Source organism: Pleurodeles waltl, chromosome 3_1 (genome assembly GCF_031143425.1).
Source record: "Pleurodeles waltl isolate 20211129_DDA chromosome 3_1, aPleWal1.hap1.20221129, whole genome shotgun sequence".
In the NCBI taxonomy this organism is placed as follows: Eukaryota; Metazoa; Chordata; class Amphibia; order Caudata; family Salamandridae; genus Pleurodeles; species Pleurodeles waltl.
In genome coordinates, this window is record NC_090440.1 from 712,543,181 (window position 1) to 712,687,359 (window position 144,179).

Sequence of the window (144,179 nt, forward strand, 5' to 3'; positions counted from 1 at the left end):
CTCCCAACGAGAAAGGGGTGCCTATTGAAACCTGACCCCCCCCCCTCTTGATGGCCCGCATACTGGCAGTAGCCTATCCTGAGCTGGAAGGGTGCTTGAGGCCATCACAGCAGCCACAAGGGGATGAGTACAGTGTCCATCATTACAACTAATGAATGGTAGGTTGGTATCTGGGTGGGGGATGTGTGTCAGTGGGTGCCCCTAGGCCAGGCCTGACATTGCAGCGTAGGTGCCCTGGTGGCTAGGGTTCAGAAGGGCAAATCTTGCTACCTAGCTCATAGGCAACCACTACTGGTCAGGGCTGCGTAGGTCCCAGGTGTGCTGCATTTGGCGGTGTGCTAACTATTTCTCTGGTAGTGCTATGGCATATTGCGTAGGCCTGTTCCCTGTGTTTGAGGGTGCTGTGTACGCCAACGGTGGTGTTGGTGCAGCCGTTGACCAAGTGTATCCTTTGTCTCTTCCCCCCTGTTTTTGTATTCTCATCCTGTCCTTATGTGCATTAGCATCATCTGCTGGAGGAGCAGAAGCACCGGCGACGGAGGGAGCTGCACCCCACAAGACCCAGGAGGCAGAGTCCACCTACGCTGAAGGCACCAGTGGGATGGAGGGCGAGGGGAGCACCACGGCAGAGACAGTTCTGACAACAGATACCTCCTCCAATGGAAGCTCCATGGTGGTGGTGGCACTTCTGTGGCCACCCCAGCTACAGGTACCACCGCCGCCGCCCCGTAGCAGCACCGCCCTCCCAGCAGCCCCTCATTGTGCTGCCCTTGCCCGCTCACCCAGGAGGGTGGGCATCTCCTTCGCCCCAGGCACCTCAGGCCCTGCCCCAGTGAGCCCTGCTGCCCTGAGTGAGGAGGCTATTGACCTCCTGAGATCCATCTCTGTAGGGCAGTCATCCATTGTGAATGCAATTCAGGGGCTGGCAACCCAGATGCAACAGACTAATGCATTCCTGGAGCGCATTCACACTGGATTGGCGGCCCAACAGAGATCGATCCAGGCTCTGGCCTCCTCTCTGATGGCAGCCATTGTCCCTGTTTCTAACCTCCCCCCTCAAACTTCCTCTTCTCACTCCCATTCCCCTCAACCCCAACCCATCCCAAGCACACAGGCAGATGAGAATGGACACAAGACAACACACAAGAGTGGTACAGGCAAACACAAGCACCACACTTCATCCTACAGGCACTCACACAAACAACATCCAGATGCAGACACACCAACATCCACTATTTCCACTGTCTCCCCACCCTCCTCCTCCTCCTCCACTTCACACCCAGTTCCGTCCACACTCACACCTGCATGCACTACATCATCATCCACTACCAGCATCATCACCAGACCAAGCCGAACACACACCTCACTGGCAGACACCTCCACAACAGCCATGCACGAGTCCCCTGTGTCCTCTCCCACTGTGTCTGGTATCCCCTCCTAAGGTACACAAACACAAGCACTCAGACACCCAACAGCCATCCACCTCACAACAGCATACAACCCATGCATCTGCACCCAAAAGCAGCAGACAGACACCTCCAACAATCACTCCCTCTTCCTCCACTCCTATTCCTTCTCTTCTTCCCACCCCAATGTCCCTACAAAACTGTTCCTATCTACCACTGACCTCTTCCCTACACCTCTCCCCATCCTGCACATATGGGCAGGTTTGGAAGAACCCAGCCAAGCACCTCAGCCACCCAGTCCACGGGCCCAGTCGTCACCACACCCACTTGTGGTGGAAAAGGATCCAGGCCACATGTCCGGAAGGACAAGGAGCCTGCACCAGGCAGCCACAGGGGAAAGGAGCCTGCCCCAGCTGCCAGAAGGAGCAAGGAGCCTGCCCCAGCAGGTAAGAAGGCAAAGGAGCCTGCCCCAGCTGCCAGGAAGACAAAAGAGCCTGCACCAGCAGGCAAGAAGGGAAAGGACCCTGCCCCAGCTGCCAAGAAGACAAAGGAGCCTGCACCAGCAGACAAGAAGGGAAAGGAGCCTGCCCCAGCTACCAGGAAGACAAGGGAGTCTGCACCAGCAGGCAAGAAGGGAAAGGATCCTGCCCCAGCTGCAAGGAAGACAAAGGAGCCTGCACCAACAGGCAGGAAGCCCAAGGGGCCTGGGGCAGGAACTGTGACGGAGCCCCCACTACCAACCATAGTTGTTTAGCCACCGAGGTTGCATGGGATGGGCAGGAGCCTCTGTCTATCTCCCCCCCCACCCCCACTGAGCAGCACCACCTCCACTGAGCAGCCGACTGAGGTTGCAGGAGATGGGCAGGAGCCTCCCCCCCTAGCAGCACAACCACCTCCACTGAGCAGCCATCCGAGGTTGCAGGGGATGGGCAGAAGCCTCCCCCCCCAGCAGCACTACCACCTCCACTGAGCAGCCGCCTGAGGTTGCAGGGGATGGGCAGGAGCCTCTCCCCCACCACCAGCAGCACCACCTCCACTGAGTATGACACCCACATGCCCAACACTCCCCACGATCAAGAGCACAGGGCACGAGGCCCCCTCCAGAACCAGTGGGTAAGACACCCACATGCCCAACACTCCCCACAATCAAGAGCACAGGGCATGATGCCCCCTCCAGAACCAGTGGGTATGACACCCACATGCCCAACACTCCCCAGGATCAAGAGCACAGGGCACAAGGCCCCCTCCAAAACCAGCGGGTATGACACCCACATGCCCAAGGCTCCCCAGGATCAAGAGCACAGGGCACAAGGTCCCCTCCCAAACCAGTGGGCAAGTCACCCACTCAAGAGACTGTGGTCTTGCACTCCCCAGGACCAAGCACAGGGCATGTTGCCCCCTCCAGAACCAGTGGGCAAGTCACCCACTTGAGAGACTGTGGCCTTGCTCTCCCAGGACCAAGCACAGGGCATGTTGCCCCCTCCAGAACCAGTGGGCAAGTCACCCACTTGAGAGACTGTGGCCTTGCACTCCCCAGGATCAGGCACAGGGCATGTTGCCCCCTCCAGGAATGGTCTTGTTCCATCTCACGGCTGAGGTGTCCCCCGTCCCCCGTCTCCCTGAGGTGCCTGCCTATTTACCAACTGATGCCCCTCCAGTGTTCTTTCCGTGTTGATGCAGGTGATATGTGGACTGGGCTGTGTCCCTTTTTATGTACATATGTATATATCTATTATCTTGACTAACTTATGTTTCATGCGGTGTTGATCTCATTACATTCACTTTTTCGAAATCGTTTTGTCCTTGCATAATTCATCCGAATTACGGGGTCAAATTGTTTTTGTAATGCAGCTGATTGTGTGTCGGTGTTGGGGGGGTGGGTGTGTTGGTGCGTGTGTGTGTCACTGTCGTTTCCCCCCCCCCCACTCTTGTGTGCTAGGTGGCTGTACTCGCTGACGTTGTCTTTGCTGGTGTTGGTGTTCGTGGTGGAGCAGAACGTAGAAGATCATGGAGCAGACATGCAGTTCCAGCTCCATGGCGGCGTGGTTTTTCCCTGTGTCTCCAATGGTGAGTGATTTCACTTCTGTGCAGTGTTTCCACCAGGCTTTTGATGTCGTTGGTACTGCCCTAGAAAAGGTGGCGGTTTGAGGGGTCATAATATGGTGGGCGGAACACTGACCTGGCTGTAGGCGGCTACTGCTGTGGTGGCTGTTGTTTCCACCCCGGCGGTCGTTGTGGTACATTGGCTGTCTTTCGGAGATCTTTCCGCCATGGTCATAATTTGGCGGTAGTTACTGCCAGCCTTTTTGCAGTATTACTGCCACATTATCAACGACCACCAGGGTTGTAATGAGGGCCTATATCTCATTTTGATATATTATATACAGAGCCAGCTTTCTACAATATTAATTAGATAAAAATTGCAATAGGAATTGCAAAATATCTGGTTCTTTCTGAGTTTAAGCACAGTCACAATCAGCGCTTTTTGTAGTGAGGATGGCAGTATGCCCTTTTCCATAGACATTTCAAGATGGTGCGGCACAAATAGGTCCACATATTACTTAAAGAACTCCACTGTTAGCCCATCCAGGCCAGGTGCTTTGTCCCCTGGCAGCCCCGTATTACCTGGATAATATCTTCCTTCGTAAAGGGGGAATCTAAGAATTGCCTGTGGCCATTTTCTAGCCAAAGTATACTGTATTGTTATATGTATTTGTTTGTATGGTTAATAAAACGAATAATAAGAAAAGCTCAGATGACAGTTGCATTGTCAAGCAACCCTAAACATCCATGTAGAATAATGATTGCCCTCCCCTCCTTTGTGCTGCTGCCAGAGAAAAACACCATTAAATGCCCAGTTATCCAAGACACTTCGATAGCATTACACTGTCATGTGTGTGCTGAAAGTTCAAGTTCAGGCAGCTGGATGAATACAATATTCAGAGCTGCATGAGATGCAAGCACTTTTTGGGGGAAGCACACAGCTTCTGTCCATCAAAATATGTACTTCTTGTTCCCAACATGTGGTTTGAGCCAAAGCCAGTGTACTGATGCTCACATAATACTATGTCAGGACCGGAGGCTTTGATTAGGCTTCTCTTCCTTTATTTTTTATAGCAGCCAACAAGAACAACACTTCCCATGAACACACCATAGTCACCTGTACCAATAATAGAGCCCTCACCCCTATATGAGCAAACTGCCATCTTATGTCCTCTTTGTTTGTTGCTGTGCAGCCAGTTAAGTGTCTCACTCCTATTGTTTTTATTGTGATCATTATTGGTGTTATTGGCTTAATATTATGTTGTAATTGAGTGAGATTTATGCCGCGTGCTAACGGCTGTTTGTTCAATCAGGCGCATCCGTCTTTGTGACTTGCATGACATGCTCTTATATATTTGAGAAGTTTTTCTATTTTTAGGTGCACTTGGGAGCATCCTGGTGGGAGCAGGGAGAAGGACACGCTTGCCTCTTTGGCTGTGCAATCCTATTTCTATCACTAAGGGCCTATGCATGCATGCACGCATACATATATGACGGCTTTTCCTAGTGGCTTTGATTGAACGCATCAGCAGCACTTTCTTCTTTGCCTGAGCCTCTGGCCCCTTAGTCTCCTCAGCGATGCCCTAATTGTACTTTCCTTCAGGGTTGAAATAATTTTATCGGGCTTTCGCCTAGAGTGCAAGATAGCGGCTCTCTACACCATCTACTTTGATTGTGCCTGCCTGGGGTTTTGTTGGTGCACTCCCTCTTTGAAATTACTTCACTGAAGTTGGTCATCTACATATTTTGAAGTGCCATCAGTGCTTAGTGCTTACTTATCGCAGTTATGGCCATGTATGATCCATTTGAAGTTGAAATGGACCAATATCACAATAGCCCTGAGGGCTTTCTTGAGCAAGATTTGTTGGATGCACTGGACTTTAGTGTCCAGCAGTCGGTGAACAAAGCCATGGTTAGAGCTCTGGCTCCTTTTACTAGACATCTACATGGTTACACCTGCCTGCAGGGATGGATTCCGTCCCACTCCTCTCTAACTGAAGATGATGGCTATCTTACTCCTCACCTAGGCAAAGCCAGGACAAATCGGTAAGAGGCCCCCTCACAGAAGGCTTCGAAAAGCTGTCTGGCTCCCTTTTGGGTGACCATGACTATAGCGCACCTCTTACCATTGCCTCTTTCCCTCCTCCAAACTTTGGGAATTCAGACTCCTCGACTTTCAGTGGCTCCGACCACAAGAATAAGCCGGGTCCAAGCAAAAGGAAGCACAAAACTCACCATAGTGAGTCGCAGAAGCACCCCAAGGTGTTTGATCTTGAGCAAGGCGTCATCATCCACCCTAGTTCCAACAGCTGGCTCCTACTGCAGCAGTGGCTGATTTTGTACAGTCCCAAATACGCCAAGGTTTTCATAAAGAGGTCAGGACCAGACTACGCTCCGAACACCCTTGGACGGATCTTCCTGGCAAGGTTACCAAAACCCCTGATGTGGATCTAACTATGGTCATGTTCCTTCAAATATAGTCTAAGGATCCCAAGAAGGGACTGGGTAGGGCCTGTCGCAATTGTCAGGATAAATTATTGGACATAACTGCCCCTCCCAAAAGTCCTAGAACGGCTTTCCAAGCCAAAGATTCAGCGCCCCCCCATCGACTCTGATGTGTGAGTGGGGTGGCCCCAAAGAGCCATGTGTCAGCTAGGAAACCTGAACTGTGCTATCTATATGGAGCGCAGGAGATCTATCCTCATGAGAATTAATCCAAAATTGAACAAACTGCCATCTTCTGAAGCAGGCTCTTTAACCCAAGGTCTCCTATTTGGGGCCCTTTTTGTTAAGGAGCTTGCCACGTTCTTAGCGACGTATAGTTCGCTCAACAAAGCCCAGGTGTCCCTCAAGAAAGTTTTCAGCCAATCTCTTTTTGGTTGGGCCGGATGTTTCAGAGGGCTTGCGTCCAGCCACGGCTACTACCAAGGCCCACAATGTGAGTACTATCCACAAGGTAGGGTGGTTGGCAAGGCACCACCTACACCTACACTATTTACCTTTCCCATGCCCGTGGCAGAAGGAACCACTTCAAAAGAGGGCAGTACATAGGGTCAAAGGCATCCTCCCAGGATGCTGGATGTACAGACGAGGCTTATCCCTCTCTCTCAGGTTTCCTTGGGGAGCAGAACAAGGTTTTTTTCTACACAATTGGCAGAGGTTGACCCAAGACTCCTGGGTCCTTGAATCGATACAGAGGAGTTCTACTACTGCTGTTACTAGAATTCTCTGCCCTTGTAGATGTATTTCTCCCAAATAGAGTGAGATTTCATCACATCAGAAATACACACTCAGATCTAGAGAAGGGGGCCATAGGTTTAATGTCTCCTCATCTTCACCCTCCCAGTTTTTTTAGCGCCATTTTCCTTATGGAGAAGAAAGGGAGTGGGTCTTGACTAGTTCTAAGCTTGAAAGATTTCAACACCTGGATTATCTACCGGCATTTCAAGATGGACGGCATCCATCTTCTGCAGGACATACTGCAGGAATGGGACTGGATGGTGCGTTTGGATTTGAAGGACGCATACATGACTGTTCCAATTTATTCCCCTCATTTTTCTGCAGTTTCTATGACTAGGGCAGTGTTAGGGTTCAAAGCACTTTCCTTTGACCTGTTCTCTGCACCTTGGTGCTTCACAGAGATCATAAGACCTGTGGCAGAGACACTTCGGGTGCAGGTTATGAGCTTGATCATCTAGCTGTACCACATTATTCTTATGGCACAGAGTTCTTAGACCGTCTTAACTCATCTAGAATGAATAATCAGTCTCCTTCAAGACCTAGGTTTTATTATCAATTCCCAGAGGTCAGTACTTAATCCAGCTCAAGGCATAGAGTTCCTGAGGTTTCGGATAGACTCAGTTTTGGCTCAGCTAGTCCTTCCTCCTCAGACGGTCCGGAATATCAAGAAGGAACTGAGGTCTGCCATGTGCAGCCTGACAATATCCTTAAGATCTGTAGCCCAATTAGTAGGGCTTTCTCATTGATCCAGGCCATCTTCCCAGGGCCTCCCCGCTACAGAGCCCTTCAATGGCTCAAACTCCAGCTCCTCTGAAAAGGGCCTCAAATATTCTGACCAGGTCAGCATGTTAAAGGAGGCCATGATAGAAGTATCTTAGTGGTTAGATCATAAGGGAGGCCTGGAACTGCAGGGCAATTTGGGCTGTTCTCCAGAGATGATTATTGAATCTGGCGCCAGCCGGTGGGACAGAAGTGCAACATGTGGTATCTCCAAAAGGGGCTGTTGGTCAGAGTCGGAACTCAACCAACACATCAATTGTCTGGAACTCCTTGTGAGTTATTTTGCAGTAAGGAGTCTCGCCCATGAGAAGACAGACTGTTGCATCCTTCTGCGGATGGACAATGTTTCTGCAGTTCAGTATGTCAATAAACTGGGCAGGACCAAATTGCACCTTCTTGCAGAGATAGCCAAGGACTTTTGCCACTTTTGTCTCCACATCAGATTTCAGTGGTGGCAGAGGATCTTCTGGGACAACGCAATACCACCCCGGATGGGCATTCCTGTCACATCTGAGATTAAAGTGATTGAAATTCACCCAGAGACCTTCAACACAGTTCATCACCTGTGGGGTCACTGCACAGTGGATCTTTTCATCTCTCGCCTCAACTGTCAGATCCCAACATTTTTAAGTTGTCATCCAGATCCAGAGGCCCAGGCGACGGATGCGTTCCTTTAGGTTTGGTCCCCCTTCCAGAGCTATTCCTTTCCTCCATTTATGATGATTCCCAGGTTTCTTTCCCAGGTGAGGCGTTGAAAGGTGGAGATAGTTCTGGTGACTCTATCATGGAAAGTGCAAGCATGTTTTTCAGTACTCTTCGAGCTGGCACATGCTTGTCCATTGCTGATTCCATTTCGGTGAAACCTGTTGCTGAACTCAGAGGGGCAGCCTCATCCTCTGATAATTCAGTGACACCTCTTGTTAGCATAGAGGATTTCCTGGAGACATAGAGTTTGCCAGGCATTTTGCAGGACATTACGACCTTCATCAGACAAGCCAGGTCTACTAGTACATACAAACGCTACACCTCAGCCTGGAGGCGCTGGTGTGTTTGGTACCATGAGGGCAGATCCCGTTGGAGTTGATTGCTCTCTAGTTGTAAACTTCTTATCCTTTTTGGCATCTACAGATATGGCTTACAGGTCAGGTAATAATTTTAGCTCAGCAATGTCGGCGGGACATCTTCCAGTGGAAGGTAAACCCATCGGTGAACACATGGTGGTATGTAAGCTCATGAGAGGTATTCAGATTTCCAAACCTCCTCAACCAAAGTATTCAGTTTTGGGGGACATTAATATAATCCTTAATGTCTTAGAACATTGGCCAGATAATAAATATGGTGCACAAACAATTGTCAGCCACATTGACTATGCTTTCAAGTTTGATATCTTGCAAACGAGTCTCTGATGTACATGCCTAAAGCCTTGGATTTCTCAGGTAGAGTGTAATCTCCGGAAGGGCTTTCATTTACTATTTCAAGGAGAGAAAAGTCCAATTCCAGGTTGGTTTCCTATCCAGTGCTCCCTAGTAATCAAAAACTGTGTGTGGTTCAATGTTTAAAGGCTTACGAGGTAATCACTAGTGAATTCCGTTCTGACATGGGGTGCCAATTTTTAACTGCATTACAGAAACCTTTTAAGCCTGTAGTGGCTGCCACTTTAGCAAGGTGGGTGATTTGGTTGTTATCAGAAACAGGGATTCATACTTCTGTTATTGGTGCCCATTCTGCCAGGGGGCCATGGCCTCAAAGTCATTTATGTTAGGTTTATCCCTGGATGATATAAAAAAAAGCAGCTGGCTTGTCATCTGAATCCACTTTTAAGTCTTTTAACAATAAACCTATTGTAGATAGTGCTTCAGTAGTGGTGGCACAGTTTTGAACAAGCATAATCAGAGCCTCCGATCCTGACATAGAATATAACGTTCTCTAGCACACTCAATAAGAATTTTCAATTCTATTAAGGACATGGAGGCGAGAATGATCTAACGGTTTATATATTATTTAAGCTGTTTGCATTTAATGATTGTTGGTGTAATAGGTTCCCCTCCGTTCTATGCTATGGATCTATTTTCTTTATGGTGGCCAGTTATTACAGCTTCAGTTTTTATTTTCCTCATAGGCAATGATCAGAAATAAGCACACAACTGGATGAGGTCGAGTTATGGATGCACAATTTTCGTTAGTCGAAGTATCACTTCTGCGGATGTTTTCGCCTTCAGATGAGGTCTTTGAGGCCCTGAAGCAAGGGTCTCTGTGTTGGACTCCAGTTGAGTTCTGTGTTTTTTTTTCTAGTTGACTGGATGTACCTATGCTATTGGATTCCGAAGTTATGAACAGGTACTTCCCTGTTTTGGGGAAAGAAAGAATATATATGGTGGTGGTTTGCTATTAAATAGGGCTTAAGGTTCTATGATTGGTACACGTGACTATGGTGTGTTCATGGGAAGTATAGTTTTTCACTTTAATGTTTTCTTCTTGGCTGCTGTAAAAATAAAGTAAAGAAAGAGAAGCATAATCCTCTCCTCCATGTCCTTAATGGAATTGAAAATTCTATATCAGGACCAGAGGCTTCGGATTATGCTTAACTCTATCTTTACTGCAACACACAGCAGCCAATAGAAACAATGAAAAAACAAAAACTAAATTTCCCAGAACACGAGCCTTGTAATGACCCTCCAATCAGGATCCATTATCTCTTATATAGCACAAAGCATGCAAAGTCCGTCCTCTCTCTTTGCTGCTTCGCACAAGAGATAAGTGCCTCATTTGATATATTTAAAGTGTTTCTAAATTTATATTGTGTTTATATTGTGTTTATCCAGTGCTTGTTCAGGCGCGGCAGATTGCCTTCAAGCGCCGGTGTGTTTTCTCTTGTTGGCAGCTTTGCGAATTGAAACTTCTTGTCGCAACAGCTAGAAATTTTTTGATTCTTATCGTGTATGCTAAAAAAATGTTTATTGTCTGTCAGCAGCTGCACTGTCAAGCCAGACTACAAACAAGCATTGGCAATGCTAATAGGTCTAGCTTTAAAAAAATGAATGCTAACGTGAAGCATTACAAGTAGATAGCATGGGAATGGATATGACTTTTGTATGGAAGCAAAGAACTGTATAGGTATATAGCATAGTTGCCGTGTTTCCCAGGTCCATCCATTATGTGCTGCTCTAATACAGTTTTTTCTTTGAATTATGGGAGATGTAGTTCTTTTAATAATGGAATAAGCAAAACAACAAATCCCAGAATTTAAAGATAAACCTGGACTAGAACAGCACATCATGCATGAACCCGGGAAACTTGGGAGGGATGATATTGGTGTAGTTTAAAAGACCAAGTGAGAGTTGCACTGTCAACACAGACCTTAAACTCCATGTAGGTTAATGACTGACCTCCTCCAATCTGAGCTGCTGCCAGAGAAGAACATCATAAACTATCTAATTATCTAAGAAGCTTTAATAGCGTTACAATATTGTATGTGGCCCTGAAAGTTCCTCAGGCAGCTGCATACAAGGGAGTAGCCAGAAAATTAAAATACCTCCTACTTTGAACCAAAGCTTCTATGGCACCAAGCAAGTGAAACAAGCCATCGCTAGCCTTCCCAGAAGAGCTTGGTTGTCTCTTTCATCCAACCATGTATCCATTCATCTTTTCATCATTCCATTCACCTGCTGATATCCACCATTTCACATTTACATTCTGTCATCAATTCAGTATTTCATTCAACATTCAGTCTGTCACCATTCCGTCCATCGATCCTCCCATCCATATTCAAACATATTCATCCATTTAATCAATCATACATCCTTTCACTTATCCCTCACCCCTTTTGTCCATTCATCCATACATCCTTTTGCTCAATCCACCCTTTCACTCATTCACCCACTCTTTGACCGATCTATCCACTTACCCAGCTATCCATTTACGCTTTCCCTCGTCCATCCATCATTTCAAACTCATCCATCCACGCTTTCACTCACCCATCCATCTACCCTATCACTCAACCGTCCTTTCACTCAGTCACCCATTAACTCATTCATCCACCTTTCACTCAGTCCATTCATTCATCCTTTCACTCAAGCCATCCTTCTGCTTAATCATCTATCCTTTCTCTCATCCATCCATCCTTTCAATCATCTATCCACCCACTATTTGTCCATCCATCCATCCTACCTTTCATTCATCCATCCTCAGATCCATCCTTTCACTCATTCAGCCACACACTTATCCAACCACCTTTTCACTCACTTATCCATCCACCATTTGACTCACACATCCATCCAGCTATTTACCCTTTTACTAATCCATTTTCCTCCCTTTCATGCAGTCTTTCATCATCGTCCTTACATCCATCCTTTCACTCATCCATCTACCTTCCAACCCGTTGATTCATCCAGCCTTTTACTCCATCCATCCATTTACCCTTTCACTCATCACCCATTCTTTCAGTTATCCATCCATTCTTTCTCTCATCATCCCTCCATCCACCCTTTCACACTTCCATCTATCCTTCCTCCCTTTCAATCATCCATCCATCCATTCACTCCCTGATCCATGCATCCATCCATCCACCATCCCTTCTTTCACTCTCCTCCCCACTCTTTTGCGTTAACTATGAGCCTTTGACTGCCCAGTTGCAGACAGAAGAGGCCCATCAAAAAGCCCACCTACGATGTAGCTGTTAAAGCAGGGGTTGATGACCTTCTGGCTGGATAAATAAACTAAATGATAACAACCCCCTGAAGGGCAAGCAATTTTTTTGTGGGAGCACACAAATTCGGCTGAATCAAAGCATGTAAAACGAACATCCAATGTGGGGGCGGAGTTGAAGTCCCTCTCCTGGTAGTTTTCACATAATTGTATGGCGCTAGCAAACCATAATTAAATAGTGAACCTAAATCTACTTGCTGTACCGTAAATAGATACCAAGTATATCAGGGCTGATTGCAGATTTACAATTGGATCTTCGCTTAACACGAAAAATACGATAACTAAGCAACTAACTATTTTAACGGTTATACTGCGAGACATGAAAGAAATTCGGAGGTAGACATAGAAGACGGACCAGAAGCATATCCTGTAGAACTTCAGCAGTTGACATAGAAGAAGGACGGCGGAGAATAGCCAGTCCCCCTTCTATGCCAATTGTTCTTGTTCGTCTTTAGGCTCTTTTTAGTAGACGTTGAGGTCCGAGACCCATACTCATGACGCTATCGTATGAACCGGCCCACCTTCAGCGTGACCCAGACGTAAGCGGAAGTTCCGCTGTGTTAGGCTGACAGAGGGCTGTGGAGAGAGGAGGTGAGAGAAAGGAGGAGAGAGGAGAGAAGGAATAGAAAGCGAGAGGAGGTGAGAAAAAGCGATTATCAGAAAGGGTGGGCAAGTGGTCTGAACGCGAGGAGAAGAGGGGTAGAGTGTGAGAGAATAGCAGAAATAAAAGGAGAGGAGAAATCATGGGGACTAAAAAAAGAGATGCGGGGACAGACAAATAGAACAAATGGGATCTGGAAGAAGGTAGAGATTGGGTGATCGAAAGTCCTATAGAATAAGGGGTCGGGTTGGGGCAGGTTACACAGTAAAATAGATGAAGACGGAGTGGAATAATAGAGGTGGGAGAGAAATGGATAGCATGAGATCCTATGTGGGGTGGGGTGACATAGATGCATTACAAATACGAGAAAGAAGAGTCAAGAGGAGACTAACATTGACACGGTGGTCCAAATGAGAGAGGGAGTGTGGGTGGGCAGACATTTTGATTAAAGAGTAAGGAAGGGGGGGACCTAAGGCTGGAAATTAAAGCTCGGAGAGAGAAGGAAACCAGGAAACGTTAGAGGGGAGATAAAGGAGCTGGTGGTGAAGGGTGCAAAGTTAGATTTTGGTAGTACAATGAATGAAAACATTTAAGGCTTCTCCTTTATTATGGTATGTTGGTTGCTTTTAAAGTGCTTAATACTGCCACCACAAGGCACATAGAGTAGGCGAGCAAACGAGGGCCCAGAGGAGAGCAAGTGAGAGGAGATACTTGCGAATAGAAGAAGCAGCCCCACAAGGGCTTACACAAGGGTAGTTCACAGAGTATTGGTTTATGTTTGAAGCCAACCTTTGGAGTGTAGTTGACTAATAGGAAGGAAAAGGCAATAAGACAAGCCAGGGATAGACGGTTAGAAAGAGAGCGTGGCTGAAGTGCAGTTGCATACCTCGCTGGCTGAATTTGAGTACGTCAGCAAATTACAAATTATAGATAGTCTATTTGATTGAAGATGATCGTAAAAGATCATCCAAAGGGATGTAGATTGCTTTCCTTGACAATGTCTGTACTGTGACACGTTGATGCAGCCCAGAGTGAGTACCAATGTCTGAGATTAATTCAAGCATCCCATTACCAATTTTAATGCTTTCTTAGTAAGTCCATAAGCTGTACGTGTATGCATCTCAACGGGCCACCGAGCTTGCAGGGCCATAGAACTGAAGCCTCACTGAGGCCTAGCAAAACAAAAAGTGGCCTATGTTGCTTGTCTTCCTGTTCACATAGGATTCGGTCTAAACAGCTCAGACTGTGCCTATAATTGGTCCAAGTCTGTAATCAGTATATTGTAGACATCCCTTACTGCACACAACCAATCATAATCCATTCATCATATTTCAGACAGCACTCTGTACCCCCACAAAAACACTGTACAACATTGTTCTTATCTCGCCTCCCAATAGCCATGCAGCCCTGTGGTGTATGACTCGCACTGCACCTTGCTTGTGAGGTTCAAAAACTATGATAGTGTGATTTGCTGTTCAGAGGGGCATGGCCTAGCAAAGTCGGAGTGGACTGTTGACTTTGGAGAGGGGCCAAGATTGATTTGCATATGGTTGGTTCTTCATTGTAATGGCACCAACGTGCTAAAAATAGTGGGCTGTGATGTAGTCCAGGGTGACTATCAGTTTATGAGGTTAATTCAAGTGCTTCATCGATCACTTTTTTTATTCTTAAATGAATTACCCTAGGTATGAGGGTTTATGGTCATAAATGAGACCCAAATTAATTGATCTGTGTAACTCAAGCTGTACCTCGTTCAGGAGGCCTGACAAGCCAAAATGAGTCAGCAGTTGCTTTTGTCCCCAGTTTGAATGGACACACATTTGTAATTTGAACCAGGCTGTCCCTTCTGGGGTGGGGCAAAGCCTGAATTTCATATGGTTGATCCATGTTTGTATTGGCACGGATGAGCTAAATAATTGATGGCCTGGGAAGCAGTCCAGAGCGATTACACATGTCCGAGATTAATTCAAGCACACCATCCTCACATTTTGCGCATGAGACCATAGCCAGTTGCCTCGTCCTTTACCTGTGATGATCCACAGGGTGGGAGGGTAGATGCCAGGAGTTATTACAGTGGGGCTGATAGGAGCACTTCTCTTCATTTTCATTAAGGTCTCGGAATTCTGGGCGGGCAGAGATGTCAAGGTTCAAAAAAGAGTGTCAGGATGCTGAAGTTCAAGCTTTGGCACATATATCTGAAGGTGGCCTAGATTGGGCCATCAAAGTACGGGGATCCGCTTACTTTACCTGAATAGTTTCTGTGGTGAAGTCCCAGTCTCTTGGTCTTACAAAAGCATGCCCTGGCACGTGGAAGGGAACAGGTTACAAACCTGTCTATTTTGCCATAGGATTGCAGGGGTGTGGAATTTATTAAAATATCTACTTGTCCACTGGACAGGTTGCTTCTCCAATCTACTTGTCCTGTAAAAAGATCTACTTGTCCCTTTGGTGCCATGTAGTGTGGCGCCAAATTATGGCGGCAATCTCATTATGCAGGAGCTCTGATAATAGCCTCTCTGATTATGCCAGGGCTACTACCATAGTAGGGCTTGAATACTTGCAGTTTCAATCCCTACTGTAGCAATTTCCTTATTTTTCCACCTTTCTGCAGATCTGCATACTGGGGCTGGAGGAAGCAGTAAGCAATAGTTCCAGGGCTGGAATGCCTTTGAGTCTGCAAACCTACTAACCTGCATGTTTTAAAGATCTTCACCAGCTTCTCTCTAATATTTTCCCATAATAAGAAAGGTTGGACATTTACTCCTGACAATGGCAGAATTAGAACTTCTTCCAGGGTTGGGAAGAAAGTGGCTGGAGGGAAAATTAACTTGCAAATGCTCAATAGATTTTCACATGAGCAAATCTACACATGCGTATTTACCCATGCTAAAATACAGTTCACAAATATTTTATAGGGGTACGACATATACCATGGGTGCACTTTTGTGACTTTCTTTAAGAATTTGGGGCCACATGTAGGTAGGTTCAGATTTGCGACCTGCAAATTGCGAGTCGCAAATCCGAATGTAGGATGGTGTCCCTGACACAATCTGTGATTCGCAAGGGCTTCGCAAATGCACACCTCATGAATAATCATGAGGTGGGTCGCAATTTGCGACCCCCTTGCGAATGGCGGCCTCACAGGGATGGTGGCCTGCTGGAGACAGCAGACCACCATATCTGTGACTGCTTTTCAATAAAGTAGTTTTTTTTTTTTTTTTTGTAATGTAGCCCGTTTTCCTTAAAGGAAAACGAGATGCATTACAAAAATGAAACGTTTTCGTTTCATTTTTTCAGAGCAGGCAGTGGTCCTGCGGACCACTGCCTGCTCTGAAAAAATGTTTACAGTGACATTCACAATGGGGAAGGGGTCCCAGGGGGAACCCTTCCCTTTTGTGAAAGTGGTAGCACCCATTTGAAATGGGTGCAAACTGCGATTGGTTTGCGCCCGCGTTCGCAAAACAATCCTACATTGCACTGCGAGTCGCAATTAGGAAGGGAACACCCCTTCCTAATTGCGAGTCGCAAACCCGTTTTGCGATTTGGTAACCAGGTTACCGAATCGCAAAACTGGGTTTGTGCATCTCAATGTGCTTTTTGCACGTCGCAAACAGCGAAAGTCGCTGTTTGCGACATGCAAAAAGCTACCTACATGTGGGTCTTGGTCCCTAATTAGGTCTGGTGTTAGACATTTTGTTTTTATTAAACGTCTATTTCTCTCTCTTTCGGCTGGCTTTACTGTGAGTGATCGCATTCTTCTCTTCCACAAGGAGCATATTGGCACACAAAGTAGTTTTGTTCAGTGTCAGGAACTACAGTGGCAATCAGTGACGTAACGAAACTGGAGGGTGCCCCTTTGCAAAGAACATGGAGGAGCCCCCTCTCCAGACTCACTCAGGGCAGGTGCTGTGCTGAAGGGGTCCCCTGGAGGGCGGCTGCGGGGCCTTTGTTATGCCACTGGTGGCAACGTGTGCTTTTAGAGTTCAAAAACGTTTTTTTTTTTTTTTTGCCAGTGTTTGTTACAATGTTGAAGGCCTGGTAGCTCCCACAACAATAAAGTGTTACAAAAGCCATGTCAAAACAAGACACGCATTGATGAAACTAAAAGACTTATAAAGATATGTCAGATCAGTTGGCTTTGTCAGTGTTTGTTTATTTTCATGCTTCCCATAATCGTGTTGAAAATGGTTACACTGATTTTCCATTAGAAATATTTTTGGGAAATACTAGCATGTATCAAAACATTTTACTAAATGACACCTCATTTGCATCTAATCAGAGAGCATTCTGGGAGCATTATACTTAGCCTCATAGCCTAAACTTTTCAAACATGTGTATACACGTTTTTTTTATTTGTACTGGAACCAACGTCAGTAGTGAAGTGTGACCTTAAAACATTTATTTACAGCACTCACCCTAATAATGAAGGTTTTCAAATAATGAACCATAAATACAAGTTCGAACAGCATTATCTTTTGGAAATACATTACCTCAACTGTATAGAGTTCCACTCTCTGTAAACAGGCAGCCAAAGGGTTTGTGCTGCAGAGGGTTGGGCCTACTTGTCCCAAGGACAAAGTAAACATAAAAACTTGTTGCCCTTGACCCCAAACAAGATGTCCCGGGCGTCGGGCGATAGGAATTCCACATCCCTGGGATTGTTTAGGACACCATCGGACTGGTGCCAAAGAGGAGCAAAAAAAGGGTGTGTAAGTAAAGGCAATAGTCCTTGCATTCAGCAGAGGAATTAACTTTACTAATAAGTGTTGCCATTGCCTTGTAGCAATAGCCAAAAAAAAGGGAAAGAAAACCATTGAATGTCATATGTGCGTTCCATAACGCTGTGTTTTCCTAGAATGATGCTGTATAGTTGCTCATGTGGGCGTACTTACAGCACGACATGACCACTATTTATTTTCCAAACTTACTATTCCAAGCTGGTGAGCACCAATCTTTAACCGGAAAATAAAAAAAGTTGTCTGAAACAAATTACAGCTGCTGCTGGGCCTACCATGAATTAAAAACTTAACTTTTTTTTCTTGTTGTGTGTGTGATGGGGGACGAGAGCAACAGAGGAGCGAATGAAAATGAAATGTCAGGGGGCAACAAAGAGGAGATAGGGCGGGCAAGCAGTGGAGGATTTTGAGGCGGGTGAATAAAAAATAAAAGCCAGGAGGGAACGCAACAGATGGGGAGTATAAGAGGGAGTACCATGGAGCGCACATGGGTGGGTACTGTATTTAGAAGGGAAGCAGCAAAGAAGTAATGCTCCAGGAAAGGGACAAATGCAAGAAAAAGAAGAGAAGCCGCTGAATAAGTAGCAAGCAAACGAAATTGTCAAAAAGGCCAACCAGTGCTAAGCAATGGGCTGTCCAAAATAGTTTTTTTTCAACAACACAGAACTTGAACGAAGTCACAATCTAACAAATAAAGGTGAAAACAGCCTCCTTATGAACTTAGGATCTGGAACCATGTATATTGATCAGGACTGGCCCACCCCTCCTCCAGTTCAGGAAAGGGCTAAAGAGACACTCCTTTAAAACAAAAAAATACTACATCACATAGAAGTACGCTTATTTCCAGTTCTCATAGTCTAGTTACACCTCCAATTACTCATTGAATGTATCTTTCTTTGCCATTGACCATGTACAGCACTCTGCTGCATTTTGATTTGATTAGCGCTATTCAAATATGTTGTAATGTTCTTGTCACTAGCTTGAGGTAGGCCTGGAACCTCGCTGTCTCCTGAGTTCCAGGATTGACATTCTGGAGCCTGTGAGACGCTAAGGTTCCAGGAGGTGGACGGTTGAGAGGCTGAGATCAGTTGAGGAGAGACGGAGCACAGATCTTTTTATGGGTTGGATTTTACTTCAATAAATCTTCATTCATTTCGCCTCCTTCGCATCAGCACTTCATTTTAACACTGGTGACGAGTCACCAACCCTGAACCCACGAACGTACCGTCTGCAGTGACGTTTCTACTAATTCTGGGTCCGCGCTACCGCCAGTTGTTTTCTTTTCTTGGGGACCTGAAGACTGAGGATTTCCCGTTCAAGATCCGCCCGGTTCTGTTCGTGTGAGTGCCTCAGTTTTTTTTGCTGCTTTTGGAACATTTTTGTTGGCATCTGACTGCCGTTGCTTTTCGACGAGGCTCGCACCTTTCCTCGCGCACCCTCGCGCTTTCCTCTGCGCGCACTGTTGTTGTGTACATAAGAACACGCGTGATGCGAGTTTCGTATGGCCGCAGTCTAGAATCTAGACCGCTACTTTCTGCTATCAACGCTACGATTTCAGCAGGAAGTGGAGAGGATAACGAGGGAAAAACAACTAGACTGCAGCTCCTACGCCACAGCTCCAACCAGGAAGTTTGCAAGGCTCCCTCCAGGGAAAAACTAGACTGTAACTATTTTTCTCTGCTTACAGTGTTGAACTATTATACGCCTCTGCTTTAAAGATGAACTTGTGTACTTATTATTTTTTTTTCTAGTGATTTTAAACAGCTACTGTGCTGTATTTAACTTTTGTCATTTTTCTCAAGACCTGACAAAACTTTCCATTGTATTACTATGGCTACACCTACTATGTCACAACCACCTCCTTTCTTATCGGACAAAGGTGACCCCATTCTTCCATGGAAACGATGGAAAAATCTTTTTGACTCGTATTTAATAGCCATTGGTGGAGAAAAGTTCTCTCCAGCCAGGAAACAAGCGGTTCTTCTACACAACCTGGGAATTGAAGGCAGAAATATATATGACAGCCTGGAACCTTTGACTATTGGTGGGGCAGATGGTGAACCCAGAGATGTTTGAGATGTCAGTGGCAATCCTAGCTGCACACTTTGAGTCCAAACTCAATGTTGTGTTAGAAAGACATACATTTTTCGCCAGATCTCAGGGTAATACTGAGAGTGTAGGGAATTTTGTAGCTGCCCTACGCACATTAGCACGCACTTGTGATTTTGGTGAAATCACAGACTCTCTTATTCGTGATCAACTTGTGTGTTGCACCAATAACAAAAAGATTCAAGAGAAACTTTTGACAAAGAACCCTGACTTGAGGGAAGCAATTACCATTGTCGAAGGAATGGAGAGTACTAGCAACTGGATCAAAGAAATGAATCATACGGAAGGGGACAGTCTCTCTACTGTGCAAGGATCCAGGAAGAAGTCCTTAGGGTTAACAGTGGTAGTAAGGCACAAGCATCTATCCAAGAAAAGAAGAGAGACATTAAACTTTTGCGTTGTTACCGCTGTGGCAACGCGGGTCATGCAGCAAACAGTTCTAATTGCTTTGCACGAAATTCATTGTGTAGGAAGTGCGGAAAGAAGGGACATTATGCTAGGGTTTGCAACAATTATAATAGCAATATAGATTTTGTCACTGATAATGTCAACAAGATGGTATTATATGTGGGACAGGAGATTGACTGTATCGGGCACAATACTGGCATAGTAGATGAGGGTCCTGTGATCATGCCTGAGTGTACTATTAAACTGGATAATAGAACAGTTACGGTTTTAGCAGACTCGGGTTCTCCCTACACCATGGTTGACAATAAGAACTGGCAGGATATCTTCGGAGAATCTCTAAGCTCCCTTATCAAACCTGACATCAATCCAGTCAGTTATGGGGGTACTAGAATAGAGGTGATTGGGTATAGAGTCATGAAAATCCAGTTCCTAGATAAAGTTACCATTGGAAAGGTCTATGTAGCTAAACGTGGTAACAATTTGTTAGGATGGCGACACCAACGGGACATGGGTATTAAATTAGATCCCAACTCTGATGATAACGTTATGGTGGTAAGCAATGGGGATGACTTGATGGAGATTTGTAAGGAATTTCCTAGTGTGTTCAGTGAAAATTTAGGTTGCCTGACAAATTTTGAACACAAGATTATTTTTTAAAAAAAATGCAGTGCTGATTGTACATAAAGTCAGAAGAGTACCTATGATGATGTTAGAACCTCTCAAAGCGGAACTAGACAGGTTACTTAATGCCAGAGTTATTGAGGAGATAGAATCTTTGGAGTGGTTGGCCCCTGTTGTATTGGCACCCAAAGATAATGGGAAGCGCATCCGAATGTGTGTGGACCTCAGAGATCTTAATAAGTACATATGGATAGATCGTCAACCTCTACCCAATATAACAGAAGAGTTGTCGTGTTTAGGTGGATCAAGGGTGTTTAGTGTTTTGGACCTATCATCAGATTGTTTTGCACCCTGAGTCCAGACATCTCACCTCTTTTGTTACACCTTTGGGGGCTTACCAATTTTTGAGGATGCCTTTTGGCGTGGCCTCTGCGGCCGCGTGTTTCCAATGTGTCATGAAAAAAATCTTGGAAGGAATATCTGGCACGTTGTGTTTCCAGGATGACATATTAGTTCATGGTAAAACAGTAGTTGAACACGACAAGGTATTAAGAAAGGTTTTGAGCAGATTAGCAGAGGCCGGTCTTACTGTTAAGAAGGAAAAATGTAAGTTTGGAGTCACTTCTGTGACATACCTGGGACATACTATTTCTGGTGAAGGGATCAGACCGAAGTTGGAACTTGTTGATTCTATAATTCATGCACCTGAACCCAGAGACAAAGATGATGTAAGATCATTCCTAGGGTTGGCAGAGTATTACTCTAAATTTATCCCCAACTTTTCTAGCGTGACACAACCCTTGAGAGCACTTTTGAAGAAGGGTTGTGAGTTCATTTGGGAGAATGATTGCATGTCTGCTTTCTCTTTTGTAAAGAACTGCATTGGGATGATGACCACCTTAGGGCATTTTGATGTGTGTGCGAAAACGTATTTGTACACTGATGCAAGCATCAAAGGTTTGGGGGCTCTTCTTATCCAAAGGGTAGGTCAAGAGGAGAAAGTAATAGCTTTTGCGTCACGTTCTCTCAAAGAAGCTGAACAACACTATTCGGTCATAGAGAGAGAGGCACTTGCCTGTATGTGGGCTGTAAAGCACTTTAAATTTGACTTGTGGGGTTTACCTTTTGTGGTGAGGACAGATCACAAACCTCTTGTCCAGATTTTCTCTCCTAAGAAAAATGAAGGGTTGACCCCGAGAATACGAAGGAGGACAGAGGGGTTGTTAGAATATAACTTTGTCGTGGAATATGTGCCTGGGCCGAAAAATATTGTGGCAGATTTTTTGTCCCGTTCTACGGTTGATAGTAGTGAGGAGGTCGATGATAAAGTTACGATTAGTTGGGTAAGAGAGATGGCCATCAACGAAGAGGAGTGGAAATTGGCAGTGGAGAGAGATTCGGACAGACATAAGATTGGAGAATTAATTGTTAAAGGATGGCCAGAGTTTAGGGACATTCCTGACTCTTTGAAGGGCTATTGGAATGTGAGAGATGAATTTTCCTTAAATGGTAATGAGTTATTTAGGGGAAGCAAATCCATACCTCCTAAGGGGGTGAGGAACAAAATCGTGAATCTGGTTCATGAAGGGCATTTGGGCAGGAGTTTAACCAAATCCAGACTTAGGGCCATTTATTGGTGGCCAGGGTTGGACAGTGAGGCTGAGGCGGTTGTGAAATACTGTATGAGTTGTGCACATAATGACAAAAGCAAGGTTGTGGCGAGAGCGCCACTTTCCCCTGTTGAGATTCCGGAAAACCCCTGGGTGAATGTAGGTCTAGATTTTATGGGTCCTTTTCATCTTTTACCACTGAACGAACGTTATGTCATACTTATGGTGGATTATGCGTCCAAATGGGTGGTGACCAAATGCATGAACTCAATTGATACCCGTACGGTAATTGAGTTTCTAGAAGAAGAGTTCTCTAAAGAGGGTATACCCAGTCATTTAGTCATGGACAATGGAGTACAATTGACATCACAAGACATGAAGCATTTCCTAGATTCGACAGCCTTGTATCTGCTACAAGCCAATGGTTTAGCTGAGCGTATGAATAGGATGGTGAAAGCTTGTGTGCAAGAAGCTATTGAAACCAGAACTCCCTTAGCTAATCTTCTGAGAGATTTGTGGTGGGCACATCGCAACACTCCAAACAGCATTACCAATATAGCTCCTTTTGAGTACATGAGGGGAAGGTTGGGTTGTACTAAATTGTTCCCAGCATGGTTCGGTAACACTTTAGCTCGGGTTGATCTGGATCTGGAGAAATTTGATAAAGTGCCCGGTCTCCGAGAGGAGTACCAACGTAATTACAAGTTGCGTTTTGATGCTAAGCATTGTGTTGCTAGAGCGAAGTGGAAGGTAGGTGACCTGGTGCTGGTGAAGGACCCGAGTTTTAAAACCAAAAGTAAATCATCTTTCAAAGGCCCTTTCCGCATCAGATTAGTAAAGAAAAACATTGTGATTCTTGATAATGGGGATGCGTGGAGCATGTCCAGAATTACGAGATGGACAGGTGCGGAAGACTCCTCTACTTTGAAAGATCTAAGAAGAAATCATTTCATGGAAACTTCTAAAGAGTTACTACGTACTAATGTTTCGTCCAGATTACTTTCCAAACCAGTCTGGATGAAAGACTATGTATCTTGACTCGTTGTTTGCAAGTTTGTTTTAACACTGTATATTTCCTCCTATTGCACTTTTGTATTGGCATGGAGGTATTAATGTAAGGGAAGGGGATGTGTTGTAATGTTCTTGTCACTAGCTTGAGCTAGGCCTGGAACCTCGCTGTCTCCTGAGTTCCAGGATTGACATTCTGGAGCCTGTGAGACGCTAAGGTTCCAGGAGGTGGACGGTTGAGTGGCTGAGATCGGTTGAGGAGAGACGGAGCACGGATCTTTTTATGGGTTGGATTTTACTTCAATAAATCTTCATTCATTTTGTCTCCTTCGCATCAGCGCTTCATTTTAACAAAATACCATTTACATATCTTATGTTATTAGTAAGATCCCCAATTTTTCAACTGTGAAAAGGCTGTTTCAGAGGAGCCTGCAAACATTATACTATTTGTATCATAGTTTGCTTAATGCTGTTGAGTGTGCAATTACATTAATAATGTGTATAATATACCCATCCTTGATTTTACCTAAAATTCAGAAGCATTCACATTAGTAATTGTCTGTTTTAATGTGACCCAATAAGGGTTAAGTGCTGTGCAGATTGACTGTCTGGCTTAGAGATTCAGAGGGTTCAAATGAGAACCCTTTGATAAGCAGCCAAGTCTACCTGTTTTGACTCATCAAAGTTGCTTTCGCTTTATAATTTTGGTGGAAAAGGCAAACACTTTTCACCCTATGTTTAAGAATGAAGTAGACTAGTGGGCTAAATTTAGACGTTTGCCCTAGCAGCCCTCTCCAAATACATAACCTACATGCATTTTTAACCATTGAGAGACAGCTAGCATATAATCAATAGTAGAGGTCCTACTCTATATACAAACTTGTATATTCTTGAAAATAATTAGTCTAATTTATATAAATATCAGGTTTAAGGTTAGAGTAGGTAAATTAGAAAAATGCACACAGTGTATCCAAATGTTTAAACATATTTGGATTGGTGTTCATTCCTGCCCCAAGCGTTTTTCTACAGGGACACCTATGGCAAATAACACTTCCCTTGCTGGATATAAGGCAAAAATAAGCTTGCATTAAACGGTTCGTTCTCAAATAAAGTTTCTGGATTTCCCAAATCATAAAGGAAATTCCTTTAGCCACCTAAAGAATAATTGTCAAAGCATGACTCAGTTTAGACTTACCAGGACACCATCTTAGACTCAAGTCTCACTTAGGCTAATTCTGTGTCTTAGTTAGTTTATAAAAATCCCGCTACTTAAAGACCTAAAGGAGAATGGAATAATTGACCAGGGAGAATGCAGAATAATGGAAGTGAGGAGCAATGGATTGATTAAGTGGAGAGAAATAATGCAGTGTGATGAAGGGAAGTGGTGATGTTTGCTTGTGTCAGTGGGTCTTATGGTTTATAGTTCTGTTATAAAGGCCCATGCCTGTTTCTGCAATAGGTTTCTGCATTGAGATTTTGTCCTGCTACGCTGATTGAATCCAAATTGCCAGTTCTTGGCAAACAAATTCACAGATTAGGGGAACGTCCACAATAAGTGGCATAAGTGTACAATGCATAGCTGTGTTCATACAGATTTTGGTTGAAATTAGATACTTTGTTGGTATAGCCTGGTGGAATTATGGGTGGTGTGGACTGTGGTAAGTTGTATGCTGGTGGTTGAGTAAGTGGTGGATGTATGCACTCTGCTGGTATATGGGCAGTAGTTGTTTTTGTTGGGCTATTAGGAGGTGTGCTTCGTTACAGATATGGTAGGATTTGGGGGGAGTTTTGGTAAAGAGTGATGATCTTATTCTGCTTAGTGATGGTTGTGTGCCTATTTTGGGTGTGGGCAGGGGTGGGTTTGTACGGTTGTCATGTGTGCAGTTGTGGGGGGTGCAATGTGGTGATCTTGTGAGCATTGTTTGAGGTGCAGGGTGTTCATGTTCAGAGCAGTTAATGGGTGTATGCGGAAAACGTAGTGTCTTTAGTATTTGGGTAATTGGATGGAGTTGGTAATCATTTGTAACATCTCCATTGAGGGTGGGTGGATGGGGTAGGATGGCACTGTTGAGGTCAGTGGTGGAAGTCTAGGGTGGTGGGTTGCTCATAAATCCCAGCTCAAAGTTCTAATGAATGTATATACAATTTTTTTTTGGCAGGTACTACGTTCAACCCCCTCAGTGTATGTGCGGTAACAACATGTCTGTGCCTCTCCTCGCCGATGCTGTCACTGTCTCTGGCACAGAGCGGGAAACAGCCGCAGTAAGTTTGCTCTTGGCTTCTGTTGGTGTTCATGACTGTCAGAACTTCAGCAAACGTTCTGCAGACTGTGGGGGTTATTGAGACGTACATTGAATGTTTTTGATACATGCTGATCTTGCAGATGGACTGTAGTTTAAACCAGATAGACTTGCCACTTTATTTTCGACACTCGCCCAGCCCATAGAGGACTTACAATTTAACTGTTTAAGTGCTTGAAAAAATTATGGGAACTGCATTGTCACTGTACCGCCCTGCAAGTCCAGTCGGAAATTTCATTTTGGACATAGTACCAAATTTTTGTATGTCTTATCACCCAGTGTGATACAGTAAAAAGCAATTCTAAAAGGGGAACACTTTGCAGCAAGTATGAATAAACAAGTGTAATTGCAGACCACTGAGTGAAATATTGAAAATACTGTGAGGTGAAGTACAGTGGGCATCCAGTCTTATTGATAATGTATATCATTCTGTGTGTACTAAGTGACATGGGAGCTTGCATGCTGTATGATTCCGCTCAAGTGCGATCCTGGCTCGTTTCCATCTAAGTAGACTTCACAAAGGTGGACATTTTTCTCCATCTGTACGGCTACCGGATTTATTTAATAATATGTTATTTAGTGCTGAACCCTCCATGGTGAGAGGCCTGTCTAGTGTTGTAGGAAACCTACTACTGGTCCAAACCTGAAAGTAAGAAGACTTACTTTCAGTGGGGCCGCACCAGGAATACTTCTTGTACCTAGTGATGAGGAAGGTTGGCTGCCATTCACGCTAGGTCTGACATAAAACTTTGTGTGTGCTGCATGTTTACTTTATGACAGCAATGCATCTTAACCAAAATAAAAGATTATGTATGCCTGTGTCATCCCCTACTCTCCCTTTAAATCCTTCACTTTTCTCAGTTTATTTGTTTATTTTTTTTGATTCTTTAATCACCAGGTAATATTCTTACATGGATTGGGCGACACCGGGTAAGTGCTGGCTATGTATATTTTTATGTTCTCTAAACACTGAGATAGTCTTAGAAAACCAATCTTCTGTACTTGGAAGAGGGGGTGATTGCACAAGACGCCTTGTGCAATTGGATAGAGTAATCCTCTGTAGGTTTTTAAAAATCATACTATTCAAATAATACGGTCTACTGTGTGCCTTTGCTACCCCATGCTTCTTCCTGATTCGCCATGTGGCTTCCATAGTTCCGACTACTGTGTTAAACACATGTGGTTGTGACTTCCACAATGAAACAAAGATTATTTACTTGGCATTTATTGCATCAGCAGCTGCAATTGAATTCCTTTTTGAGTGTTGTTTATTGTGAAATAAAGTTGTTTTCCTATTTAGTTCTTTAAAGTTCAGTATGAGTGTCTTCGTTGCTAGAACCTTGTTTGTAGTGAGAGCATCTTGAAGTCTTTTGAATATTGAGGCAAGGACAGTCCATGGGCAAATGAAACGGGTTATGACAGGGACAGAGGGGGGGGTGCACTGTGCGCATGTGTGTTTGGCCAGCCTTCTTGTACCGGTCAAACACACGAGCTCCCGTCCTCACTGTGTTGCCGGTTTGGAGGCACCAGGCAGAGGTTCCCACTCTGCCTCGGAGCGCCCTGGCTGGGTGTTCTGTTCAATCCTAACACTGCTTTAATGCTGTCAGAAGCATTAGGATTAGACGCAGGGCAGGCTGGGAGCCTGTACCTGCGGTGGAGGGCAGAGGAGCGGATTGGCGAGGTGAGAAATGTAATTAAAAAAAAAAAAAATTATCATTATTACATATGTCTTTCTCTCTCTCTCTCTTTATAAGTATATATATGTATGTATGTATAATATATATATATATATGTATATATGTATATTAGTCATCCAACCCCAATCCCGGGCTGTGTCGCCCCACTCGTTTTCCCTCCCGCGAACCGCCACTAGCAGGAATGCAACATGTAATCAAGTGAAGCGGAGGGCTTTGTTATGTTTTAAAACACATCCCCCTTTCTGCTCATCTGGTGGCGAGCAGACACCAAATAGAGGGAATTGTTCATTCTAAGTGTTGTAATTTATTTTAGTAGAAGGCCGACTGTGCTAGTCAGTAACAGTTTGAACCTGAATTGGGTACGTAGAAAGCTGCCTTCTCAGCAGTTCTCCAGACATGGATGCTTAGAGAAGAACATTTGATACTTGAAGGAGCTAACCATCAGGACCTCAATATCTTTAACATCTTCAGATATAAAGATTGTGTTTTGTTACTGTGTGACTAGGGCCATGATTTGTAGAAGCATGTAATACCCTTTTTGTGATTGTGTTATCAGTGGATACTTTGTCCAGACAGGGCAGTTTCAGAAGGATTGTGTTTTACATTAGGTTTGAAGACCAGGAATGTCTACCAAGAAGACTAATGATACATTTTGTAAGGGAGAAATTATTACTTCAGCACCCATCGGTAACACAGCTCTTGAGGCTAAAATGGACGTAGCAATTCTTAACTCCCTCTGTATGATTCACAGGTATGTTGGCTGAACTAAGGGTAAAGTCCAAGAGGGATTGACTATACTAAATAATATTTCCATGGAAGCTTGTTTCCCTTCTTTCCCAGTCTAATAACTATTCTGTATTATGTTCTAAAAAGTATCAATCTAGAATATAAGCACACTAGAGAATTAGTAACTCACCTGAACCTGTCGTTTTCCATCATTCATATTTTCTATAACATGATTCAACACTCCTGAAATGTGTTGCAGTGCCACTGGGAAAGTAGTGTTCATTTGTGATCCATGGGGTTTCAATCGTCCTTCATTGGCTGTAAAAATGTGGGTTGAGTGTCTTGAAGATAAACAGAGGTAAATCTTCTAAAGTAAAAAAAAAAATCAGGTAGGTGCCGGGGAATACCTAATATTTACAAAGTTAAAAGCATCAGGTTTATACAAAAAATCAGTTTGCGCACCTTGACTAGCCTGTGCATCCCTTGAATTAAAGCAAAACCATGTCCTTACCAGGAAACCTTCACAATTTACAAATGTCCAAGGGACACCATTGTGCCAGCAGTATGCAAATAATGTGCACTGTAATGATAGTGGTATCCTCAATCACATATTAGATGGCTCCAGTATCCCATGGCAGTAGGGACACTGATTGCAATGGATACCCGGATAGGCTAATGATGAGGTTGTTTCCAGATAGGAACACTGTCAGGCAGAGGGAACACAACACTGGGCACACTCATGTTCTCTCTAGCATATAAGAAAAACAGAGACACACCACACACAACCTCTTTTACTGTAGTTTCCATTGAAGCATACCTGATCTCCTTCGAGCTCTGCCCTACCCTTATCTTTGATCTTGTGGAAGGCAGTGGTGTAGTGGCACCTGCAGAAAGCCCTGATCAATATCCACTTGCTAAAGGTGTTTGCTGGATAAGGGCTTCCTTTTTAGGTCGAGCGTAAGCGTGCGACCTCTTGTATACTTTTTCTGTGGGCTTCCAGCTACTTCATTTGTTAGTTTCAGTGTAATTTAAAAGTCCGTGCTTGCTAATGGTCAGTCATGCCTCTTTGTCCCTCATTCTGTGTTAGAGCAGGGACCAACTACTATATAATTATGCTTTTTCCTGTTTATCTGGTCTGTAGGGGACTTTTCTTTTCACTTTGTTTCCTGCTCCTGTCCAGGAAAGCTTCCCTTTTCATTTGCAGAGCATTCTTGCTCTGAGCCTAACTGTAAACAAAGCTATAAATCTTGGTCACATTTAGTTTTTGTGGGCTCTCTGCACCATCTCACAGCTGCGTGGCTCCTGCCCTTCCTTGGCTTTGATTTTCTGGACGAATTGTGCCTGCCTGTGCTACCCAGGGCAGAGGATTGCTTATAATTGCTTATAGCCTAAGCACCCAGCTCTACCAGGGCTCTGCAATCCTTGGAGACAGCGCCCACTGTGCTCCATACTGGGATCCCACTTGCAGCTCCATCAGAGCACCTCAGTTGACACACTCCAAGCCCCTCATCCATGCCAGAGCACCCCAGTTCTTACAGTCAGTACACACTGCTGTTCTAGTACTGGGACCTCGGGCGCAGCTCGATCAGTGCACCTCAGTTCACACACTCCAAGCCCTTAAGCTGTGCCAGAACCCCACACGCTGTCTGCCAGAGCACCTTAGTTCTTACAGTCAGTACACACTGCTGTTCTGGTAGTGGTACCTCGGGCGCAGCTTGATCAATGCACCTCAGTTCACACACTCCAAGCCTCTCAGCCTTGCCAGAACCCCACACACGCTGTCTGCCAGAGCACCTCAGTTCTTACAGTCAGTACACACTGCTGTTCCGGTACTGGTACCTCTGGCTTAGCTCAGCTCGATCAGTGCATCTCAGTTCACACACTCCAAGCCTCTCAGCCGTGCCAGAACCCCACACATGCTGTCTGGCAGAGCACCTCAGTTCTTACAGTCAGTACACTCTGCTGTTCCAGTACTGGGACCTCAGGCGCAGCTCCATCAGTGCACGTCAGTTCCACACCGGCGAGGTCACCTCCTTTCCTATACTGGGACCCCTCTAACATACAGTTCCATTACAGCAGCTCAATTCTAATATTCAGTCCCACTGCCAGGCCCATACTGAATCCAAAAGAGAAAAACACAGCTCAGCAGTGCACCTCAAGTCTAACGTCCAACGCCTCTGTTGATGGGAACCACCACAGTTCTGCCAGAATCCATCAATTCTAACATTCAGTGCAAGTTTCTTCTCAGTACTAAGGCTCACACACACACACACACACACACACACACCCCGCACCGCTTCTGTGGTTCAGAGGCAAAGCCACTCCCATGTTGGGCCCCACTCGCAGATTCACCAGGGCATCTCCAGGCTAAAACTCGGCAACACTGACACGCCAATACTAGGTTCCCCACATAGCTCCATTAACATACCTCACTTCTGACCTTGTGTGCCTGTTACTATTCCAGTACTGCAGCCCACATACAACTCTGTCAGTGCACCTCAACCCTAACCTGCAGCGCCCCATTTGTTCCAATACCAGGAATTACACTGCACTCCGTTTATCATTCTTCACCCACTGCTGTTCTGTTATTCCAGAACTAGGCTGGGACACAGCTCTGTCTATCCCCCCAGTCCTGATCTGAAGCGCCCCAATATTGCTGTATTTGGGTTCACTTGTAGCTCTGCTAATGCACCTCCTGCTGTTCTGCAGAGCTCCCTGCTGTTCCACACTCTGACTTCTGTTTGAGGACACGGGGGAGCCAATGAAATCTATTCTTAGCTGCCATCTTTATTTGGGAGGGTCTGTTTCACCTATCTCACTCCGTTCTTTCCTATCCTTTGTTTACTCTGTGTTTTCTTTCTCCCTCACCTTTCTCTTTCCAGTTCTTAAAATCCACTTCTTAACAGTTTCACTCTTTCTTTTAACTGTTTATCTCCACTCCTCTCCTTTTTTCCCCCCCTTAAATTTCCCTCTTCCTGTCCTACCTCCTCACTCAAACTCGCAAAAACTTGGTTGTTTGTCTTTTATTGTTTCAATGCTCTCTTTTTTTTTTTTCATCAAGCATTCATTCTTTCACAATTTTTTTCTCTTCCCTTTATTCTTTCTTTGTCTTTATTTGCTCTGTCCTTTGACTCAGTATGCCTACTTTCAATATTTTTATCTTTCATCTTTCCTTTCTCTGGTGTTTTTCTTATCTTTATCTCTCGATTCACGTTTTACTATAAATCCATCTTTTTCCCGTCTGTGTGTGGAAGCCACAAGTTACTTGTCGGGACACAAAGTGTCAACGTGGTTTTCCCATTCTGTGTCTGTGGGAGATGTCAGTGTATACATGCCCTGTCTTTTTCGCTGGTTGTGTCTTTCACCATCCTTTTTTTTTTTTTTTTTCCTTTCACCCTCCAATCCGTCTAAAATGATATTTTTGTTATGGTGTTTTGAGCATTGCACTCTAATGCCAAAAGTTTATTTCCAATAAAGGTTTATATGATAATTGTATATATTTTAGATAGAGGAAGAAGGTAAATGGAAGTGCTTTATTTAAATGCTGGGCCACTGGAACTAAATGGCAGGAAAAGATGAAATTATGAAGCAGGGTTGACCAATTTATGTGACAAGAAAAGTCAGGTTATAAATTTACAATGACAATAGCTCTAACTCCAGAAAATGCGAGACCTGTTGCATTGCAAATGCTTATTGTGTCTTGGAATCTATGGCTGTGCTGGCTTGGCCCCTGCAAAGGACCTGTGGTGTAGGCCGTGCAGTGAGGACAAACTACAGGAGTCACGCATTGATCTTATGACAGTGCTGGGTGCATGCAGATCCTTTAAAGGGTCTGCAGCACCACAGTATGAGGGTCGACAAAGGTGCCAGACAGAAACTGCTTCTTTCTGGGGACATGTTGTGGTAAGCTGTTTAAACACAAGTCCGTTATAAACCAAGAGCATTAGCCTAATAATCCCTCTATCCCCTCACAGTCAGTCTTACAGTTCCTGCAAGTGGCAGCAAGAGGTATCAATGCACTTGCTGTGGCAGTAGAAGAACATTTTATATAGCATTGTTACTCCAATTTATATATCAATGGCCGGATATGCACTCGCCTTCCCTGAGTCCCTCTTTCATTTGTACTGAATTATGTTGCACCATTAACTGCAAACTTAAAACCTTGTACTTCAGTGAGGTTACGGATGCTGGAGAACCAGTAAAGTTGCCTTCCCTTTTGCCTTCATCTTGCTTTTGGACCTTGTAGAGTCCTTTTTAAAGGAGAGGAGCATCACATGGTATGATGTCAGTGGGCAGGAATGAGTACATTGTACAGCTCTTACAAGGCTACTGCTTGTTATTTTTAAGTTCTTATGCTTCTCTCTCTCTTCTGCCAAGTGCCTGGTCTTGTGTCCTACACTGTTTTTAGGAATTACAGTGTGAATGTTACCAGACAGTGTTGTGAAGTGATCTTTGTTTCCTCAGGCACGGCTGGGCCGAAGCGATGTCTGCAATTCGACTTCCCTATGTGAAGTATATATGTCCTCATGCGTAAGTATGTCTCTGACACCAAATAAGCTCAAGAACTTCCCACCGTTTTAGTTTACTGAGATACTGCCTTTCTTAGCAACAGTTGTTTTTTTGTGTTTTTTTTTTTTTTTTTTTTTGTGTGTGCATATTGCAGCCACGGGTTCTCAGTCTGCTGTCTATTCATAGATACTGAATCTTTGATCAATTACATGTTATACCCGCTATAGCACATAGATCTGCAGTTGCTGCCCCTAACAGTGATTACTTTGCACCCTGTTGGTATTTGTCTATCAGCTGCCTCATTGGAGAAGCACCATTCTCAGGAACTGTTAGGGTCATGCACTTTGTACCCGAAAATGTCCTTTGGCCTCCCTTCAAAGATTATTTCACTTTTAGTGACTGTTTCAATATGTGCAGTGCGGGGAGGGGGAATGGTGTCTCCTGGCAGTTTGTGGTCGGGTTACATGACTGTAATATAGCTAACAATTGCAGTGCATCAAGTAGCATTGAGCACAAGGGAGGCCACACAGCCATTAATTATTTGCAAAAACTTGGGTGCACCTCAGTAGGTACAACAAATTGTACTCTTGAGCTTTCTCTCATGTTCATACAAATTAATCTGATACTAGTGGCAGCATTTCTTAGTACAATTGTGGGTTTGATAGTAATTCCACATTTATTATTTACTACTACTATTGGCCGTTAGCATTTTCTGTATCTGGTGTAAATTTGAACCTTGAATTTTATGTTCTTTGCTGTTTTAAATCTGCTTTTCGCATTTTCTGTGGCTTGACTGGAGTGCTGTTTTCAGAAATGTTTGAGGTTGCTGTGGCAGGAGACCAACTTTCCTCTTTTCAAGAAAAATCTAAACACATGGCTCATTAAATAGGCCCCTTTTTAGCTCTCGGCTAGACAGTGCTTGCGCCGTCTTGAAGAGGCGTGTTGTGTTCAACCTGTGTGCTTCAGCCAGTCCATAACCTTACCATTTGCCCATTCCATTGCCAGTCTTATATCTTTTGTTCCCATTTGTCCATGCCTCCTCTTGTGTTTAGCCCTTCCCAAGAGCATGGATCATGTACTTGTGTCCATCACTGCTCCCGTTTTAGGAGCTTCTTTTATCTTTGCGTTTAAGCAGTCTACACGAGTGCTCGTGATATTACAAGGTCTGTCTTCTCCCACCCAGGCTTCATTTCGAACTGCTCCTGTTTTTTTCTTCTTTGTGTTCTTTCTTAAACAACGGCCAGATTTCACTATAGCTAACAAAAGTGAAAGGATCGCCCCTATTGTAGCAATATTGGTCTGTGTTTTGACAAAAAACAAAACAAATGCAATATGTGCATGAAGTGGCATTATGGATTTCAATTCGAACTTTGTTTTATAGTGTGGTTTGTCCCTCTAGTGTCTGATAACAGACGATCCCATACCATTGCATTTTATTTGCGTTATACAGCGAGTGCTGGGTCATAGCTCTTTTTTACATGACTTTCAGCTGTGCTGCTATTCAACATAGCTAAAAGACATTGACAATGCCAATAGCTCTCAGATTGCAGAGACCTATTGGCTTTGCCAATGCTTGTCATTTTCTTTTCATGGGATGTACTAATAAATTGGACCTTTGCCTGGGCGCCCAGTCTCTGGACAGCCGTGCACTTTACAGCTATTTTAAAATAACATAACATTTAGAGAGGTGCATTATGAGTATGAGTTAACAAGGACATATGATAACCTTCCAAGTCTGGCGTTTCCTCTTTGTGTTTCACATGTATTACTCAACTTTATGTGGTCTCTTGGTTCTACTGAAGGACCCAATGGACTGTAATGTTTGTTGATCCCTTGGGTAGGGCCTTGATGCTTCTATGCAGTATCCAGACCTATATCCTGTTAACCTATACCCTGCATATCAAGGGGGTTGGCAGTCTGTTGCTGTGTTGGACCACCATATCATAGTACTGAGCTGACTTAACAACTTATCTTTGGATTTGGCTCCGTTTGCTTCTGGGGGCTCTATTAGGCACAGCTTTGGTAGCTTCTGATGAACTTTGGTGGACTCCATCTAGTACCCCCACCCCCTTTATGGCTTAATGCTGCCTTCATGCACTGGACTTTGTTTACAGCTACACATATTACTCCCTTGGTGGCACTATAGGCCCTCCATATGGGTTTGGTTTTCGATACTCCTGTGTGGACTCCATATTGAATTTTCTTTTGGCTTAACGTTACCCCATTTAGATTGGCATCCCTCCGACCCCTGTGTAGACCCCATGTCAATCTCCCTTGGTGATTTTACAACATGTCCAGGATGCTGGACTTCTCATACTTCTCAGTGGGCTCCTTATAACACATACCCTTGTGGACCCAACTGGCACATCAGTGGCATTTCTGACTACGATACTGTACATTCCTAAAGACCGTAAGTATCTGCATGCATGATAGCTATCTCCATGTAGGGATAGTCACAGTACCATGCCACAGGGATGGGGTAATGGTTATGAAGCACAAAATAAACATTGCAAAGCAACTAACTACCTACATGATCATTCTGGAAGTGCTTTGGGCCTAACAGTTAACAAGAAAGCACTATGCAGTGTGTATCTTTACACTTTAGTTACATTTCACAAGGTTCATTTCCCCATTAGTGTCCATTACTTATACACACATACTGCGATGAAGCCATCCCTTCAGTTGTTTTGAATCCACAGACCATGCCCTATTTTGACATATTTACTCTTTTACAGACCGAGAATTCCAGTGACACTCAATATGAAGATGGTGATGCCGTCCTGGTCAGTGTTAAGCCATGGTTTTATTTTCAGTTAATATTTAAAGTAATTAATGGCATGCATATGGATGGTGTTTCTGCTCAGTCTGCCTTTGTTGTGATAATTGATGTGCCTGTGTCCGCACATAATTGGCCTCTGTTTTTTTTATAGTCTGCTTTGAGCCATAACAAGATTTGTGACTAATATTTCTACTACAACTCTGTCTCACCTAGTGCTCGGTAGAACCCTTGCAATGGTTGTGGCTCTCTAACTCACCAGCTTGCTTCCCAGCCCTTTTATTCTCATTGCTGGTATTTTTGATTCTGTCATCTCTAATCTGAGTATCTGCCCACGTGTGCCATTGACCGTGGTGGCAGGATGCAGTCTCTCTTCACCCACCTCATCATTAACACTTGTCTCGGTGGTGCAAGGCATGCATCTAAGTCTTCCATACTAAATGTGAAAGACTGAAGACTTGACCCTAAGTCTTCCATCTAAGCTAAGATGTGAGGTAAATAGAATGTGAATACCAACCAGCAGGTACTTTTGTTAAGCAGAAACCTCCAAAATATATTTGGAATGTTATAAAAAAAATTACAGGTGCTGTTGTTCTTGTAAGATGAGTTTGTGACCACACTGATCCCTAAATACTCAAATGTCACAAAGTGACATCTTAAGTGAATCTTCATTACCCTTTACACCTAATCCGCTCACTATTTGCCCTCCCTCAACCCCATAAATACTATGTGCTGTTCATGCGGGTGTTGAAAGACTTAAGGCATGACCGAAGGAGTACGTCTTGCACCACGCTCAGAAGCCTAGCCTCCCTCTGTGATGTATTTGGTCTCTAATGTCCAGTGATAGCATACATCTGCAGAATTGCGGTCATACAGAGGTTTGTTCATCCCCTTCAGTGTGGCTCTATGACTTGAATTTGCATGAAAATTGTGCAAGAATTTTTCTGAATTGGAATTTTTATATTTCTGCCAGGTTTGACTTGATGGGCTTGAGTCCCGATGCCCCTGAAGATGAGGCTGGAATAAAAAAAGCATCTGAAAGCAGTAAGAAACAAGCTTTGGCAAAGCCTGCAAGTCTGGCGTACATTGTCTGAATGAGCTTGAAAGAAATTCTTGCATTTAACACACATAGTTGGAAAAAGGTGGCGTCATTATTCAGTGCATGTGAAATTGTGAAGTATAAAATGATGGTAGGAACTACATTATCCTTTGTTCACCGACACAGTGTAAAGATCCTCAATCTGCCGTATCCCAGTGTTGATCTTAGTGTCAAGAACCCATCAAAATGCCTCTGGCTGTGTAGACATTAATGGCGACTCTGATATTCCATGTACTATTTATGACCACTATTTCACTGGTACTGTTAACTCGCTAAAAGATGATTAGCCAGAATGTTGCGGGGATTAATAGTAAGATTTATACAGCAGATTGTAGGTCATTTATAAATTGCTTTGGCAGAGCAAAGGGGGCCTTTTAACATGGTTCATGTTGTCTCTTTCTTTTCACACTACCGGCATTGTTATTAACCACGGGGGAATTCCGTGTATTATATTTTATTTAGTTAATTTATACAGCCATGATTTCTTTTATAAGGGCACCCATAATTTATTGATAACTGATTTATTTAGTACAATGGGCTGTATTTGGACCTCCACCGAGCTCTCTGTTAAAGAGTTTAAATTCTTTCTGTGTGGGGATTTTAACTCCAACTTGACAATAAATAACGTTTCTTTTGATAACTTTAATATGCACAGAGATAAGGATATTGCTGGGTTAAACTGTTGTGAAATTATATTGTGTAGAAGGGACCTTGTTAATGCCCTGGATTCAACCCTGGGGGTGTAATTTCTCATTTTTTGATTGAGGCTGCAGATCTGTTATTTCTTACATATTATCCAAAAGTTTGGTGGGTCAACTTAATGCGAGAGAGGTAGCGGGTAAAAACCTGGGAGATCATAACATACTTACCATTAATTTAGTGATCCAGGGTGCTCGTTTACTCCTTCATGCAAAGAATAATCTATGTTTAAAGGACAAAGACAGTAGGCTAAGATTAGTTTGAGATGCTCCAATCCCTTGTTTTTTCTTGTGTGCGTTGTTTTGAGCACTTAGCTAAAATATATTATGGGCTATTTCAAAACATGTCTATCCTTTGATAATATTGTCATGTGTTTTACAGATTTTAATCAGTCGATTAAAAGGTCCCTCTCTAAACTCACCCATGTTTCAGATGTAAGTACCCCTAGATGGTTTGACTCTGTCTGTTCTATAGCAAAAGTATGTCTCGATACAGCTTTTTCCAGTAAGTCCAGGGATAAGGTGGAAGTGGCATTATATAGAACCACTTTAAAACAAAGGAAAGCTGAGATTATAAGAGACTTATGGGAATTACTAATGGCTGTATGTTACCGTAAAGTTTCTAAATCATTTTGGCACATTGTATCCTCTTTTAAGTTGAATAGCAGGCCTGTCTTGAGTTTGGGAGCCCATGTTTCTGCTGATTCGAGGCTGACACACTTCAAAAGCATTTACTGCTTAGGAGAGATTGGCAGAAGGGTTACTAATAGCATTAGGGTTAACGCTAAAGTTAAAGCTATTGATATATCGTCGATCACAGGGATGTTTTCTTGCATTGATGCTAACCCCTCTGGCAAGCCTCCAGGACTAGATGGTGTACCAATGGACATGTATTTAGGCCAGATCGGTCTTGATATTCCCTTTATCGATTTCCTATGCATTTTACACTCCAATCTCAGCTCACAGTTTCTTTTAAGTTGGAACAGGGGTGCAACAAGGTTGTGTCCTCGTTCCTTTTCTGTTTATTTTACACACTTCCTTTTTATATATATGTGGCAGAGATGTACCAGTGATCAATTGAAGAGCTATCCAGCTTTTTTATCTAACCGGGATGCTGTTTTAACAGCCTGAATACCTGGTAGCCTTAAGGTTTTGGCAGAAGCCTTTGTCTCCTTTCTGGAAGAATTAGATCTTGAAACAGATTTGACTAATTCATATGTGGGCCCAATATCAGTGGTATTGCACTGTCTAACAGAGTGATAAAGTAAATCCCTCAGGCAGCATACTTGGGTGTGGTATTTAATTCCAGAAGTACCTAGTAATCTGATATTTAAATAATTTCGCACTTGATAGAAGCCATATTTAATCTTATATCCGGTTGTGTCAATAGACCTATAGCCCCTCTCCACCAAATTTATAAGACATGATGCATGCGCACTACTGCACAGAGCTATGGTGTGGGGTACACAGAATCCAAGAATCCTTAAATCCAGAATTGTTTTTGCAGCTGCTTGCTCTCTTTACCAGTGAGCTCTCCACATTACTATTACCATGAGGGACTGGGTTTAAAATACCCTGAAGATATGCAAAACCTGCCCCCCTTTTGCTATGGTTTTCAATTTGGAGTACTTCAAAGGCAATTCTGACTCAAAATGTTATTTTAGATTGCCTCAGCTGTGACGAGTATGCAGATTCCAAGGTTATTTTGATATTTAGAACGTGGGTAGTTTGTCATTATTCACAGATCCTCATTAATTCAGAAATCTGACAAATCTTGGTTAAAGAAGTCCTTTATTGAGTGCGGTTGAGTCGGTAAAGAGTTCCGAATTAGTTGAACCAGCCATCTAACAATATGTTATCACGCTAACGTGTGATGGAATAGAACCATATTTATTGCATTCTTGTTTAGCTGGTATCACCGCTAGGCTTCATATAAGTACCTGGGAAAGATCTCTATGGGGACGATTTCATATTGGTAGTGTATGTCATCTTTTATGTTTGCATCGTGAATCTATTCTGGATTTACTTGATATGCCTTATTCTGCCATCTGGTGGTTGGGTCCAGAACTCTCTTCTTATACTAGTCTCTTTCCGCTTCTTTTTGTTTTTGTTATGGGGGCTTTGGCTGTCCTCACCATTTAGTGTGTAGTCCAGCCTCTCCTGACGCCGGACTCCTTCTACTGATGCCTCTGCGTGTAGTCGCCAACTTCAGATTGTTTTTCCACCTCTTGGTCTGAAAGCATTCTTGCAAGCTCTCCACTTGTTGAAAGGAAGAAGAAAGATAACAACTTACCATTGAGGAAAATCAAAGGCCTAAAGAGAAAATATCACAGCAGAAGTAAGGGAGTCTCATTCAAAGATTTCACAGATTTCCACTGAAAAACATCAAAGTAAGTGGAACACCTGAGCGGCAGACATGTGAGGGATGGCGAATGTGTGGACAGGGGGCCTCATGTTCTGCGTGAGATGGCGAACACACCATTCTGCTCAGTGCGCCACTTCAAGTTTGCTCAACATTACCAGCTGTGTAATCTCTGCCCACCAAGAGACCAAACTACGGAGGCCTGCAAGGTTTGTACTGAGTTTCAAACCAAAAATGCTGAAGGCACGAGAGAAACAAAGACAGGCGTACCATGCCATGCATGTAGCAGAAGGAAACTGCATCATTTAGAGTCCTCGCACTGTTGTGCGTCGAGGAGGACAACACTGCCAAAGAAGCCGGGGGAGAGCGTTCCGATGCCGAAAAAGAGGTAATCAACATTGAGCTAGAACACAAGAAGCAGAAAGAAAAGCATGCAATGTGACGCATAAAAAACTGGGGCAGGTGAGCTGAGAACTTCTGACTATAGATCCCAGACTGCCTCAGTGCCGACCGAAGGAAAGTTGATATCGAAAAAGCCCCTCAGGTCCCATACCAAGGACACCACAGGAGGACAAGCTTTGGCGAAGGCATTAGCATTGAAACAAGATCGAGGTCGAGAAAAGGCCAAGAAAACAGCAGTGCAGACACCAACAGCCAAAATTTTGACGCTGAATAAAAGACTGGCAACCACACTCAACACCGAAGAATGTGCCCTTGAAATTGAGTGCATGAAAAGACATCTGAAGGCCGAAAATGACGCGATCCGTCAGAAGAAGGATTTTGACACCTACCTCCCAGGATTCCATAGTCTGTCAAAAACCTTTTGCCGAAAGCGTTCTCTGGGGAGGATAGGAACGCCACGTGACACCAGAACCACAGGGAGAGGAGGAATAGGAAGTCTTATATGAAGAAGAGGACCCAGAGTCTGTTCCAGGATGTAGAGGGATCAGAAGGCATCAAAGGAAAATGGCAATAACTCTATACAGATTCCCCCGAAGAGGGTGTGAACACGTATCCTTGGAGGTCTTAGTGACTGGATAACATTGCCATGTACAATCAGATTGTGAAAAGGGCTGTAGAACTTTGAGTTCTGTTTGGCGGAATGGGGGGGGGGGAGGGGGAGGGTGTAGCGGTCTCCCCCCGAGAACATTTTGTTGAAAGAGTTGGCAGATGGTGTATTTTTAGGTAAATTTGAAAAAGCTAGAATGTTAATAAGGCGATTGTGAAAGTGTAAGTAGGACATCAATGAAGAGAGATTTCATATCATAATGATGCAGTGGCTGGTTATTCAGTTTAACCACAGTGTCCAGCATAACCACAGAACTTCATAACAGACTTTGAGATAACAATCTTGAATACCTCACAGGTTTTCTTAGCGCTACCTACTCATGTGTAACAATGTTTTTCCTGGCATAATCACTGTAAAAAGGTGTAATTCCTTTGTAGGTGATTTTCATGATGACCCAAGTAGCATGCACCATGTTTTTCTGCACAGAACTTCCAAGAGAGATGCTCAATTAATGGAGTGCGAGGGCTGGGCGGATGTAACCAAAATGTGATGTAGCCTGTCGCATGAAATAGCAGGACCTAGCAGTGACAACTCCTCACGATATTTGGCGCTTGCAGGCATGGATTATATTTCAGCAGAAACGTCAATACATATTTATGCTGCTTATTTACACAGCAATCACTTATTTGTTCATTCTATGGTTTTTATTATTAAAATACTATCCGTTTTAGACGACTGCTTCTGGCGCAATTTGCAGTTTCTGTTTATCTCGCCTCAACACAGCTGTCTGAAGCGGAAGGGCAGTTCATCAGGAGACCCGATTGCTGTGCAGGTGGAGAAGCAAAGGGTGAAATATTCCTGGTGGTCTCCTAGAAAAACTTTAATGATACGGTCGTGCTAGTGCTGCGGCATTGCAATCCAGTAGGCCCTGGTTGTGTGCTTCATTTTCTAATGCATTACATTGGGCACATAACTTTACCTGCACACAAGGTGTTATTGGGGAATTCTGACAATAAATGTGGACTTCAGACACATAGTCCATGGAAAGTTTTAGAAACGGACAGGAAAAGTTAAAGAACAAAAAATACTTACCTCATAGAAAGGTGGTGTCTTTTATGTATGTGACGCTTGACGAAATCATCAGTTGAAAACCAGCATTGTGGGTTCGGTTCGGTGATTGTTATAACAATCAATGTCCGAAACTGAACCCAACCTCGTAATTATTATTTTCTGCATCCCTCTGCTTCTTCCTCCCCCCACCATTAAACTCACTCGCCTCCGCTGCCACTTCCTTTCCCACATAGTTCTATATTGAGCAGTGCCACCTACTTTTGCCTTGCAGCAGGGTTAATGTGATTGGCTAGTAGTGTTGTGATGACCAAATAGTAGATGTGCATATGTCCACTAGACTCCACTCCTTAAGGGGATCTTTGTGACCGCAACAGTCTCACAAGGCCTGTAGTCGAGACAAATGCAACTTAACTTAAGCCTGACAACAGCAGCACGAGGTCAAGTAAGGTGTGGTCTGGCTCCGTCTCCCTTGCCAAGAGGGGAGTGGGACAGACAGGCTGGCTGAGAAGCCCAGCAAAGGCAAAAATGTCCAATCTCTGTATGGCTTCACAATAAGCCATGACAGTGATGGGTAATTGCTTCGTGGGCAGAGCCTCCCACACCGCAGTGCCTCTCGTGCACAAGCTCCACCAGAGGCCTAGACTGGCAGCCGCGTCTCTCAGCCAATCCAGACGCTGCTCCGTTGCTATTGCACAGCATTAGAGCAGCACCAGGGTTGGCTTGAGCAGGCAAACTCACTGCTCATTAGGAGACTTGGGGTTGCAGCTTTGATTAACCCTTGCTCTCCTAATGTGCAGATGCAGCGACGTCTCTAGTGCACATGTCAGGCTGGCTGGATAAAGGCAGCTGTTCAACCTGACGTGCACTTTGTGCCGTGCTTTCGCTGCCACCCGTATGTTTGTCTGTGTGTCAATGCCCCAAAACCCGAAGGCAGGAACCACCCCTGGCCAAAGTAGAACTAGAAGAGAGCAAACACCCTCACAGAAGAGGGAAAGAACAGAGCAAACATGCTTAAAATCAGCACTTGACGCTGCTGCCACAGCGAGTAGGCAGCTGAAGACTGGAACAGAGCTAAGGAGACATGTCTGTCTTCGAGTCTCAGGGTTTGAGAATGAGGTCCAGGCCATCGTCATCCACACCCTTTCCATGGGGACCACCTGTTTGGGAGTGCAGTCAATGACACATTGCAACAGATGAGGAAGGACAAGAACACAGCAGTGTTGATGGGGGCTCTGCAGTCTAGAGAACAGAAGAGAAAAGGAGTCTGCCTATTTGAAAGCTGACGGGCAGGAAGAGGAGTCTTCTAAGTCACTGCAATGCTCCAGGCCTTCCAGCACCCAAACCTGATCACCGACGCAACAGTGACAATAACAGGCGCCACAAAGACAGCCTTGTCAAGGTGAGCAAGAAGCAGAGAACAACTGTCCAGATGTCAGGAAAGTGACTCACAAAACAAGCAGCACGCCCACACAACACGTGTGGGAGAAAAAATAAAAGCCTTCCTTCAGGAGTGGAGGGGTGTAAAGAAATGGCTCCCTGTTGCAGTTACCCCCCACTTTTTGCCTGATACTGATACTGATGCTGACTTGACTGAGAAGTGTGCTGGGACCCTGCTAATCAGGCCCCAGCACCAGTGTTCTTTCACCTAAAATGTACCATTGATTCCACAATTGGCACACCCTGGCATCCAGATAAGTCCCTTGTAACTGGTACCTCTGGTACCAAGGGCCCTGATGCCAGGGAAGGTCTCTAAGGGCTGCAGCATGTATTATGCCACCCTAGAGACCCCTCACTCAGCCCAGACACACTGCTTACCAGCTTGTGTGTGCTAGTGAGAACAAAATGAGTAAGTCGACATGGCACTCCCCTCAGGGTGCCATGCCAGCCTCTCACTGCCTATGCAGTATAGGTAAGACACCCCTCTAGCAGGCCTTACAGTCCTAAGGCAGGGTGCACTATACCATAGGTGAGGGTACCAGTGCATGAGCACTGTGCCCCTACAGTGTCTAAGCAAAACCTTAGACATTGTAAGTGCAGGGTAGCCATAAGAGTATATGGTCTGGGAGTCTGTTTTACACGAACTCCACAGCACCATAATGGCTACACTGAAAACTGAGAAGTTTGGTATCAAACTTCTCAGCACAATAAATGCACACTGATGCCAGTGTACATTTTATTGTAAAATACACCACAGAGGGCACCTTAGAGGTGCCCCCTGAAACTTAACCGACTATCTGTGTAGGCTGACTGGTTCCAGCAGCCTGCCACACTAGAGACATGTTGCTGGCCCCATGGGGAGAGTGCCTTTGTCACTCTGAGGCCAGTAACAAAGCCTGCACTGGGTGGAGATGCTAACACCTCCCCTAGGCAGGAGCTGTAACACCTGGCGGTGAGCCTCAAAGGCTCACCCCTTTGTCACAGCACAGCAGGGCACTCCAGCTTAGTGGAGTTGCCCGCCCCCTCTGGCCACGGCCCCCACTTTTGGCGGCAAGGCTGGAGGGAACAAAGAAAGCAACAAGGAGGAGTCACTGGCCAGTCAGGACAGCCCCTAAGGTGTCCTGAGCTGAGGTGACTCTAACTTTTAGAAATCCTCCATCTTGCAGATGGAGGATTCCCCCAATAGGGTTAGGATTGTGACCCCCCCCCCCTTGGGAGGAGGCACAAAGAGGGTGTACCCACCCTCAGGGCTAGTAGCCATTGGCTACTAACCCCCCAGACCTAAACACGCCCTTAAATGTAGTATTTAAGGGCTACCCTGAACCCTAGAAAATTAGATTCCTGCAACAACAACAAGAAGAAGGACTGCCTAGCTGAAAACCCCTGCAGAGGAAGACCAGAAGACAACAACTGCCTTGGCTCCAGAAACTCACCGGCCTGTCTCCTGCCTTCCAAAGAACTCTGCTCCAGCGACGCCTTCCAAAGGGACCAGCGACCTCTGCATACTCTGAGGACTGCCCTGCTTCGACGACGACAAGAAACTCCTGAGGACAGCGGACCTGCTCCAAAAAGACTGCAACTTTGTTTCAAGAAGCAGCTTTAAAGAACCCTGCAACTCCCCGCAAGAAGCGTGAGACTTGCAACACTGCACCCGGCGACCCCGACTCGGCTGGTGGAGAACCAACACCTCAAGGAGGACCCCCGGACTACTCTACGACTGTGAGTACCAAAACCTGTCCCCCCTGAACCCCCCACAGCGCCGCCTGCAGAGGGAATCCCGAGGCTTCCCCTGACCGCGACTCTCTGAAACCTAAGTCCCGACGCCTGGAAAAGACCCTGCACCCGCAGCCCCCAGGACCTGAAGAACCGGACTTTCACTGCAGAAGTGACCCCCAGGAGTCCCTCTCCCTTGCCCAAGTGGAGGTTTCCCCGAGGAAGCCCACCCTTGCCTGCCTGAGGCGCTGAAGAGATCCCTTGATCTCTCATTGACTTACATTGCGAACCCGACGCTTGTTCTAACACTGCACCCGGCCGCCCCCGCGCCGCTGAGGGTGAAATTTCTGTGTGGGCTTGTGTCCCCCCCCGGTGCCCTACAAAACCCCCCTGGTCTGCCCTCCGAAGACGCGGGTACTTACCTGCAAGCAGACCGGAACCGGGGCACCCCCTTCTCTCCATTGAAGCCTATGCGTTTTGGGCACCACTTTGAACTCTGCACCTGACCGGCCCTGAGCTGCTGGTGTGGTGACTTTGGGGTTGCTCTGAACCCCCAACGGTGGGCTACCTTGGACCAAGAACTGAACCCTGTAAGTGTCTTACTTACCTGGTAAAACTAACAAATACTTACCTCCCCCAGGAACTGTGAAAATTGCACTGTGTCCACTTTTAAAGTAGCTATTTGTGAATAACTTGAAAAGTATACATGCAATTGAAATGATTCAAAGTTCCTAATGTACTTACCTGCAATACCTTTCAAACAAGATATTACATGTTAAATTTGAACCTGTGGTTCTTAAAATAAACTAAGAAAAGATATTTTTCTATAACAAAACCTATTGGCTGGATTTGTCTCTGAGTGTGTGTACCTCATTTATTGTCTATGTGTATGTACAACAAATGCTTAACACTACTCCTTGGATAAGCCTACTGCTCGACCACACTACCACAAAAATAGAGCATTAGTATTATCTATTTTTTCCACTATTTTACCTCTAAGGGGAACCCTTGGACTCTGTGCATGCTATTCCTTACTTTGAAATAGCACATACAGAGCCAACTTCCTACAAGGGGTGTTACATCAAACAAGTGGATAGTCAACATCATCCATCACAGCTACTGCATAGAACTTCTGAAAACAACCCTTACAAAGGAATTCAAAACTATCTTCACCAGGAAGTGGAACAATTGCTTCAAAAACAGGCTGCAGAGAAGTGCCCCTGAAGGATATTGTAGGAAAGTGCCCCTTTATGAAATGGTCACCCCCACTTTTTGCCTTATATTTGATGCAGTTTCAACGGAAGGTGTACTGAGTTCCTGCTAACCAGGTCCCCAGTGCCAGATCTCGTTCCCTAAAACTGTGCAATTGATTCCCAATTGGCCAAGTCATTGGCACCCCTGTACAGCATGGGTACAAAAGAGGGTCTCCGAAGGCTGCAGCATGTATTGTGCCACCCTCCGGGACCCCTCACCTAGCAAATGCAGCCTGCCATTGAAGGCTACGTGTCTTGGTGCAGCTAAAAGTGAAAACACGACATGGCACACAGCCTCTGTGCCATGTCCTCTACCACTTCATGCAGTATATGTAAGTCACTCCTATAGTAGGCCTTACAGCCCTAAAGCAGTGTGCATTATATTACATGTGAGGACATATCTGCACGAGCAGTTATGCCCCTGCTATGTCTTTGTTGATTCTTGGACATAGTGAGTGAACAGGAACGCCATTTTAAATACATGTGCTGGACACTGGTCATCTGTACGAGTTCCCCAGCTACATGATGGCTTTACTGAAAATAGGGATGTTTGGTATCAAACATCTTATTATTAAGCTCTTACTGATGCCAGTGATGGATTTATTAATACATGCACCCAGAGGGCACCTTAGGAGTGCCCCCCTGACATCCTACCAGCTACCCGTGCTGGCTGGCCAATTCTAACTGGCCTGTCACCACATGTTCCTGACCCCCAAGGGTGAGAGCCTTTGCTCTCAGGCGGACAGAAACAAAACCTGTTCTGACAGAGGTCTTAGCACATCCCTCCCCAACAGGATGACCTGTGAATCTACATCCCAGGAAGCCTATTGCTTAAGATATGTAGAGCTGGCTTCCCTCAAAGGAGAGGATGCCAACCTCCCTGGACCAGTTTTGCACTGGGACAGGTGGGAAAATTAGAAGGCAGGGAGGTGTCTTCACCCTTCAGATCAGTCCCACCCATAAGGTGAACTGCCTGATGTGGATACAACATTTAGAAATCTTTCATCTTGGTGTTAGCGGAATTAGGAACTCTGGGACAGGGTTATTCCCACTTCCCACAGAAAGTGGTCAAATAGGGGGTAGTGACCCCAGGGTTAAGTAGCCCATTGGCTACTACCCTCTACTCTCCGAAACACCCCTAAATGCAGTATTTTGGGAAGCCTCTGGCACCAGGAAATCGGATCCTGCTGACCTGAAGAAGAAGGACACTCAAGAGAGGCAAAAGCAATAACTGAGGACCAGTGACGGACTTAGCGCTAACCCTGCCAGCCTGCTTGCCAACTTCGACAATATTGCCTAGGTCGCCAGGTCCTCTAGCTGCTGAATATTCCAAAAGCCTGGGAATACTGACAACCTTCACCCCAGCACCAGGGAATTCCTGGGTAGTAGTGTAGCTGCTTCCCTGCATCATTACAGGCACTCGAGAATCGCTGAAAAGGACTCTGGACCACCAAAACCACCCATTGTGGGTTTCCCCACTGAGACCTTCACTTCACCACCCCTCCCCCACCGCCAACTGCCTCCGTGATGGCATCCCTGACTGTCCTCTGCACCTAGTTGCCTGCATTGAGGAGGAGAGGACCACTGGTGTCCCTGCATCCTCCAGGCTAGTGAAACTTGAGCCCACATGTTGGTTCATCCGGACATGTCCCCAAGTCTACGCCAGCAGCCTTTTTCTGTGGGCCCCCTTCACTGCGACCGTCACCAGTGATGGATACCCGACAGTCCCGGCTGCCCCGAACTGAGAAGAGGACCACTGGTGTCCCTTTGTCCCAAACATCACAAGACCTGAGCCCACTTGGTGGCTCACTCAAACTGGACACCTAGTCCTAACCTGCAGCCTCTTTCCATCTGTACCAATCCCCATTGACTAACATTGGGCACCTGACAACGCACTACATCTCTGCACTTTGCTGCCCCACTGCCGCCCGCTGTGACCTGGTGGTGTGGTCCTGAACCTTGCCCAGTACTGGCCTTAAGTCCAGAAGACTGGTCCCAGAAGTTGATGTACTCTACCTGTTTGTTGTTCCTCCATAAGTTAACAATGCAGCTTTCAAGAATTGCACATTGTCGACTTTTCTGAACTGTAAAGATTTCTCAAGTACAACGTACTTACCTGATCATATTGATTCTGGTGCCAAAATATATATATAAAGATGCTTGATAATTTTGTACATTGGTGTGGATCTCCTTATTGAGTCGTGTGCCTCATTGACTGTGTGTGGATTTGCAGATGTCTTACACTTATCTCTGGTAACCCTAAGGCTGCTCAACCACACTGCCCCCTTGAAGAGCACATTGGGATTGCTAGAGCAAGCCCTGTCCACTAGTAAGGGAACCCCTGGACTCTTTGCACGATACATCTAATTTTGATGTACCATATAAAGAGCCAGCTTCCTACATTGGTAGCGCGGCGGTGGGATAGAAGACGTGACATTTGCTGTACTGCTTGGTTAATAAACGATACCACTAAGGAATCCAAAATTGTCTTTAGTTGGGAAATATTTTTCAAATTTTCCATTTTCCTTCCCCCCCCAAATTGTTTTAAAAATAGATGTAGGACCTTGTGTTAAGTCCAGAGTCCAAACTATTTAGAATCTGAAATACTTTAGTTAGCTAGGCCGTTTAGAAATGGACTTGGAATTTTTGTAATTTTCTTTAAAAGGCCCTATCTACTTTACAACCATGACAGGCAACAGGCACATCCCAGGAGCTCTACCTGGGCCCCTACCAAAACCTTACGTTGGCCCAACTTAAGGCTGTCTTCCAATCATGGTAACTTTCCTTGGGGTCTAAACCCACAGAAGCACATCTGCAGCTTGCAGAAAATCACAGAGCCATAGCAAGTAAAGGAACCCCTCAGGAGAATCAGGAGGGAAAGGAGGTGGACGACGACGATTTAATCCCTCCACAACTCCACTGTCAGTAACACCACTAACTCTCTATACTCTGGGAGTTTGTATTGCTTCCACTTAAACTACGAGGACACAATGCCAGAAGAATTCAACACACTAAATCTGAATATATAATTTATTAAGGCACTTCCCAACTATAAAATAAAGACCGTACAATTACATGAGAATAATCATATAACTCAAGTGCAATAGAACATGTGTGTATTCAAAGATAGAAGTATATATCAAGTTGTCAAGACTTAAAAAGAAATGTGCAATGCATCAAAAGTGCATGTATACATGAGCTAAATAATCAACATTTAAAATCTTCACTGATTGAGTTAGTCATCATCCTCTCCAGCGCGACTGGAGGAGCCCTCAGATCAGTCAGGCAGGAGACCCGATCGGGATCACAAGTAGATCTTAAGCAATGCTTACGTTCCACAAGTGAACTCCTGTCTGAGCACAAAGTCTCCCCGTCTTTAATACCCTAAAACACCTCAAGAAGAGAGTTCTAGAACCCCGTCCCCTCTGTTATGAAACTTAACGCTGGATGTCCTTCGTCTCCATCGGAAATACCCATAGAAGCTGGCTAGACTCCCATGTTTGCTCAAAGGCAAACTTGTACATTCCTCTGATAAAAACAGTCTCAGCCTTGTGAACTCTTATCGATTCCGCATCCCGCACACAATGTTCCAGCGCTGTCTGATTTTTGTACTTGTGAAGAGAAAAACAACTTCTGTGAGGAAAAACATCTGCACTGCCCTGCAACTGCCACAGGGCTCAAAATGAAGTCACTCAAACCGGATGGAGTCAATGGTCAAATGATGGTCAAATCTACATAGCATCACAGAGCTGTTCTCATGAAAATGTTGGTATAGACTCCTGACACTGACTGGAGCAGATGCTGAGTCATATGACTGCATCAAGGATACCTTGATTGAGGACTTTGGTCTCTTCTTTGAGAAATACAGGATCAGATTCAGGGAGACTAGAAAAACCTCGAGTCAATCCTAGGAAGATTTTGTCGGCTTCTTAGACAAAACACTGGGTGGCTGGTGTAAGGGAACCAAATGCAAGACTGTGATGGGCTTTATAATCTTATTATGAAAAAGCATCTGTTAAGTAACTGTTTATGAAAAATTGCTTCAAACCTGGTAGATCTAGGTCCAGTTTCTCCCCACGAACAGGGAAAGAAGGCAGACTACTGGGTCAAGACTAGGATATTCAAGATAACTCATTGTGGCGGTGACCAACAGAAAGGGGTTGCTAAGCCGTCCCATGGAAAAGAAGGTGTCCAATCTAAAGATAAAAAACAAAGAGTCTTCTGATGGCCCCCACAAATCTGTTCAGGAAGGTGGGCCAGAGACAAGGCACAGTCCAAGGGTGGGTACCAGGGTAAGAACAGTGACCCTCAGAAGGCTTAGTGCCTCCATTACAAACCCTATAGGCACCAAACTGGAGACCCCACCGGTCCCAGAATGAATCCCCTTAGTGCACCTGCAGCTCCTGCAACAGTTGTAAGTCTCCAGATGGGATCCCAGGTGGCCCTGACCATGTCAGAGAGCTCACAGAAGCAACTTTAATCTCTGAGAGTGGGGTGGATGTTGCTGCCCTGGCTGTCTGGTGCAGTACTCTAGAGAAGTACAAACAGCAGCCTCATATTAATGGGATCAGAGTTGAAGCACTGTAGGTTACAGGTGCAGATGTAATCATGGTGACTGAAAAACTGATCTCCCTAGAGCAGCATCTGACTGTGGAAACTTTCACAGTCATCAATGCTGACAACCAAGCTAAGGTCCTTCCCAGGGAAATAGTGTCCTTAGACAGGGGAGGGTTACTGGCCAGAAGGTGGTGGTATCCTCTGCAATTCCTGTAGCTTGTCTGCTTGAAAGTGATATGGAGTCCTCCACATGGGCTGAGGTCGAAAGAAAGATCCATGCAGCTATGCTGGGTATACCTAAATGGGTGTGTGGGTGAAAACCAGAGCACAATGGAAAGCCTAGGGTGAAAAAGAGTTGCGGGAGCCTGAAATAATGGCCCAGCTGTCCAAGAGAAAAGAAGAAAGTCTGATAAGCCAGCTTCTGAGCAACCCCAAGTTCAGGTCCCCTCTCCTCAGGGAGTGACCTGTCAGCCCTTGAGGGAACTGAGCCTCTGGAACTTCGGCCTTACACTGCTGTGCTCCTGGGTCCAGGGGGACCCTCCAAGGACAGAGGACCTGTCCCACTCTTGAGTGTCTTGAGACAGCAAGCTTTAGACCAGGAAAAGGGAGAGGTCAGTGGCTCCCACAGAACCTATTGGGAGGAGGAACTCCTGCATACTGAGGCCATAGACCGCACATCTAGTGCCACTAAGAGAGAGGTAGTGCCCCAGAAGAATAGAGTTCCTACTCACTTTGGCTCATGACATCCCCGTAGCTTGGCATCTTGGCCAGGCCAAATCTTGGCGTAGGTTGGTACCTCACTTCTACTGGCCAGGTATGTCCCAGAATAAAGAGGAATTTTGTAAATCCTGTGTCAGCTGTCAAGCCAGTGACAAGACAGGTGGCCTTCTTAATCCCACTGTCAGTGGTTAGGGTACGCTTTGAAAGGGTAGGGGTTCACATTCTTGGCCCTCTAGACCCCCTTCATCCCCCACAGCCTCAAGGAACAGATTCATAGTGGTGGTAGTGGATCATGTCACCAGGTACTCTGAAGCTATATCCCTGAGGACTACCATTGCTCCTGCAGTTGAGGGCCCTGATTAGAATTTTTACTAGTGTGGGCTTCCTCAAGTCTGCATGCCTTAACGCAATGTGGAATGAATGTGGAGTGACTTACAAGTTCACTGCCCCATATAACCCACAAGGAAATGGTTTAGTTGAGAGATTCAACACAACAATCAAAGGCATGATTGCAGTCCTCCCTAAAAAAAACTAAGGAGGAGATGGGACATCCTGTTACCTTGCTTGCTTTTCACCTACAGAAGGGAGTCTGTAGACCACTGTGTAGTCAGGGAAGGCTGGGAGAAGCCTCTCAAAGATCCCAAGCAAGACAATGTGGACTCTGTGCTTGGGCTACATTCTAGGATGGCTGACTACATATAGAAAGCATCCAAAAACCTTGAGGGCAGCCAAGAGCTCCAGAGGAGTACGAACCAGGGCAGAAGGCGTGGGTACTTGTTTCTGTGGCTCCACAACAAATGGCATAGTTCTTACCATATCCTTGAAAAGAGTGAAGTCACTGTAGGAAGCTGGGTTGTGGTTGCAGTACCCCCACTTTTTGCCTGTTTTTTTTATGCAACTTAGACTGAAGTGCACTGGGTTCCTGCTAACCAGGCCTCCAGTGCCAGTGTTCCTTCCCCAGAACAAGACAACAGGTCTCTTGATCCCCAAGTAGGCAGGCCTTTAAGCACCTCTAAGTCCCTAGTCAATGGTACCCCTGGTACCCATGGCATGAATACTGAAGAGAGGCCCTAAGAGCTGCTGCACAACTTGTGCCACTCTAAGGGACCAACCTCATGCAAGACTGCCATTGCAGGCTGCATGACAACGTGCTCCCTAAAAGTGAAAACATGACATGGCACATAGCCTGTGTGCTGAGTCCCCTAAACACTGCATGTAATATTTGTAACTCACCCCTACAGCAGGCCTTACAGCCCAAGGCAGGGTGCATTATAGTACATGTGTGGACATACCTGCAAGAGCAAATATGCCCCTGCTATGTCTGTTTCGATTCCCAGACATAGTGATTGGATAGGGAAGCCATTTTAAATACAAGCGCTGGACACTTGTCAGTACGACTTCCCCAGCTACATGATGGCTTCACTGTAAATAGGGATGTTTGATACCAAACATCTCTTATTAGTTAACCCTCACTGATGCCAGTGATGGATTTATTAATACATGCACCCAGAGGGCACCTTAGAGGTGCCTCCTGAAAACCTACCAGTAACCCCTGTGCTGACTGACCAGTTCTAACTGGCCTGCCACCACCAGAAACATTTCTGAGCCCCAGAGATGAGAGCCTTTGCTCTTGAGTGGACAGAAACTAAGCCTGTTCTGGCAGGGTGTTAGCACACCCTTCCCAACAGGATGACCTGTGAATCTCCATTCCAAGACCTGGAGGATCCTCCGGTGAAGAGGACTCCAAACGCCACCTGACAGCACCACTGCAACTGAGCCTCCTAGCCGTGTTGAAGTGGGCAAATGGTGCCAACGTGGTCCTCAGCCTCTCCAGAGACAAAGTCCATCGTAGGCTTTCCCACTGTAACCTTCAGTCCGACGCCTGCAGTCTTTTTGTGCATGCCCCCCTCTCAACCGCGACCGCCTCCGATGAGGGCAACCCCAACAGTTCACTGCACCTCATAATCCGGACACCCCAGACAGAGGAGAAGAGGACCACTGTCGTCCTTGTGTCCCCCAGGCTCGTGAGACTTGAGCCCACCTGTTGGTTTACCTGGACTCGTTCCCCAGTCCATGCCTGCAGCCTGTTTCTGTGGGCCCCCTTCACTGCGACCGCCACCAGTGAAGGATAGCCGACGGTCCAAGAATTCTCTACACCCGGCCACCACAGATTGAGGAGAAGAGGACCACTGGTGTTCCTCCGTCCCCGAGCCTCGCAAGACTTGAGCCCACTTGGTGGCTCAGCCAAATTGGACACCTAGTCCTAACCTGCAGCCTCTTTCCAACTGGACTGATCCCCATTGACTAACATTGGGCACCCAACACCGCACTACACCTCTGCACCCGTCCATTCCAGTGCCACCCAGTGTGACTTGCTTGCTGTGGTCCTAACCCTTGCCCAATACTGTCCTTAGTCCAGGAGATTGGTCCCTAAAGTTGCTGTACTCTTCTTGTTTGCAATGTTTGTTGTTCCTCCGTAGGTTAACATTGCAGCTTTCAATAATAGCACGAAGTGTTGAATTTTCTGAACTGTAAAGATTTCCCTTGCAAAAGCACTTACCTGATCATATTGATTCTGGTGCCAAACATATATAAAGATACTTGTATTTTTGTAAATTGGTGTGGACCGCCTTATCGAGTCACGTGTTGCAAGAAAATCAGCACCTGAAGTGTTCATAAAGTGCTTAGTGGCTGTAGCTGCTCATCTAAGAAGTAAAGGAATACGTGTGTACCCCTACCTAGATTGCTGGCTGGTAAAGGTGTTTTTTGTCCACAATAGCATAACACAGTGATTGTGGCACCTCTGAGACTACGGTTCTCCAGAAACACAGACCCATCTCAACCAGTGCAGGAACAAGGGAAGCTCTTTTTGAGAGAAAGAATCAACACAACACAAGCAAGGGCGTTCCCATGTGAAAAGAGAATACTGGTGAAGAATGCAATGCAAGAAGCTCATTGCCACCAGACAGATCAGTCTCTGACAGTGAGGGTTGTGAGGAAGTTGCTGGGAATGATGGCTTCCTGCATACCACTAGTACCACCTGCAAGGCTGCACATAAGCTGATCCAAGAATGGGTCCAAAGCCAATGGTTACAAGCAGCGGAGAGCTGGGAAGATCTAGTGGTTGTCAGACCAAGAGTACAGGATGAAATTATGTGGTGGAACAGGGCGAATATAACAGTAGGAAGACCCTTCATGCTGACCAACTCCAATAGTGACCATCGCAATGGATGCCTCGCACATGGGGGGTGGGGAGCCCATATGGAGAAATTCAACATCATTGGATGCTGGAAACTAGATGAAGCGGTACTGCACATAAACTTACTAAGGATAATGTACTTAGCCTTAACAGCCTTTCAAAAGTAGTTGTGGCGCAAAGCATTACAAGTCCAAACAGACAGCACAACAACAATAGTCTACCTCAACAAGCAAGGGGGTACAAAATTCTTCACCTTATGGAAGTTAGCACAGAGATGTGGAGGTTGGCCATCCAGAGACCGAAAACCATAACAACAATAACAACAATACATCTGCTTGGGTTAGACAATGTAGAGGTGGACAAACTGAACAGATAAGCATCCACCTCAGACATATGAGAGCTGAATCAGGCAGTGATTAAGAAGGTTTTAAGATGCAGAAATAGACTTGTTCGCAACGCCAGAAAACACAAAATGCCAGTTCTTCCCACCTAGACATTCACACCGCCAAGCCCTAGAGAATGCACGGTCGATCAAGTGGTCAAGAAAATGTGCTGCTTATCAATAGTGATCATCCTGTGCAGATAATCGTGGATGACATTAATACTCATCACCCCCCCACCCCCCCCCCCCCAGTGGGCAAGATAAACCTGGTTCTCAGATTTGATAGAGATGGCACACAGTGTACAGAGCCTGCCAGAGTCACAAGACCTGCTTTCTATGGAGGCTGGGAAAGATTCTCCACCCAGAATTAATCACACTGAATCTATCAGCATGAGGACATAGAGTTTGGCCATCTGGGACTCCCAGAGATTGTAATGGCAGTACTGAGGGAAGCAAGAGGACCAACAACAAGGAAATGCTACACAGCCAAATTGGAGAGATACACAAGGTGGTGCCAGAGATCTGGCCTTTATCAGGACATGAGATACTACAGTCATCAGATATCTTACACATCTGCTAGACAACATCCTAACCTGTGTGTCACTAAAGGTGCATCTATCGGTGATAGTGGCTTACACAAGGGGATACATCAGAAGAAGCTTCTTCATCACACCAGTGGTCAAGCAGTTCCTATAAGGAGCCAAAAGGATAGCCCTGCCAAAGGGCGCACCAATGCCTATATGGAACCTCAACATGGTGCTGACCCAACTAATGAAAGAACCATTTGCCCCATGCCCCATTCCACAGGACCACCTTGTAGGAAGCTGGCCATGTCCAGGTATCCCTTATTAGTGAAGTGTAGGCATTGTCTAGGAAGCCAAGGCTCTCTAGAGATAGCTGTGGATGAGCAGCCAAGACTTATCTAGGAGACATGCAAAGCTTATGCAATACCATTATAGTCACACAGCACTATCACACATGAAAGAACCACCAAGAGTTACAAAAACAAAGGGACTTAGACAGTCTCCACAACTGGTGGTTAGTAACACAGTGTTATATACACATTAGCAATCAGCAAAGAGCATAAAAAGCAGTAGGCATTGGCAAAAGCAATAGAAAATAGTGTAGGCCCTAGGGGAGGGCCAAACCTTTTAATACAAAAGTGGGATGCGAGAAACAGTCCCCCACCCAAGGATGTGGAATCGCTAGAGGGGAGCTAGAGGAACTAGGAACTGCAAGAGGTGAATACCAGAGTGACCCCCAGTGACCAGAAGAGCAGAGGTAAGTACATGGTTTTCCCCAAAACCAACAGGAGAACTTAGGAAAAGTATTTGTAAGACCCAGACAAGACTAAAAGAACCCAAAAGTGGATCTTGGCAGAAGTGAACCTGCAAAGGAAGTTGACCAAGTCCAGTTTGTGGTGGAGTGTCAGGAGCCACTATCTACCCTTCTGTGGATGCAGCACCAGGTCGTCGGTGGACGAAGAAGACTAGCTGTCCAGCACAGGCAGTGAAGAGGAGTTCCTGAAGTGATGCAGATGGTGTCCCACATCAGCTGTTGGGTTGCAGTGGGTCAGTGTTGCTGAAGAACCACCCACAAGCCCTGGCAAATGCAAGAGAGGAAGAAGAAGAGTTGCAAGTCTGAAGAGAAACAGCAAAGCACAGGGGACTCGACCCAAGAAGGGGAGTCCGGGCTGACCCTCAGCAGTCGGGAGAGTCACAATAAGAGGAGGCAGCTCCCACAGGCAACCCACTGGCAGCAGGCACAGCAGTCGCAATGAGGCCCACTCAGCACATCTTAAGAGGAGTCCCATGTCACAGGACCCGCAGGAAGGAGACACTGCTTGGCAGGAGGAAGTGCTGGGGGCCGGGGCTACGCGAAGACTAAAGATCCCTTGAAGCAGGAGCCGAGAAGCCTTGGTAGCTGCAAGAGTCGTGATGCACAGGGGTACTGTCCTGCAAGGAGAGGCAATGTCTTACCATCTCCTAAGCTGGAAAGCTGGCAGAGAGGACCAAGGGGACGACTCCAGACCATGACCTGTGATGCAAGATCCACGCAGCTCCAGAGGAGAGAAGATCCATGCAGCCAGTCATCGTTGCAGTTGGTGCCTGCAGATGCAGGGGAGTGACTCCTTCACTTCAAGGGAGCTTCCTTCTTACTTCTTGGTGCAGGCTGAAGTCTTGTCGACCTCGGAGGATGTACAACCGGGGAAGTGTTGCAGTTTCTGGAAGGAGCCAGAGAAAAAATGTTGCAAAGCTGAGTTGTCGCTGAAGTTGCAGATTGTTGGTTCCTAAAGAGTCCAGTTGCGGCTCTGGTGGCCAGAAGATTAAGTAAACGTTCTGAGGGCCCACCCAAGAGGGAGACCCTAAATAGCCCAGGAAGGGGGCTTGGTCACCTGCAAAGTGACCACCTATCAGGATGGGGCTGTGATGTCACCTGCCTGACCTGGCCACTCAGATGCTCCCAGAGGCCTCTGCCCACCTTGGATTTAAGATGACAGAATCAAGTGGCCACCTGGAGGAGCTCTGGGCACCACCCTTGGGGTGGTGATGGACAGGGAAGTGGCCACTCCCCTTCCTATTGTCCATTTTTGCACTAGAGCAGTAGTCAGGGGTCCCTGGACTGGTGCAAACCAGTTTATGCAAGGAGTGCACCAAATGTGCCCTTGAAAGCATACCGGTGGCTTGGGGTGCCTACCCCTCCCAAGCCTTCTCACGCCTTTTTCCAAGGGAGAGTTACCTCCCTCTCCCACTGAAAATTCTTTGTTCTGACTTCCTCTCCCTGAGCTGGTCAATTAGCAGGAGGGCAGAAACCAGTCTGAGGGGTGGCAGCAGCACTGGCTGCCCAGAAAACCCCAGGAGACTGGTAGGAGCAATGCTGCAGGTCCTCTCAGGAGCACCCCCATAGTGCATGGAATCATACAGCAATACTGGCAACAGGACTGGGCTATGATTCAGACATGTTTGATACCAAACATTCCCAGGTTCGGAGTTACCGTTATGTAGCTTGACACAGGTGTCCCGTACATGGGTGAAATGGTTTCCCCACACGTATGAAGTCCAGTGTAATAGAGCTGGAGTTCATACGGGGCACTTCTGTTCATGCAGAAGTGCCTTACACAAAAGGACCTGCACCCTGCCCTCTGGGCTAGAAGGGCCTACGATAGAGATGACTTAAGTAACCTGGTGTAGTGATGTGTGGTGGAAAGGGTGCATGCACCTTTTCATGCAGGCTGCAATGGCAGGCCTGCAGACACATTTTGAATGGGCTCCTGTGGGTGGCATAATACATGCTGCATCCTATGGGGAACTCCTGTTGCCCCAATGCCCTGGGTACTATGTACCATACACTTGGGACTTATATGGGGGCACCCGTATGCCAATTGTGAGGTCCGCTCAGTCCTAGGCAACCAAATTTAGAGGGAGAGAGCACAGTCACTGGGCTTCTGGTTAGCAGGATCACAGTGAAAACAGCCAAAGCATACTGCTTGGTAAAAAGTGGAGGTAACAATGCCAAAAAGAGGGTACCTTCCTACACACCTTGAAGTGAAGACAGCGTTTCTAATTGCAATGACAGTGCTTCGCAAAGTAAGCGAACTACAAGCACCCACCATATATGAACCTTTCATGCAAGTACACAACAATGTATTATTTGGCAAGGAAAAAACAATTGGGATAGGAAACAGCTCTTTGTATCATTTTGCAGCCAATAACAAAGGGAAACCAGTCACTAAGAGCACCATCGTAAGATGGATAACTCGGACAATTCAAATGTGTTGCAAAAAGGCTGGCATGCAGGTAGAAACGAAACCAAGAGCACACTCAACAAAAATGAAGGGAGCTACAGTAGCCATTCTGGCAACTGTTTGTTGAGCGATATATGTACGGCAGCGACATACGTATGTCAGCCACACATTCACAAAACACTACTGCATAGATGTCCAGGTGAACAGAGAAGCACAGGTGGGGCAGAGAGTACTGAAATGTTTGTTCACAAGCTCAACCTTATCTCCAAGCCAGCCACCACAGTGAAGAAACCACTACGATATTGATGTACAGTATGTGAATCCAGAAAAGATTCCCGCTGTTAAAATCAAACAGTTGCTTACCTGTAGGAACAATTTTGCAGCTTGAAGAATTTTCAGGATTCACATGCGACCCACCCCCCTCCACAGGAAATGAAACGCGGCAAAGTAAACAGGGGCATAAATAAGGTAGAATCAAGAAGAAGGCCAGGGGACAGTGAAAGGACAGCCAATCACCAGGGAAAAAGAATCTGAAACTGACAACCATGCGCAGAGGCTTGCCGGGAGGGCATGTGACACCAGAAGAGGCTAGAATAAGCACCAAATGGTCGACGCCCAACAACAACATAAAAAAGGAAAGAAAAAAGACGCTACTGCAAGAGTAGAGTTCTGGACCTAGCCACTAGATGGTGGAATAATGCACAGCATGTGAATCCAGAAAGTTCTTCGCACTATAAAACCATTCCTACAGGTAACTTACCTGATTCAATTTGTCTGTGCCTGTTCCAAAAGTGCTAATACTTGTTTTAAGTTGATGGAAAAACTAGGGGCATCCAGTCTAAACTCAAGATAGTCTTTCTTCTTGAATTCACTTTTTGACCAGACGTGCATGTTCTTCATGTTCCATAAGTACCATTGAAGAAAAATAAAAAATATCATCCAGAAACAGCAAATCAAAGTGACTCATAATGTCAGGAAATATTGAATCCATAAAGTGTTGAAATACAGTAGGAGCATTACATGAGATTCAAAATGCGCATATGGGGTGCAGAAAGCCCTTTTCTACTCATCATCATCTTTATATGCAGGAAAAAAGAACCCTGAAAATCAAAGTCAGTGAAAATGTGTGCTCCTTTGATGGTTTAACTTTGGGAGCTAAAGGATAACAATCCTTGATCATAACTTTATTTAAACCCCTTTAATCAACACAAGATTTTGATCCATCTCTGGTATAAAAACAGTGATGTCCTAGCTAGTGAGCAAGTTGATACAATTAATCACTTTTGCAATTTTTCCTGCAAACAAGCCTTCAGTATTACCTTCTCCATATCTAATGACGAATACATAAGCCCAGAAGGAACAATAGTGCTAGGTTCAATTGGTATGAGTCAATCATAATTCCTTTGAGGGGGAAGGGAGCATAATTTAAGCTTGGCACAAACTGAAGAACAGGCATGATCAGAAGTGATGCAGAAGAAATATTAGCTCAATTAAATTTGATGTAGAATTCTTTATCTCATAATTTGGTGGCCAGTAACTTCCTGAAGCATACCAATAATCGTGACAAACTGTAATGAAAAAGCGATTGTTGTAATAAACTGATTGACATATGGATTATGGGTCTTCAACCAAGCTATTCAGATTATTGCAGCATTCATTGGGGTGGTAATAATACCAAAGGAAAGCATTTTGCTATGATCTCAAGAGACCTCCATTGGCAATGAGACTTCTGGAACTGGACCTCAAGTTAATGCTGTAGCATCAACAGTTTGATTTACTTAAGGAATCTTTTTATCTCTTTGAAATAATATGTTTAGGGGCCCAATCTAGATTAATGAACATTCCACAGACACCATCACCTAACAGTGTACATACATTAAAAACTTTCTCTTTCTTCGTTCTCAAGGTGATTGGTGAAACAAGCAAATGATTGTCAATGTTATTCATTGCAGATCTGGTATAAGCCAAATAACTCCTCCCTTCTTCTCTTTCTCGGGTGTTGATTAGGTTCCTAAAACATTTATTTGAGGATGTTTGGGATAGATCTGAATCACCATGTCCTACACCACCACAGTATGAAATCAGCCCAGCTTTGCATAGCATTCCTTCTCATGTTTAGTCAAAGATTGCTTGGCTACCCCAATATTTATGGGCTGTTACTTTTTGTCTTCCAAATGGAGACTCTCTAGCAGAATTAAAATACTTCTCTCTGGACTTCCTTGTTTCTTTTTATTTTTACTGTAGCCGATGTCCAATTAGCAGCACTGAATCAGCAATTTCAGGAAAAAAGTACAGCATTACAAACAAATACAACTCATCCTTAATGTCGTCTTTCAAGTCTCATCAGAAAGGAGCCAGTTGAATTCTTTATTCAAACCTAAATAGTCTCAGCAGTTTATTGGTCACATAACTCAAAATATCTGTTCCACCTCGCTGAATATTGCACAATGCTTTTTCAGCGAAATGCTCTAAATCGGGACATTCAAACATCTTAAACTCAAGTAAGTAGGTATCTGAAGTTACCAAACAGGCAATCAAATTTGTTGTTAGAGGAGGTGTCCAAGTCAATGGATGTTCAGTAAGGCAACTGATCAAAGTAACCCACCTTTAATTGGTGTTTATTGAATTGAGCATTGTGGAATGCTTTATGCACTGTGAGAGAATCCAAAATATATTTTATCAGAGTCCCCAGAAAAAGTAGGTTGCTTAAAAGAACTACTGGGATATCACTAGACCTTAAAACCAATGTCAGTCTTAATGCCTTCTGTCTTGTGCTAGTTCCCGATAAGGGTGCATATCATAGGCAAACCTATGGAGTCACAGGAATCACAATCTGTCTAGGAATGAATGCTGAGAAAGTCTTTCAAGTTTCCTTCATGAAGCCCTCGTCATGGATGGTTCCTCCCAGCAACCATTGTGGCATCCTGCGCTTAATAACGCACAAGAACAGTGTCTTGTTAGGAGGTAAAATAGAAAAGGCAAAAACCTCTTTGGCAGCCTTGCAGCAGAAGTAGACAAGCAAGGCACCAAACTTTCGCTGACATCAGAACAGAGAAATTACCTTAGCAAGGACATCCAGTAGAAGATCCAAAGGGAAATCTGACTTTAATTAATAAAATTTGTGGACAGAAATAGTAGCTAGTGAATGATGAATGAAACAAAAACATACTATAACTAATGCTGTGAGAGACGGTCGTTGCTCATAATACCTCCTTTTATGAATGGTTCAAATAGCAACTGACACCACCAGAAAAGATTCCAGCTTTATCTTCGATTAGAAAGCTCACACAGTCATGGATGAGCACCATCTTGGAAAGGTCATTTCATAAGACTTAGATAAACCCTCTCTTCCACACATTGCATTGGTGGGGCACATTGACCTTCTGGTGTCCAGTGCTGAACTTCGAGGTCCTGCTGCTGCTGTTCCTGCCCAATGTTCTTTGCAAGTTGTGGAGCACAACTATGGGTAACAATGACCACAGAAAAGCTAGCGCAAACTAGGCTCCTAAGGTGCACAGGCATGCAGTGAGTATTATTGAAAAGGAAATGGGTGTGTTTTCTAGGCATGTCCATGGTAATTGCTGTTCCATTGGTTTCGGTTGTAGGGCTGCATAGTTCACAGTTTGGATGAGTGCATCATGAAAGCTTGGACATCAGAATAGACTTTAATCTTGCCATCTGCAATTTTACATTAGGTGGCCATAGCTCTAGCTTCTGGTTGGTTATTCTAGTACACTCTCCTTTTATAGGAAGGGAGGAGAATAACAAACAAGCTTGTACTCTGTGCAGAGAGAATTGAATGTAAATCATTCTTAAACGGCAACAAAAGTAGAGATGTAATGGCAGTAGCTCGGAGTTCACGTTGTCGAAGGCTGTGTAGTGTACGAACTTCATTAATCTGTTGCCTCTGTAAGCAGTTGTGTATGCTTTCAGGAAGTCTGAAAGAAGCACTTCAAGCACAATTGACTTTGGACAAGATGATAAACAAAACCTAAGTGGAAGAAACTAACTGCAAACACATTGGAAATTTCAGGTGCCATTGCCATATCCATGAATGGCCTCCAGTAGGGTAATTTAGCAAGGTAATGCCACAAAGGTTATCACCATCATTCCTACTTTGAGAGGAATAATGTTTAAGTTGTTACAACATATCCAGTGGTGAAGAAGGACCTGTACTTGTCTGTGGATACTTGATGTTTGAAGAGTGGCAGTCGGTCACAGTGAATCTGCGTAACCAGTGTCACCATAAAGGCATTTAAAAAAGTGTGAACAAGGTAGAGGCCTCTGGCATCCAACAAATAATGACACCAGAGGAAGGTGGAAACCGGGAGGAAGTTGTGAGTATTTGTAATGTATTGAGGGCATTTTTTAACCCTTTCCAGGGGTGCCTAAAGGTGCTAGTGTATGAAGCCTTGCCAAAAGAATCAATGTCCTGAAGAATGATACTGAAGACTTTAGATATTGTCATTCTTAGTTCACAACCTGATCTACCATTGTTATGGCTTTGCAGCACATTCAGTAATCCGGGGATAACCTTATACATTTCTCTGAGGTTTCTGTCAGAGACTGAAATCTGATTTGATTTCTAGAGATGTGGAGCAAAGGTCTGTGCTTTAGTTGAGTATTTCAACCTTAGTGAGTTAGGGGGTTTGCAGGGCTGGGTCGTCATATTCCATGAGCATGCACATTGCCCACTAGTTATTTAGGTAGCTTGTGGAAGCATGTACTATTGAGCGCCCTAGTAACCAGTTAGTTGCATATTTGGACAGTGATGGGTGTAGGGTCAGGGTTTTATACATTCTGTTGTAGGAAGTTGTAGCTACTGATATTAGACCCCTAATGCTATTACCTTCAAATTTCATCGAAGATGTAGGTGAAGACAGGCCCTCACTCTGTGCCTTGTACCGTCCTGAAACCTGTGTGTAGAAGATCCAGCAGTTTGGTTTTCTGGGGAAAAAGTCTGTGCCATTGTAACACCGGGTTCACGCAGCTTGGCTGGATATGGAATTGGTCTAAAGTTGGGCATATCAGATAAGCCTACTTGCTATTTCTTCAGTATTACGTACTACTTTAGTTTTCTGCCTTTTTTGAGTTCCAAGTCTAGCATTTGAGCAAGAAATGTATGCATTTGTTCATTTCAGACCTTTTTGTATTGACTGATCAGTTAAGCTTTTCCATTGTAATTCTATTCAAGGAGTGATATGAAGATGTTCCAGCAAAAAATATTGCTTTTTGCTTCCTTTTTTCCTGAAGCAAGCTTCGTTTGAAATGTGGTAGATTTACATTATTTGTATTGCATTGTATTGGAAAGAGACAAGTGCTGTTTCTTGTTGGGTCCTGGGATACCAATGCTGTTCTGTTGCATATCCCACAAGAGGGCCACTTGTTCATTTAATTTACATAATGTGGAAGAGGCTGACGAATGGCAGCTGAAGCTGACCTGATTCTCATCACTTCAAAGTTGTACCTAATTATTAAATCAGAGCCGATGCATTCCTGTAGGGAAAGTTGATTTGATAATTGTATTTGTATGATGGATAACTGTCAGAACAGATGTTGAGTTTGTTTTTCTTGTGTGTTGGATGGCATGTGCCAAACCCTGGATTTGAGAAGTTCACACCATACAACAGTAGAGCACTTTTCTGTCAATTAGGGATACAGTCATGATTGCCGATTTGGAATTGGCATGAAACCAGAAACAGAGATAGCATAATCATCTATTTTGAAGAAGGGCGGCTGTGGCTGACAGAAGAAGATGCCAGAAATATCCCGGGTATTCTTGCTGGCTAGAAAATGTAAGAAACCTTCAGACCCAGGCAGATGCTTGTTTCTAATGTGTTTTGATCCAGTTACCTTGGGGGCCCAAGGAGAGCAGTTTTTTTTTTTTTTTTTAAACATCAATAAGGACACTTTTTCTCCTCAGGTTCTGTAGCCATTTTGGGATGAGTCCTTCACTGGTGCCTATCACATAAACTCTCCTTGCGTGATATAATGATTTGTTCTCACTTATGTCTGAAGACTCCCATCGTTTATCTGTATAACAGGGATAATGCATTAATCTAATTTTCCTTTTTTTATGTCCCCCCTCCCCCCCCCCACAGTCAAAGCTATTATAGAGCATGAGGTGAAGAATGGAATCCCAGCCCATCGCATTATATTAGGAGGATTTTCACAGGTAAGAGCAAAAGAACAGTATGGTGTAACACTACCTCTCTTTCCTGCCCAAACCCCACCCCCACCTCCCTCATACCAAGGTGTTGTTATTCTAGAGACTATCACTCCGAAATCTGTGGTGTATGAGGGTGGAGCTGGAGACCACCATGGGGACTTAGGTTCCTGAACCAATCAAATACCAACTCCTGCAGACACTCCACACTGTAGGTGCCTGTCATAGGTTGATCACTTGGCTTACTAAGGCTGTGCTCGCATACACACAGGTAACACTCCAGCCTTTATGGGCGTTTGGGAGTTGGAGATTGTCAGATCACTTCACGGCAGGAAATGGGAGAAGGCACTGGTGTACCTGCAGGTATCTTACAATGCCCGCCGTAAACGAATCCAATTTTACATCCTTCATCGGCATATTTGTCCCTGAACCAAACTGCTCATCTTTCCCGCCGCCTCTGACACGTTTTCCAGATTTAGCGCTCCGGGGATTGACCTGAAACACATTCTATGGGATTGCACACATTTGCACAGGTACTGGCCAACTGTTCTCACACAACTGGAGCGCCTCACAGGCATTCTGAATATTTCTACCTGGGAGGTGGGCGCTCTGGGCATATACTATAGGCCGAGTAGCTGCAAGGCCACTGCCAGTTTCCTTGACTTGGCACTCATACTGGCTAAGAAGACAATCGCATTTCACTAGAAGTCATCCATTCAACCTGACCCTGCTCAGTGGTGGCATTGTTTACCCGATGTGCTAAGGCTGAGGCAGTGGCATTTCATGGGGAGGACGCCAGAGGTCTCCCCGACTCTCCGTTGGCCTTTAGCTGAGAGGCATTACTCTCTAAATTGATTGTCCATCAGTCAGTGTTCCCCGGACTTCACCATCCCGTTCTCTTGAGGACTGTTGCATATCTTTGGTGGCCTTCCCCTTCCCATTGGGCTTCCTCTCTCCCACAGGACCCACAAGTCTTTCATACGTTGGAGGCACACCTCCTGATGAGCCCCACTATTCTCCTCTCCCCCCCTCCCCCCTAACATCCACCCCACCACCTTCCAACCTACTACCCTGGCTTCTTTCCCCTAGATAGTAGTGGGAGCTTTGCCCCACGGGCTTGACCATTGCGAATGTATGCTTCACATGTTTAGCCATTTCTGTTGGAAAAAAACGCAGTACAAAGGTGTGTTAAAAAAACTCTTGTTGTGTACCGCTTTAAGTGATCGTGTGGACATCACTTAAAACACTACAACATTAATCAGCCCTCTGGGAGTCTGCTCAAAGCATGCAGGAAGTATCTTGCTTTCGCTCAACTTGGGATATGATGAGGATAGCCAGTACTTAAACCGGGTGGGCTCTGCATGTGTTGTTTGGAAACACATCCCTCAAGCTAGCACATAATGTGTGTATGTGACCCAATAGGTTACTCTAATTTGAGAAGTGGTCAAGGGGTTCAGGTTTTAGATTACAAATGGGTAATCCTGAGGGGTTTAATACTGAGGGTTGTGTTTTTTTTTTATTCAACCCATGGGTTACTTTGCTTGCAGTTCTAAGAGAAGCCGATGGAAGACCACTTACTTGAGAACATTGAAATGGATAAGTGCAAAGAATTGCACTATTTTCCTCAGGCTTAAAATTTAAAGGTTCATATTGCTATTGTCCTGGCAGTTGATTTCACATAGTCTTCTTCAATTGTACTGTTTATACACTTACTGATTTCAACTAATTTGTAGCCATATTGCATCTATAAAGATTACGGACCAACATCTTATCCACTTCACTGTAGAGGCACCCCACTTTCTTGTTGGCCACAGATTGTGTCTTTCTAAAATTTGAGGTGATCCATTCCTATTTCACAGTGAAAATCATCATTACGAGTATTCTATTGGCGTAGCTATCATGCTTTTAGGAATACCATTCGTTTTAACATCAATTCTTCTCAAGAAAACCTTCTAAGTCATACCTGCTGGGAGCACGGCCGTACCAGCTTTTTCATTGCTCCTGCTTTTTACATTTGATCACAAGAATATGAGGGAAGCATCCTCGCCTTTTTTTTGCTCTATTGGCCAATTCATTTTTGGGGGAAACTCACACTTTTGTCGCAGTCACCGTCTTTCTTGGTGTATGATTACACTGCCGCCGTTTTCATTATAAAAAACAAATTTGGTATGTAAGTCCGTAAAAGAGGAAAAGGACCTTTTGCTATTCAACTTGTGGAAACTTGTATATAGAAGCCTTTAAGCACTCAAGGTGTTATTTTCAGAGGAGTTACAGGGTCGTTCTTTCTGTGCAGTGCTTGAGCTGAGATCTCTTGACCCCTGCCCTACCCAGACAGATCAATGTCATCGAATTTTGGTCAGCTGCTGTCCAAATTGGGAAGCAATGAGAACCCTTTATGATCCCACTTTTAAGTTCTTGGCATATCGGTTCTTGAGGATGAAACTTTGTTACTCAGTGTGTCATGATTTTTATACATCCATGCTACTTTTATTAATTTCAGTTAAAGTTGTTACTTGAGGAAGGTTGCCAATTTGCATATATTTTTCTCGTACAATTAAAGCCCAATTTATAAAATGTTCACATTCGTATGATGCCTAACTTACTAGTTACAATGATGGCTTATGATCTGAAGAAATGGCTTAATATTGAGAACATCTGGATTGCACCAACAGATTGTATTATAATCAAAGTTCTAGACCTTTTTGAGATATGTTTCTGAATTGGGTTTTATGTTCTGTGACTAAAATAATGCCATATTTTCTCTGCCCAGTAGTTGACTGCGGTCCTAGTATATAGTCGAGACTGCCATGCAAAGCTTTGTGTGTGTGTGCGCACACACGTTTTTACAAGCAGTGCTATAGCATCTTAGACTAATTGTTGAACTTAAAATTATTGGTTGGGGAGCGTTTTGTAAGACTAACTACAAACATACTCTTGACTCCCATGACTAGCAAAATTCCACTTCAGGAAGATGGAAATACAGAATAAGACTGAGTCTGCCTTTCCCTGTGGGCAGACACAAGAGCAGGGTATTATTAGCATTGTGTGTGTGTAAAAGGCTGTCTTTTCCCTTGATTAGTATCTTTTCCTTCTGTTATAGGGAGGTGCTCTTTCACTGTACACAGCTCTCACCTGCCAACACAAGCTTTGCGGAGTTGTAGGGCTCAGCTGCTGGCTGCCTCTTCACCAAACATTTCCTCAGGTGAGTGATCCTTCTGGCCTTCAGATGGGTAAAGCACATTTTCCGATATTGGAGCATAGAAGGGACAACAGACACATTAAAAAAAACAAGGAAGGGTGCAAGTCTGAGAAGAAAGCTGTACGCAATATATGAAATGAAGAAGTAGCAAGAAAGTGTTGTCCTAAAAAGGAAGAAATATTGTCAAAGCTACCACCTCTGCGTATGCTCTGTTTGAAGAGCTCTGCTGAGAGTTATCATTGCAGCTACCTTCCTTGGAAGTGCAGCGGGTAAGTGTAGCTAGCAGAGCCTCGAGCCTTCAGTGTGAAACCCATGCCAGACATGGAGAAGCAGCTTCTGTTGCTGACAGATCTGAACCTCTATTGTGTGTAATAAAGAACCACTTCCCCACATCACCAAGCCCAGAATTTAAAGAGTGTTGCACAGTGTACTCATCCTTGACATGTTGTGGACCAATGCTGATCACATTAGTACTTGCAACACACAGCAAAGTAGTTTGCAGCGAGATTTTCAAAAGAGCAGTGGGTCAATTTCTTAAGGTTCATCCGTCTAGAGCTGTAGACATGTTGCAGCTGGCTCCTGAAGATAATCAACTGCGGGGCCTTGGAGAAGGTTGCAGCGTGCACATCACATTCCAAACTTGTACAGTTGGGTTGCTGACATTCCTATGTTCATCTTTTCTTCAGGCTGCTGGCAATGGTGTGAACAAGGACATTCCCATCCTGCAGTGTCATGGGGAGATGGACCCCATGATTCCAGTCCGCTTCGGAGCCCTAACTTCTGAAAAGCTCAAGTGTGTTGTAAATCCCTCTAAAGTTCAGTTTAAAACTTACCCTGGACTGATGCACAGCTCTTGTACCCAGGTTAGTGAAAGTTCTCACACACATACACATACACACACACACACACACACAAAAAGTACAGAGCACAGTTGTCTTGTGCGTGCTGCATTGTTTCAGAATGTCACTGGACCTATATACAACTAAACAAACATTGGCACATCCAACAGGTTGTGCCTATACGAGATCTATTCACTTTGTTAATGTTTTCTTACATGTTGCACTGTATCATGAACGGTTGTACAACAAGGAATTAAATTAAAAAATAAAGTAAATAAGCGCTATGATGGGGCCAGCATTGACCACGATATAGCACTTTTTACCCCTTTTAGTGATGTTGCACAGCAGCCAGCAATGATGTGCAATATGTCTTAGACGAGCATGGGGTGGGGGGGATCAGGCAGGGCAGACAACACGATGGAGAAGGGTGGGGAATAAAGAGCTAACAGCGGAGGATGCGTAAACAGAATGGACAGTTGGAGGAGGGCAAGATGGGGAAAACTAATCCGGAATGGTCAATTCAAGCATTCTCATTATTATTGTAATAGTAATCTGACCTTTTGTAATGTAATTGCCCACGTAAAGCGCTCCAAAGCACATGGACCATGTTTGTGCATGATAAAAAGTGCAAAGAGAAATGTGTCACATGGGAGACTGTTTTGTAATCTTGTGATCAGATTGCAAAAAGTATCCAAGGCTGCAGCAAGATGGCCAGCCAGTTTCACAAAATGATCACATGACAGAGGCCAGAAAAAGGCTTCATTGGCTGCCGTCTCAACCTAGTGAGTAAATGGCTTTTAGCGACAGGCTAAACCTCAACTGCTGCTCACATCTCAGCCCGGATGGCCAGCGCCTAGAGGTAATTTATTTCGGCGGACACTTTACTTATGTACTGGCTCAATATACAGAAACAGTTGGGTAGTTACAGATCAAAAAGTAATAAACATTTGTAGTTACCTGTCAGAGACGGAAATATAATTAGTTCAGCAGGTGCAGTGATACCGGACCCGTGCATGTTAATGGGCATCTAAACTCCAGTCATAGCTCTATTTCAATAGGCCACCAATATGAAGGGTGGGGGGGCATTTTCCTTGTATGCACAAGGGTCACTAACGGTGCTCACTGATACATGGCTGCAATAAAACACAGTTTATGTAGTGCTGAGGCTGACTCGCGGAGACCTGCACTAAGGTCATTTATATTTGAAACTGCTTGACAAGGGACGTGAGGTTTGTCATGTTTTTATTAGCGCTCTGAAGTGGTGTCCTGAATTTGGTAAAACTATACAAACACAGCTGATATAGAGAATATTATCTATCTCACATAGAAAGGGGAAAACAATATTTAGATGTGTTATAAGTGTTGTCAATTTCATGCACCTCAAATGACTCAAAGTGGCATTTTACAGCAAATGGGTGGCAAGTTTCGATGGTCTGTTTAAAGTGGGGTGTTTCAAAATATATTCTGCTCAAAAGTACATGGAATCTACAGGAGCTGAAAAAGTAGTAATAAACTTTTAACAGAACTGCTGCTGCTGACTTAAGAGCTAGGAACCAGGTTTGAGTCTAGGCGTCAGCTCAACACTCTGGTTTTGGGCAAATCACTTAATGTCTCCGTGCTTACAAAAATGAATGTGTCCTTGTGCCTGCTCGGTATTCTGATAAAGACTCCCTTATTTAACTATATACCATACAAAATAATAAGCCACTCCGAGTGCAGTTCAGCAAATAAGGCATCAGAACACAGTGCTGCATGCGGGCAGTCAGTCTGGGCGGTAACCCTTGCTGCATTATGCCAGTACCTGGCTCACTCTCCAGCTTCTTTCCTTGCTTTCTCCTCCTCTTGTCTTCACCATTCCCACTATCAAGATCCACAGAGGACGCCATGCTACATGCAAAAAAAAACACCATTGCAACCCTTGATCACTATTTACTTGCTTACTGGTCAGTGGGTTCTGCATAGCCAGTTTCATGACATAATGGGGGTCTCTACGTCCTGCATAGGCAGACATGTTAAGGCTAGATAGGGCTGTTGTGGGCAGATTATGACTACCCGTTCAGGAAAGGAGAATGGGCAGATGTTGAAAGCCAAACAGGTATTAAACTAGAGAAGAAAAACTTAATAGGAGCGCATAAGCAGTCCCATGTCGCCCATAAATAGCCCATTGAGCCCCACATGTTTTCTTTCCCTTCTGTGATTATTTATGTATTTATAACTCGTGAAAAGTAAGAAATGGTAATGTTCTCACACAATCAATTCTTCTTTATTCGGTTATATAATAATAACCATAAATCGCATAAATACATAAAACTTGTGATAGAGACTTCTAGCTGCAGATTCCTTACCTTAGAATTCCCTGATGTCAGCTTAGAATCCAGAATTTTTCTGCGGAGCAGTGCCCTGCGCATGCCGTCGGGTGGCGTCGTTCGGATCCGCGTGCCTCCTCCGGCTCCGCGTGGCATCGACATCGTCTTTGGAGCCATCTGTGACGTCACGGTCTTCCATATAAGCACCACCCCGGCGCGCGTACGTCAGTCCTTTGCCTTCGCGCCGGTTAAGCGCAGATCCGGAAAGAGCTACCCTTTTTTTTTTTTCGACGATTGTCAAGGTTTTTTGCTTGATTCATTTGAACATGTCTTCTAGAAAGACAGGATTCAAGCTATGTGGTGCATGTCATCGCATTATGTTGGTTACGGATCCACACAGTGTGTGTCTCCGGTGTCTGGAAAAGGACCACGATTCGACATCGTGTTACGACTCTCGGACCATGGCTCCAAAGGCCTGGAGGGAGAGATCCCTCAAACTTCTGGCGGCCCAACAGCCGTCTTTGGTCGGCGCGACTCAGAGGAGGTCACTTTCCCACAGTAGGAGGAGATCGCGGCACCTCTCCTGGAACCCCAAGTCCTCTTCCTCGCATTCATGGTCATCAGAACGTTCAGGTAAGAGGCACAAGAAGAAGAAGAAGTCCAAGCGGACTTCCGCCATGCCCGTCGGCCGACAAGGCATCTAAGGAATGTCGACGTTCCGAGCGCAGTTCCGTGGAGCTGTCGCCAGGGCCGACTCAGCGCTTTCCCCCTTTTCCGGGGACCAGAGCTCCCCTGCTCAAATAAGAGTTTTACGAGGCTATGCGCCTTGTTTTTGAGCGGACTGCACCCTTGGGTGGTTCTTCGGGCCCGCGGTGTCAGCAGGGGGCCCATCGGATTTGGCAGCGGCTTTGACCTCGGCGCTGTTGGGGAACCCAGGATCCGATAGCAGATCCAGACCGGTATCTCACAGTCAACCTCCTCTGGCGCCGAGTCCAACGTTGACGCTTCCTCCACCACCGGCGCCCACTGGTGGTAGCCCCATCCTCATTCCAGATGATCCGGAGTTGGAACAAAATCGTACAGCGACGATTCTGACGGCTCCGATTAGGCCCAGAATATTGCCTGAGCCTTATTTTGAACAGCCAGACACAGGAGAAGAGTGAGAGGGGGTCTGAGGACCCTTTAGAGTGTGAATTGGAGCAAGAACAGGACTGGTATGAGGATCTAGGGGAAGCCAGTGGACTGGACACTTCTCCAAATACTGGCATGCTCTCTTCTCCCTACGTGGCAACGGAGGAAGGGGCTGCTTATGCTATGGTGGTGCGTAGGGCAGCTGAGGTCTTGGACCTAGACTTGCCCATGGTGCCAGTCAGGACGAATCTCCTGACAGAGGTGCTTTAACCGGGGGTGACTACATCTGACCCGATGTTGCCCTTCACTGAGGCCCTAACGGACGTCTTTCTGGGAACATGGTTCAAACCCAGCACAGGGGCTCCTGTGAATAGGACATTCGGCCGCCGCCATAGACTTGCTCCAAATGACCCTAGTTTCCTTACCCAACACCCCACCCCGGAGAGGTTGGTGGTCCAAGCCTCCACTTCCTGTGGTGCCTTCCCTTGCGCCCCTCCAGATAGGGAATCCAAGAGGCTGGACCAACTTGGGAAGAAGTTGTTTTCTTCCCCCAGCCTAGCATTGAGGTCAGTAAACACCTCTTGCCTATTGGGCCTTTTTCCCCATACTTTATGTGATATGGTGGCACAGGTGCTGCCTCAGGTCCCGGAGGGTGTACTGGATACTTTCACCCAAGCTGTCAAGGATGGGAGAGATGCAGCCAAGTTTACAATCATGTGTGGATTGGACACGACCGGCTCGCTGGGTAGAGCGATTGCGTCGACCTACGTCGCCACGCCTGGGTTCGTTCTACTGGCTTTTCAGGGGATGTGCAGTTGAGTTTGATGGACATGCCCTTTGATGGTTCTCGCCTTTTTGGTGAGAAGGCAGACTCCGTGCTTGAGAGGTTCAAGGATTCTCGAGCTACAGCCAGATCCTTGGGCCTCTCAGCGCCAGCTTGACAGCAGTCTGTCTTTCGCCCCTTTCGAGACTTCGGAAGGGGCGAGGTACCACGCCAGCCACAACTTAGCCACCGTCCTCCGGCTTCACAGCATCCCGGGAGAGAACGTGGTTGTGGTACCTTCAGACCCAGAGAGTCTGGCCAGAGGTCAGCCACCACACAGCCCCCCCCCCCCCTCCACAGCGCCCAAGCCCTCCTACTGTGATTCTGCAAGACCATGTCCGTCCAGTTGGAGGGGGGGATTCAATTTCATCTCCCTCACTGGCATTCCACCACAACGGACAAATGGGTCCTGCAGATCATACAGAAGGGCTATTCCCTTGCAGTCTTTCCCTCCTGCTATCGCTCCGATAAAAGAGCGGCTGATGGAGGACCATTTGGTTTTGCTCCACAAGGAAGTTACAGCTCTCTTGGCAAAGTGAGCTATAGAAAGGGTCTCGATGTCAGAAGTAGGCATTGGTTGTTATTCCCGCTACTCTCTGATTCCCAAAAAGAACAAGGATCTTTGCCCTATCCTGGATTTAAGGGATGTCAATCTATTCCTCAAGAAGGAGAAATTCAAGATGCTCACTCTTGCTCAGGTCTTGTCTGCTCTAGACCAAGGAGACTGGATGGTAGCGTTGGACTTGCAGGATGTGTATTTTCACATCCCCATCCTGCCCGCCCACAGGCGTTACTTGCGGTTCAAGGTGGGCCACGAGCACTTTCAGTTTACCTTGCTCCCTTTCAGTCTCACCAGTGCCCCTTGGGTGTTCACCAAAGTGATGGCGGTGGTGGCAGCTCATCTGCGCAGGTTAGGGATTTCAGTCTTCCCCTACCTAGACGATTGGCTGTTGAAGGCTCCGACGCCCCAGGCTCTTGTCACCCATCTCCAGACGACGGCGAACCTCCTACATTCGCTCGGGTTCACTATAAATGTGCCGAAGTCACACCTGACTCCCTCTCAGAAGCTCACTTTCATCGGAGCTGTTCTGGACACAGTGCAGTATCAGGCCTACCCTCCCGAGCAGCGAGTCCAGGATATTCAGGTTATGATACTGATGTTTCGGCCTCTGTCCTGGATTTCGGTGAGACAGACTCTGAGGCTGTTGGAACTCATGGCTTTCTGCATCCTTTTGGTCAAGCATGCCAGATGGCATATGAGGGCTCTGTAGTGGGACCTGAAGTTCCAATAGTCACAGCATCAGGGAAATCTTACCGACGTGGTTCAGATCTCGGACGGAACTGCAAAGGATCTGCAGTGGTGGTTAGTGAACTGCGATTGGGTCAAAGTCAGACTCCTCTCCCTTCCCCAACCAGATCTTACAGTAGTGACGGATGGATCACTTCTGGGATGGGACGGCCATCTGGGAGAGGTGGAGATCAGGGGTCGCTGGACTCGGCGGAATCCGGGCTCCATATCAACGTGTTGGAACTTCGGGTGCTCCTACTAGCATTAAAAGCATTTCTTCCTGTTGTGAAAGGGAAGGTAGTGCAGGTGTTCACGGACAACACTACCGCAGTGTGGTACTGCAACAAGCAGAGCTGTGTGGGGTCGTTGACCCTTTGTCAAGAGGCTCTGCATCTCTGGACATGGCTGGAACAGCAGGGCATAACCCTGGTAGTTCAACACCTGCCAGGTTCTCTGAACGCCAGGGCGGACGAACTCAGCTGGTGATGCTTAGCGGATCACGAGTGGTATCTCCATCTGGAGGTGGCTCAAGGACTTTTTCAGCAGTGGGAAGAGCCTTGGTTAGATCTGTTCGCCTCCGCAGAGAACGAGCAATGTCAGCAGTTTTGCGCGTTGGAGTTTCCAAGGGGGCTATTGCTAGGCAACGCTTTTCCTTGCGAGTGGAGTTCAGGCCTCATGTACACCTTTCCGCCCATACCACTTCTGCCCAGAGTGCTCAAGAAAATCAAGAACGACCAGGCCCAAGTAATTCTAATGGCTCCTAATTGGGCACGAAGAGTCTGGTATCCAGAGCTTCTCAAAATGAGCATCAGTCCTCTAATCAGGTTGCCTCTTTGGGAGGATCTTCTGTTGCAGCAGCAGAGAATGGTTCTCCACCCGAACCTGTCAACTCTGTGGCTTCATGCATGGAGATTTAGCGGTGACAGTTGATGGTTTATGACCTCCCTCCTGAGGTCTGTGATGTCATTCTGGCAGCCTGGCTTCCCTCTACTAAGTCAATTTACACCTGCCTGTGGAAACGTTTTGTTTCATATTGTACAGAGAGGTCTATTGATCCTCTTTCTTCTTTTCTTTCTAATATCCTTCTGTTTATTCTATCACCATCCCAACAGGGTTCCTCCTTAGGGACTTTTAAGGGCTATCTTGCTGCCTTATCGGCTTGCCCGATCAACCATCTTTGTTTAAGTCTCCCGTTGTACAAAGATTCTTAAAAGGGCTTGTACATATGTTTCTACCTGTGCCTTTTGTGATGCCCCAGTGGGACTTTAATCTAGTACTCACTTTTCTAATGTGTGCTGCTTTTGAGCCTTTACGTAACTGTCCTCTCCGGCTGTTCACTATCAAAACAGCCTTCTTAGTGGCGATCACATCTGCCAGGAGAGTGAGTGAGATGCAGGCTTTATCATCAAAACCGCAGTATCTCACGATATATCCTGATAAAGTAGTCCTCAAAACTCTTGCCTCTTTCCTCCCCAAGATGGTGACCCCTCTCCATCTGGGTCAAAATATCACCCTGCCCACCTTCTTTGCTCCACCGCATCCCTCTAAGGAAGAGGAGCGTCTCCATCAGCTGGACCCAAAAAGAACGTTATCGTTCTACCTTGACCGCACAGAAGAGTTCCGCGTGGACGACCAACTCTTTGTGGGGTACATTGGTGCAAAGAAGGGTTGGGCAGTCCAGAAACGAACCATTTTGCGCTGGGTCGTTTTTTGTATTAAAATTTGCTACGCTTTGGCCAAGATACAGCCTCTTGAGAGCTCACTCTACCAGGGGGTAAGCTGCTACCAGAGTTAGCTCGAGGCGTGCTAGTGCTGGATATCTGCCAGGCGGCAACGTGGGCTTCCTTGCACACGTTTGCAAGACACTAAAGCTTGGATAGCCAGGAGAGGGGCATTTTGCCCGCTCGGTCCTACAGGACTTCCTGGTGTGAAGTATGTTCTCGCAGCCCAACACCAGGAGTTATAGCTTGGGTATCTGTTCTAAGGTAAGGAATCTGCAGCTAGAAGTCTCTATCAGATGAACAAGTTACTTACCTTCGGTAACAAATTATCTGGTAGAGACTCTGTCTAGCTGCAGATTCCTTACACCAACCCAGGCCTCCCTGCTCTGTGGATATATACATCATGTTTTAATTTTTTCCCTTTTTCAAGGGCATGTCTTTTTCCTCAAACAATCAAGTGTAAAACTAAATATTTGTTGGTTCTACCAGGACTGCGCTTCTGGCTTGGGAAGTTGTGGAAAAGAACTGACATAAGCGCGCCGGGGTGGTGCTTGTATGGAAGACCGTGACGTCATAGATGGCTCCAACGATGCTGGCGACGCCACATGGACCCGAACGACGCCACCCGACAGCGCACGCAGGGTATTGCTCAGCAGAAAAATTCCGGATTCGAAGCTGACACTAGGGAGTTCAAAGGTAAGGAATCTGCAGCTAGATAGTCTCTACCAAATAATTTGTTATCGAAGGTAAGTAACTTGTTTGTTACTTACATTTAAAGAATAAAACTCATATATTAAAATCATAAAACTTCCTACTCCATTTGCAGTCTTAATTTGAAAGTTAAAAATATTAAATAAATTAAAAAATGTACATTGTTCTGCCAACATATAGCCCCTTTGTCTAAAAGGTGCATAAAAATGACACTAGCACATTTCTATAAATTTCAAATCATTCTGGCCGAGCAGAAAGCACAAATTGCTTCTGATTGCCCCTAATCTGAAGTGGGTGATGAGTGACCTTTCCCAGACATTTTGTACCGCCAAAAGATGCATCTCAGGACCCGCCTGCAGCTTTAACATTAAAAAAAAATCCCTCACAGTTGGTTTCATTAGTTCCTCTGCCTCCCTGTTAGTTTTCAGAATTCTCCTTCACCCACCGTCTGTCAGTACATGTTAAACATTGTGTGGCATTAAACATTTCTGGGCGACCAAGAAAAGTGGCGACCTGTTTTGTAAATGCCAACCAAGGGATATCCAAAACTCGGTCAAACGCCAAACAATCATGCAACATCTCCCTATTTAGGGAGGTACAATTTTTTCATCACGCAGAAATCCACAACAGAAGAGGCACAATCTTAATGCCATCCTCCACAAACTCCTATTTCAGTTCCTCGTGTAGGCAAAACCCAGACATATTTTGCCCCACACCCAGTAACCTTCTGCAGAAGGGATTTTCCTCTATCTTCGGGGACATGCTACCCGAATAACCCCAGGGTGGTGCCCGTACATAAGAATCGGGAGGCATTTACTTTTATACACCTCAAGCAGAGGCAGTATGGGCTTCTTCCCCACTCTTATTGCAAAATCAAAAGAAGCCCCTACAGTGGCATTGAATTGCGCACATCGCCTTGCTATGCAGGGCTTCCATGTTTCTTTGTCATCAAAAGTCACATCTAGATAGGGAAACTCATGCACACGGCTGATGTTTTGGCCGTTTATCACCAAAGCCCCTACTTTGCTCATTGGATTGCCACAGACCATGAAGTGGGTTTTGCTGCTGTTGACCTCTAAATCTAAATCCGACAAAGTCGACATACGCCTTAACCACCTCGCGGAGACCATTCATAGTATGTGCCATAAGCACCTCATCATCCGCATATCTCAGGGACGGCACACTCTTTACCATTTTTTTTAGGAACATCTCTGCATCTATCCACCAAAAAGTTGTGCAAGCCACTTGTACATAATAGGAACAAAGTGGGGGCCAAAACACTCCCCAGTCTCACGCCTCTTTTGAAATTAAAAAATTCTGTGCATTCCCCATGGGTCCCATGTCTCATGGAATCATTTGTTTCAGAGTGTAAGTATCGGAGCAGCTCCACGATTTGGGACTCCATACCCATAGAAGTTAAACGTTCCCATAGTTTACTATGATTTACTTTGTCAAAGGCACAGCTAAGGTCCATGAAGGCAAGATAAAAAGTACCCCTCTTCGCCTGTGTATATTTACCAATCAACATAAGCAAGTTCAGACATTGCTCCTGGGTCCCCAACCCTTCCCTAAAAGCATACTGCACCTCACTCATCACATCATGCTCTCACATATTCCTCAATGTGCCGTAAGAAAATTTGCCCCAAGATATTTTATCGAGGAGTCTAGAAGTGGATTTTGGATCACTGCGGTTTCCCTTTTTATACCCTGGAACAATGCACACAGGTTTCCAGGAGAAAGTGATTTCCACACTCATTGCCGCATTGAAGACATTTAGCATTATTAGTGCCCACAACTGAGAATAGCTAGTATACAGGTCCATTGGGATTGCATCAGGACCAGGCGCTTTGTGACTTGAGCTATCCTGCAGAGCCAGCATCACATCCTCCCATGTAAATCTGATAGACAGATTTGGGGTATAACCAAACAAATCATCCATTTTCTCCCCATGGATCCCTCCCAGGAAAACACTGCAAAAATGACTCCCCCACTCGTCAGGGGGAATATTACAGCCCAGTCCCTCAGATGTTCCTATCTCAAGGATACCCCTAGTTACTATCTTCCAGAACAGGCTTGAGTTTTTGGTGCACAACGCACACTGCAAATCCTCCCAAGCCTGCTCCTTGGGCTGCTGTTTTCTCTCTTTCAGAGCAAGCTCATACTGAGCCCGCATGATACTCACATAGACTTTATCTCTAGCCTGTGCCTTCAGTGCCCTCTTTCCTCGCTGCGTAACAGGGTTTATTAAACCATCCGCCCTGATGCTTAGGAATGGCCTCTTAATTTTTGGTCAGGATATCGTTGATGGAATCATTTATTTTATTTGCAGTATCATTCACCTCCCTCAGTGAGGGGGATTCAGCCAAAATAATCCCTACTATCAGGTTTAGATTTTTGTCTCACCACCCTCTCTACTACCTGTGGGATGTTTGTCTGTCTCCAACAAATTCTTCGGCCCTGATCTTTTGTTCTCGGGCAAACCGGCCCACCAATCACTGATATACACTTGTTGCATGGGAAGTTTAAGGACACCGTAAAGGGGTTGTGATCACTAAAATTCTGCCTTTGGACCTCCCCTTGCTGGACCAAATTTCTCACTGGGGGGGAGACACGAAAATATAGTCAATTATAGAACCGACCCCTCTCCCTACAAATGTTGGTGCCTGATTATCAGAAGCAATTTCGAGGTCAAAGATGTTCAACAAACCCAGTCTCTGCAGCCCTTTCACAAGGTCCTACCCCCTCGCATCCTGTAAACCCTCATTTCATACTGTAGGAAGTTGGCTCTGTATATACTATTTCAAAGTAAGAAATAGTGTGCACAGAGTCGAAGGGTTCCCCTTAGAGGTAAGATAGTGGCAAAAGTAGATAATTCTAATGCTCTATTTTGTGGTAGTGTGGTCGAGCTGTAGGCTTATCAGAGGGTAATGTTAAGCATTTGTTTTACACACATAGGCAATAAATGAGGAACACACACTCAAAGACTTACCCAAGGCCAATAGGTTTTTATATTGAAAAATATATTTTCTTAGTTTATTTTAAGAACCACAGGTTTAAGATTTACAGTTAATACTTTAAATGTAAGGTACTTCACTTAGATACTTTAGGAACTTTGAATGGAAAACAATATCATGTACTGTCTTTGTTAAAATGGCAATAAGCTACTTCCAAAGTGGACACAGTGCAAAAATCAACAGTTCCTGGAGGAGGTAAGTAAAGGTTAGATTAGGAGGTAAGTAAAAGACTTACAAGTCTCAGTCCTGGGGCATAGACAGCCCACCGTTGGGGGTTCAAGGCAACCCCAAAGTTACCACACCAGCAGCTCAGGGCCGGTCAGGTGCAGAGGTCAAAGAGGTGCCCAAAACACATAGGCGCCTGTGGGGAACAGGGGTGCTCCGGTTCCAGTCCGCCAGCAGATAAGTACTTGCGTCCTCGGCTGGCAGACCAGGGGGGTTTTGTAGAGCACTGGGGGGACACAAGTAGGCACACAAAACACACCCTCAGCGGCAGAGGGTCGGCCGGGTGCAGTGTGCAAAGCAGGCGTCTGGTTTCAGGTAGAAAACAATGGAGGGACCCGGGGGTCACTCTAGCGGTGCAGGAAGGCACAGGGGGGGCTTCTCGGGTCAGCCACCACCTCTCCTTGGCAGAGGGTCACTGTGGGGGCTCAGGGGGGTCGTCTCTGGTTACTCATGCGCTCGCAGTCGCCGGGGAGTCCTCCCTGAGGTGTTAGTTTTCTGCAGGTCGAGCTGGGGGCGTCGGGTGCAGAGTGTAGAGTCTCACGCCTACAGCGGGAAATGTGAAGTCCTTGGAAGTTGCTTCTTTGGTGCAAAGAAGTAGCTGGTTTTGAGCAGGGCCACTGTTCACTGGAGTTTCTTGGTCCTGTAGTCCAGGGTAGTCCAGATGCGTAGCTGGAGCAGGTTTTCGAGGTTGGAGACAGGCCGGTAGGGCTGGGGCCAAAGCAGTTGTTATCTTCCTCCTTCTCTGAAGGCGTGTAGGTCAGCAGTCCTTCTTTCTTCAGGTTGCAGGAATCTGCTTTCCTGGGTTATGGGGAGCCCCTAAATACTGAATTTAGGGGTGTGTTTAGGTCTTGGAGGGCAGTAGCCAATGGCTACTGTCCTTGAGGGTGGCTACACTCTTTGTGCCTCCTCCCTGTGGGGAGGGGGGCACATCCCTAATCCTATTGGGGGAATCCTCCAAACTCAAGATGGAGGATTTCTCAAGGCAGGGGTCACCTCAGCTCAGGACACCTTAGGGGCTGTCCTGACTGGTGGGTGACTCCTCCTTGTTTTTCTCATTATCTCCTCCAGCCTTGCCGCCAAAAGTGGGGGCAGTGGCCGGAGGGGCGGGCATCTCCACTTGCTGGGATGCCCTGGGGCGCTGTAACAAAAGGGGTGAGCCTTTGAGGCTCACCGCCAGGTGTTACAGTTCCTGCGGGGGGAGATGAGAAGCACCTCCACCCAGTACAGGCTTTGTTCCTGGCCACAGAGTGACAAAGGCACTCTCCCCATGTGGCCAGCAACATGTCTGGTGTGTGGCAGGCTGGCCGGAACTGGTCAGCCTACACTAGAAGTTGGGTATGTATTCAGGGGGCATCTCTAAGATGCCCTCTGGGTGTATTTTACAATAAATTGCACACTGGCATCAGTGTGCATTTATTGTGCTGAGAAGTTTGATACCAAATGTAAGGAAATGCCTCCTTGGCATGGTTGCCCCCTGACTTTTTGCCTTTGCTGATGCTATGTTTACAATTGAAAGTGTGCTGAGGCCTGCTAACCAGGCCCCAGCACCAGTGTTCTTTCCCTAACCTGTACTTTTGTATCCACAATTGGCAGACCCTGGCATCCAGATAAGTCCCTTGTAACTGGTACTTCTAGTACCAAGGGCCCTGATGCCAAGGAAGGTCTCTAAGGGCTGCAGCATGTCTTATGCCACCCTGGAGACCTCTCACTCAGCACAGACACACTGCTTGCCAGCTTGTGTGTGCTAGTGAGGACAAAACGAGTAAGTCGACATGGCACTCCCCTCAGGGTGCCATGCCAGCCTCTCACTGCCTATGCAGTATAGGTAAGACACCCCTCTAGCAGGCCTTACAGCCCTAAGGCAGGGTGCACTATACCATAGGTGAGGGTACCAGTGCATGAGCATGGTACCCCTACAGTGTCTAAACAAAACCTTAGACATTGTAAGTGCAGGGTAGCCATAAGAGTATATGGTCTGGGAGTCTGTCAAACACGAACTCCACAGCACCATAATGGCTACACTGAAAACTGGGAAGTTTGGTATCAAACTTCTCAGCACAATAAATGCACACTGATGCCAGTGTACATTTTATTGCAAAATACACCCCAGAGGGCACCTTAGAGGTGCCCCCTGAAACTTAACCGACTGTCTGTGTAGGCTGACTAGTTCCAGCAGCCTGCCACACCAGAGACATGTTGCTGGCCCCATGGGGAGAGTGCCTTTGTCACTCTGAGGCCAGTAACAAAGCCTGCACTGGGTGGAGATGCTAACACCTCCCCCAGGCAGGAGCTGTGACACCTGGCGGTGAGCCTCAAAGGCTCACCCCTTTGTCACAGCCCAGCAGGGCACTCCAGCTTAGTGGAGTTGCCCGCCCCCTCCGGCCACGGCCCCCACTTTTGGCGGCAAGGCTGGAGGGAACAAAGAAAGCAACAAGGAGGAGTCACTGGCCAGTCAGGACAGCCCCTAAGGTGTCCTGAGCTGAAGTGACTCTAACTTTTAGAAATCCTCCATCTTGCAGATGGAGGATTCCCCCAATAGGGTTAGGATTGTGACCCCCTCCCCTTGGGAGGAGGCACAAAGAGGGTGTACCCACCCTCAGGGCTAGTAGCCATTGGCTACTAACCCCCCAGACCTAAACACGCCCTTAAATTTAGTATTTAAGGGCTGCCCTGAACCCTAGAAAATTAGATTCCTGCAACTACAAGAAGAAGGACTGCCTAGCTGAAAACCCCTGCAGAGGAAGACCAGAAGACGACAACTGCCTTGGCCCCAGAAACTCACCGGCCTGTCTCCTGCCTTCCAAAGATCCTGCTCCAGCGACGCCTTCCAAAGGGACCAGCGACCTCGACATCCTCTGAGGACTGCCCCTGCTTCGAAAAGACAAGAAACTCCCGAGGACAGCGGACCTGCTCCAAGAAAGGCTGCAACTTTGTTTCCAGCAGCCTTGAAAGAACCCTGCAAGCTCCCCGCAAGAAGCGTGAGACTTGCAACACTGCACCCGGCGACCCCGACTCGGCTGGTGGAGATCCAACACCTCAGGAGGGACCCCAGGACTACTCTGATACTGTGAGTACCAAAACCTGTCCCCCCTGAGCCCCCACAGCGCAGCCTGCAGAGGGAATCCCGAGGCTTCCCCTGACCGCGACTCTTTGAATCCTAAGTCCCGACGCCTGGGAGAGACCCTGCCCCCGCAGCCCCCAGGACCTGAAGGACCGGACTTTCACTGGAGAAGTGACCCCCAGGAGTCCCTCTCCCTTGCCCAAGTGGAGGTTTCCCCGAGGAACCCCCCCCCCTTGCCTGCCTGCAGCGCTGAAGAGATCCCGAGATCTCTCATAGACTAACATTGCGAACCCGACGCTTGTTCCTACACTGCACCCGGCCGCCCCCGCGCTGCTGAGGGTGAAATTTCTGTGTGGGCTTGTGTCCCCCCCGGTGCCCTACAAAACCCCCCTGGTCTGCCCTCCGAAGACGCGGGTACTTACCTGCAAGCAGACCGGAACCGGGGCACCCCCTTCTCTCCATTCTAGCCTATGTGTTTTGGGCACCACTTTGAACTCTGCACCTGACCGGCCCTGAGCTGCTGGTGTGGTGACTTTGGGGTTGCTCTGAACCCCCAACGGTGGGCTACCTTGGACCAAGAACTGAACCCTGTAAGTGTCTTACTTACCTGGTAAAACTAACAAAAACTTACCTCCCCCAGGAACTGTGAAAATTGCACTAAGTGTCCACTTTTAAAACAGCTATTTGTCAATAACTTGTAAAGTATACATGCAATTTTTATGATTTAAAGTTCCTAAAGTACTTACCTGCAATACCTTTCGAATGAGATATTACATGTAGAATTTGAACCTGTGGTTCTTAAAATAAACTAAGAAAAGATATTTTTCTATACAAAAACCTATTGGCTGGATTTGTCTCTGAGTGTGTGTACCTCATTTATTGTCTATGTGTATGTACAACAAATGCTTAACACTACTCCTTGGATAAGCCTACTGCTCGACCACACTACCACAAAATAGAGCATTAGTATTATCTCTTTTTACCACTATTTTACCTCTAAGGGGAACCCTTGGACTCTGTGCATGCTATTCCTTACTTTGAAATAGCACATACAGAGCCAACTTCCTACACCAAACTTCCCAGTTTTCAGTGTAGCCATTATGGAACTGTGGAGTTTGTGTTTGACATGGCACTCTGCACTTACAATGTCTAAGGTTTTGCTTAGACACTGTATGGGCATAGTGCTCATGCACATATGCCCTCTCCTGTGGTATAGTGCACCCTGCCTTAGGGCTGTAAGGCGTGCTAGAGGGGTGACTTGCCTATGCCACAGGCAGTGTGAGGTTGGCATTGCACTCTGAGGGGAGTGCTATGTCGACTTGGTCGTTTTCTCCCCACCAGCACACACAAGGTGTGAGGCAGTGTGCATGTGCTGAGGGACGGGTCCCCAGGGTGGCATAAGACATGCTGCAGCCCTTAGAGACCTTCCCTGGCATCAGGGCCCTTGGTGCCAGGGGTACCAGTTACAAGGGACTTAACTGAGTGCAAGGGTTGTGCCAATTGTGGAGACAAAGGTACAGTTTAGGGAAAGAACACTGGTGCTGGGGCCTGGTTAGCAGGGTCCCAGCACACTTTCAAATCATAACTTAGCATCAGCAAAGGCAAAAAGTCAGGGGGTAGCCATGCCGAGGAGGCATTTCCTTACACATACACGCTATGATCCTTCTCAAGAGGATTCCCAGCAGTGTGATGGCCCCCTATCTTTGCATTAAAATCTCCAGTTACAATAACTTGGAATTCCATACAGCAGGCTCCAACATTGCCTTCAATATCTGCAAAGCAGAGAAAAGGGCCATAATTTGTCAACCAGAATCCCATACTGCATTGTAGAAGTTTACCAGGCGTACGTTGTAGTTATTTGGGAACACCACCCTGATGATCAGGATACCCCGGTGGCTACATTTAATATGATATGCTCTAGAGATCTTAGAGATGCGAACCGAGGTGACTAGACCCCTTGAGAGCGATGGCTGGGTGCCCGTTCAGCCGGAACGGCAAACCTTTGGAATTCATCCAGTAGCTCCTTTTGACCAAGTTTCTTGAAGTAGAATGAAATCATAGCTTGAGATAAACTTTACCCATTGCGTATCTTGCAGCTTTGCAGCATACCCCGCCAGAATCCAAGTAATTAGCCGAGTAATGGAAGACACCTCTCCTACCCCACTCAGACCTGTGGTTATAGCAGAGGACCCCAAAGGAACCACCTTGTCATTTTACTCCTGTCTTGACAAGTACCCCTGTCCTGGCAGTCAATCATTTGCCTCCAGATCCGAGAGTGCAGTGAATCTATTTTTCACTCAAAGCAGTGGCAAACCCTCCTGCACTTGGAAAAGCCCCTGACACGGAAACCATCTGAGGGCCGCGTGTGCCTATAAAAGAAGCCTAAAGGAACCATGCCAATCTTTTCACAAGCCTGGGGGTCAACTTGACATGACAGGAGCAAACGTTGGGCTAGCCCTGAGTATCTACAGTTTACTATGTTACAGTCCCATTTCCCTTCCTTCCCACCCACCCAATCCATCTAACAAACAAAATGTCAGTTATGTCATAGCAGTTAAAATCACAATTTCTATTCCGCCAGTGTCCTGTCTTATTCTTCAGCTGTTCAGTGGATTCCCTTGCACCTAGAGCTAATGGTGGTACTTTTGTATGTATTACCACATAAGGGGCACAGTCAGGCGGAAGCTCCAATTGTACAGGTGTGTGACCATTACAGAAGTACAAATTTTGACCCGTCCTCCGCGCTTGTACCAGCACTGCTTTCTCTACAGTCCTGCTCAAGGACATCCCCCAAACACCATTTCTACCAGGTTCCCCTACAATCTGCACAACTTTTCATGGGCCGCCATTACATGCTTTCCGGGGTTACCTATATTAGAATAAGGACGGTGTGAAGGCTGCTGGATGTCACTCTCCTGGGAGGCTAAATTGACCCCCAATGTTATTCCCTTTTCCAGGATGGGGCCATGACACTCAAGATCCAAAGACCCATGACCTGGGGATGTACTGGGGTCCCCCCTGGAATGCAGCAAGGAAACTGCAGATTCCAAGGCCTGCAATCGTTCCTTTACAGGCATCAGACATGCCTCAATCGACTCCTTGAATTTCTCCAACATATTTTCAAAACCGGAGACTTGACTCCGACTGTTACAGGGACCTTCCTGGATGCCAGAGCAGCTCAAAGTTTCGGAGAGTCCCATATGTCTTCAGAGGCTTTTTCTTCTTTAGTGAAGGGCTACTACAGCAAGGAGGGGAGTCAGAAAAAAAATCCCCTTGACGTTTCTTTGGGAAGCCTTCACAACACTATTTCCAGCTGCTGCCAAGGGGGACTTGGATAACTGGCCGACTGTCTTCATTCAGAAATCCCATAAGCTCCTACATTGGCTTATGCTCGCTGGCAGGCACTCATTTCCATCGAAAGGCGTCTCTCTGCCAAAACTATCTCCTTTGATAACTACACCAATCGCACAGGCTAGAAAGGAGTCTCATGTTAAATTTGGTGGTCCCCTAACCCTTACTGCTTGATCACCAATCTCCAGACCTATCTAGCAACCGTCTTGCACCAAATAGACTTGCTAAGCACTGATCAGTTAGGGCTTTTTGAGGGTAAAACAAAAAACCCCTTCCACTTTAACTTGGTAGGGATATTTGAAGATGACACTCATCTTGCTTTTGCCTAATTTCAGAGAGGTGGCCCAGCCCAGCCTCTTTCGACCTCTTCACCCAGGCTGCGCCTGGGCTAAACACGTCCTGCGCTGTGGTGTGCTTTCGCCCTTTTCAAGCTTCCTGACTGGGATGCTGGAAAATGGAGTCCTGCCATGAGCCTGGTGCCGCTAAACATGTCCCACACCACAGTGTGCTTTTGCCCTTTTCAAGCGTCCCCGGCCTCCTGACCGGGATAATGGGAAATGGAGTCCTGTAGTGAAACTGGTGCCGCTAAACGCGTCTTCACAGTCCTGCACGGTCCAGCTGTTACTCTGACGCTTAAACACTTGTATGCTTATGTCGAGGGTGCACTGGTGAAATCTTCAGCCCCAGGTAGGTTAACAGGGCGGCACTGCCATACAGTCCATCAGTTCTTTGACGGTTTGATTTCAGTTGGACATAGATAATAGATATTAGTCACTTGTTATTATTCCATTGTGAGCCGTAGGACTTGTTTGTGCGTGCACACCGGCCGCTGGGTTAGTTCGCAGATGTGGTACAGTCCCTGGATGCTGATGTCATCTTTTCTACTGCGACCCTGTCCCCAGCGGACGACTCGCGATGTGCATAATCTGCAATATTTCACCCCACATAATTAATATTTTTCATATGGTATTTGTGTCCAACAATATTTGTGAATTGATAAGAAAGTTTTACATCACCAGTATATATCAGGATAGGTCAGGGTTGAACGTCCTTGTCCCGCAGCCTTCGCCAGGAGCCCAGATGTGGACTGAACCAATCCACCCCCTCTCTACCCCCCCCCCCCCTTCCCCCCAGCCACTCCAAGCAGGAATGTAGACGCATCTGCCAAACTAGTGTTTACTGTAAAGGATGTGGCAACAGGTACGAGCATCATCCATCTTCTTTTTAGCAATCTTCTTTAGCATCTTCAAGCAATTTAGAGCCATTTTGGTAAAGCAGACATATTAAAATGAATTAAATAATCCCATATTGAGTTGCTGAATATGCCTTAAAATCTTAGCAAAAACCACAGAGCCCCCAACAAGGGACTTCTATAACTAGACATCTTAATTTAATGGTAATGCTATACCAAAACACCAAATGCATTTGAAGTAGAATCTGTAATGGATTGTAAGTGGCCAGCAAAATGATTCTACAGTCAGACGTAGGCTAATAAACTACATTTGAGAGACACAAAAACAGTGGAGGATTGGGGGGTGGTGGTGGTGGTGGTGGTGGTGGTGGTGGTGGTGGTAGTGGTGGTAACTCAGATGCAGTAAAGGAGAGTTACTTATTGGACATGGACTCAATAAAAGTACATGACAAAAGTAACAAAACAGCGGAAGGACACTGGCCACAGGAAGCAGAGTGTGGTCCAAGCTCTCTGTACTCGAAGCCAAGGAGGAAGCTGGAGGCAAGAAGGAGGTGCTGACCTATAGGAAGCAAGCAAATGAGAGGGACGTAAATGGTAAGTAAAGGGCAAGCTGTAGGCCCTTTTTCAGATTTTTATTTTACTTGCTAGAGATTTTGCAAGCACAGCACACATGCTGTGCAGGCAAACCCTAACCAGCTTGAAGTGTGCTGCATGTATGAGGCAGGCAATCTAGTGTGTGTAATTCCTACATGCTGCAGGGGCTCTGTTTGCCATGAAAGAGTGTGCTGGTCTTTTTTATGCTACAGTTTGTCCATGTCAGGCAGCAAGCGGCAGATCGATCTTTTGCATGCCACGGAGCTTCTGTGTCTGGCACAATTGAGGATTTCAGTCTGGTTTATGCCGTTGGGAGTTCCATGCAGGTATTCAGAACACACATATGTCCTGAAGGTTGCAGTAGGTCCATGTAAGGCAGTGTGTATTGCTGCAGACTGCTCTGCCCTACCCCATTCCTGTTTTGTACACTACCACCTTCTTATATTTATGTTGCATGGTTTTAAGTCAACACTTGTCCATGTCCAGATTCATATGACCGCTTAGGTGTTTCTAAAAGCTTCCAGATTCTGTTGATGTGCATATGCCCTTGTCTGTTGGTGCTCCATTGACCCACATGGTGATTAAGGGCCTGATTATGACCTTGGCGGAAGAGAATTACTCCGTCCCAAATGTGACGGATATCCCTTCCGGCGTGTTACAAGTTCCATAGGATATAATGGAATTTGTAACACGGTGGGCGGGATATCCGTCACCTTTGGGACGGAGTAATCTCCTTTGCGAAGGTCGTAATCAGGCCCTAAACGTATAGTTGTCTGTGTCATCAGTGTTGCTGAATTGCGGATACATGTAAGATGCTTAGATACATAGATGTAAGTGTCAGCCTGTTCTATTGGGAAAACAAATAATGTTGAACTGTTAAACTACATAGATGTCCATATGCCCATCTCTTCTGTTCAGAGCTGCTTATAAAAGGCAGGCTCCAATGCTTTCTCAAGGTCAGTGACATGGTAAAACAAGAGGGCTCAAATGTATTGGTAGGGTATTTATAGTTAGGATGGTTTTCCGTGGGAAATTCATTTTTTGGTTTGCTTATGTCTTTGGCACTGTGCAGGAAGCTGGCTTGTTATGTGGCATGTCAACAACTAGATATACCATGTAGAAAGTCCACTGAGTGGTCAGGGGCTTGCTATGCAATCCCAAAGTGCTCTATTGGAGGTAGTGTGGTCGAGCAACAAAGAGGAGTGCAAGACATTCACAAATATACACACTGAATAAATGAGACACACAACTTAAAAAGGAGAGCCACACCAGTTTATAAAATTAGCAAGTATGTTTAGGCATCAGAGAAAAATTGTTCAGGTAAGTATGTTTTTGAATATGAATTCTTTTCACTTTAAAAAGTGGGCACTTTGTGCAGTTTGAGTTCCGCACTGTTATCCTATGGGAGAAAGAACAAGTTCTGCAAAGGGGTAAAGTACACTGACTTACAAAACCAGTCTCCAGGAGTTAAGGTGAGTGGTAGGCAAGGTTCTAGGCAACACCAGCAGTACACCACAAGTGGCAGAGCGATGTCCTGGAGCAGGGTGCAAAACAGCATTGGGTGCCCAATGCGTTTCAATGGAGATCGGTCACTGTGAAAAGAGGCTGCAGGCTCTGGTAGCCAGTCAGGCTGAACCAACAATGAGGCTCTGGCCTCACGATGCTCGGGCACAGGTTGGCACCTTTGGTCCTCTTATTCACGGCCCTGGGGCGATGAGTGCAGAGGTGTCTTCAGGTCAAGTTTTCCTTTCCAGAGCGGTCGCAGTAGAGGGGGTCTGCATGCAGAGGCTGCAGGTGTCGTCAGGGAGTCCAGGAGGGGTGAAACCTCGATTGACTCCAACTCTGGAGAGTCGAGGAACCTTGAGGTCACTGGTGGCCCACTTCAACTCAGGCTGGAGGTGACTGGTGCAGTGGTGACATCAGGTGTCCAGTTTTGCCGGTTCCAGAGGCTTCAGAGTCCCTTCTTTGGAGTTTGGAAGAGAACAGGTTCGCTGTTCACAGGAGTTCTTGAGTCTTTATTGAAGGCAGGCAGTCCTCCTGGCTTTCTGGAGTCACAGCTGCAGGATGAGTCGACTTTGGTGCAAATTTCAATGAGGGATGCAGACAGGCCGGTCGGGGTTGGTACCATATCAACTGCTTCTTTTCTCCTCTCCTGCTTTCGAAGGCTCTTCAGTGTTCTCAGGATCTGCATCTCTGGTGCCAGGGGCTCCCCTAAAATTTAAATGTAAGTTTTTTTTGTTTGTTTTTTTGGATAGTGTAGGGTAGTAGCCAATGGGCTTCTCACCCTGGGTCCACTACACACCTATATGACTACTTTCTGTGGAAAGTGGGCATAACCCTGTCCCAGAATTCTTAAACCTGCCAACACAAAGATAGCAGATTCTGAAATGTGGTGTCCACATCAGGCAGCTCGCCTTAGGGGTGGGACTGACCCGGGGGGTCGACATACCTCTCTGAATACTACGTTTCGCACCTGTCTAAGTGCTAAATGGGCACTGGTCCAGGGGCGTCCGCATCTCCCTTGTGAGGAAAGTCAGATCTGCATACCTAGGCAGTGGGCTCCTTTGAAGCTTTCCACCTTGAAATGTAGATTTCCAGGTCATCATGTTGGGTCGGGTGTCTAAATTAATATAAAAATCTATGCGTTTTTATTTAAATTGGTCTCGAGTTTGTTTTTGAGTGTGTCTCATTTATTGAATCTGTGATCAACAAATGCTTAGCACTACCCACTACCCACTATATGCATAGTGTAACCTCACATTGGTACACTGTATAGATAGCAAGTTTTCTACACAAAACCCATCCCCAGGGTTGTCTAATAAAAGGGAGGGGGGCCATGCTATACTATACAAACGAGCCTGTCGGTGCCCTGGGAATCCAAGCCACTGAGGCCACATAACTGTAGATGGAAAGAGTGGCCCCGCGGCCCTACGGCCCTCCGGCCCTCCTTCTCAGCCTGAGACATTGAATGGGCCCGAGGATCACTCAGATGTGGTGTCCCAGGGGTCTCCATCCTATGTCACTGTCTGAGAGCACGCGCAGGGGCAAGTGAAATGTTCTCCTGCTTGGTGGAAGCACAAAGGGAGATCAAAACTTTTCCTGCCCGTGCAAAGTAAAAACTGATCCTGCGGGTTGGGAACAATGTCTATTCCTGCTGCACCCAAGATGGGAGCAAGCATGGGAACTACGGGGGCCTGGGCTTTCCTACTTCTTCTTTCCTGGCATATCAACAGTCTTGGTAATAAGATAAAGAGAGGGTGGTACATCAATAGTTCCATAGACAGATCCCAAACACAATTCATTTACAAGAAACACATCTAAAAGGGCCCTTTGCAGGATACTAGAAAGCAGGCTTTTCAAAGTAAAGGCAGATTTAAAGTTCATGTCTGCCACTTGGGAAGTGACAGTCCTCATGATGATAAAGAAAATGTTTGTAAAAAGGGATCCTCAGCGCAGGATGTGCCAATCTCTAGGGCCTTGGATAGGATGAATCTCATTCTATGCACCCTGTACCTTCCATCCAGGTTAGAGTAATCAACCCTAAACCACATGGGCTCATTGTTAACACAGAAGCCAAGTGACTTTTAGTGTTGTGTTGTGGGGGGCTATCTCAAATTTGACATCACATGAAGACCTGGATAGGCTCAATCAGAAGAGTAAATGTAATTCTACACAGCTTAGATGATTTCTTGTAGCCTTTGACCTGGTGGTTGTGTGACAGGCACCACACCCTGGAGCTGAGTAATACTCCTTCCATTTAGGTGTGTATACTAGTTTCTCCCGCACTGACTATTTCCTTTCAAAACGCTACAACACTGTCAGACGGAATAATGCTATATTTGTGGCAAAGGAATGTATGACCATTCACTCCTATTGGTGGAGTTTAATGGGTGGGACACAACATCATTTACGTGGTGGAGGTTCGATCTCTGGTACCTGAGGGACAAAGTGGTAATAAACTAAGCCACAGAACTATATTTCAAGGAGAATGGTAATACTGTTGAGTCACGCACTGTTCTGACGGAGGCATACAAAGCAGCAAGTGAAGGGCAGGCAATTTCACTTTGAAAAAAGGAGAAAAATAACTGATGCTGACCCTATTGAGACATTCTTTGGGTAGACGTGAAATATTTACAAACTAAGGAACAGAGATTGGACAATTTATTAAAATTAAAACGGCAGGGCTACCAGGCTTTGCAACCAAAAAAAGCATATAATAATTTCTTGACCACCTAAAAGAAACTGTGAAGTAGGATATAAACAGGCAAATTGCTAGACTGGCTTAGAATAAGAGATCAGAGACATAATTGGATACATGTACTTATAGACATGGGTGGTACCAGTATCCAAGATAACCTGAGAGATGTGTATAAAGTGGATGGCAATATTTTGCTAATGTTTACACAACATATTGACCTGTGAGAGGTAGAGCTCTCAATGTGCAGCTTGAACTGTTTAAAGGCATGGCAAACAGACTATCTGCTCATTTAGTCCATATGTTTATGACTGGAAATGCGGTAGTAATATTACTGAACAACCTCCACATTGCAACAATAGTAGTAGTACATAAACCTGGCAAACCCACAAACAAATGTGCCTCTTATAGGCCAGTATCGTTATTGAATGCCAAAGTCAAAATATTGCCAGAGGTAATGTCCTTCATGCTGAAAAGGATAAGTTGGTCATTAGTACACCCTGACCAATCAGTCTTCATGCCTAGTGGGAGTATGAGGCTAAATCTCTTTTGGTTACATGGATGCATACATAGTGAAGCACGGAAGCCAGTGGTGGGTGGTCCTGTCATTGGAAGCAGCCGGAGCATTAAATACCCTGGAACGGCTTTGTGTTTTAGGTGGTTCATTCTGCCAAAAATATTCAACATGGTTGAAGCTGCTCTATAAAAGACTGTTATCCAGGTTTAGAGTAAATGGCACACCGCGAGACCTCTCCAGACTGAAGAGGGGCACAAGACTTCGATATATTCTGACCCCTGTGATGTATGTGCTAGCCTTGAGACCCCCTGGTGAGCTGGGTTTAGAGAGATCCACTAGTGAGGGGATTGGAATGAGAGAGCTCATGGTACAAGTATCAATGTACATCAATGATTTTTTTTTTTTTAATGCACATGGAACCAGAATGGATACTGGCAGTACTGAAAAATTACAGATAAGACATGCTAACAACCCATATCACAGATGGTTCAAAGATAGAAGGCTAATCTGCATTGGAAGATCAGCGAGCTCTCTGGGCAGCTTTTATTAAAGGCAATATCCTTAATATATTAGAACATAAAGACCACCTCACCTGATCCCCAGTGAAAACAGGATGTGATGGACTGAGGGAGTGAACACCTGGGAAATCTACCAGATGCTTAATGGAAGGAAGCGCTTGGACCTTCGTGGAAAGAATCAGTAAGGGCGGATTTCAGACTAGGAAAACTGAGAATTCTCCACCAGCCCTATAAGATTGTTGCAACAAAGGTTGTGGGTAGTCAGGCCCTTTTCCTCACACTATATACTTATGCATCCATTTAGGATCCTTCTGTGAGTGTTATTTGCAGCTTCTGGTGATTTCCGTTGAGCCCAGAACCAAACTATTAGTATTAGAAGTTTGGAATGAAGTGGTGCTGCCAAAACGTCAGTGTATTTTTAGCAGGATAGGTCTCCAGATTGCGAGATGAAATGTAGCCAGACTGTGAGGAGAAAATACTATCCTAGAATTTGAGAATTGGGAAAAAAAGATGTAGGCTGGTGTATGTTTGCGGAAAAGCGCATTCATCAAGGCAGAGGATGCCCTATGAAATGGGGAAATATATGGTTACCATAGAAAGACTACAGAGCTCTGCTGTGAAGTTGCCATAATGGAGAAGTAAACACTGGAATGAAATTGTTATGGAATTTATACTCTTACCAGCTACAGGAAATCTACCGGAAATTTGGATGAATCAGCTCATATTGATTTTGAAATGTCAACTGTACCTGTACATTGTTCAATCTTTATGCAACTTGTAATAAAAATGTTTACAAAAACACCGTGGGTAGAGCTTGCGCCAGGATAGCACCGGACGCGTGACTCTGCCCTTTTCCTGCCACCAGATGGCCTGGGTCCCCTAAGCCTCCTCCTGAGCTGCCTCAAGACAAAGCAGAGTGAGGGGCTGCTATGGGGAGGTGAGACTAGCCCTGAATTCCATCTGCAGCATGGATCTGAGGCTGACGAATCACCAACGCAATGCCTAATATGGCATCTTCTGCCTAGGTTTACCTGCAGCAGCTCCCTGTGTGACTCCGAACGTCTGAGTCTGCCTCCATCGCTGGTGCCTTGGACTGCACTTTCAGAAGATCCGAGCCAGCCTTTTTCTCCATAGGCCCTGCACATTGCCAGAGAGGTGGCAGCAGTCAATCAGAGTGGTTTGGGACTTATCACAGCTAAACAGACACAACATTAACAGAAGCAGAGGATCCAGGGGCACCCCATTATACTTTATAACTTAATCTAGTGCTCTGAGGCACATCCCCTAGGGAGGAAGGCACATGAGACAATAGACAGCATGGAGCCAAAGTATAGCGAGGACCCCTGAGAAAGCCTTGAGAGCTGGGGTCTCCTACAGGAATAAAACATTAATTTTTCAGTTGCTCCCTGTTTTAACAAAGGCCTTCCACGATATGGTCAAAGAAAAAAGTCTGACGCGTACAGTGCCTGAGTCAAAGATCTCCCTGATTTGAAAACAAACCAAACAAGCCTGCCAATAGTTGTGCCTCTTATAAACCAATTTCCCTACTCAACTTAGAGGTCAAAATCCTCACTATAATTGCAGAAGCCTGCTGATTCAGGATCATTAGAGGCCTTATACATTCTGAGCAATCTGGCTTTGTGACGGGACGACAAGCCAGTGACAACATCCAAAAAAGCCCTCCATCTTATCATTATCTGCAAAAAAAAGGGAAAGATGTGTGGCCCTGATCTCCCCGGATGGTAAGCCTTTGACAAGGTAGATTGGCCTCCATAGATAATACCCCTAGAACACTCAACCTAGGAAAGACCTTTTGAGGATGGCTGATGGCAACATATCAGTCCTCCGTGTTGAGAGTTGGAGTAAATAAGAGAACATCACAATGGAGTCCCTCAGAGTGAAGCACGGAACGGGGCTGCCCTTTGAACCCTTACCTAGAGAATCCATAACAATTCTCTAATCCGAGGTGTATGCTTTGGCAGTGATGAATTCAAACTAACAATGTTTGTGGACGACATATTACTCTCCCTGACAGAGCTTGCCAAATCACTGCTGCCTTTCATGTAAGAGCTTGGCAAGTTCCAAAAATAGATCCAAACCCCAAAGGTCTAAATAGTTCTACTGTCTCAGCCCTATTACAACCCTTACAGTGCTCCACTACACATTTTGGTAATTTAGACCCACAACCTGGAGAGAACCAGTATCGTTACCAAAGGGGCAGTCCTGCCAAATGGAAAGCCTCGATACAAGTAGGACACAGTAGTTGGGGGAACAAAGCCTTCTCTCCTAGCTAGAGAGGGTAGTAGCCCCCAGAATGACCCTACTTCCTAAAGTATTATACTTCTTCCAAATACTTGCTTCCTATACCAAAAGCTTATATAGAAGACCTCCACCTCAAACCTATGAACTTTTTGTGGCAAAAAAAGGACTGCAATGTATGTTGGCCATTAAATGGGGATTTGTAGGGATACCTGTCTTCCTTAAATATAACTATGAAGCACAACTTCAGCTTTTCATTACTTGAAAGTAGAGATATGAACAAAAGCTGGTGGATGATTGACCATGACCTCTGCGCAGGCTTCCTGTACAAGGTCCCATGTGGACTTCGATACCTGCCAGAAAGGCTGTCCCGTATAGCTACCCAGTCAAAGTATTGACACAGAGAGTATGGGATAGAATAGGCTTACAGGGGCTGGGGGGCGTGGCCTGATAGGGCAACATGGCGGGCGCAGGTCAGTGAGCTCCAGGACTGACCACAATTTAAGGGTGCTGGCGTGCCCCTACTGCATGGGAGTGGTCACCATGTTGGTGTTGAAGGGCATTCTGACCCTCTATGTTGTTCAGCGGGGGCTGCGGGGCCCGGACAGTCTGGAAGTCGGGGGCCTTCGGAGGAGCATGGCACTCAAGATGGCGGGCCGGGTTGTTCACGCCTCCCTGACCCGCATCCTTCTGCTGCTTTCAGTCCGTGCCATTGGTGGCAGTGAGGGGGGGGTGCAAGAGTTGGTACAGGTGGTGCCCCTGACAACAATGGAGGCGGCTCTGCCGACTGGGCCACTTTTCAGGAGCCGGCTCGGGCTCTGCAGTAATTCCTGTGGCGGGCACCACCATAAGAGGTCCCAGGAGAGAGATCTATGCTTCGGAGGCCGGGTTGGCCCCCATGGCTGTTTGGATGTGCAAGGAGGGCCCCTCTGCGGGCCTGTACTGAAGCAATGCTGATAGGTACACAATCCTCCCCAAACCCTCACCCTTGTCCACCCGGGTGAATCAGGGAGGTGGGGGTGGCGGCCTGTGTGCTGTGAATCCCTCCTCCCCCACCCCGGTGCTTTGAGAATTCCGAGGGGCTTGGCCCGCTTTCTGAACTACAGGGACAGAAATGCGGTTCTTTGAGGGACACGACTAACTAAAGAACTAGTGTTTCAGTCGCATAATGATCTTCCCTGATTATACCAGCAGGATGCAGACCCTGCACAAATCTTTTGACTATGTCAAGGTGCCAGTTTGCTTTATCTATATCTCCTACATGTTGTTGTACCCCGCCAAATTAACGATCCTACATCACTGTATTTTTTGAATACCCAAATGAAGCATTGACCATATTAACAGAGCAATGCCCCCTTGCGATCGAGCATGACTAGAAATGCCAGAAGAATACAAGGCGGCAAAAGAGATCTCGCCGGAGGCCAGCGGGCCCTGAGGGGGAAGATGTGGCTTTGGACTCTGATGGAGGGGGAGGTTGAGGCGACAGGAAAGAGGGCCCCGCGGCCCAGACGGACGCTGACCACCTGGCCACTAAATCCTCAGGCTAAGTGTCGATGTCTAGATCCTTTACGCACGCCAGCACCACTGTATCCTACATTATTGCCTTAATTGCATGTGGTGGCAGATGGTGACTTTGTGGCCCACCTTCACACTAACTCACCCCCAAGTTCATAGTAAGGTCTATGGTTTTGTTGGGGCTGGGCGACAGATGTTTCTTGGGGTAGCGTGGGGGGGGGGGGGAGGGGAGGGGAGGGAGTGTAGGGAAGGATTTTTGGGGATGTTCCCTCACATGCCAGACACACAGTCCAAATACCGCTACTGCTCCTTCCCTCCGAGGCTAGTTAGACAGCCCTGACCACAGGTTGTTATGATCTCCCAAGGGTCAACACACACGCTCCTGCTCTCTCTCTCGCTCCCTCTCTTGCTCCCTCTCTTGTACGGTCATATTTGTCAATTTTTGTCCCACAAAGGCTATGGCAGCGTGTTCCACGCGGGTCATGCCAGTGGGTTGAGGGGAGTGGCTCTCCTCATACACAAGTCCCTACTGTTGGCTGTCACAAGGGTGGTGGTTAGCGACCCTCAGGGAGAGGTACATAGTACTGGAATGTACACTAAAGGGCTTTGTATACAACATTGTGAATGTATATGTCGGACCTGCCTTACACCAGTCCACATTGACGGTCATTAAGGACCTGATTGTGATGCTCTCCCCCACCTCCTCCCCATCCCCTGTGTCCCCCCCAGCACCCTCCCCCGCGTGTACCATTACTGGGGTGACTTTAATGGTATCATGGAAAGTAAAGATTGTTTTAGCTTGAGAGGGGAAGCTCGGAGATGCAGCAGTGGTCTGGGGGACTGGGTACGAGGGTTAGGATTTACTAATGCTTGGCATATATGGCACCCGGACGTGGTGGAATACACTCATGCTCTTCTGCCCTTGGGTCCCTGTCTTGTAATGACTACGTATTCCTGCCAGAGGACGACCTCCTTCAATGCTCTGGGGCCCAGATTGTGCCCTGAGAACTATCTGATCCACCCCTTTTCTAGTTTGTTTGGTACACCTACTCCAGGCGAACATCCAATCTGGTGCCTTAACGATTGGTTTCTTCAAGACGAGAAATTCATATATTTTCTCAGCAACAAACTTTTTAATTTTCTTGGTTTGAATGATGGCTCGTTGGAATCGACGGGCACCTTGTTTCAAGACCGTAACTGCTTACATGAGGGGAGTGGCCCTCTCCTATGTTAGGGGAATAGAGCATGACAAAGTTTCCCAGCTCACGTGGTGGAATACACTCGTACTCTTCTGCCCATGGGCCACTGCCCCTGGAAGCTTCTATCCTGGCTCGTGAACACACGGACCCCCAGGCACATACCAAGACCGACAGTCACCAATTGCAATTTGATAGATAGTCTCTCAGACAATTGAGTCTGGATGAGGCTCGCTGTTGTTAGATAGCTTCAACACGTGTATATGAATGGGGCCACAAGTCAAACAAACTGCTCCACTTATTTGCCACACATTAGGTGACGTCCCGCATCATTCCTTGTGTGCGTGGAGACTCTGGGCATTGGGCTACAGAATCCCCAGAGATTGCTGCAGTATTTGCCCAATATTACAAAAATGTATATCTTTCCAAGCCTTGCCTGCCCAGAAGCTGAAATCTCCCTTTGTTGTAGAGCTGCCCTTCCCTCGCCTCTCGTCTTTGCAGAGAGAGAGGTTGGAGCAGGTCTTCACGGGGAGGGAGCAAGCACCGCATTGCCAGATTTCAATTCCACCAAAATGCTGGGACCAGGCGGATAACCAATGGAATTTTATAGCACATTCAGCACTGACATCATCCCATCCCTCCTCCAGTTCTTCCACAAAGCAATTAGCAAGGGCTGCTTCTCCACTGCAGTTGACCATGGCACGATGGTGGTTCTTCCCAAGCCTGGCCGACCGCCGACTACTTGCTCCAAATTTAGGCTGATTTCTCTTTTTAATAGCGAAGTTAAGATTTATGCCAACATTTTGGCTAATAGACTTCTGACTGTTCTCCCTTCTCTTGTCCACTGAGACCAGTGTGGGACCAGACATTGGATTCGCAGAGTACAGGTGGCCCTATCCTTTAATCAGGGCTTTGAGAGGCCCAGCAGCTCTCCTAATTGACTTTGAGAAGGCCTTCGACACTGTCGACTGGACCTTCTTCGAGGAAACGTTGCGCTACATGAACTTTGAACCTCGCTGTCGAGCCTACCTCAAAGTCATATATGCTGGGTCAAGAGACTGAGTGCATGTTAATGGGGTGCTGTTGTGGGAATTTTAGATTGGGAGGGGCACCCGCCATAGATGCCCATTGTCCCCATTGCTCTCTTCCCTAATTTTAGAACTCTTGGCGACCTGGGGGTGAGATGTGACGTGCAAGTATGGGGCTTCGATTGAGGCCCCACACAGGAAGACCACATTGCCCTCAATGTAGATGAAGTCCTGTTGTTTATGTCCCACCTGGCCGATACGGAGCACAGGGTCCTCCAAATACTGGAGCTTTTCGGGGATTCATCGAATTCATGCAAATTAATTGGAGCAAATCCCCGTTTGTCCCACTCCAGGGCGATCGACTGGACAAAGGCTTGCAATCTCAGATTCTGATCCATCGGATCAGCTTTCCGTACCTGGGAGTACATATTTCCTGGGACCCAGGCTTAACATGGAACCTCAATTTAAACCCTGTGACGTGCAAGGTTCAAGGGGATATGAGCAATGGGCTACCCTACCGCAGAATATTATGCGCAGAGTTGCCCTTTTTAAGATGATGGTCCTCCCAAAACTTCTATATGCTTTGCAAAACTTCCCTGCTTTTATCCCACAGGCATGGTTAAATGCCATTCAGGCGATGAGACGCACGTTCATTTGGGCAGGTGAGCCTCCTGAGGTGACCACCAGAAAGTGAATGCATGCGACATATAATTGGAGGACTTACCATGGCCGACATGAGGCTTTATTATCTGGCAACTCTGCTTCTCCCCATTAATGATCTGGTTGCATTAGGGGTGGAACAATCCCGCTTACAGGGGGGAGCTCACCCTGTGGGGCTTGACAGAGCGATGGGCATACTGTATGGGGCACCTATCCACGCCACACTCCCAGAGGTTATCCAGGTGGTATTTAGTACATGGCAACTAGGCTTACTATGGAGACCTCACTGTGTGAGTGCACATGGTTGCCATAGGTTTGCTTAAATGGATGGGCCAACACTGGGATCTCCAGGCTTGGCGATGTTTGGTGGGGGGCAAATGAGGTCCTTTGAAGAGCTTCAAGACGAATTTAGCACTTCTTTCAATATCTACAGCTCCGGCACGCCTTCTCCACCTACCACACCGTGCTCCACAAGGTGCCAGAATATAGCCCTCTAGAATGTAAGCTCCTAATGGGTCACCTAAATAAAGGTGGGGGGAGGGGATGGGGTCTCAGATTTATGGCTCTTAGGTGGTACACTCCCCCACAACACTGGACGCCCTGAGACAGAGGTGGAAGAGCTGGGTGGGAGAACTGGACGAAGTAGACAGGAGGGACGCTGATATGGTCCCCTGCACTCTGGCAATGTATGCCAGGCTTCGCCTAGAATAATTTAAGTTTCTTCACCAGGCTTATTTTACACGTGCATGCTTGTGGCGGGCTGGCCATCATGATTCCCCTGAATGCCAGAGGTGCAGAGCCCCACTCTGAATTTTGTTTCTCCACATGGTTTGGAGCTGTCCTAACATACAAACCTACTAGGTAACTCTCATGGGTACTCTCTCTGCAGTAGTAGAATTATAGAGAAGGTTAACCACATTCCCTTACCTGTTCACACCTCTGTGGGGCAATGCAGTCTTCTCCCCAGGGCAAGATAGGAGCGACATTCAATACTGGTGAGAAAGAGGTTGTAGAAAATTGAAGGATATGTTCTGAGAGTGTGGGTCTGTCTGAAATATATATTTTTTCTTCTATTTATTTATTTAAAATGTTTTAAGAGAGTCAGAGCTCTATGCACAAGATCGGAAACAGAAGCAAAGACCTGAAACATAAAAACCTATAACATAAACTTAAAACTCGAACAAGATATGATATGCGGCATCAGAACTATTATTAAATATCTGCAACTCCGAAGGGTTCTACCCTGAAGGAGTTTGTACTTCTGAGGGAGCGTCTTCCCCCTGATATTCCAATCTTTTCTACCAGGTACCTGGGTTCGTCATAGTGCAAGGCCTTGTGAGTGAGGCAAACAATTTTCAGCTGAGTTCTGGCTTTGAAAGGAGACAGTTGAGGTTCAGAAGTAAGGGGTTAAAATAGTCAGTGCTTCTAGTGCCTGTTACCAGTCTTGATGCTGTGTTGAGGGCCACTTTGAGTAGAGCTGTACTCGACTTTGGAAGGCCTGTCTGGGTCACACAGCCACACTCTAGTCTGGAGACCACTAGTGATTGTACCACTAATTTGAAATCACTGGGAGGAGGTTGTTACACACATGGTTAGAGTGAGATTGATGAACTTGTACAGTGAAGCACTGCGACATAGGATTCAACCCCCGACCTAAAAAAGTAAAATGGCATACAAATTTCTAATGCCGGGGTTGGTACTGTGAAAATGGCAATCCACTGAAAGTCATCAAGAGTGCCCACGGTCAGTGTCTGGCTGAACGTTATGACATGCATTGGCTGAGAAACATAGACTAAGAGAGGTCAAGACTGATGATAAAGTGCTGGATGAGCTTGCCTGGTGGGCAGACATAGTAAATTAATTGACTTCTGGGTCGGAATATAAACAATGATACTATGCATTTTGAGGGCTCTAATGAATAACAGGTAACATACAAATGTTTTACCCTTTATTGATGGATCAGCCCCGGATGTCATACATACTTAGGATTTTCCTGTGAACAAATTAATGTTGTGTTGGAGTTTCTGTACAGAAATGTGATCATTGGATGACCCATAATAGGTCCATGTCTTGCAGATTTTGTACCCTCGCGTAAGACCTCAATCTGAAGGAAATAGACTTCTTGTTGTACTTTCTTACTCTTGTCAAGGTGTTCAGATGTATTTAAAGAAAATAAAAGATGTGGGCTAGACAACTTCTTGAGGGGTAGAAAATTGTGGTAGGCAGTGACTAAAAGCATGGGCAGTAGGGAATTTTCTATTTTCAAGCAACACAGATGGAACAGATAGCACCACAACATGCTGGAGTTGGTGCAGACCATGTCCTTTTGTGCAGGAGTTGGTGCAGCCCTCACCTCGAAAAGCAGTCACACAATTTAAGGCAGACAATTTCTGAGCAAAGATGCGGGCAAACAAGGTAAAAGGATGGGGGAAGACCGCAACTGAGGCACATAAGTGAGGGAAGGTAGCATCTCGAGTTATTAGACTTGGAGGCAAATAATATCTCTATTCACACAATGTGGAGTTGGAACATATCTATAGGCATTGGATGTAGGTGTAGGAGGTGGCCCGCAATGTCAAGTAGAATATGTGTTAGACAAGGTGCAGGAAGTGGGACAAACCGTATCTTGTGCTGCAGAAGTTAGAGGTTCAAAATGCTCTTATGGTGCAGGAGGTAAAGGCTGCAAGCATCTAGACTCTGGTCCCACTCGTCTAGCACCTACTCTACTTGAGAATATGCTCTTAAGGTACAGAAGGTAAAGGATGACAGCATCTGGGTTCTAGATGCTATCATCCTTTACCTCCTGTACCTTAACAATAGTTTGACCTTCTAACTTTTGCTGCACAAGATGCTGTTTGTCCCACTTCTTGAACCTTTTCTGACACCTACTCGACTTGACAATGCAGGCCAGCTCCTACACCTGTCATTACAAGTCACTCTAAGTTCTAGAGTGACCTGTAATGAGGACAGACTGCACCACTGGGAACAGCAATTGAAGCAGACAGTTTCTTAGTGTACAGACAATAGGACTGACAGTGCCATTGCAGATATGTAATGCTTCTTAATGTTTATTTGTGCCACTTTTTTTTTTTTTTTTTACAGGAAATGGATGCTGTGAAAGATTTCATAGAGAAGCTTCTTCCCAGAGTCTTTTAGAAGTACTCGGACTGTATCAAGGATAAAAGGGGTTACAGCCTCTGACCTCTTAACCGGAACCTGCAATCTGCAAAAGGAAGCCATGCCAACCAACCTCAACTCTGTTTTTGTTTCCTGCATCCTCTCCTTATTCTCACGCCTGCCCTTAACTGGGGAACACGCGTGGAACCTCATGTCTGTCCTTCACCTCGGTCTGGTACACGTGTGGATCTTCATGTCTGTTCTCCATCTCAGCTGGCACTTGTATGTGAATTTTCCTCCCTATCCTCCTTGGTCCTGCATATTACATGCTTGAATGCTGCACATTTTTGTTGAAAGTTTGAACATGCACTGGTGATGAGAGCTATGGGCATCGGCCTACATCTCCCTCATGCTGTACTCTTGTAAAAGGAGGGGGGTGCTCAATTGAGGTGGGGCCTATGGGGATAGGGACAAGGTTTTCAGCGATCAGTGCACTTCTCTACCTCTTGGTGTAGTCAGGGGGGTTTGTTTAGGATTGGCCTCTGCTTTCCTGCCCACGCTGAGGAAGCAGTTTGGGTGTCTGCTTCCTCTTTCACCTGTGTTGCACTGTAGCAGTTTGGGATCGCTACAGCAAATGGGCCTTTTGTTTCCTGGTGTACCCTCAATGCTCTGTGACTGTAGTGATCCACACCTTCCTTCCACCTGGGGATCTCTGAGGGCAGGATTGTAGTGCCCTGCCTCCTTTGTGTCATGGTGTTCTTTAAGGGAGGGAGAAGAGATGCGGTGGCGAATTGCTTTCTGGCTCCTTTGTAATCTGAAGGGATAAGAGAACATTTGTCACCTATGGTGCTCATCCACTTTTGTGTCCCAGTCAGTGCACTTCGAGATTGAGTCATGGAGAGCTTTCGTTTCCTCAGCTCCATTTTCGCAGTGGGAATGCCATGATGATGTATGGTAATTGACTCCTCTCTGCCTCCTGCTGTTGATGGAGGGCATGGCACTACTTTGGTGACCTACCACTTCTGCTTCTGGTGTATTCTGTAGCACTGACATCAGGTTAGTTTTCCCAAAAAAAAGCTTTTCACGATCACTGATAATTTACACTATAATTATTGAGTATTTACACAGATTCTGCCTTTTTTAATGCAACAGTATTTCACTCATCACTACTGGTCCCTGGGAGACCACCATCTGTTTTGTATACACCTTTACAAGGAGGCACAAGTCCTACCTGTCTTCCTCCGATGCCAAGACTTGCCACTGTATTGCAGACTGTCATTGTTCTCATCAGCCACCTTTAAGCTACTGGATCTGTGGCACCATCATCTTAATCCTACATCTGCAGCAGCATATAGCACTTCGCTGCACCTCCTGGGCATTGTCTTGGCCTACGTCTGCTGTTCTGTTCAAGGCCTTGCTCTGCAGAATTTATGTTGCATTTGGGACTTGCATTGCAGAAGCTTGCAGGTTATTGACACCTGCTTTGCAGCAGTTCTGATGAACCCCTGTTCCTTCTGTGGCATTTGTAATGTGACCTGGGTTTGCCCAGCAGCAGCTGCACTGTAACTGTGGCTTGCACATCGCTAGTTTATGTGGCACTCATGCTTACTCTGTGGCAGCTTCAGTGCAACCAGGGTTCGCTCTACATCTAATACTACGCCAGTGGTGCTTGGTTTGAGGGTGCTGGCATGGTATCGGGGCTCACTGGGTGGCAGCACCCATGGTAATGTGGGTCCCTCTGTAAAACTTCTAGAAAGCATTGCTAACATTGTGGCACCTCCCATGTAGCCTGGGTTTGCCTTCAGATTGCTTCTGCAGTAAGGAGACTGGCTGTGTGGCAGCTCTCATTGCATTGGAGCACTTTGCAAATCTCATGGTATTGAAACGGCTCTCTTTTGGTGGAATCATGTCACAGCAGCATCCTCAGTGTGCCGTATCTGGACTCGCTCTTTGATGACACCCATCTATTCTTGGCTCGCTCTCTCTTACAATGGCTCACTCAGTGTTACCCTCCTATCTGCAACCCCACCCCTCCAACCCAAGAGGATTGTCTAACTCTTGGGCTGCCCACATAAATCCTAGATTCAGTCTGCAGCTACTCCCAAGGAATCCAGTTAGCGGTAGCCATCATGACATTGCGACTCATGGCGCTACAGCAGTTGCTGATACTAATGCTAAGTCTGCTGTTGCCACAATGCTCGCTCTGCAGGAGGTCAAATTAATCTACACAGCAGTTTCCAAGGAGTCAGAATTGTTGTGACATCCGTGGCCTTACTGCATCACGTCCACTTTTGATACACTTTCTTGACTTATCGTACACCCCAAGTGTTTCACCATCATTCAGCATGCCAAAATTCCTCAGTGTATGACTTTCACAGAAAGGGCTTTTGCCAGTAATCCAGGAAGGGCTTTTCTCTCACAACTGTACCATAAACTCTCAATGTCTCCCTCTCCTCAGCTCAAAGGCAGCAACTACTGTATTACTGTTATATTTTATCTACTTGTGCCACATATGTATTCTTAAGTTGTTTTGCAACTGCGAGGGCATGTCTTGTTACATGCTGCTACAGCAGCAGTGGTGGGCACATCTGTTTTCAGTTTTGGAGGAAATGGTCCCCTTTCAGTTTCACACTCGATGCATTTGGCACACCTCTCTCCAGCTGCACAGAGCAAGAGGCATGACTGTCTCTTGTCAAGCTGCACAGGTAACATCTCCCTCCAGATCGTCTGTGTGCACATGTCTGTTTCAAGGCTTCCTTCTATTGTTTGTGGCATAGCTCCTCATAGCTGCATAGCGCATGACTTTCATAAACTCACACCATTTGCACAGGTTCCGGTTCATAATAACCATTTCAATGCTGCTGATCTTGTAGGCATTCCTAGACATGGAGAACCTTATTTTGTTTCTTTAAATTATTATTTTTACTTTCTGAAGGCTTAAGAATGCCTGGAATATTCAGTTATGTCTCTTTGGTGAGACTTGAAATCCCCTTGGAATTCTTCTAGTTTCCATGACATGATACTGCATTGATGAGTCCCCCAGTGCATCCACTTTTTCAGATGCTGCTACACATATTGTCAAGGCACCTGACATCATCGTTCATGCCTCAATGTCCAATCTGTAGTTGATAGTGTATGGTATTAAAAATGTTTTACATTTATTAATAAGTGCATATTTCTGCTGTTGACTCTGCTGTATTGAGTGGGGGTTATTCATCATTAGCAGTTAAAAAAAAATCTTAGATTAGAGTTTGAATTGCCGGTTGTGTCTCTGTTCTAGACCTTGCTGTGTTCCAGCTTGTCAGGGAGTTTGTGGGAATCTAAAACAATTTTGCTTGAAGATGCCTTTTTCCCATGTCTCGTCCCCAAGCATTGCTGTTCCAAGGTCTGCTTTGTTAGAGATGCCATTCAGTGATATTAGGCAGGATTTTTACTAAGCTGTGAGTCTGCATCACAGATTGCTTCTCTCTCTGTCCTCCATTTCCCCTCTGTCCTTTCTCTCTTCTACTCTCTCTCTATCTCCCCCCCCCCCCTTAGACCAAGTCTACCTTGAATTGTAGTTCAGCATCGTTGGTTGTGTCATTTCTGTAGATCCTTCTGTCCCGGACAACAGTGCTATGTGACTGGAAGTGGTGTTTGAGGATACCTGGACCAGGTTGGTGCAAAAGTGCACTGCTTGTAGTCTTGAAGGGCATTTAGCATTGGTTCTTTCCTTGTTCAAGTTTGGCATATCTGCATTGATATTCAAACTTTGAGCTGTGGGGGTTTCCCTTCATATCATGTATTGATCTTGCTGAAGTTGTTTGATTAAATGGGGAGCCTCGTCCGCCTCTGTTTTCATTTTCAAGAGTTATGTTTACCCAGCCTTCTTGCAACTAGTTTTCTAATTATGTTGTTACCACGTTAGTCAAGGGTTTTGGCACACCATCTATCAATTGGAGAAGGTGGTTCTCTACTGTTGGGGTTCTATTAATCAATTGAATTTTTGTACGGAGAAAATGTCTTTCCCTTAAGATTTAAAATGAAAATCTTAACAGTTGTTATGATGAGTCATAAATTATTGTTTTGCATAAAAGGGAATACGACAGCCACTGTGCAATGATCATGGATAACTCCAGTAGTGCAACTACATTTATGAAATTTGACTCCTTCATATCCTTTTAAATGGTTTTGCAGAGTTTAAGCATTTATAATACTGTTTGACTTTCTTGAGGGGAAACTAATTTTTGAATGAATATGTCAAATACAAGTGGCCACAGTGTATGTGGTAAAGATGTCACCTACAAGTATGCGTTTCCAATAGTAATGGTGGTTCCGGCGGATCAGTTAATTTGGCAGTTAATTCTCCGTATTCTCAAGTAGTCTTTGTTTATAGTGGCTTGATTTGTCTGTTGTAGACATCAACGTATTTATGGAACGGGGTGGGGGGGTCAATTTTCCCTATATGAGCTTAGGGAGAATCTATGCACATGTACTAACTGTTTTAGTCGGTCGGGAAAGGGAACAGAATCCAGTCATCCTTAATGGCAAAGTATCCTGGCCATGACCTTGTACAGCAGTGCAGTAGGATGAGCTGCAACTTTAGGAGTCTGAGTCTTTTTTTCTGCAAAATGTGGACTCTTCCATGACCAGCACTCGGGTCCTTGAAGGAACCGCTGCTGATTCATGGCCAAGAGGTATGATCTGGTTTGATGTGAACTACCTGTTGATATCAAAGTCACTTCTCATGCATGTCGCACACTCAGTAGAGTGGCCCTCAAGTATCTGAATTAGTTTATTCATCTTTACCTCTTAAGACTTTGTATTCATAAAAGTAACACTTGTACACTGAGGCATACAGGATAGTCCTTGTGTAGGATGTAGGGACCCCCCCACCCCCTGCTAGGAATAATGGCCCCTAGGATAGGAAAACATTAACTAATAAAGCAGAAACCGAGGCTGCCAAAAAGGGTATGTACTTTCTAAGGTATTGTGGCTCAAACAGGCATCTTATAAATCACATCAGCTTTATTATTGCATACACGAGTATAGTGACTATATATAAAATCTCTTCAAACTATAATATTGTAGACATCAATACTTAAAACTCAATCATGTTTCAGTCAGCATTCGCTACCACACACATATCCTCAAACAGTCACTTTCTCTTTACCATCATCACTAAAACAGATTAGAATTGTCAATCCTTTCAACTTGGCACTGATGTCTTATCAACTTGTCTTCAAAATGATACAGGGCAATGATCCATATTGAATTGAATATATATATATCATCCATATCTATTTCAATTCATCATATTAATTGCTTGCTCCTTAATTACGTCCCTCTTAGTATTTTCAGGACTTTCTGTAACTGGAGCCAATTGATGTTCCATGCTTATTAATTGTGTGCTCCTTAGTTATATTCCTCTTATTTTGTTTTTGGACTTTCTGTAACTGGAGCCAATCAATATTCCATGCTTAAAACGATGGCTAAAATGGTCTTCCCTTCTACACGCGTTTTAGCTTATTCCACCTTCCTCAGGAAAAGCCACTTCATAACAATATGCTGCATCTACTTGTTCTATAATAGAAACATATATTCTGCTGAGCCACAACTAATACATTTATCAAATAAAAAGGTTTCTGCTTTATTAATACAAGATAGTACCTACTGTAATTATATTGCATACTTTGCCATGTCTTTAAATAAGCAGTCCTTACCGTGTCTACCTTGCCTTTCACACTCCGAAAGGGCCCAGTGTGTGGGAGCTGACCAGTTCCCCTCGGAATAATGTAAAGGAAGTTCCTTATTTACCTGTAAGTTAATTCAGTTCCATTTTTCTACATCACTTGTTCTTCAGTATCCATTATCTTTGTGATTAATATAATTATTTGGTTCGAAATCATCTCCAGTGCATTTTGCAGTGCTAATCATCCTCCTTGGATAGCCCTGTAATAAATATAGCCTATTTTACAATGTGTGTTTTTAACTGTGCCTTTTCAGGTGGCAGAGACGGCTGCACTGCATGAAGAATTTTGCTTCTACACTCGCATATGTAATTACATCTTCATTTATAATTTTGGACATCATTGGCCTGTAGGTCTGAAGTTGAGTTGGCTGTGTCCTTTGAACACGAATTATTGGAAAAAGAATTCCTTTTAAAGGACTATCCCCGAAGGAATTGAATGCTTGTAAATGTATTGAAGGTGATTTATGGCCCAAGAATTATAGTTATCACAAAGCAAAAGTATATTGAACAGTAGTACAGATGAAAAAATACATTGAATGATGTAAATGTGGAACAATCTATTAAAGGTGTTGCAAAGTTACTTGCACTCGAATTTTAAAAACTTTAAAAAAAAATTTTTTTTAGATAATCTGGTTGGAAATTGTTTGGTAGCATTCCAGAGGAAAAGTGTTCTCCTTTTCCCGGCATTTATACTGGATGAGCAGCCAGAGTGGCACCTGGTCGAAGTAGCTTGGATACACTTAATTTAAATAGCATAAAATAACTTTGAAACAAGGAGTGCAAAACCTCTGTTGATTACTAGGAGCTGTACCTGGTGTCCATATGCTTGCCTCAACGCTGGGAGCTACTGTTTATGTGGAAGCAGTGTCTAGTTTTGCATGTTTAGCGCAATATATTGCGCAAGCCTTAGAACCAGCACTAACTGGGCCCTTATCACAGATACAGTGCGTTTTCCTTGTTTGCGCCGGGTGCACCTTTTTAAGTTGTGGGGTTGCCCCCTCCAGAAGGCTGCCATCAGTGGGTGTAATGACAGTGCACAACCATTTAGGTGGCACACGATAAGTCCACCTCCTGACAGCTTCTTTACTGCTGTGCCCGCCTGTATGATACTGTGTAGGCGCACAGGCGAAGTGATTCCCTCATTTGCATTGGGCCATGCACCCATTTAAATTTGGGAATTGCCCTCTGCTGATAAGCTATCGGTTTTAGCAAACATCCATTGCACCCCCAGGGCATTTCCATAATACGGCCCCTGGAGGTGTACTCGATTCTCAGTGTTCCTATTTGCCATACACAGCTTGGTGCATTGCATGGTGATTTTGCTTTTCACTCACGCCATGCACCTCAGACCTGTTATGAACTGGACCCAAATACCTGTGTACTCTGTTAAGTTTCTTGCATGCCTCTGACCTCAGAGGGGCTCCCTTGCCAGGGCAGTACTTGCAGTCCCTTCTGTAGGCTGCATAATAAACCACCTTGCATACACTCATAATTAATGATGTCCTACATCAATCAGTGTCTCCTATGATGTTTTTATTAAGGGGCCAAAGGAGCCTGCAGTAGACTAATTTCAGAGACTTTTTGTGACAGCCCACATCTCTCCCCTTACCACTGAGCCATAACAGATGGTTTGTCTGTAGCACCTATTAACTGTCATGTCTATTTACTGTAAACCTAGGTGTGACCCTTGTTTGCGGAACTGAGTTTCACATAGGGTGTTTCTTAGAAATAAGTAAATCCTGACTAATGTTTTGTTTAGATCACAAACTGCTAATCCGGAACCCCTTAAGGAGTTTAACTGTCCATCAGTCAGACGTTGCTAAAGACAGCTATGGAAATTGTATTAAATTATGTTAATGCCTCGGTCTGTACTCTGTTAACATCTGGTAGCAGTTTAGCCTCAGTATTCAGCCTTCATCAGCATTTGGTGGGTATGCCCACGATACGTAGTGAGTGACAGCTGGACCTCCCTGGGGTCAGCCCACCACCATCAGAGTCATACTGTAAAAAAGCAATAATGTTTTGGTTCTGGTATGCACAAGCACTACATGAGCTCTTTTGAGATGTGTAAATCTGGGGGTTTGTCTTGCTAGGAGCCTCACCCTAGATCAGTAATGCAGCAACCCCCAAAGGCTTTGCAGGTACATCCTGTTGTTATGATATTGACATTCGATAGTGCAACAGTGTGTTACTCCTAAACACCATCGGGTATACGCTGGCTGCTGCACTTCTTCCCTTGATAATGTATATATTGAATTTACTGATTTAGAGCATTCCACACAGCAGTTGGGTGCGTGCAAATACACAGCCTGTAGACCCAGATCTCCGAAATTAGTGTTTGCAGAAACCTCTAGAATTCTGACTGCAGACAGTATGCAGCCAAGCAGGCACAGATCTTGCTCGTTGTTCAGATGTGTTGGGGGAGGAGAGGAAGGTAGGTAGAAGGGGAGAGACTGTGTGTTGTACACATGCCTGTGGGATGGCAGTGTACATGCATTTCTGGAGACTAAAACCTTGTGTACACAGATTATTTTGTGGTATTGGTTAGGGCGCACAGATCTGAGAATGTTAGCCTTGTGCGTAAGCTGTATGTGCCTACAGAAAGGGTGGTGTGTGTATGTGTGTGTGTGTGTATATGTGTATGTGTATGTATATATATATATATATATATATATATATATATACACACATATATATACTCAAATCTGATTGTGGGGTGGGTATATACATATGATGCATGGCTGTGTAGGCACATAACATCCATCAGCAGAGTTTGTGCTGGTTGCAGTTAAGCAAATACTGTCACCCATTCCTGAGTTCCTTTACTTTTGTCTTCCCTTTACAACATGTTTTGTTTAGTCCAATTAAAGAACTTCTCAACCTGTCGTGTTTGTGTTACCTTCTTGGATCCAAGATTACTTGCTTCATATTTGGATTACATATTAACTCTTCTTTTTATTTGTCTTCATAGCACTCATGCTAGCATTTCCAATTTGTTTTTCTGATTTTTAACCATCAATATGTGATGGGTCCACATGCTTTGCAAATCCTTGGATACTTACGAAAGGGTTTAGAAAAACTCAGACAGCCAATGGGTTATATGGTATTTTTGTAATCCATACCTTTTAATGGATGGGAGTTTTTGGACTGTATCCGAAAAAATATTTCAGCAACTAATAGTTGCTGGTACCAAATGGTGCTGAATGACTTTGGAGAATGAGCTGAGCGGACTCAGGATGTGACTTCAGGATAGCATATAGAATGCTGCCGACGTCTACTCTTCTTTTTCCAAGTCTTTGCACAAAAGTACAATAAATCAACCAGAACTTCATTTTCTTCCCGTAGGAATGTTTTCCAAATCTAAAAGAGGTTTTTCAGGGGATTTTTCCTCCGAAGAGAGATTCTGTTGTACAAATTCAAGCCTTTCATAAGGTTATGATTGCCATGTTGAACCCTCTACACCAGTGGTCTTTTTAATGTCGCCCCCCCCCCAGTTGAAAAATAAGAATCATTGGGCTCCCCTCAGAACTATTCACAATTGTTTTATAAAGATGGCAATGTTTAAATATGTCTAGACCTATTTAAACATTGCAGTTAAGCGCTGTTACCTTTTTTAAATAAAAATTTAAAAAATGTAAACATTTTAATAAATTGAATAACATGCTTCTGCTTAAAAATAAAGGCCTGTTATTTGTATAATGCTTCTTTTGGCCTGAGTCTGGCACCCCCCCGGGACCACTTGAGGCCCCCCCATTTTGAAGACCTCTGCCCTACACTCTGGTCCTCCCTCTGGTCCCTCCAAGGTGGTGGCTATGTATCGTTCACCAACTCTGCTTTGAAGTTGTCTGCCTCATCCCCCAGCTTCAAATGCAATTTGTGCTACTTCACAGCTGGCTTTTCCATCACCTACGACCAGCTCAGTTGGAGCTGAGGACGCCACTAGCAGTGTAATTTTTGGGTTCCGCACTGACTGAGACAAAGTCTCATATAAAGGCATGCACCTTCAGAGCCACTTTATTCCTTATTTATTTATTTTAAAAAAAATACTTGAGTACCATTCGAGTGTGCCATTGGTCAGGCCACTTCATCTACTGGATATGCTAGTCTTTATTCCCTTGATTCATCCAGTTAGTCTTGACTCTGTCATGTCCTAAGCCACGTCAATATCCCCCACCCCCCTTTAGTTCTGTCAGAATTAGATGGTGTGGTGAATTTGAAGTGACAAGCATACATGTCACAAAGGTGAGACTTCCCAAGACTCCTGAAATGCTAAAACTCACATTTATTAATAAATTCTAACCAATCACTAGAGCTAATTTTTGAGTTAATGCATGCAATATTCCAACAAAAAATCAACAAAGTTACCCAGTGTGCCATTCAGGAAACCATTGATAGTATTCTTGTTGTTGCACTTAAATGATAAAACAGTGTTGGACAACAGGGCATCAGTCTATCTGATCCAGGTTATTCAAGACCTGGATCTGTTATACAGCAGTAAATGAAAACCACTAGACAAGAACATCTTTGGTTGGATTTGCTACACAAGACAGCAGAGCGATAGAAAAAAAAAAAAAACAGTGGTAGTACCTTGATTGCGTGAAGACCCCTGCCTCATTCACTGGTTGACACAACAGAATCCTAACATAAATCTTCTTGAAGTTGATCACAGCACAATCGCCATGTAAAGACTTAATGGAGGGGCCCAATCCAGACAACTTTTTTGAGAAGTAAAATTTGATCAGCACTAACAACTTTGAAATTTAAATGATCAGATACCCAATGCAGAAATTTGTTTGAGTTGTGGAGTTGTGCAGTTTTGTGTGTGCTGACCTTCCCATCACCCAATTGGTTTCTCAAGCAATACACCTAGTAAATAGGTTGTGGTTGCTAGTTTGAGGGCCAGTCATGGCTTCAAATGCAACATTAACATCCATTTTGCCCATTGAGGGTCTGTGATGGAGGATTTAGACATCAGGGTGCTTCATTATTTTCAGTATCATCCATTCTCACATCATCAAAATCTCTATGAATTCTTTGTGGGTCCAGTCCACAGCTATCCAGTCAGGGGATGATTGACATTATTCTTCCAGAAGTGAAAATAACTTCTGAACAGTAGCTTATGCAGATTTTGAAACAGAGTTATTCTTGCATCCTTTTGGAAAAATCCCCCTATTGTCTTCTTTCACTGCCCAATATCCCCACCTGGAAATACCTTTATGGGGTAGCTAGTGGTGTCCTCATAAAAAATGAGCTATTTAATTTGTCAGTTAGGTGGATGTCAGTGTCCGCTGCACCACCTCCACCGACATGTCATCTTCCAACACAAATTATGTTGTTCAAGCATCATGTCACACCTACCTTTACCCTAAAGACGCTCATCTACAGGCCATGAGACTGTACCAATTTCATCGATGACATCACAGACTTCCTCACACCACTCTCCCTTGATGCCAGCAATTACATCCTCCTTGTAGACCTGAACTTCCATCTGGAATATCATGCCGACCCAACTCGAAACTCAACGAAGATCTTGGAAGCCTGGATTACGGAGACCTACCCATGTAGACATACAACCCCTGGACCCTATTTTCACCACCTTTGACAGCATCTGAGTTGACAAGCCCACATCAGTCTCCTGGACAGACCATGTCTCTGTCAATAACAGACTCCCCAAAGCCATCAAAAGGTTTTAACTCCCTGGCCTGCCTCAAACACAGCAAAAAAACAAGAGCTAGACAGCCAAGCCATTTGATACATGGGGGAAACTGATAAAATGCCTCTGCAGACAACCAGAGTGCAAATGGAGAATGATCAAGGAGAATACAGACAGGAGCACATTGAAATCCACCCTGAGACCCAGTGATCTGGGCCACCAAACGTGTCTGTCTGGCAGGTTGCATCGATGCCAGTACCAACAGAAGCAAGGAAACATTTGTAATTGGGAAGGATTTAACTTCACCGGCTGTCTCCTCCAACTGCATCACCCTTTTGCAGGGCTTCAGCAAAAAATCTCTATTCTTCAGGAACAAAATCACTGCTTTATATAGCAATTTCACCCTGCAACTCTTCCCTTCATTACTATGCTTACACCCATTCTGAACACCTCCACCTCTCCATGACCTTCCCAGATGCTTGGAAACATGCATCTCTCCTCCCATTGGAGGGGAAATCCTATGATAACCCTTCAATGTTTGCCAGCTACTAACTGATCCCACTGCTATCATTCCCAGCGAATGTCTTAGATAAAATCATCCTCAGATGCCTCACAGAATACCTTGGTGACCACCAAGTCCTCAACACCATTCATTCTGGTTTCAGACCCAACCACAACTTGGAAACTGCCCTCATTTCCTACCACAAATGAAATCTGCATGACTATGAATGAGGAGACACAGCTACCTTTATTTAACTGGGCCTCTCTGCAGTGTTGACACTGTCTCCCACCCCATCCAACACCTACACATCATCGAAAGCTAAGGACATGTGCTCCCATAGACTTGCTCCTTTCTGTCTGGAGGGACGCAGTAAGCCTGGCACAGTACATCTAAGACACCCATGGCCTCATATGTGAAGTTTCTCAAGATTCCTCTTGATTCCTCCTCACATGATTCCTCTAGCTATCATCGCTCTCACAACTTCAGGGTCCTCACCTGCGCCAGGCATCTCACTCTCTCCCTCATGGACACAGCGCCCAGTACCCGGGTCAAGGTCAGTCCTTGCGTGACTGAAATCACCCACTGGATGAAGACCAAGTGTCTGACACCAGCAAGACTGAAATTGTGAATGTAAGGAAATGCCTTCCTTGGCATGGTTACCCACTAACTTTTTGCCTTTTGTTGATGTCAGTTATGATTGAAAGTGTGCTGGGACCCTGCTAACCAGGCCACGGCACCAGTGTTCTTTCCCTAGACTGTACCTTTGTTCCCACAATTGGCACAGCCCTGGCACACAGATGAGTACCTTGTAAATGGTACCCCTGGTACCAAGGGCCCTGTGGCCAGGGAAGGTCTCTAAGGGCTGCAGCATGTATTATGCCACCCTGGGGACCCCTGATTCAGCACATGCACAGCCTCACAGCTTGTATGTGCTGGTGGGGAGAAAAAGACTACGTCGACATGGCACTCCCCTCAGAGTGCCATGCCCACAACCCACTGCCTGTGGCATAGGTACGTCACTCCTCTAGCAGGCCTTACAGCCCTAAGGCAGGGTGCACTATACCACAGGTGAGGTCATAGTTGCCTGAGCACTGTGCACCTACAGTGTCTTAGACATTGTGCAGGGTAGCCATAAAGAATATATGATCTGGGAGTCTGTCAATTACGAACTCCACAATTCCATAATGGTTACACTGAAATCTGGGAAGTTTGGTATCAAACTTCTCAGCACAATAAATGCACACTGATGCCAGTGTGGAATTTGTTGTAAAATACACCCAGAGGGCATCTTAGAGATGCCCCCTGAAAACCAGTCCGACTCCTAGTGCTAGGCTGACCAGTTTCTACCAGCCTGCCACAAGCAGACGAGTTTCTGGCCACATGGGGTGTGAGCCTTTGTCACTCTGTGGCCACGAACAAAGCCTGTACTGGGTGGAGGTGCTTCTCACCCCCCCCTGCAGGAACTGTAACACCTGCCAGTGAGCCTCAAAGGCTTCTGCCTGTTGTCACAGCACCCCAGGACATCCCAGCTAGTGGAGATGCCCGCCCCTCCGGACATAGCCACCAATTTTGGCGGCAAGTCCGGAGGAGGTAATGAGAAAAACAAGGAGGCGTCACCTACCAGTCAGGACAGCCCCTAAGGTGCCCTGAGCTGAGGTGACCCCTACCTTTAGAAATCCTCCATCTTGAGTTTGGAGGATTCCCCCAATAGGAATGGGGATGTGCTCCCCTTCCCCAAAGGGAGGAGGCACAAAGAGGGTGTAGCCACCCTCAAGGACAGTAGCTATTGGTTACTGCCCCCCTGACCTAAACACACCCCTAAATTTAGAATTTAGGGGCGACCCTGAACCCAGGAAATCAGATTCCTGCAACCTGAAGAAAGAAGTGCTGACCTGAAAGCCCCGCAGAGACGACGGAGACACCAACTGACTTGGCCCCAGCCCTACCGGCCTGTCTCCAGACTCAAAGAACCTGCACAGCGACCTCTGAAGACTCAGAGGACTGCCCTGCACCTAAAGGACCAAGAAACTCCTGTGAACAGCAGCATTGTTCAGAAACTGCAACAACTTTGCAACTTTGAAACAACTTTAAAGAGACTCTCACTTCCGGCCAGAAGCGTGAGTCTTCACACTCTGCATCTGACGCCCCCGCTCGAGTCCAGGACGACAAACACCACAGAGAGGACTCCCAGGAGACTCCAATGATGTGGACAAGACTGAGTCAACCCCCCTGCACCCCACAGTGATGCCTGCAGAGAGGTTCCAGAGGCTCCCCCTGACCATGACTGCCTGGTAACAAGGAACCCGACGCCTGGACCAAGCACTGCGCCCGCAGCCCCTAGGACCGAGAGCAACCACCTACCAGTGCAGGAGTGACCAGCAGGCAGCCCACATCCTAGCCCAGTCAGTGGCTGGCCCGAGAAGCCCCCCTGTGCCCTGCCTGCATCGCCTAAGTGACCCCCGGGTCCCTCCATTGCTTCCTATAGCAAACCCGTCGCCAACTTTGCACACTGCACCTGCCTGCCCCCGTGCTGCTGAGGGTGTGGTTTGTGTGCCTGTTTGTGTCCCCCCCCCCCAGTCCATCCCCCTGGTCTGCTCCCTGAGGACGCAGTTACTTACCTGCCAGACCGGAAACGGAGCACCCCTGTTCTCCATAGGCACCTATGTGTTTTGGGCCCTCTTTTGACCTCTGCACCTGACTGGCCCTGTGTTGCTGGTGCGGTGACTGTGGGGTTGCCTTGAACCGCCAACAGTGGGCTGCCTATGCCCAGGAGACTGACAGTGTAAGTGCTTTACTTACCTGATAAACTTAACCATACTTACCTCCCCCAGGAACTGTTGATTTTTGCAGTGTCCACTTTTAAAATAGCTTATTGCCATGTTAACCTATACTGTATGTACTACTGCTTTAATTCAAAGTTCCATTCTTACCTGTGTGAAGTACCTTGCATTTTATGTACTTAGCTCAAATCTTGAATCTTGCAGTTCTAAAATAAATTAAAAAAATATATTTTTCTATAAAAAAATTATTGGCCTGGAGTTAAGTTTTTGAGTGTGTGTTCCTCATTTATGCCTGTGTGTGTACAACAGATGTTTAACACTACCCTTTGATAAGCCTACTGCTCGACCACACTACCACAAAAATAGGGCATTAGTATTCTCTAATTTTGCCACTATTAACCTCTAAGGGGAACCGTTGGACTCTGTGCACACTAACTCTCATTTTGTATATACAGAGGCAACATCCTACACAGGGTTCTTATTTCCACGTGTGGATTCCAAGGACCATATTTATACCCTGTTTACGCCAAATGTGCGTCAAAATTTTGACGCACTTTCGGCGCAAACCTTGCACCATATTTATACTATGACGCCCAACCCCTGTGTCTCTGACCATGGAAGCAGTCCACAGGTGCCCTTCCCTGCCCCCAGGGAGACCCACTGCCACCCCCACCCACCCCTGAAGGACACCCCTGGATGGGGGGGACCCATCCCAGGTAAGTTGAGGTAAAAAAAAAAAAAACGTTTTTTTTAAGTGGCATGGGGGGCCTATCTTGGGACCGAGAGAGGGGGAATTACTTGAGTGTTTCCAGGTGTGGGGAATTATTTGGACTACCAATCCCAGAATGCTATAAATAAATCAGGATGTTAGTAGAGGAACATAATTAGCAGGCAAAACCACCTGGAAGACGACATTATGTTGAAACGCGTCGTGGGGTCTGCTCGGAAAGCTTTCATCAATTAAATAAATGAAAAGTGGATTGTACGGCCTCCGGGAGTGCAGTGTCGTTTTCTGATTTCAACATAGTAGTATCCCAGTATCCAAACACCAGGACAGAACTTTGTAAAGCACCATTGCGCCTCTTATTTTCGTGACTTTGCACTTACCTGTGCAGGAGACCACTTGACTTATGCCTAAGGTGACGGTGGAATCAGTATTATAGCAGTCTGAAGGACATATAATTCCAGTACTTCCTGAAATAGTTGGTTCTTTATAATAGTGGGTGGAGGAAACGAAAATCAGAGTGGCCCTTTCAGATTTGGAGATGTAGCCTATCAAGCGTGCCCTCAGCACTTTCCTCCTGTAAGTATCGAATGTTTAGTTTAGATTCCGATGGACAATATATCTGACAGTTTTCATCTGAACTAGGAGAAGTGAGCTTTGTTCAGCTGTGTAAGGTAGCCATAGAGATAGGATGCTGGACCATAGATGGAGAAATTGGTGTGTCCACAGATAATTTGGTGTGGGAGAATTGTACAGATTTCTTGAGCAACAGGCTGTCCTCCGAACTTTAGTGAGTTCTTCAGCCTGTTGTGTACAGTTGGGTCTACCTTTAGGGTACTCTCTCTAGTAACCTGTTCGCCACCAAGATGAGCAGGAAATGCAATCGGTTTGGCTCTCTGAAGTTTGAGAGCGAAGGTATTGGGGAAGGGTCTACTGTCACCATTGTTGCATGACATCCATTACAGGTCTTCTTTTGCTTTAATGCAGACTGTGGTCACTAGGTCAGTTGTCACAACAATGGAAGCTCTTCCTAAGGTGATCTTTTTTTTTATTATTAAATCTCGTGCTATCCTTTGTAACTTTCCAGTTATTGGCTAGGTTCATTTTGCCATTAAAGACCCACCTGTCAAATATTTAAAACCAAAGCTGCAGATCTAGCCTGAGCGGGCTTCAGACCTAGCAACAAATCATCAATTCAGTTAAATTCAATTAAGGGAATACTTACTATTAAAAAGGAGGAGTGTAGGAAAATGTAAGGGGTAGGGGCTACGAAGGATCATGATAATACAACCCCTCCCCCCCCACAGAAACTAAGATCATTACTATTAAAAAACTACGCTTCTAAAGCCACATCCTCTTGACCCTCACATATACTAATGAACCGTATACCCATGTTTGCACAGATTTCTGCCACTCAAGGGAGTATCTTGCTGTATCAGTGTCTCAACATATTTCTGTGTAGTGTACTGCCCATTAAAGGTCATATATATTCATCAGGACGCAAATTGAATAACTAGTGGTAATCACCCATGCCCTAAGTACTGGGTGAATTATACAATAAGTTATTAAAGAACAAGTTACTTACCTTAGGTAACGAATTATCTGGTATAGACTATCTAGCTGCAGATTCCTTACCTCAGAATTCCCTGGCGCCGGCTTCAAATCTGGAATTTTTCTGCTGAGCAGTACCCTGCGTGTGCCTTCGGGTGGCGTCATTCTGATCCGCGTGGCATCGTCCGGCTCTGCGTGGCGTCATCAGGGTCAGTGGAGCCGTCTGTGACATCACGGTTTTCTATATGGACGCCACCTCGGTGCACGCACGTCAGTTCTTTTCCCACAACTTTCCACGCCAGAAGCGCAGTCATGGAAGAACCAACAGCATTTTTTAATTTTTTTTTCTTTTCACTTGAATGTTTGAATAAAAAAACATGCCCTTAAGAAAGACCAAAAATAACAAAACACATATACATATGTTCGATGGCATGTGTAGCTGCAGATACACATGCTGTGCATTATCCTGCCATCTAGTGTTGGGCTCGGAGTGTTACAAGATGTTTTTCTTCAAAGAAGTCTTTTCGAGTCACGAGACCGAGTTACTCCTCCCTTTCGGCTCCATTGCACATGGGCGTCGACTCCATCTTAGATTGTTTTCTTTCCGCCATCGGGTTCGGACGTGTTCCTCGTCGCTCCGTGTTTCGGTTCGGAAAAGATAGTTATCAATCGGAAAATTTGACGGTATTGTTTGCGCTCGGTACCGGGTTAGTGCTAGCACATCGACACCAAAGAAAGAAGAGCTCCGGCAGCCCTTCGGGGCTTCCACTCCTCGGCGGGGCCTGGTCGGCCCGACCGCGTCCATCTTCAAGGCTCATGGAACGGACCCCCTTCCGCTTCTGCCCCAACTGCCACGCTAAGTATCCTTATACAGACCAACACTTGGTCTGTAATCTGTGTTTGTCCCCCGAACACAAAGAGGATACGTGTGAGGCCTGTCGGGCATTTCGATCCAAGAAGACACTGCGGGATAGTAGATCTCGAAGACTTCAAATGGTGTCGACACCGGCCGGACACCCCGACGTTGAAGAAGAGGAGACATTCTCCATTCCAGATTCGGACGAGCCTGAGAGTGAGCAGCCGACGAGGCAACAAACCATGAGTAAACCAGCCCCGGCCATGGCTTTACCCGAAAACACGATGACCAAACATCGGCACCGAAAAAGGCCTCCCAGCAGCCATCCGACTCCGGTCGAGATACCAGCTCCGAACAGACTCGGCACCGAGATACCGGCTCCGACCAAACTCGACACCAAGAGATTGGCACCCCGAAAGCCAAAAAAGTTTCCTCAGAACCGAAAAAGACTGCCGAAAAGGTTTTGGTGCCGAAACATGCAGCCTTGGAGCCGAAACACAGCTCCTATACAGACGAACAGGGCCTTTCCTCACAATTACAAGGCCACAGGTTTGAACAAGAACTGGGCATGGGAGAACCAGACCATACCCAGAAGAGGCTCCATATACAAAAAGACACAGGGAAAATCAGAACTCTTCCTCCAATAAAGATGAAGCGGAAGCTCGCATTCCATGAGGCGGAAATGCAGCCAAAAGCAAAAGTGGCTAAAGAAAAAACACCACCACAGTTTTCTCCACAGCCATCGCCACCGCACTCGCCACATCTGTCCCCAGTAGCAACACCCCCAATGATGCAGTCACCAACGCACACAGGGATGAGCCAAGATGACCCGGATGCATGGGATTTGTATGATGCACCGGTCTCAGATAATAGTCCGGATTGCTACCCGGCAAGGCCCTCACCACCGGAGGACAGTACTGCGTACATGCAGGTGGTTTCCAGGGCAGCTACTTTTCATAACGTAGCATTGCATGCAGAGCCCATAGAAGATGACTTCTTGTTCAATACCCTGTCATCTACGCACAGCCAGTACCAAAGTTTGCCAATGTTACCGGGCATGTTAAAACACGCCAAACAGGTGTTTCAAGACCTAGTCAAGAGCAGAGCCATCACACCTAGGGTGGAGAAGAAATATAAACCTCCCCCTACAGACCCTGTGTACATTACACAACAGTTAACTCCTGATTCGGTGGCAGTAGGAGCAGCCTGGAAAAGGGCAAACTCACAAACTTCTGGAGACGCACCACCACCCGACAAGGAAAGTCGGAAATTCGATGCAGCAGGCAAAAGGGTGGCAGCACAGGCAGCCAATCAATGGCGAATTGCCAATTCGCAAGCTCTACTGGCAAGATACAACAGGGCACATTGGGACGAAATGCAACATTTCATTCAACACCTTCCCAAAGAATTCCAGAAACGTGCCCAACAGGTTGTCGAGGAGGGACAAACTATCTCCAACAACCAAATAAGGTTGGCTATGGACTCAGCAGACACGGCGGCCAGGACAGTAAACACGGTGGTACCCATTCGGAGACATGTGTGGCTACGTACCTCCGGATTTAAGCCAGAAATCCAGCAGGCTATGCTGAATATGCCTTTCAACGGACAACAATTGTTTGGGCCGGAGGTGGACACAGCGATAGACAAACTGAAGAAAGACACTGACACGGCCAAAGCCATGGGCGAGCTCTACTCCCCACAGAGCAGAGGCACTTTTAGGAAGCCGCATTTTAGAGGGGGGTTTCGGGCCCAGACCACAGAGCCTTCCACCTCACAAGTCAGACCCACATACCAGGGCCAATATCAGAGAGGAGGTTTTCGGGGACAATATAGGGGTGGACAGTTCCCTAAAACAAGAGGAAAATTCCAAAGGCCAAAAACCCCACAAACTAAACAGTGACTCCAAAGTCACAAACCCCCAACACACAACACCAGTGGAGGGAGGCTCACAGATTATTACCAAAACTGGGAACACATAACTACGGACGCGTGGGTCCTAGCCATTATCCAACATGATTATTGCATAGAATTCCTACATTTGCCACCAGATGTGCCTCCAAGAGCATACAGCATGTCCAAATAACACTTAGATCTGTTACAACTAGAAGTCCAAGCATTGTTACAAAAGGAAGCAGTAGAACTAGTACCCAACCATCAAAAAGGAACAGGTGTTTACTCCCTGTATTTCCTAATTCCAAAAAAAGGACAAAACACTGAGACCCATATTAGACCTCAGAACACTAAATCATTACATCAAATCAGATCATTTTCACATGGTAACACTCCAAGACGTGATTCCCTTGCTCAAACAACAGGACTACATGTCAACATTAGATCTCAAAGATGCTTATTTCCACATACCCATACATCCTTCCCACAGGAAATACTTGAGGTTCGTAATCCAAGGCGTGCGTTACCAATTCAAAGTGCTACCATTCGGCATCACAACAGCCCCAAGGGTATTCACAAAATGTCTTGCGGTAGTAGCTGCTCACATCAGAAGACAGCACATACATGTATTCCCTTACTTGGACGATTGGTTAATAAAAACCAGCACTCAGCAACAGTGTCTTCTACACACAAACTACGTCATCGAAACCCTTCACAAGTTAGGGTTCTCTATAAACTACCAAAAATCACATCTACATCCGTGTCAAATACAACAATACCTAGGAGCAACAATCAACACACAAAAAGGGATTGCCACTCCAAGTCCACAAAGGGTACAAGCCTTCCAAAATGTAATACTAAACATGCACCCAAACCAACACTATCAAGTGAGGTTTGTAATGAAACTCCTAGGCATGATGTCTTCATGCATAGCCATTGTCCCAAACGCAAGACTACACATGCGGCCCTTACAACAGTGCCTAGCAACCCAGTGGACACAAGCACAGGGTCAACTTCAAGATCTAGTGTTGATAGATCGCCAAACACACTCCTCGCTTCAATGGTGGAATCCTATCAATTTAAACCAAAGGCGGCCATTCCAAGACCCAGTGCCTCAATAACTGATCACAACACATGCTTCCATGATAGGGTGGGGAGCACACTTCAACCAGCACAGCATACAGGGACAATGGGACGTTCAACGAAGGCAATTGCATATAAACCATTTAGAGCTGTTAGCGGTGTTTCTAGCATTGAAAGCATTTCAACCGCTAATAGCCCACAAACACATTCTTGTCAAAACAGACAACATGACAACAATGTATTACCTAAACAAACAGGGAGGGACACACTCATCACAACTGTGTCTCTTAGCACAAAAGATTTGGCATTGGGCGATTCACAATCACATTCGCCTAATAGCACATTACATCCCAGGAATACCAAACCAGTTAGCCGAAAATCTCAGTCGAGATCACCAACAAACACACGAATGGGAAATTCATCCCCAGATACTACAAACTTACTTTCGAAGCTGGGGAACACCACAAATAGACCTATTCGCAACAAAAGAAAACGCAAAATGCCAAAACCTCGCGTCCAGGTATCCACACCCTCACTCCATGGGCAATGCGTTATGGATGAGTTGGTCAGGAATATTTGCTTATGCTTTTCCCCCTCTCCCACTCCTTCCGTATCTGGTAAACAAATTGAGTCAAAACAAACTTAAACTAATACTAATAGCACAAACCGGGGCTCGCCAACCATGGTATACAACACTACTAGACCGGTCAGTAGTACCTCATATCAAACTACCAAACAGACCAGATCTGTTAACTCAACACAAACAACAGATCAGACACCCGAATCCAGCATCGCTCAATCTAGCAATCTGGCTCCTGAAGTCTTAGAATTTGGGCATTTAGACCTTACACAAGAATGTATGGAAGTCATTAAACAAGCTAGACAACCAACTACAAGACATTGTTACGCAAATAAATGGAAAGGATTTGTCTATTACTGCCATAATAATCAAATTCAACCACTACATGCTTCCGCAAAAAACATAGTAAGCTACTTATTACACTTAAAAAAATCTAATCTAGCTTTTACTTCCATTAAAATACATCTCACAGCAATATCTGCAGATTACACATTCTACATCACTCTTTAGAATCCCAGTCATCAAAGCATTTATGGAGGGTTTAAAAAGAATCATACCCCCAAGAACACCACCAGTTCCCTTGTGGAACCTCAATATTGTTTCAACACGACTCATGGGTCCACCATTTGAACCCATGCACTCTTGTGAGATGCAATACTTAACCTGGAAAGTAGCCTACCTAATAGCCATCACATCTCTTAGAAGAGTAAGTGAAATACAAGCATTTACTATACAAGAACCCTTTATACAAATACACAAACATAAAGTGGTTCTCCGTACAAATCCCAAGTTCTTACCAAAAGTTATATCACCGTTCCACCTAAACCAAACAGTGGAACTCCCAGTCTTTTTTCCACAACCAGACTCAGTAGCTGAAAGAACCTTACATACGTTAGACATTAAAAGAGCACTAATGTATTATATTGATAGAACAAACAGTTTCGCAAAACAATTGTTTGTAGCCTTCCAAAAACCTCATGCAGGAAATCCAATATCCAAACAAGGCATTGCCAGATGGATAGTGAAATGTATTCAGACCTACTATATTAAAGCAAAAAGAGATCTACCTGCTACGCCGAAGGTGCACTCCACTAGGAAGAAAGGTGCCACAATGGCCTTTCTAGGAAATATACCTATGACAGAAATCTGTAAGGCAGCCACATGGTCTACGCCTCATACATTCACAAAACATTACTGTGTAGATGTGTTAACGACACAACAAGCCACAGTAGGACAGGCTGTATTACGAACATTATTTCAGACAACTTCAACTCCTACAGGCTAAGCCACCGCTTTTGGGGAGATAACTGCTTACTAGTCTATGCACAGCATGTGTATCTGCAGCTACACATGCCATTGAACGGAAAATGTCACTTACCCAGTGTACATCTGTTCGTGGCATGAGATGCTGCAGATTCACATGCGCCCTCCCGCCTCCCCGGCAGCCTGTAGTTTATGAAACTTGTAAACTTGTAAAAAATATACTATTTTTTATACACATTATGTACATACATTCTCCCTCCATTGCATGGGCACTTTTACTATATACACAACTCCTACCTCTCCCTCTGCGGGGAAAACAATCTAAGATGGAGTCGACGCCCATGTGCAATGGAGCTGAAAGGGAGGAGTCCCTCGGTCTCGTGACTCGAAAAGACTTCTTCGAAGAAAAACAACTTGTAACACTCTGAGCCCAACACTAGATGCCAGGATAATGCACAGCATGTGAATCTGCAGCATCTCATGCCACGAACAGCTGTACACTGGGTAAGTGACATTTTCCATATATATATATATATACACACACACACACACACACACACATATATACATATACACATATAGCAGCAGAGCGGGGAGGCTTGGGTGGGTGTAAGGAATCTGTTACCAAAGGTAAGTAACTTGTTCATCTGATAGAGACTTCTAGCTGCAGATTCTTTACCTTCGAATAGATACCCAAGCTATAACTCCTGGTGGTGGGTCTGGAGGATATATATTTCATACCAGGAAGTTCTGCAGGGCCGAGCGGGCAAAATGCCCCTCCTCACCTGGCTATCCAGGCAGTAGTGTCTTTCAAATGTGTGCAATGAAGCCCACGTTGCTGCTTGACAGTGGTAGCAGCTTTTCCTCTGGTAGAGTGAGCCCTCAAACCCTCTAGAGGCTGCTTCTTGGCCAAAGTGTAGCACATCTTTATACAGAGAACGGCCCAGCGCAAAATGGACCGTTTCTGCACTGCCCGACCCTTCTTTGCACCAACGTATCCCACAAAGAGTCGTCCACTCGGAACTCTTTTGTGTGGTCAAGGTAGAGCGATAACGCTCTTTTTGGGTCGAGCCGATGGAGACGCTCCTCTTCCTTAGAGGGATGCGGTGTCGCAAAGAAGGTGGACAAGGTGATTTTTTTGACCCAGATGGAAAGGAGTCCCCACCTTGGGGAGAAAAGAGGCACGAGTTCTGAGGACTACTTTATCGGGATATATTGTGAGATACGGCGGTTTTGATGATAAAGCGTGCAGCTCACTCACTCTCCTGGCAGATGTAATTGCCACCAAAAAGGCTGTTTTGGTAGTGAGCATCTGGAGAGGACAGTTATGTAAGGGCTCAAAGGGAGCACACATTAGGAAAGTAAGAACAAGCTTAAGATCCCACTGGGGCATGAGAAAAGGCACAAGCGGAAACAGATGCACAAGCCCTTTTAAAAATCTTTGTACAATGGGAGACTTGAACAAAGATGGGTGGTCAGACAGGCGTAGAAAAGCCGATAAGGCAGCAAGATAGCCCTTAAGAGTCCCTAGAGATAGAATAAACAAGAGGATATTAGAGAAGAGGAAAGAGGATCAATAGACCTCTCTGTACAATATGAAACAAAACGTTTCCACCGGCAGGCGTAAATTGACTTAGTAGAAGGACGCCTTGCTGCCAGAATGACATCACAGACTTTGGAAGGGATGTCATAAACCATCAACTGTCACCGCTCAACCTCCACGCATGAAGCTGTAAAGTTGACAGGTTCAGGTGAATAACCTTCCCCTGCTGCTGCGACAGAAGATCCTCCCGAAGAGGCAACTTGATTGGAGGACTGATGCTCATTTTGAGAAGCTCTGGACACCAGACTCTCTGTGCCCAATCCGGAGCCACTAGGATTACTTGGGCCCGGTCGTTCTTGATTTTCTTGAGAACTCTGGGCAGAAGTGGTATGGGCGGAAAGGAGTACAGGAGGCCTGAACTCCACTTGTGACGAAAAGCGTCACCTAGCGATAGCCTCCTTGGAAACTCCAACGCACAAAACTGCTGATATTGCACGCTCTTTTAGGAGGCGAACAGATCTAACCAAGGCTCTCCCCACAGCTGAAAGAGTCCTTGTGCCTCCTCTGGATGGAGATAACGTTTGTGATCCGCTAAGCATCGTTGGCTGAGTTCGCCCGCCCTGGCGTTCAGAGAACCTGGCAGGTGTTGAACCACCAGGGTTAGGCCCTGTTGTTCCAGCCATGTCCAGAGATGCAGAGCCTCTTGACAAAGGGCCCACGACCCCACACCGCCCTGCTTGTTGCAGTACCACATTGCAGTAGTGTTGTCCGTGAACACCTGCACTACCTTCCCTTTCACAACAGGAAGAAATGCTTTTAATGCTAATCGGATCGCCGAAGCTTCAACAAGTTGATATGGAGCCCGGAGACCAGCTACCCCTGATCTCCACCTCTCCCAGGTGGCCACCCCATCCCAAAAGTGACGCATCTGTCACTACTATGAGATATGGTTGGGGAAGGGAGAGGAGTCTGCCTTTGACCCAAACGCAGGTCACTAACTACCACTGCAGATCCTTTGCAGTCCCCTCCCATATCTGAACCACGTCGGTAAGATTTCCCTGATGCTGTGCCCGACCTGCAGAGCCCTCATATGCCATCTGGCATGTCTGACTAATAGGATGCAGGAAGCCATGAGTCCCAACAGGCTCAGAGTCTGTCTCACCGAAATCCAAGATAGAGGCCGAAACATTGGTATCATAACCTGAATATCCTGAACTCGCTGCTCGGGAGGATAGGCCCGATACTGCACTGTTTCCAGAACAGCTCTGATAAAATTGAGCTTCTGGGAGGGAGTCAGGTGTGACTTCGGCACATTGATAGTGAACCCCAGCAAACTCAGTAGGTCCGCCGTCGTCTGGAGATGGGTGACAAGAGCCTGGGGCATGGGAGCCTTCAACAGCCAATCATCGAGGTAGGGGAAGACTGAAATCCCTGTCCTGCGCAGATGAGCTGCCACCATCACTATCACTTTGGTGAACACCCGAGGGGCACTGGTGAGACCGAAAGGGAGCACAGTAAACTGAAAGTGCTTGTGGCCCACCTTGAACCGCAGGTAGCACCTGTAGGCTGGCAGGATGGGGATATGAAAATACGCATCCTGCAAGTCCCACGCTACCATTCAGTCTCCTTGGTCTAGGGCAGACAAGACCTGAACAGGAGTGAGCATCTTGAATTTCTCCTTCTTGAGGAAACGATTGACATCCCTTAAATCCAGGATAGGGCGAAGGCCTTTTTTCTATTTGGGAATCAGAAAGTAGTGGGAATAACAACCACTGCCTACTTCTGACATTGGGACCCTTTCTATGTCTCCTTGGCCAATAGAGCCGTAACTTCCTCGCTGAGCAAAACCAAATGGTCCTCCATCAGCCGTTCTTTTGTCGGAGGGATAGAGGGAGGAAAAGACTGGAAGGGGAAGGAATAGCCCTTCCGTATGATCTGCAGGACCCATTTGTACGTTGTGATGAAATGCCAGTGAGGGTGATGAAATTGAATCCTCCCTCCAACTGGACGGACATGGTCCTGCAGAACCACACTAGGAAGGCTTGGGCGCAGTGGAGAGGGGCTGTATGGTGGCCGATCGCTGGCCATACCCTCTGGGTCTGATGGTACCACGACCAGGTCCTCTCCTGGGATGGTGTGAAGCCTGAGGACGGTGGCCAAGTTGTGGCTGGCATGGTACCGCGCGCCTACCGAAGCCTCGAAAGGGGCAGAAGACAGACTGCTGTTGAGCTGGCATTGAGAGACCCGAGGATCTGGCAGTGGCTCGAGAATCCTTAAACCTCTCAAGTGCGGAGTCTGCCTTCTCACCAAAAAGACGAGAGCCATCAAAGGGCATGTCCATCAAACTCGACTGGAAATCCCCTGAAAAGCCAGTTGAACGTAGCCAGGCATGACGACGTAGGGCCACTGTCGATGCAATCGTTCTACCCAGCGAGTCGGTCGTGTCCAATCCACACCAGATCGAAAAATGTGGCTGCATCTCTCCCATCCTTGACAGCCTGGGTGAGAATGTCCTGTACGCCGTCCAGGACCTGGGGCAGCACCTGTGCCACTGTGTCCCATAAAGTATGGGAAAAACGGCCCAATAGGCAAGAGGTGTTTACTGACCTCAATGCCAGGCAGGAGGAAGAAAACAATTTCTTTCCAAGCTGATTCAGCCTCTTGGATTCCCTATCTGGGGGAGGGTAAGGGAAGGCACCACAGGAAGTAGAGGCTTGGACCACCAATCTCTCCAGGGTGGGGTGTTGAGTAAGGAAACTAGGGTCACTCGGAGCAGGTCTATGGCGGCGGCAGACTGTCCTATTCACAGTAGCCCCTGTGCTGGGTTTGGACCATTTTCCCAGAAGGACGTCTGTTAGGGCCTCATTGAAGGGCAACATCGGCTCTGATGTAGTCACCCCCGGCTGACGGATCTCTGTCAGGAGATTCGTCCTGACTGGCACCGTAAGCAAGTCTAGGTCCAAGACCTCAGCTGCCCTACGCAAAACCATAGCATAAGTAACTCCCTCCTCCATAGCCACATTATAAGGAGAGAGCATACCAGTATCTGGAGATGTGTCCAGTCCGCTAACCTCCCCTAGATCCTCGTACCAGTCCTGTTCATGTTCCAGGTCATACTCTAAAGGGTCCACAGACCCTCCCACTCCTCTCCCATGCCTGGCTGTTCAGAATAAGGCTCAGGCAATGAACTGGGCCGAATTGGCGCCATCGGAGTCGGCATCGTACGACGTCGCTCCGGATCATCCGGAATGAGGATGGGGCTTCCACTGGTGGGCGCCGGTGGTGTAGGAAGCGTTGAGGTTGGACCCGGCGCCGGAGGAGGTCGACTGAAGGACTGGGGCCGTTCCGGAACCAGTATTGGATCTTGGGGTCCCCAACGGCACCGAGGCCAAAGCTGCCAACATCGAACCCGATGGGGCCCCTGCTGAGACCGCGGGGCACGAAGACCCACCCGAGGGTGCAGCCCTCTCAAAAACAAGGCACATGGCCTCGTAAAATTCCTTTATTTTAGCGGGGGTCGACCCTAGCGACGGATCCGCAGAACCACGCTCGGAACATTGACATTCCTTAGACGCCTTGTCAGCCCACGGGCGTGACGAAGTCAAAGTCCGCTTGGACTTCTTCTTCTTGTGCCTCTTACCTGAGTGATCAGATGACTTTGAATACGAGGAAGAGAACTTAGGGTTTCCGGGAGCGGTGCCGTGACCTCCTCCTACTGCGTGACCTCCTCCTACTGCGGGACCGTGACCTCCTCTGAGTCACGCCGACTGAAGACGCCTGTCGAGCCATGGCTCGACAGTCTCAACACAAAGTGGAGTCGCGATCCTTCTCCAAGCACCAGAGACACACTTAGTGCGGATCCATAACCGACATGGTGCGATGACATGCAACACACGGTTTGAATCCAGTCTTTCTAGAAGACATGCTTCAAACAATCAAGAAAAAACCTTGATATCCGTCGAAGAAAAGGGTAACTCTTATCCGGATCTGCGCTTAACTGGCGCGGAAGAAAAAGAACTGACGTACACGCGCTGAGGTGACGTCTATATAGACAACTGTAATATCACAGATGGCTCCAGCGATGCTGACGACGCCACGTGGAGCGGGATGACGCACAGGGATCTGAACGACGCCACCTGCAGGGTACTGCTCAGCAGAAAAATTCCAGATTCGAAATTGAGGCCAGGGAATTCTAAGGTAAGGAATCTGCAGGTAGAAGTCTCTATCAGATAGGATATCGCCCTGGTACTATTCCCTTCCTTGTGTTTCAAACTGAATACATATTCAGTGGTGCCTATGAAACCAAATCAATCCTAGTTGTGTTTCGGCAACCCATTGGATTAATTATCTATAGCCACATTAGCCAAACGTTTTATTTCAGTTTCCATAAATTCCAGTAAGGCATGTTCTTCTCTCTAGGTGTCCTTTCTTACCTTATCTTAACCTATCACACAAGGATTTTTCCCATTTCTTAGTTGCCATTGTGAAAGTGTCTTATGGTTGGTCACCTCAATTCATTGTTATTTGGTTTTCTTCTGTTATTGTCCGAGGCAGTATTCTATTTTTTATTCATGCAGTTGTCCATAGTGTGAAATTAACCTACTAACATTAGAAAAGTAAACAAAAAGTGATGTATGGAATGCTTGAATTAATCTTAGCCACTGTTAATTACACAGGGCCTCATCCCAATCCATTGTTATTTTGCACACCATGTCACCTCAGTTTAGATCCAGCTATATATAGATCAGTCTTGACTATGCTCCAATAGGAACAGTCTAGCCTGAACTGCCAAACCTGAACACACGCGACCCAGGACTGGCTTCACACTTATTATTGGCTCAATGGCGAGGTATAGCTAGGTTCCTGTGACACAGTGTGCATAGGACCCACGTCTGGGTATGCTTAAGGTGACATATTAAGATATTGATGGATGGAATGCTTGAATTAATCTTAGCCATTGGTAATTACTCAGGCTGCATCCCGATCCGTTGTTACTTTGCACACCACGTCACCTCAGTGTGATCTCTGTTCTATGCATTTCAGTTTTGTCCCTGCTCCAGTGGGAACAGTCCATCCTTAACTGCCAAGCATGATTCAAGCATTCCATCCATGACCTTGTTGTTTTTGTATTTGATGCCCTAAGTGTGTCAGGTATGCCCAGACGGGGGGGGTCCCAGGCTTACTGTGCCCCTAGAACCAACCTGTACCTGGCTGAAGAGCCCCAAGTACGGCAAAACCTGTCCTAGGTTGCTTGTGTTCCTGTTAAGGGAGGACCCGGCCTGGCAGTTCGGTCTAGACTGTTCCTATAAGGAGCAGGGTCAAGACTGGATTGTATATGGCTAGGTCCAAACTGAGGTGGCATGGTGGGTGAAAAATGATCCATCTGATAGAGACTTCTAGTTGCAGATTCCTTACCTCAGAATTTCCCCCATGGAGTCAGATGGGATCCGGAAATTGTTCTTCAAGCAGTACCCTTGTGCATCGTCAGCTGGCATTGGTCGACTCTGCTGGCGTCATTAGTGTTGTGATCGCTGTGATGATGTCTGGAGTTGTATATATACATAGCCTCTGCGCGGTGACGTCAGTTCTTTTCTTTCTGCGCCACACGCTGATCCGGAGAGAGATACCCTGTCATTTTTTGACCGGTTTCTCCTTTTGTAGACTTTTGGTGATTTTTTTTTTTTTTGGGTGTATCGAGGATGTCCCTGAATACGGTGACTGATCTGCACCAGGTCTGTTTTTGGTGCTAGGAGCATGCCCACAACCCGAAGTTGTGCTCAGAGTGCCGGACCATGCACCCAAAGGCCTTGAGGGAGCGTTCCCTCAAGCTTATGACCAGGCACTCGACTCCGCATCGTTCCTGATATTGCTCGAGAGGAAGGTCTCCAGGCCGCTTGCGGAGTCACCACCACTTGTCTTCCTCCAAGTCTTCGGGTCACTCAGGTAAGAAGAAGAAGTCGAAGAAGACTAGTCATTATTTGACTTCACCCCTTTGCTCGGCTGATACGATGTGGGAGGAGTGTCTGTGCTCCAGGCCTCCATCCTCAGGTCCTACTTCTGGGCCCGCTCCGCGCCTCCCCGACTTTCCGGAAGCCGGAGCAACCCCTGCCCAATTAAAAGAATTCTATGAGACCATGCATCTCATATTTGGGCAGTCTGACAACCCCCCCCCCCCGCCCAGCACCTTTGAACCCTGGGGCTTTGGCTGGGGGCTCATTGGGTTCTGCGCCGGCAGCTTTGGCCCCAGCCTCAGAGGGCTTCTCCGGATCCGCTACCAGCGCTACCCTCTTCTTCAATAGGATCTATTCACCCCAGGTTGGATACATGGGTATGAATACGGGGAAGGATTGAAGGGGTCCCTGTACCCTTATGAATACCAGGACGACCCTAACATGGACTGGGCACAGGAATTAGGCGAGGCCAGTGGTCTGGATACTTCTCCAGATGCTGGCATGCTTTCTCCTGCTACCGTGGCTACGGCAGAGGGAGCCACATACTCTACTGTGATCAGTAGGGCGGCTGAGGTCCTTGGCCTCGAACTGCCTACTGTTGAAGTCAGGTCTGATCTCCTGACGGAGGTGCTTCAACCCGGGCTTCCACATCTGAGCCTCTCCTTCCCTTCAATAAAGCCCTCACTGCTGTCCTGGGTACTTAGTCCAAACCCAGCACAGGGGCTCCTGTGAACAGGACAGTTGCTCGCCGCCTTCAGCCTGCCCCGAACGACCCTAAATTCCTATCCCAACACCCCACGCCAGAGAGTCTTGTTATCCAGGCATCCTCGTCATCTGGCACATTCCCTTCCACACCTCCAGGTAGGGAATCAAAGAGACAGGACCAACTTGGGAAGAAGACGTTTTCTTCCTCCAGTCTGGCGCTTCAGTCAGTGAACACTGCATGCCTTTTAGGCTGCTATACTCACTCCCTGTGGGTTACGGTTGCGCAAGTCTTGCAGCAGATACTGGAGGAGGCCCGGACTATCGTCTCCCAAGCAGTTGCTGATGGGAGAGACTCGGCAAAGTTCGCTATTCGATGTGGGCTGAATACGACCAACTCTCTTGGTAGATCGGTTGTGTCGACGGTGGCCTTGTGGCACCACACCTGGTTGAGGACATATGGTTTCTCGGGGGATGTCCAGCAGTCTCTTATGGACATGCCCTTTGATGGCACCCGTCTCTTTGGGGACAAGGCGAACTTGGCGCTTGAGAGGTTCAAGGATTCCTGGGCTACGTCTCGGTCACTCGGCCTTCCAACTGCCCCTCGCCCCTAACAGTCCACCTTTTGTTGCCACGGAAGGGGCACCCTGTCATGTCACTTTCCAAGCCACCCTGCCACCCATGCAGTTCAGCCCCTGCGTGGTCAGGGATGCGAAAGCTCATGGGACAGGGAACCAGAGGTCTGCCCAGTCCACCCGCTGCAGCATCCAAGCCTTCCTAGTCCGTTTCTTCATCTCAAGCCAGTTGGCGGCATAATTCGCCATCACCTGCCCCACTGGAAATCCATCACTACAGACAGGTGGGTTTTGCAGATTGTCCGAAGGGGCTACTCCCTTCCTTTTGAGACTGCCCTCTGGCCATGCCTCCATCCTACGGCCACTTACCGGTGGATCATCTGGCACTTCTCTGCGAGGAAATTGCAGCTGTCTTGGCCAAGGGAGCCATAGAGAGGGCCCCTGCAGCAGAAGTAGGTTGTGGTTGTTATTCCCACTAAAGGTCCTGTCTGCCTTGGACCTAGGAGATTGGATGGTAGCCTTGGACTTGCAGGACGCTTATTTCCATATCCTAGTCCTGCCCTCCCCACAGATGTTACCTACGATTCGTGGTAGGTCCAGAGCCCTTACAATTTACCCTGCTCCCCTTCAGCCATACCAGGGCCCCTCAGGTGTTCATGAAAGTGATGGTTGCAGCTCATCTGTGCATGTTGTAGATTTGTCTTCCCCTACCTCGATGACTGGCTGTTGAAGGCAAACATGCCCCAGAAAATGGTCTCCCACCTTCAGACTACGGCGAACCTCCTGCACACGCTGGGGTGTATAAACGTGACAAAGTCACACCGACTCCTTCTCAGATGTTCCCTTTCATCGGAGCGGTTCTGGACACAGTGCAGTTTATGGCCTATCCTCCTGAAAAGCGAGTCCAGGATATTCAGGCTATGATTATGATATTTTAGCTTCTATCTTGGGTTTCGTTTAGAATGACTCTGAGGCTGCTGGGCCTCATGGCCTCCTGCATTCTGCTGGTGACACATGCCAGATGGCATATGCGGGCTCTGCAGTGGGACTCTGAGATATCGGTGGGGACTGCAAAAGATCTGCAGTGGTGGTGCTAGATTCAGGATTGGGTCAACCGCAGATCCTTCTCCCTTCCCCTACCAGATCTGACAGTAGTGACAGGCGCGGCACTCCTGGGATGTGGGGGGGGGGACATGGGAGAGGCAGAGATCAGAGGGCTCTGGTCTCCGGCGCAGTCTGGACTCTACATCAATCTTTTGCCACTCCGGGTGATCAGACTTGCATTAAAAACATTCCTTCCCTCTCTCAAAGGGAAAGTGGTGCAGGAGTTCACAGACAACACCACTGCCATGTGGTACTGCAACAAAACAGGGTGGGATAGGGTCCTGGACCCTTTGTCCGGAGGCTGTGCGCCTTTGGACATGGCTGGCACATCAGGGCATTACCCTGGTAGTTTAGCATCTGGCGGGCTCTCTGAACATCAGAGAAGACAAACTCTGCCATCTATGAATAGCTGATCATGAATGGCGTCTCTATCTGGAGGTGACGCAAGGCCTCTTTCAGCAGTGGGGAGATCCTTGGTTATATTTGTTTGCCTCCACAGGGAACGTGCAATGTCAGCTGTTTTGTGCATTGGAGTTTCCAAGAAAGCACTTGCTCGGCGACACTTTTCGCCTTGAGGGGAACTCCAGCCTCCTTTACACCTCTCTGCCTATACCACTTCTGTCCAGAGTTCTGAAGAAGATCAAGAACAACCAGGCCCAAGTAATCGTAGTGGCTCTGGACTGGGCATGGAGAATATAGTATCCAGAGCTACTGAGCATGGCCACAGATCCTCCAGTCAGACTGCCCCTTCGGAAGGATCTTCTGTCGCAGCAACAGGGGACGGTTCTCCACCCAAACAAGTCCGATCTTCGCCTTCATGCGTGGCGATTGAGCGGCGGCAGTTGACAGCTTTTGACCTTCCACCCGAAGTCTGTGATGATATCTTGGTAGCCAGGTGTCCCTCCACCAAAACTGTATATGACTGTCGTTGGCAAAAATTAGTGGCATTGTGTACCAAGTCTGTTGATCCCCTCTCTGCTCCTCTCTCTGAGGTTCTCTTGTTCATCCTTTCTTTAGCACAGCAGGGCTCTGCTTTGGGCACCCTTGAAGGTTACTTATCAGCTGTCTTAGCCTTTCTTAGATTGCCTGATCAACCTTCCCTTTTTAACTCTCCTATTGTTGGTAGATTCCTTAGGGGACTCACCCATTTGTTTCCTCCCACTCCGTTTATCATGCTTCAGTGGGACCTCAGTCTTGTCCTTACTTAATGTGTGCTCCTTTTGAGCCATTACACAATAGTCCCTTATGGTTCGTTACTTTCAAAACTGTTTTTCTTGTTGCCATCACCTCTACTCGCAGAGTGAGTGAGCTTCAGGCTCTTTCTACAAAGCCCCCATTTTTGTCTGTGCACCCTGACAAAGTGGTGTTACGCATGAGGGCCTTGTTCCCTCCCAAAGTAGTTACGTCTTTTCATGTAGGCCAGTCCATCACTTTGCCTACTTTTTACACACCTCCACATCCTTCTTATAAAGAGGAGAGACTCCACTGCCTGGATCCAAAAAGAGCACTGCCGTTCTACCTCAATCGTACTAAAGATTTCCAGGTGGATGATCAACTCTTTGTTGGATATGTGGGTGCAAAGAAAGGGAAGGCGGTAGAAAAGCATACTATCTCACAATGGGTACTACTTTGCATCAAAATGTGCTACGCTTTGGCAAAGAAGCAACCCCCTGTGGGCTTGTGCGCTCATTCCACCAGAGCAACTGCTACTACCACAGTGTTGGCACACAGAGTTCCTGTCCTGCTTATCTGTCAGGCAGCAACGTGGGCATCTCTGCACACGTTTACAAAGTATTACTGCCTGGACAGTCAGGTCTGCAGAGACGGCTTCTTTGGTTGTTCAGTCTTGCAGGACTTTCTGGTATGATCTTGGTTCTCAGCCCACCACCAAGGATGGCATTGCTTAGGTATCTATTCTAAGGTAAGGAATCTGCAACTAGAAGACTCAATCGATGAACAACTTACTTACCTTCGGTAACGATTTATCTGGTAGGGACATATTGTAGTTGCAGATTCCTTACCGACTCTCCATCCTCCCGACTTGCAAACTGATTTCTAGGGACAGGTATGCCCCATTCAGGGCCTTAGCTCTGGTGCACCATTTTCAGTGTTCTTCATGGCTCTGTGCTTTGGCATGGAAAGTTGTGAACTCCTCATGTCAACACGGCGACCACAACAGCAATGACGCACGTGTCGTCAACCGATGCCACCTGACGATGCACAAGGGTACTGCTCGAGGAAAAATCTCCAGATCCAGTCTGATGCCTGGGGAAAATTCTAAGGTAAGGAATCTGTAACTAGAATATGTCTCTACCAGATAAATCGTTACCGAAGGTAAGTAACTTGTTTGATTCGGATGCGGCCCGAGCAATTGACAATGGCTGAGATTAATTCAAGTGTTCGTTCCATCCATTCGTGTTTTTGTATCCAATAACAGAGCACTACAAAAGAATCCACGTTGAAACTTGAAAGATGAATACAAAGGAATAAACAAGACAGATTGATTTTTGTGTGTGTGTATGTATGTATATATAGATATATATAAATCCGCCCCTGATTAATTAATACTGTATCTGTAGGTTATGATTAATTTTGTGGTCCTTTTAAGATCCATTACAAGATAGGAGCAATAGGGTAATGTCCAAATTCCATTATTTGAAATCTTCATACAAAACAACCCAGCCCAGCCAACGCGTTTCATCCCAGACGGACTTCATCAGGGTTTCTATTAGTCCATTTAGGTAGGTTGCCCATAGGTAAATGTCCTTCCCAAGTGGGTCCTGTGGCTATGACTCCATACTAGTAGGATGAACCTGTTTACAACCAATATAGCGTGGTAACATGAAGTCACAGCTACAGGACCTACTTGGGAGAGACGCCTACCTTATGGGCATTAGACTGTTTGCCTGAGCATCTTTGATAAGCTTGTAGGAAAAGGAACAGGAATTCAGTGGAGTAATAGAAACCTTGATGAAGTCAGTCTGGTGTAGATGTATGGGTGGTGCAGACTGTTTTAAATGGTGGTCTAGCTTCTGTGTGGAGTGATGTGAGGCAGGTTATTGTGGTTTAATTTCTTGCAGCCAGAAATGTGCAGTAGCATGTCTCTATGTGAAGTTAGATGGACAGTGAGGAGGCCTAAAAAGAGACAATTCTCAATCTGGAAAGTACAAATGCCAGAGCTACTTACTTAATGTCCTGGTCAGGAATGAACTGTCTGATGGCCCAGAGTAGTTTGAGTTGATAGAGCACACGTGTGACCATTACAGAAATGTGTTTTTGTAGAGTAAGGCCCATATTTATACTTTTTTAGCGCCGCATTTGTGTCATTTTTTGACGCAAAAGCAGTGCAAACTTCCAAAATACAATTGTATTTTGTAAGTTTGGGCCGATTATGCATCAAAAAACGACACAAATGCGGCGCTAAAAAAAAGTATAAATATGGGCCTAAGTGTGTTGTCTAGGATGATAGCCTGAGATCTGGCATTGTTTAAGGTGGCTGATTTGTAACCAAGAAGAGTGAGTGGCCCAATCTGAGATTGTACAAGTTGGTTTGGCTTTTTGGGTGAGATGAACATAAACTCAGTTTCGGAGGGGTTTAATGGGATGGGTTGGCTTCCATCTGTGGTTGTTTTCGTTTTAGTCAAATGTAGTTTGAGGACGGGACCTTTTCTATAGATCTGGGGATCTTATGCATATTGATGGCACATTATCCTGCAGTTTTCTGAGGCTGACCCCAGGTAGTTCCAGAAAATTATTAAAAATAGTTAATGACTGGATGAAGCCTTAGGGACCTCTTGCTGCAGCTTTGCATTGCCGGATTAAGACCCATATTTATACTTTTTGATGCAAACCAGCGCTGGTTTGCGCCAAAAAATTTACCGCCGGCTAACGCCATTCCAACGCACTAGAGGGACGCCTTATTTATGGATTGACATTAGCTGGCGCTGCGGGCTGGTTAGAGTAAAAAAAAAATGACTCTAACCGGGCAGCGCAGGTGTACGGAAGAATAGGGATTGTGTTTCAAAAAATGGTGCAAGTCAGGTTTGAGTAAAAAATCATGGCTCTAACCGGACTTGTGCAATTTTTTGACGCACAACCCCCATTGAAATTACTCCTGTCTTAGGAAAGACAGGAGTCATGACCCCCCCCCCCCCCCCCCTGCCCAATGGCAATGCTCAGGGGACTTTTGTCCCTTGGGCATGGTCATTGGGCACAGTGGCATGTAGGGGGGCCCAAGTTAGGCCCCCCTATGCCACTTAAAAATAAAAAATAAAATTACTTACCTCTACTTACTTGGGATGGGTCCCCCCATCCATGGGTGGGCGAGGGTGGCAGGGGATATCCCTGGGGACAGGGAAAGGCACCTGTGGACTGCTCCCATGGTCAGAGACCAGGGAAATGAGCCCAAGGTCCCTTAACGCCTGCCCTCACCCAGGTGTTAAAAAAAACAGTGCAAATCAGGCTGTGCGCCATTTTTTAAGGCCGTCCCCTCCTCTGCGTCAAAATGAGGCGGGAGTATAAATAAGGCGCACATGCCTTAAAGTCATTTTTTGGACGGGAAAGCCTACCTTGCATGTCATTAACGCAAGGCGGTTATCATGCATCCAGAAAATGACGCACACTGCTGAATTTTGATGTTCGTGGGATCAGGCGTCAAAGTATAAATATGGTGTTAGGTTTGCGCCAAATTTGCGTCAAAAAGTTTGACGCAAATTCAGCGCAAACAGAGTATAAATCTGCCCCTAAGTGTTGCTGATATTAACCACTTGGGTTCAGTTTGATAGGTATGAGGAGAATCAATTTAACACCACACCATTAATGCTCATTTGTTTCTTAAGGATACTGATCAGGGAGTTATGGATGCAGCTGATGGGCCTAGGAGCCCATGCAAGCAGTAGTGTCCTGAGTGAAGCTAGCAGAGTGCATTGATGCCAACCTGAGGAAGGGCAGTCTTGGTGCTACAATTCTGTCTGAACCCAGACTGAAAATTGTCTTAGAGATTGAGTGGATGTAGAGAGAAAGTTGGGAAGCAACACAACTTTCAGTCACCTTCCCTAGGAAAGACAGACCTGATAAAAGGAGGTGAGACATGACCAGTTTTCAAAGAGTGGTAGAATACACTTTGCTTAAGTGACAAGTTCACTAACCTGACCCAGTATGGTATCAAGAGTTTGGCCAGGTGTTTACAAATGTTACTAGGCACTGTCAGTGAAGTGGTTTGAGCTTTAATATTGGTATTGATTTTTGTTTTTGTTTTTAAAAGCCCGGGTTCTGAGGTGACAGTAAACAAGAAAAGGATATATAAACTTTCATAATTAGATTTTCATTAGTCAGATGATCAGCGATTAAAGGAACTGCCATGTCAACAAATGTTACCTTTACAGCAAATAATTTAGTAGTGTCTTCAGATTTAGATTCAGGAACTCCTTTAGGTGGGTCGTTGAGTGGTTGTTGGATTCTTTAACTATGTCAAACAGACGTCTTGGGTGTTTTTTTTGTGGTGTTCAAAAGAAAAGTTGCAAGAATGTAAACCTGAAATGTGTTGTTTGTACTTGCTTTTGTGCACCCAAAGTTGAGCTAGAGTCCCAAGAGAAGGGGTTTATCTGCTAAGGGGCTTTCTTTATATGTATAGATCTTTTTAGAACCAAGGGACAGAAGGTTTGTCTTGTGTATGCCCAACAGGGGGAAGGTTCATGACAGACGTGCATGGAAGTGGGTTAATGTCAATAGTTTTGGTGCACCGAAAACAAATTGTTTCCTTGCTTTGTTCACCAAGAGTTCTGCAGTTCACAAGAGTTATAGTAAAACGTTTCTGAAGATGATCTGACCAGTCAACAAAGATGGGATCATCAAATGATAGAAGGGGATCTTTGGCAATGATCAGAGTTTAGACCCTGTAGAATAAGTGAGTTTTTACAGCATATCATTATCCTGAAAAAACAGACAGGTGCTAACTAAAGATGTCAAGGAAGTTGACAGTCTCAGAGATTAGCAATTGGGTTGTTATAAAGTCAATGCAATCTCCATAAATGCATTATTCTGGTGGGAGGAGCGTTAATGGTGAGTGGGAATTCATCCACCATGGATTGTGCTCTTGTGGACAACCGCAATGCTACTGCTCTGTCTGTCCTCACAATCACACAGAAGGCTAGAGTGGTGCGGAGGGCGGATGAGATCAAAAACATGTGAAATGTCTTTAAACCACGTTTCCATAACTAACTATGTCAAGGTCATGGTTGAAAATAGTGTGGAGGATCCTCAAGTGGTGCATAGCTGTTCAACTGCAGTTAGGCAGCAGAGGCAAAAGGAAGGGAATATGTGGTTTTAGAAAACAGAGTAGCAGTTGAATGACTACATAGGTGAGTATGGTATTACCTATTTATGCTGATGAGCCCAAGAAGATCTGTGGTCCCTGATTGTGGGTATGGAGAAGTCAATTAGAGGTTGATCAGGGGCACAGGTGACAGACAGGGTAGTTTTCATGGCTTTCCGAAAAGTCTCAGAGTTCCCCATCATCAAGATAGGATCTCTTTTTCAGAGAGTGAGGGTCATGGTTTCACTGAGGGAGCAAGTCATGTTACTTGTTGCTCTTTGTATGCAGACCGTCAAGTTTGTGAATTGGGGTAAGATACTCATATATTGTCATTGGAACTGGAAATGTGTTTGACTGCAAGCAATCAAAAGTCTGTTTTCTCCATAATTTGATCCAGTCATCGGGTGTGCAGTACTACAAGAAAAAAATTGGGAAAAGGGTGGGGATAGCATATTTTAGGGCCATCATTAGGCACACATTAAAAATAAATTAGACACACTCCAGGATGTGTGGTCCACTTGTGACCGAATATTTCAGGGGAAAAAGCTGCACCAGTTTTGCTGATCATGACCAATGAACTGCAAATCTTGGGTTGAGTGGTCTTGCGTAAGGACTGGATTTGTGGAAATGCATCTGTGATTGGCTAAATCTTGTTATAAACACTACCTGAAACCTTCTGATGCAATGCTGATTGAACTATTAAAGAAAGAATTGAAGGGCTGATTTACAAGAAAGTGGTGCATCGGTCCCGATGCACCACTTTTCTTGCATCCCTCTACCACCACCTAATGACACAATGGTAGTGACTATCTAAACGCCGATTCCCGATCTTTTGAATACTTCTTCAGACTGGATCTGGACATTTTTGAGAAGTACCTCTGTATGCCATCATTTCACTCTGGAAATGATGTGCAGAGCCAAAATAGGTGCCAGGTGCCACATGCCACTCCAGCATGCTAATGTTAATTACTTTTGAGGCTGTCAGTGCCCCTAGACTCTAGTGACCCAGCAGCAAACTGCCATTGACCAGTGTGCAGATTTGTAGACTTGAGATCTTTTTAATGGACGAAGTCCAGTTTACTGACCCTGAGGGTGGGGGGGTCAGTGAGGAATCTGCAGTTTGATAGAGTCTTTACCAGAAAGAACATTTCCGAAATTAAGTAATTTGTTCTTCTGATAGAGACTTCTAACTGCAGATTCCTAAATTTTTGAATAAATACCACAGCAACACCTATTCAGGGATGGTCTGTGAATTGGCTCAAACCAAAAAGTCCTGGAGACCTAGCAGGCGAAATGTCCCCATGGTGAACCTGGCTGCCCAGACAGTAGTGCTTTGTGAATATATGGAAGGACACCCAAATAGCAGCCTGACAAATATCTAGGATAGAAACCCCATGTTCCCAACACAGTGGCAGCAGCCTTGGCTCTGGTGGAATGAGCCATTAACTCTTCTGGGGCCTGCTTCTTTGCAGATGCCTAGCAGCTCTGGATGCAGAGCATGATCCAATGAGAGATGGTCCTTTTCAGCATGGCTTTGCTCTTCGCTCTGACAAACCCCATAAAAATCTGATTGTCCACTCCACTTGGTCGGTTCGACCAAATCAGCCAAGACCCACAGAACTACCAAAAAAGCCAGCTGGTACACCGGAAGCAAATCAAAACGCAGGTGCAAAAACCTGGAGAGAAGATGGCACACTAGCAAGAATCACGGCAACTGAGCCACCTTCAAAATGGCCCTCAACAACTACCACCACCAGATCAAAGCAGCAAACAAAAAAACAAAAAAAGAGGCCCTGACCCGCCAGTTCGAGAACAGCGCCAACCAAGATAAAGAGCTCTTCAGCATTGTCAAGGAGTTTGCTTGCCCATCAGCCATCGAAAACTCCATTCCCCCCTCAGCCCCACCCCACAAAAACTCTGCGATGCCCTCGCCAACTACTTCCACAACAAGATAGAAACCATCTACTGTAACTTGGATCCCCAAACCTCTGATCTAACCAGCATCCTTCAAGGCACTGCACAACATAGGACCGGCATACCTTAACCACCGCCTCACATTCTACGTACCCAACAGACATCTCCGTTCCTCCCAGCTTGCCCTTGCAGCCATCCACAAGATCCAGCAAAGTACAGCAGGAGGAAGATCCTTCTTTTACCTAGCAGCCCGGACATGGAACACACTACCTCTCAAGCTCAGGCAGACCGCATCACTGAAGCAGTTCAGGAAGGACTT

General features: G+C 46.0%; 1 protein-coding gene across 2 annotated transcripts; it reads left to right on the forward strand.

Annotated features, from left to right (window-relative positions):
* The first annotated feature begins 12,650 nt into the window (after positions 1-12,650).
* On the forward strand, positions 12,651-106,985 carry LYPLA2 (lysophospholipase 2). 2 transcript variants are annotated; one of them, XM_069223454.1, is made up of 10 exons: positions 12,651-12,764; positions 25,426-25,528; positions 26,465-26,496; positions 32,454-32,519; positions 35,234-35,281; positions 36,248-36,318; positions 64,621-64,694; positions 67,786-67,887; positions 68,571-68,747; positions 103,131-106,985. In XM_069223454.1, exons 2-10 carry the CDS (start codon positions 25,451-25,453, stop codon positions 103,182-103,184), a joined length of 702 nt encoding a protein of 233 aa, XP_069079555.1. In that variant the 5' UTR covers positions 12,651-12,764; positions 25,426-25,450; the 3' UTR covers positions 103,185-106,985. The 2 variants fall into 2 exon arrangements, with proteins under 2 accessions (XP_069079555.1, XP_069079554.1); XM_069223453.1 differs by having other exon boundaries at positions 12,682-12,812.
* The last annotated feature ends 37,194 nt before the right edge of the window (positions 106,986-144,179 follow it).

What these genes read in the sequence shown, in the direction of transcription:
- LYPLA2 (XM_069223454.1), top strand. Translation starts at nt 25,451, where the DNA reads ATGTGCGGTAACAACATGTCTGTGCCTCTCCTCGCCGATGCTGTCACT. An exon ending in CATGGATTGGGCGACACCGG is followed by an intron (nt 26,497 to 32,453) that starts GTAAGTGCTGGC and finishes TTGTTTCCTCAG; the next exon opens with GCACGGCTGGGCCGAAGCGA. An exon ending in AAGTATATATGTCCTCATGC is followed by an intron (nt 32,520 to 35,233) that starts GTAAGTATGTCT and finishes ACTCTTTTACAG; the next exon opens with ACCGAGAATTCCAGTGACAC.